General features: G+C 42.7%; 3 protein-coding genes across 4 annotated transcripts; all 3 read left to right on the top strand.

Annotated features, from left to right (window-relative positions):
- The first annotated feature begins 11864 nt into the window (after positions 1-11864).
- Positions 11865-43486, top strand: ITK (IL2 inducible T cell kinase). Its single transcript, XM_075275892.1, has 18 exons — positions 11865-12002; positions 21837-21941; positions 25346-25427; positions 27483-27611; positions 31801-31835; positions 33123-33253; positions 34050-34115; positions 34989-35043; positions 35957-36027; positions 37199-37212; positions 37536-37667; positions 37773-37847; positions 39097-39268; positions 39587-39803; positions 40920-40984; positions 41646-41764; positions 42175-42332; positions 43415-43486. Exons 1-18 carry the CDS (start codon positions 11865-11867, stop codon positions 43484-43486), a joined length of 1836 nt encoding a protein of 611 aa, XP_075131993.1.
- Positions 43487-48960: 5474 nt separating this feature from the next.
- CYFIP2 (cytoplasmic FMR1 interacting protein 2) lies at positions 48961-111522 on the top strand. Its single transcript, XM_075274821.1, has 32 exons — positions 48961-49129; positions 61324-61397; positions 69221-69388; positions 69943-70032; positions 70992-71069; positions 71558-71659; positions 72188-72369; positions 76038-76134; positions 77284-77412; positions 77810-77914; positions 80980-81071; positions 84279-84396; positions 85197-85316; positions 85505-85630; positions 88427-88593; positions 89392-89539; positions 90181-90334; positions 91906-92062; positions 92895-92991; positions 93161-93237; positions 93852-93960; positions 94766-94885; positions 96512-96711; positions 96984-97071; positions 97919-98062; positions 98874-98964; positions 99903-100033; positions 100497-100569; positions 101874-101968; positions 108330-108568; positions 108942-109089; positions 110182-111522. Exons 3-32 carry the CDS (start codon positions 69272-69274, stop codon positions 110347-110349), a joined length of 3762 nt encoding a protein of 1253 aa, XP_075130922.1. The 5' UTR covers positions 48961-49129; positions 61324-61397; positions 69221-69271; the 3' UTR covers positions 110350-111522.
- A 9098-nt stretch (positions 111523-120620) lies between these two features.
- NIPAL4 (NIPA like domain containing 4) lies at positions 120621-128925 on the top strand. Of its 2 annotated transcripts, XM_075276396.1 has the most exons (6): positions 120621-120654; positions 125130-125381; positions 126367-126423; positions 127554-127644; positions 127819-127979; positions 128309-128925. In XM_075276396.1, the coding sequence occupies exons 1-6, from the start codon at positions 120621-120623 to the stop codon at positions 128923-128925; spliced, it is 1212 nt and encodes a 403-aa protein (XP_075132497.1). The 2 variants fall into 2 exon arrangements, with proteins under 2 accessions (XP_075132497.1, XP_075132496.1); XM_075276395.1 differs by lacking the exon at positions 120621-120654 and having other exon boundaries at positions 125039-125381.
- The last annotated feature ends 15254 nt before the right edge of the window (positions 128926-144179 follow it).

Below are 144179 nucleotides of genomic sequence, written 5' to 3'. Positions count from 1 at the left end.
AACCTATCAATGTACAGGGCGTACACTACAGGTCTACATTCACTGTGTGTATACAGACTTACTATTCTGCTGAAATTTGAAAATATGAAATGGCGCCCCCTTAATTGCTCCTTTGTCTGCCCTCAGAACCATTTCTCCCACGTGACTCCCTCCACCTGCTGCACCATATAATTTGGAAAGATCCCTGGAAGTACAAAATGGCAGGGGTGTCGCTATAGGGAATGCCTAGATAGCAATCTCATCCAAGGTTCCTCTGCCACATAAATTATACCTCCACCTTATACAGCACAAAGTAGATAGGGGCCCCCTACCCTCTGATATGACAAACAAATTGCCGTAAATTCAAGTTCACATGAGACAGGCACAGAACCGTAAGGCCCCGGCAATGTACAAAGTAGAAGGGTCACCTACAGGAGGCGTCTGCTCTTGCTAAGTTCTACTTTGTACAACGCTGTCCAGCACCTGTGAATGGAATTAAAGGGGTATTCCCACGACACTTGTTCACTAACCTGCAGGCTGTTGTGCTCTCTTCACTTCCTGCTTCTCTCGGCACATAGGTGGGCGGGGTTTCACTTGCACGGGATTGGTTGTAAATGAATTACCACAATGTGAAAGTGATGTAGCAGAGCTGGATTTGAGTCAGTTTGCATTACATACAGAGGTAATGGACTCCTTATCAGCCAAATTCAATTAAACCGACTGATAGCTCAGAAATCCAAGAGCTCTCTGAGAAGCTCCGCTACTTAAAAGACACAAACAGCTCAGAGCTGCTCCCAGCCTCTCCTTCCCCCCTGAGAGCAGGCAGCTACATCACTTGACAAATGAGCAGATAATCCCAAGGGCCATAGAAACGAGTGTAAACAATGAAGTGAATAAATTAAGATAGCGGCCAAACAAAGCAGTTTTGATAAAGCAATGCATTTAGGAAAAGTCTTAAATCCACATAAACTAGCAGTATAGATAGGATCCTTGTGATGGGACAACCCCTTTAACCTTAAACTTAATTCCCTTTATGGCCTTCGCTTTGTGCACTGGAGCACAGTGATGTAGGAACAGAAAATAAGCCTTCCCCAAACTGTTCCCACAAAGTTAGAAGCGGCAATTGTCCAAAATGTCTTTATCTACTGAAGTATTAAGATTTCCCATCACTGGAGCTAAGAAGCCTAAGCACTACCAGGTCTTGGACTTGAGACTCAGTCCATCCTGGCCAGGATGCTAGGAGCCACACAGTGATTAAAGTAGGGGACAGTATATCACTAAGTTACTGGGACAGCTAGCGTCATACATAACCATACTGCTAGCAGTTCCTCTCCCAGCACAAGACTCAGTAGTGTGAGGGCCCATGCACACGATGTAATGCGGCACTCATTCTGACATGTAAACTCGTGTCAGAGTTAGCGCTTCAAAACAGAATCCCATTGACTTCAATGGGTTCCGTTTAACATATTGAAATCAATGGGTTAAAAGGCCTCCCATTGATTTCAATGTGTAGCGCGCATAAGACGGAACCCATTGAAGTCAATGGGATTCTGTTTTGAAGCGCTGATTCTGGCACAAGTTTATGTGTCAGAATGAGCGCCTCGTTATATTATATGCACGGGCCCTGAAAGTGTACTGCTTAGAGATGAGCGAGTACTGTTCGGATCAGCCGATCCGAACAGCACGCTCCATGGAAATAAATGGATGCACCTGGTACTTCCGCTTTGACGGCGGCCGGCCGCTTAACCCCCCACGTGCCGGCTACGTCCATTCATTTCTATGTGAGCGTGCTGTTCGGATCGGCTGATCCGAACAGTACTCGCTCATCTCTAGTACTGCTGCTTTATACTAAGCAGTGTGTGCGGGGAGTGACAGCCAATGAAGAGCAAATGGTTATATCTAAGCCAGAGGTATTCTTACTTTGACTGCTTCTCCCCTCACACAGGCCGCGGTCACTGAGAGCTGCCCAGAACTGAAAAAGCATGGCCCGATAATGGGCTGCGGCCTGGTGTTTGGGACCCTCTACTTTATAGCACTCCATCTGACTCTTGGTGATGTAATGGTTGTATGCAGCTGCTTGCCCATGCCATGAAGCTCCTGGCGGGCACAGTTTTTGTGCTGATGTTAATGCCAGAGGAGATTTGGGCTTTGTATTTATTCAGCAAAGTGTTGGACTTTTCTCACTATGTTTCTCAGACCTCTGTGACTCCACTTTGTCACTTTACTTGGTCTGCCTGCACATTGTGGCTGATCTTTTGCAGCTCCTTTTACACACTTCCACCTTTCAGTAAAGCCGCTCACAGATGATGGTTTTGTATCTAGGAGGGAAGACATTTCAGTCAGTGACTTGTTGCAGCGGTGACATCCTATTTCAGGACCATGAATGAATCCAAGTGAGCACCAGAAAACCATCCATTCTGCCACTAATATTTGTATGAATGCAGTCTAACATTTCCATAGCCACATGTCAGAATCCCCAACCAGTAGTGGATGCCAAATGTCACATAATTATACTGTATAATCATGTGATCATTGGTGGCCACTTACTGGTGGCATATACTGCTACGGCTACATTGTATATACTGATACATTGTTTTGCATATACTGCTATGGATACGTTATATGTACTGATTCATTGCTGGCATATACTGCTACGTTAGAAAGCACCGTAAAGGCGACTGCATGGCTAAGTAGGTGGATTTTATTTATCTATTGCAATAGGACTGAGTGAAACACCTAAATTCAGTGATCAAGTGGTGTGACCCGATGCTTTTTCCATATAGTGTATAATTTACCTCCTACCGCGTGCCATTTAAGTTAATGGTATATTGATATGGCAGAGGGATCTTGCGCTGCACCCCCTATAGCTATGCCCTTATTACCTCCATAGCGCTCAGATTAGTGATGGAGATAAGCAGCCTCCTCCATCCCAGTGTAAGCCTAGATTCACATGACCAAGTTTCTAGAGGGAGTACAAAGCTATGGACATGCACATACTAATGTATTTCTGTGTGCAATACGAGCGTCTTCGGCAGCGATTTTCAAAACCATTGTGGTTTTGGAAATTGCAACATGTCAGTTACCTACAGAAACACTGGTGCTTCCCTATATGTATAATGGAAGCAGAAAGTCCATAGAGGAAACCCCTGCGGACTTTCTGTGAAACGTACTGCGGGAAAAACCTTGATACATTGCCGCCATGGTTTCCGATACATTACCGCCATGGCACGCTATGTTGGGTCTTCGGTTGAACGTGAGTTTATACGCTCATGTTTTCAGATGCAGTTTTTGAAGACAAACTCAGGAAAGTGAGAATAGAGAAGGAGTAGCACCTGTATATGATTTCACACCTTGTATGACCCACACACCTGGTTTTGGCTTCAAAAACTGCATATGAAAACCTAAACACACCCTACAGCTGTGGTGCCCAATATGTCGATCGCGATCTAGCGGTTGATCGCAAAGGAAGTATGGGTCGATCGCGTGACATTTATTTATTTATCTTTTACTTTTTTTTTTTGTTTGAACCAGCACAGGAGAGCTGCCACTGTCCTTGCGCTGGTTCAGACGTCTACGTTTCAGCATAGGCGGCATCATCACGCCGCCTACACTGATACGCAAACGTCTGCCAGGAGAAAAGGATGCGGGAGCAGCAGCAGCATCGAGGTCGGTAAGTATGAGAACTTTGTGTTTGTTTTATAATAGGCCGCTACCTGTTGGAGTATTCCCATCAGGTAGCGGCCTATTTACCAACCTCCCCGGATCTGTTCACTGCCGCCCCCGCTTCCCCTTGTACTATAGGCCGCGGTGGGCGGTAGTGAATAGGCCCGGGCCAGGCCGCCGAGTATAATAATCGGAGCTCCAGGGGAGGTGAGGGAACATAATAAACAATGTTACTTACCTCTCCGGGATCCAATGTCAATCTGACAATGCTGCGGCACAGGCCCCGCCCACATGAAGTGGGTAGTTGATCTTTTGACTTGGTCATTTTATAAGTAGCTTGCATGCTGAAAAAGTGTGAGCACCCCTGCCTTACAGCTTCTAAAGTGCAGAGTCATATGTACAACCATAGACAAAATGTAGAAAATCTTGATATACACACAGTGCACAGGAAGCAATATGAAATATTTGGGTCTATTTTTACAATGTAGTTATAGTTACATATTTACCATCATATCCTCGCATACTGCCAGAAACTAATCTGAACATCTACCCAAACCAGACCCCAAATCACTTGCGCTTCAGATTTCTGGTTTTCATTCAGTCTGCTGAACTCTTTTACATTGGCTTTACACAAGAGTATAAATGATGATGGAAGGTTAGTGGGTAAAGGTTTTTGAATGGAAATCCCCAAATTTGAGTCAGGGCCTGAGTGTACCAGGAAGCTTCTGTATCCACAACCCCTGGTTGTCTTTGAGGATGGGCGCACAAAAAACAACTTGGGCTTTCTGCTTGGCAAACAGATGGTACTGAAGTTAGGCAATAGTGAGAATTCATAGGTGAATTTTGCCATAAATCTGCTGCCAATATTTCCTATTATCATTGACATTAATGGAAGGTTTGCAGGCTCGAAGATCATGCAGGACACTTAGGGCCTGTTCCCATGGCGGAAAGTGAAGAGGAATTTAAGGCGTTCTCCACTTCCCATCACTGTGCAGCACACGGTGCAAAGGCAAAGCAGAACTTTGTCTTTCCGCCACGGGTTTACTTGATGATTAACGCCATGTATAATGGTGCCAAACAAGACTAGTCTTACTCCTTAGGTTCTATGGCCAATTCAGCCATGAAATCCACAGCAAGATCAAGCTGGGAGACAGAAACCAGCCAGAATTTGAGGCGGAATGTCCTAGGGGCAGCAAGCAGAGGCACTGATTTCCTAATTACATCCTGGAAAACAGATTTGCATATTCCCCAGAATCCCCCAGTGGAGTGAAAATGACTTGTAATTCTCAATACGCCTGCAAAGGTGCACTTTCCTTAAGGAGTTCTCTTAGTCCCCAACATATTAGAACCATCTTAGCACCTGAACACTTTCAAGAAAGAGTTTAACGGGAGTCTATTATTGCCTAGATCGTCTTCTAACTAAATGTATCTTAAGAAAGGCTATTCTAGCTATACCTGTCTTTCCTTGATCCTCGCAGGCGTTTTCGAATGAAACTGGTTTTCTTCATATGCAAATTAATCTTCAGGGAGCACAGGGCTGTTATCCTTGTGTACCGAGCACTGCAGCGTCATCAGCCGCCTCCGTTTCTCACCGCCCCTTCTTTAAGCGACCCCTCCTTCTACACCTCATTACGGCTTCCAGAGCAGTTAGTCACGTACAGCGCATGTGCGAGAGTTTAATCGTGCAGTACGTGACCAGCTATCAATTATACCTACAGAAATTCTGGCATTTTCCATATAGGTATAAATTCCAGAGAGGAAAACTCTCTGGACTTTCTGTGACAAATGCTGCAGAAAAAACCATGATGGGTTTCTGGCTGTGGCCCACTATGTAGGGCCTTTAGCCTAAGGCTCAGTGGAATTGTTTCTAGGGGCCCACCACCCACAGGCAGGACCCTTGCAGGTGTAATATTGATGGCTTATCCTAAAGACAGATCATCAATATTAGCAAAGTGGATACTTTTGTTTTATGGCCTGTTCTCAGGGTGTCAGCCCAGGATTTCCTGAAGATATACCAAAAATAAATAAATTAAGCCCACCAACTCCTTTAATATGGCCCCCTATTGCCCACACTTTAAAGAGGTTGTTCAATATTTACTTTAAAAAAAAAAAAAAAATTAGTGTGGGGGAGGTGAAAAAAAGAGAAAATAAACATACTTACCTGTCTCCAGTGACCTCCCAGCGTGATCCAGTCCTGCTGTTCTGCTGGCTTCTTTGGCCGGAAGTCCTCGCCAGCTGTGACGTCCCAGGTCCCTTTGCTGAGGCCGCTGATTGGCTGATAGAAAACAACAGAGCTGCAAGACCGGACCGCACCTGGTCCCCTCACTGCACCCCACAATATAATGGCCCCATCACTGGTCTCCATACAGTATACATTGCATAACATACACTAGTGCATACAACTTATTGTATTGTAGATCTTTGTGCATTTATTTTCAGTTTCTGCTCAGTTTCACTAATGCAGATTCCTTCAATATTGACATTTTTGGATAGTTTCATGTAAACCACAATTGAGGATGTACATAGAAATTTTTTTTTAAATAAAAACTGTAATTTTTATACATTTTTTTCCAAACGAATAAACAATCAGTATCGAAAACAGTAAGGCAATAATAGAATAAATGGATAAGGGAACCAACCACACCATGTGACTGACATAGTAAACGGTATACATAAAATCAAAGGAGAACGCAGAGAGAAATATCAATAAACTAACCTAAAAAATATAAATACAAGTAGGAAGGGGGGGGACGACAAGGGAGAGAGGGGGAATCGAATTCTTTTATAAGTTGCGCACATAACATTTTGGTACAAGTCTCACATTTCCTATATACAATATTTGGAAATGGAGAAGGGTTACAAATAACCTCCCGTCCACGGTAGCAGATTTCATGGCACTGTACATTTTTGTGTTACCTTTTTATTGGTCCTTTAAAATGTTCCACTCGGCTTCCCTTAAAAGTCTCAGCTTTGGAGAATGCCCGCTACAAATGGCCACTATGTTCCCCGCTCCAGATCACCCCATTCAAATCATAGAGTGGCAACCACAGTTGTCCGTGGTAGCACTTACCACAAATACCCCAGTAGTGCAAGCCACAGATGGCACTTTATAGTGCTGATCATAGGTGCCGCGTCACAATGCCAGCCACCTACATCCTTCATGACTGTTGAACTAGGCTGGTCTTTTCTCTGCATTTAACATGTTGCGTTGGCACATATGGAGCGCAATGCATGTTCCTTAAGTTTGGAAACTTTTTGTAGGGAGGGGAGTCTACTGACTTTGTGAAAATACTTGTCATTAGAGATAGATGAGGATTGCATGCTCCCCTTACAGTGTGGGCATATTGGTAGGATATGCCATCACTTTATGATCTATGTTTGTCTGACTACTGGGACCTCCACCAATTATGAGAATGAAGGGGCCACAGTGCTAATTCAGTGTTATACCCCCCTAAAGTCTTTGCACAGTGGCCACCTGGCTATCCAAGTTGGATTCCTACCAGTCATTCCCAACATATATCATTACTTTATGAGATAACAATACAACTGTAAAGCCCCTCATGTTCTTAGCCTGCTGTTACATTCCAAAAAATGTCACCGAGGGTATAAAGTCAAAAATTCATCACAATATATCAATGGCTGAATAAACCTAATATGGAAATATAAAACTAAACTATTATTAGTTATGATTAAAAAGATCCCAGATATACAAAACAAAGGGCAAAAAAGGATTCCTAAATAATAGGGTTTCCTAATAGCAGCCCATAATAGTGTTGCTGATTCTTTTTAGGCCCGCTTTACATCTGCGTTCGGTAATCCGTTCAGGGATTAAACAATAGAAGTTCTTTAAGGCTGGAATAAAATAGACCAGTGTGTCTTACCTTTACCGCTGGGGAGATGGATTGCTGGCCCAGCGGAAGGTGTATCTTTTTAAACCATTGGTGGGAGTGGATAGAGGAAGCTGCTGCTTCCCGCGCGGACGCATGCGCTCTGGGACGCACGTGCTCCTGTGCCGGCACGGAGCAGCGCGTCTCAGAGTGTAGAGAGCGCATGCGTCCACTCGGCCGGGCCGCGCATGCGCCGTAGTGGCGCCCCAGTCCGAGACGCTTCGGATAGTGTAAGTCACTGTGAGCCGCCAGTGTCCAACAGGCGGACCTGCTGGACGGCTCCCTGTACATAGATAGCAGGAGATCTCCAATGTTTCAAAGGGACTCTCTCCTAAATTCGGGCTAATTCATGATGGATATGCTGGAGGTGTAGCTAGACAGCAGTGAAACCCCTATTTTTCGGTTTGATCAGGAAAACAAACCTAGCGTGGGCCAGCAATCCATCTCCCCAGCGGTAAAGGTAAGACACACTGGTCTATTTTATTCCAGCCTTAAAGAACTTCTATTGTTTAACTGAATCTGTATACTGTCTATTAAGACCTAGCCTGACGCAGTGGGGGACTGGATTCAGGGGATCTAATCAATCAAGTGGGTTTGGATTCTCTCACAGTCCCTTTATGTGTCTGTGGGTGCTATAACTACATACAATGTTATATGTCTAGTATTGATTAATTTCCCTTTAAAGATCTGGTTAGCAAAGTAAGAGTTTGGGCACAAAATAGAGATTTATGTACCGTATTTTTCGGACTATAAGACGCACCCAGGTTTTAGAGGAGGAAAATAGGGAAAAAAAATTTTGAAGCAAAAACTGGTAAAATATTTAATGTATGGGAGTTGTAGTTTTGCAACAGCTGCAAGGCCACATTGACAGGTGACCCTGCAGCTGTACGGGGACGCATAGAGTGGTTTTTTTGGCGGGGCTAGAAGTACTTTTTAGTTATACCATTTTGGGGAATATCTATTGCTTAGATCACCTTTTATTGAAAAAAAAACCCGGTGGTTTATGATATATGATTTTCTACTTTTATATATATATTCTAGGGACAGGAGGTTATTTAGAACTTTTATTTATTTCATATTTTTAAAGCTTTTTTTTTTTTTTTTTTTTACTATTTTATTCCCCCCCCGGGGCTTGAGCCTACGGTCACTTGATTGCAAGTCCCGTAGACGGCAATACAACTGTATTGCCGTCTATGGGACATTCTGTCTATTAGTATTACGGCTGGTCATAGAGACCAGCCGCAATACTAATACAGCAGTGACAGGCCTGGGAGCCTCATTAGGCTCCTGGCTGTCACCCGAACAGGTCGGCTCCTGCGATATCGCCGCGCAGGAGCCGGCCTGCAACTTTACAGGTACGGGGCCGGTGGGGACCGGCCCCGGGGGAGAAGAGGCCGCTGATACAGACTGCAGACCCGGCATCCGCTGTACTAGAGAGGCGGATGCCGGGGAGGGATAGACGCCGGGGCCTGAGACATCGCTGCCCTGCCCTGCATGAAGCCAGCGGCGGGGGGACGGAGGAGCCGAATAGCAGCATCACTCCTCCCGCTGCTGGCTTCATGCAGGACAGAGGAGCGCAGCGATGTCTCAGGCCCCGGCGTCTATCCCTTTCCGGCTTCCGCCTCTCTAGTACAGCGGGTGCCAGGCGCCACATTCGGCCTATGAGACGCACCCTTCTTTTCCCCCCAAATTTGGGGGGAAAAAAGTGCGTCTTATAGTCCGAAAAATACGGTACCTATTGAATGGGCCTACGTGTGAATAATTTACAGTTTCCCTAAATGTATGTTTTTTATTTTGCGACATCATTTTATGACAATGTGCCCATGTGGGTATTACGGAAAACATGGAATGGATTCCTATTCTGGGATTTATTGAGTATTTGATTGTATTATGAGTCCATGTGGGTTATGAATCATATAATTTTATACTGGCTTGAAGATATAAACATATGTGGTCAGATGGATGCTATTTTATTGTTTTATCTGTGAATATGGAACAGAGTCAAAACAGGAGATGTTACATTTTATTTTATTTTATTTGCTTGTAGTAACTATTACACCTGAAGAAGGGCGTGGTTTAACGCCCGAAACGCGTTGTGTGTGAGTTCGTTGATTAATAAAACCGTATTTTCCAATCATTGAGAAGAGCGCAGTTCCTTATTACCGGATTTACGACCGAATCCGGTTTGTTGGTCCTTTTTATTGCATAATTTGACGCCCGTGTTGGTGTTAGGAACGTTGCTGCTCCAGTCGAAGAGAAGCCTTGTAGGTGTCTCATACTGTTATTTCGGAGTTGTGACTTGGGCTCACAACCTGTTAAGGTGAGCACCATTCCCCTGTTACTTAAACCAATCTCTGAGAGAATTACTACACTACGGTTTGCTCGGTGTCTTTATTCCCTTTTGTCTTCGAATGGAATACTGAACACATTGGTAAGTGGTGAGCTTATGAAAGCACACGGACCCCATGGACTACAATAAGGTCCGTGTGCTTTCCATGCGGTATCCGCACGAGCCATGCGGACCGGAAAGTAGATCATGCAGACTCACAGATTACCAAATGCAGATGTGAACCAGGCCTTAGTCTGTAGATGTATGATATAAACTTGGACATCCATCCAGCAAAACTATAATGGGTTAAATTATAATCTCATGTCAACTCAGATGATTTCATCACTGGCAGAGATTATAAGCGCTATTAGCCACATCAATACACGGATACACATAGTTTACATAGGATACACAGGGATTGTTTTCCTAGAATGCTTTTAAGATACTTCTGAATTGACTGCTTAGTTGCATCTTGATAAATAATAAGATCAGTCTGCACTAACACATTGTATGCAATCCCCTCTATTCAAATCAGGCTACCCAACGCATTTCCCCAGAGACACAGAATCAGCCCCAGGTTCATCAGGGAAATAGAGCATAGAAAATATCCTAACCACAAATAGCAGAAAAAGGAACTCATTGAATTCAATGGGAGGCTTTTTTTCATCGCTGAAATTCCACACCAAATTCCTCACTATTTTCCTCCATGTGAATGGACCCTAAGCCTGCTCAACCCAATGAACTGTCCGTGAGTAGCAAGGTCCTTGGATATCCAGTTCCTATAAGGGTTTCAACATGATTCCTGCTTGATCTTCAGTTTTGTGACTTTGGCCTCAGTCCTTACGTCTTGACTTTTGTCTTCCTACGACTCTGCGTCTCCACTAGCTGTCCCTGACCTTTGGATCACCCTTTTGCCTGACCCTCTGGTGCTTTTTAACATTGTCTCTCTGGCCTTTGTACTCATAAAGGTAGCGATTTGGTGGTCCTCTTTAGTGAAGACCCGCATATAGGGGTTAAAGGATAAAAACCAGGGGCACACTTAGACTACGCCTTCAGGAATAGCCCAAAGTCAAACTAGTTAGGAAGCGGAGTGGATCCCCGATCCGCTGTCAGTTATACTCTGTATGCTCATGTCTGTGTAGTTTTGTCTCCTTCACCTTACACAGACAGTATATGATCAAATTTCTATGATAAAATCCAATTTAGGAGACTCATTTTGGATAAATAACATACTACAATGCCGTGTTTAGGAGTGACATTAACATCAGGGACACAGCTCTGAATAAGATCTGTGTACACCAAATGGCAGGATTGTATTCTTATTCAAGAATGTTGATATATTATGCTAAAATATGGCGTCAGAGAATAGGTTAAGAGGACAATGTTAGTGAGGGCACAAGTCTACATTTCAGCTGGAGCTTACTCAGTATCATGTTTGTCCATCAGAGTATACCCTGGTGGGTCCAGGATCTAAGACAATAACGACACCCAAATTTTTAGGGTACTATGGTCTATTTACTAGGGGTTGTAAGAGGGTGAGCCCCTCAGAATCATTTTATCTGGTTAACCCAAGGAACCCGAGTCTGACACTGAATCTACTGAGCAAATATACCTGAAACAATTTTTTTGTCTTGTACTATATACAAATTCAGTTCGGAAGGAGGAGTACATAACATTTATGATTCTGACTGACAGAAGCAGCAACTCAGTCGAAAGAAGGATGTGGTTGTAGTTTGAGGTCACATAACACAAGTTTAACACCTTTGCTGCTCTCTGCAATCTTCAGATAAGACTTCCACCTCCGCTCACTATGTCTGTTTCATACCCCCTTTCCTTCTGACTTTTCTTCTCACAGAGCCAATGGTGTCCAACTGTTTTTGTGCTCTCCACATGTCTGTTCTCGGATTTATTTCTTCGTCATCGTGAGTAGACTTGAAGGATTGTTATGTGTATGTAAACATCTCAGGGTCTCCCTATGACCCCGGGATCAGAGGTTAATGTCCCAGATGAATAGTTCAGTCATATTACAACAGCCACTTATAAAGAGGTCTCAGCAGAAAAGGAGAACGTCTCCAGCCAATTTCAAGTCAAGGGTCTTCATCCTTACTCACACCTCACTCAACTACTATGAGCATCGAAATGGGGTAAGTAGATGGGGTAGAAGAAAAGTAGGGGTATATTAGGAGTGAGCTTCATATACTTACATTCTATTATACAAAATCAGACCTACATCCTCCTTCAGTCTTTTGGGATGTAATTTTCTAGGGTGAACAAAAAATTCTGGTCATCCATTTTTATATTCAAAAATATCACTCTAAATCTGCTCAACTTTTGTGCTTTATGTAACCTTTTACATAAAAGTTAGTACTATGCGATTTATCATCACATATTGTGGCAAAGTTTCTGCCATAAAACAGGTCTCTGAATTGTAATTTGATTGTAAAAGTGAACTTTGATGAAAGGAAATGGATTTGGATGGAACAAGTATTTTTTTAATGTTTTTTATAATATGGCTGACTCATGGTAGTTGACTTTAGTTACTTTTTATACCCACAGTATGGTAGACACAGTCCCGTCAAGCGATAAATCTAAGGCTACATGCACACGACCATAATAGATTTTCCTGTCCGCAAAAATGCATCCGTATTCTGCATAAAACATGTCCGCATTGCATCAGAATGTCATCCACAATCATAGACGCACAAACAGACTTGTATGATCCCATAAACTTTTTTATGGATAGTTTCTATAGCCCGGACACTGATCAGTAAAAACTGATGGATGTGTGTATGGGCCTTAGAAATGAATGGTTCTATATACTATATACAATATACTGAAAATAACTACGGTCACGTGTATGGGGCTTAAATGTGGCCACTTCTAAAGCCATCAGAATCTCCTATTTATGGGGATAGCCTGATGTCTCTTGTTGGGTGGAAAAGGATTGAAGAGATTGGATATCAACTCACCCAATTTAATTCTTTCCCCGAACATTGTAAATAGTGTCACTGTGCTCGGCATCTACTTATCTCTTGTTCCCTGTAGAAATTATGGTGCCCATACATCTTCATTAGCTCTCTGCTAATGGTGAAAGGAGAGGAAGTCAATCCAAATACATTTGGTGGCACCTTATGCCCTGGAGGAACAAAGGATTGTGAGGGTAACTCACCATGCCTAAAACTTTCTTTATACTGACATTATGTGCCGAGGAAATGTTGGCCAGTCCTGCAAGAAATGGTGGATTCCAACTTTTTCTTAGGTTTGATCAATAGCCATGAACTTGACACTTTAGCCAAAAGTTTTCTTAATTCTGTAGCCAGACTTGAAGACAACATTTGCCTTTTGTGACCTATTGCGATTTTTCTTTGTCGTTAAAAGTCTCATGTTTTCACACTCTATGAACTATATTATAGCCCTTAGACTTCATTGTTGTATCTCTAGGAGGATTTCAGCATGAGGAAGTCAAGGTGTGATGTCATTATTGCTCTTGATGGAAAAAGCTTACCGTATATACTCGAGTATAAGCCGACCCGAATATAGGCCCCTAATTTTACCACAAAAAACTGTGAAAACTTATTGACTCAAGTATAAGCCGAGGGGGGAAATGCAGCAGCTACTGGAACATTTCAAAAATTAAAATGGTCGGCGTTTTTGGGTGCAGTAGGTGCTGGGGAAGGGGGGTGTTTTGGTTGTCTGTCTGCCCCTTCCCTGAACTTGAGGACTGAGGTTTTTTTCCCCTACTTGGAATTCAGCCTGGCTGAATATAGGGTATCTGCAGTGCTCCTATTAACCCCTTCTCGACGGAATAGGAGCACTGCAGATCCCCTATATTCAGTAGACCGGGCACTTTCAGACACAGGGTACCTAATGTGTATGTATTTCACAGTCATTTTCTAATTTTATATGTAGTCTAGGGAAAGGAGTGATTTAGAACTTTTATTTATTTTATTTTTTTTATTATAATTTTTTTAAAGCTTCTTTTTTTTCACTATTTTAGGGGAGATTCTATATATTACTACTACGGCTGGTCATAGACCCCCCTCCCAAAATTTAATTTTTTTTGATTGACTCGAGTATAAGTCGAGGGGGCACTTTTTCATCACAAAAACTGTGCTGAAAAATTCGGCTTATACTTGAGTATAGAAGTTGGTGGCCTAGGGTCCTGGATCGGTTTATTGTGTTCCCATGATTCACCAGTCAACTTTGGTACAGGGGCCAACTTTAGAGGCAGACATAGAACATTGTATTTTCATAGTTTATTTTAAAAATAATTTACATGATATACTATGCTTATATATATTATTATAGCTATGAACGCAATAATCTCTTCTTTAGTTTGTTACGGCCTGTCACCTTCTTCAAGGACCTTTCATCATTAAATGTAATGGCATATCACCAGGACATGCCATCACTTTCTGAACAGTAGGGATCTGACTGTCTGGATCCCGAATGGGACTGATAGTAAATGGCCAGACGAAAGATTGCATACCTTTCCATTCTTGAATTTATCTAAAAGGGAGTCTATTGCCAGAAAACTATGTTCTGAATCGCTTGTATTCTATTATAGGGGCGTTCAGTGACATAGTGAACATAAATTTTTGGTGTCAAAGTACAATGTTGCTACTAAGAAAACCAACTTTTAATCTGCCTGTAAATGAGATGTCCGGTGCAACTGGGGTATGGCCATGTATGCCAGAGTACCTATTTTTGTCTGTGGTCACTACACATCAGGACCTGTTACACTTTATTAGGGGATGGCTGCATTGCTGGTACAGCTGAAAACAAGTGCTGTGGCAAAGTTGGCCATGTCATTTGTATAAGAATTTTAAGGTCTTATTCAGTTGTGAATAGGTCATCTGTATGTAAATCTAGTTGGGGCCTGATAATCCCTTTAAGAGGCCAGATACCAGGCGCATGAGTCCGGGCCATCAGGTGGCAGTACCTCGTTCTGTTCCCCATATAGAATACCCATTGAGAAAGATTAAGACGACTGAAATGTTTTTTGATATTAACAGTTATGTTATATCTACTGCCTGGCTGATATACTTGTCTTCAATAAATTGTCACTTAAATGCTTTGGAACATGTGCCGTGAATTTCTCTACAGTGTATATTGCCTGTGACAATACCACAACTGGCACCTTCCTGGACAATAGTGTGGTACATTTATACCTATCTACATACTTAAAGTGTAACTCTCTTTTTTTTCTATTGTCCTGGGGGGATATTTGTTGACCATTTTATACTTTATTAACCTATCTAACTTGCTTTTTAATAAAAGACAGACTGTAACATTCTCCATTGCAATCCTCTAACTGAGCTATTACTGAGGAAAGTCCGTACAAAGTTGTATTGTGAATAGGCAGAGCTGAAGCATTTACCAATGGGGCTGTACCTCCGGTTCTATACCACCTAGAAAATGGTTCTGGTATTGCTTGAGATATAACTTGAGATATAACTAGTTAAAAACACAGCTGGGAATTTGCACTGGGAATATGCAGCAGTTCATGTAAACAAGCAGTGCTTTTAACTAGTGATATCTCAAAGTCTTCACGCTAGTACTATCTAGCTAGTATTTCTATCTTGGCAGTATATGAACGCTGAGGACCATTTTTCTAGGTGGTATTAAACCAGAGTGACTATCCCCTTTTGTAAATGTTCTACATACTGCATAGAGTACAGGTTGTACAGACAGTCTCTCCCTGGCATTGCTTAGTTAGATCATTGTTAATGGGAACTTTGCAGCCTGTTTTCTAATAAAAGTAAGTTAGATAGGTTAATAAATTATATTCCAAAAAGGTTCACTACACCTCCCCCAACACAATAGTGAAAATAAAAATTAAATGGGAGTTACACTTTAAGACATTATAAAGGCACTATAATGTACTTGTTCAGTCCCACCGCACGGCAGAAGTATCATGGAAGTAGACTGCCATGAACTTCCTGTATACCAGAAATACCAATGAATACCGTTAGGCTCCATTCACACTGAGTAACACTGGCGTTTTTTTGTGCTTATTTTGGCACATAGCGCCGCGTAAACACCGCGTTTGCGCCGTACAACGCGACCACAAAATAGCGCGACGCAAACGCGGCGTTTACGCGGCGCTATGTGCCAAAATAAGCACAAAAAACGCCAGCATTACTCAGTGTGAATGGAGCCTTACAGTGCTGATCAATGGGAGGGCCCTCCTTGTACGGGCTGAAGCACAACTTATGCGGCGTTCACACATGCGCTTTGTACTTGTCCACCGTGATTCCGCCTAAATCCCATAAAAAACCTGCTTGCTGGCATTCATCTATGTAAATGGGTTTTTAAGGCAAACCTTTGGTGTCGTATGCCGCCTCTCTGCCGTGAAAGCGTTTGTTTTTTTTGCAGGGACACAAAGACATTTATATGCTATTACAAGTATTAAAGTCTTAATATGAAACTAAAACAGAAAAGTTAAAAAATCCTAACACTTTGAATGTATTAAAAGAAACAGCCAAAATACATTAATTTCACAGTAAACACCTTATTTAATAAGGACCACATAAAATGTAAAAGAAATGCATATTTGGCATCTACATGACCAGAACAACACAACAACCATGTCAATTATTTTAGGAACAAACCATGTATCCATCAGAATTTTAGGAATTGTGCAACTATTAACACTAGAGGTGTCAGATGACTAAGGGTCCAACTGTGGATCTGCAGTGATCTGGAGAAAGGGAGTCTGAGAGTTCCCCTGAATGTGTGAATAGAATAGTAGCATGTATGGATACACACCACTCCATTCACTTCTAAGGGACTGATGGAGCAATGTACTAAGGCTCAGTTCGGGGATTCTGTTACTCTCTCCGCATGAAAAATGCAGAGAGAAAAGCTCTGCAAGCAACACTTTTCTCTTTGTGTTTTTTTGTGCGGAAACCACACGGACCCCATTATAGTCTATAGGGTCCGTGATAGGATGGAGGACTGCAGGAACCCTATGCAGTTACCCTTGAACATGTAAAAAAAAGACACTAGTACCATCTGTATTTTTGGCCTGCTGTTAGGCAGCCTGAGAATGGTGCAATGGTCATCTTAATGATGGGCAATACATGAAGAATTTTATGGACCATTGATTTTCTGTTTTTTTACATTGAAGATTTTCCTCTGGATCTCGCTGAAAAATAAATTGACAACTTAATGACAAGCTGCATTTTTTATATTGTAAGAAGGTGGAATCCTACTATATCGGCCCTAGGTTTCTTACATTTGTGTGGTCTATAATAGCCCTCAGCCCCAGTTGTGGGTCCTGGGCTCCTTCCTGGACCATAAAAGCCTACAGAACCTGCATTTCAGGGCAGATCTAGGGAGTGAGAAGAGGCGTCTGGGTCTGTCCTGTTAATCTGAGTCTGGTGAGACTGTATCAAGCTTATTGGTTTGTTCTTGAGGCTGTTAGTAAGCCACACATGTGGTTAGTTTTTTATTACTATTTAGTTAAGAGCTCAGATGAGCAGGATTTTGTTTCACATCATTTTGCCTGAAGTTAAGGCTGTATTTTATTTTGCTCATTTAGTGCCTGAAGTCGAGGTTTATTTATTTTCCTGTTTTGTTTTTCTAAATAAACCTATTTCCTGCATATTTTGTGTCCCTGTCTTTGACTGGTTGTGTTCGTACCACTATTGCTTCCGAGCTACCTTCCCCACAGTATATATATACATATATAAACTATACTGTTCTAATACTACAGAGAAAATGAGAGGATGTGACAAGCTGATATCCTGTTCACACATTAGGAGACTGTGGGAAGCGCTCAGTATAACACTCGCCGCCACCTCCAGGTTAACCTTACACAGGATGAACACATCTTTCATCAGTCACTTAGACTAATAAAATTACATGAATAATGTTAGACTTGCTTGCAGTGTGTTAGGAGTACAAGTCACATTTATTCCATTAAATGTGTAAAAATTAAAGGGGGCCATCACTCTTATCACCTATCTTTAGTGTTTGATCGCTGAAGGTCTCACCACTTGGACACCTACTGATCTCAGGAGTGGGATCCTTTGTCCGCTATTTAGGCTGGTCCTCGTGCCTGTCTACTGCCACTCAATTTATTGTCAAAGCACTAAGTAAATATACCCTAAGCAGAAGACTGCTGTTTTATATGCCTGTCTTAAAGGGGTTATCCAGTTTGTCATATTAATGGTCTATCCTCAGGTTATTATAGCTGCATGGGTCTAGCACCTGTGATCCATACAGATCATCTGCTCCAAGATATTATGGCCCCTGGTAATCTACTTGATTTTTAAGATGTGCCATACAAATTGTAGCATGTCTTTTGGTACTGCAATGTTTTCCTACTGAAATCTATAAATAGAAGGATCAGAAGAAGGATCTGCGCTCAACGCGTCCAATAAATTTCAATCGTTTATTAGTTCAGACACACAACGCGTTTCGGGCACACGATTGCCCTTTCTCAAGTGCATTGAACTGGAGTTGCTTAAAGTAAATAACACACAGCAAAGGGTATACAAATTCACTAAAAGAATGTACAAAACATTTAAAATTGTTATATAAAAAACAAGAACCAAAAAAAAAACAAAAAACTGAATGAATTCAAAAATGAATGAAGACCATTCATCCTCAATTACTAGAGGTAGTGGTGGTTTAGAAAGGTCCATAATAAAGTGACCTAGGCAGCGCCTAAAGCTTTGTACAGTAAGTGAGCTGGTGAGCTGTACAATATCCAGGAGATGTGCTGTCCGGATACTGTAGGGGTCCTTGGTGTTGTCTAATCTTAAGAACCTGTTCTAAGAATAGACTATTAATATTTACAAATTGGATTACCCTTAAGACAAAGTATGTTTGTGCAAACTGTGCCAAATTTATTATGAGGCGCAAACATCCTGTTCTTACATTAGAAATGACACTTTACACCTATAGGTGTAGCAGTCACAGGTTTGACCTAATAGCAATTAGTCATGAGTAAGTTTTAGGAAAACCCTTCCTACTTTTCTCACCTCTTTTGAAAAGTGACAAAAGGCTTAAATTTTTAGAGCAAATATGGCATTTGATAAAATTTTTAACTTTTTTTTACACCATAAAAAATTGGATTGATGTTTTTTACCCTACATGTTTTCTTTAGGCCTTGTGCACAGGATATACAGGAGGAACACAAGGCCCCATGCACACGGCTGTGGCTCTGTACTATGTTTTGTCAGATGTCCCATGTATAGGGCTATTTTCCTTTGCTTGTAGGGAAGACTATGTCCATATTGAATGGCCTCTTTATTAGAGACACTCCTCTGGTAACAAGTTGACCTTCAGAACTGCAGCATTTCATTGTGGCATATACAGGTATCATGCACAGGTATCAGAGGACCCAGGGTATGCCAAGAAAACCATTAGTCTAAGGCCCCATGTAGCAATCCGCAGCCAAAAAACACTGCAGCATTTTTCACAGAAAGTCTGCATAGTTTTCCTCTACTGACTTTCTGCTCCTATTATTCCCATACAGAAACCGCCAGCGGTTCTGAAATCGTGTAGTTTCTTCTGCAGAATTTTTTCTGCAATGTGTGGATGCTATTAGCCAGAATCTCGGCCACTTTGCAGGTACTGTAAAAGGCAGTATTTTTTGCTGCACTGTTTCCGCCATGGCCAAAACACTACATTTTAGCAATGTGGGGCCCCGGCCTTACTCCTCCTCCCCCAGCCTGAACTTGTACTTTGGCCGTCTACATTGCTCCCACTTGAGTGAAAGGGAGCAGGAGTCTGTCTGTGTCCAAACTGGCTTTTCCAAGATAAGTAGGGGTCTTGGCGATCAGACCCCCACCACTCAACAATTAATCATCTATCCTATGGATAGAGGATAAATATTTTTCATGGCATAACCCCTTTATGCTGAGGTCCCATTTTGCAGATTTTGCAGAGGTTTTTTGTAGCCAAGAATGGCTACTAAAGGAATAGGGAATATATAAGACGCTCTTATACTTCTGCCTTCCCCTGAGGCCACTCGTGGCTTTGGCTCAAAAAAACTGCTGCAAAATTTACAACAAAAAATAAAAAATATAAAAGGTTATGAGTTTTAAATCTACAATTAAAAAAAGTGCAATTTTTGAGAATATTTTTGCAATTGTATTGTGACTGTTGGGGGTTACAGTGTACTCCCAATTGTACAACAACCTTTCATTAATTAATAGTTCAAGTGAATATAAGCTATTTAATAAAGAATAATGCTTCTTTCTCCAGTTGGGGGTTATCATGGGGCCTAAGCCTCAATGTGGATTCATGTGTCTATTGTTATACAGGGAGCTCAAATCAGGAAAAGGAATCTGTCCGTAATAAAGTGGCCAGTCAGTGGATATGGTTTTCAATATAGTAGGCTATACAATATCCTGCAGTACAGTTGTATGTGTTTTTATTGCCTATAAACAATATGTTTTTTGGAGATATGGTATTATGAAAGGATTCCCACCGTTTATGGATTTTTGACCTGCTCCTGGTTTTGACTTACAAACACTGATGCAAAACACTAATGTGTGAACGTGGCTTATAAGTGAGGTTACGTAAACAATGGTGTAGGAGCCCCCAGTGTATATGACTTCAAAGTTAACTTTTGCCAAATCTCCCGTGATCTACATAATAGAGATACGTTGTGTATCACTGTAATGTGTTCTGTAATACAGCGGTAATAGATGAATAAGCTTGGGGAAGGAGGTACACTACCTTTAAGAAATTAATGGGGGTAATTATTTGTGCCAAATTTATTAAAAGTTGCCTTCTAAATGTTTTTTTTTTCTAATTTTGAAATGCCTAGAGTCATTAAGTCACACCTGCACTTGCTATGGTCATTTCCGATTTTTTAATGGCCACAAGTCACACCATACACATATATGTGGGTGATTGCGTGCTAACCATACAATGTGAGAACTGCCTTCTCTATATGAGATGTTTACACATATAATACACAAATGATTACCAAGAAATAATAACCAGACGTAAAACTGTGGTCACCTTCCTTGTGTGGGCAGGTGGTGATCATTCATAAAGATAGCAGCAGTATGGTGATGTCATCGGATGTTTCTCAGAACCTGTTGCCAATGTGTCTACCAGCACCTGTCCTACATACACCTTGTGAAGAATACTGACAACTTTACATAGAAAATAGCACAGAAAAACAAATACAACTGTAGCAAATACCCGTATATACTCGAGTATAAGCCAACCCGAATATAAGAAGAGGCCCCTAACTTTACCACAAAAAACTGGGAAAACTTATTGACTCGAGTATAAGCCGAGGGGGGGGGGGGGGGGAATGCAGCAGCTACTGGAAAATTTTAACAATTAAAATGGTCGGTATTTTTTGGGTGCAGTAGATGCTGGGAAAGGGGAGGGGTGTTTTGGTTGTCTGTCTGCTCCTTCCCTGAACTTGAGGACTGGTTTTTTTCTTCCCCCCCACTTGTAATTCAGTCTGGCTGAATATAGGGTATCTACAGTGCTCCTATTAACTCCTTCCCGATGGAACAGGAGCACTGCAGATCCCCTATATTCAGTAGACTGGGCACTTTCAGACACAGGGATACCTAATGTCCTAATGTGTATGTGTTTCACAGTAATTTTCTACTTTTGTAAGTATTCTAGGGAAAGGAGTGATATAAAACTTTTTTTTTTTTTTGCACTATTTTATGGGAGATTCTATACATTAATATTGCGGCTGGTCATAGACCCCCTCTCCTTAAAAAAAAATATATATTTTTTTTAATTTTTTTTGCTGACTCGAGTATAAGCTGAGGGGGGCTTTTTCAGCACAAAAACTGGGCTGAAAAATTCGGCTTATACTCGAGTATATACAGTAATTATGTTTATTCACATTAAAGCTAGATAGATAGATAGATAGATAGATAGATAGATACTGTAGATAGATAGATAGATAGATAGATAGATAGATAGATAGATAGATACTGTAAGTAGACTGCTTCTCTCTTACTATACTATTTTACTTCTAGAAAGTGCGCAGTCTTCGTGGCTATGTGGAAGTGCCTCGTATTAAATGTGTAGAAATAGTGACAACAGAAATCACAATCTCGTGCAGAAACAAATACGCCTTTCAGGTAAGAGATAAATACTTATGGTGGTTATAATAATGGTATTGTAGTAAGGATTGCTGATTCACTTCTGCACAAGCAGTGATGATTCTGAAGGTAAAAACAGCAGTCTTATATAGGCCATAAGGAGCCCTTATCATAATGCCAAGAAGGGTTCTCTATAGCAATTCTCCCATTACAATTCCAGAATGTTATAATAGTAACAACCATAGAACAAATAATAGAACAAGCTCCACACAAGGTTATGCATAAACCAGTCACCATTTATTGTAGGGTTTGACTCAAACCTTCTGTGGAGCTTCTTCTATTATTTACAAGATGGGGTGGGACCCTAGCTCCACAAACGGGACGACGACTGTATCCCTGCACTAACCATAGAACAAAAGTATCATATAAAAATGCAGCCTTCGCTCTCTATTGATGACTATGCTGGATTTTCGTGCTCCTGTATTCAACCGTAGTCACCCAATTTTCTGGAGGAACGCTAGTGGCATATATCATTATAACTAAGCAATAGTTCTGGGCTCATAGCTATAGAGAGAAGAGTATAGGTTAGCAAGTATTGGTGATATCTTTTTATACTGCCTTGTCCTAGTAGACAGTATACATTGCTTTGAACATGGTCCAGCCAGTTATCTTGCAGTCTGGCATTGGATAAAAAGGAAAGGGAGAAAAGGAATGGGGGACATGGTTAATCTCCTTAGATTTTCTTAATTTTAATGATAACATGAAACAAAATAGCATCAAAAAAAGAAAGGGGATGGGTGTACCATGGACGTTTGTTGATAATACCACCACCCCATCATCAGAAAGCATACTTTCCATTTAACCCCTTATATGCTGTTATGCTGTGGTCAATTATGACCATTTCACCTAAATTGCTTTATGAAAAAATAGTAAAAATACTTTTTTTTAACCCTTATTATTAAAAAAAAACCACACAAACAAACCCTAAAATAAAATTAGTATTCTAATTTTTCTACATGATAAATGCTAAAAACCTCAAACTCCAGATGTCAGTGATCATATGTAGAGATGAGCGAACAGTGAAATGTTTGAAGTTCAATTCGAGTAGCCGCTCAATACTCGACTGTTCGATCGAACATCGAACCCCATTATAGTCTATGGGGAATAAATATTCGTTTAGGGGGAAACCACTATTCGACTCAGGAGGGTCACCAAGTCCACTATGACACCCTAGGAAATGATGCCAACAACCTGGAATGCAACTGGGACAGCAGGGGAAGCATGCCTGGGGGCATCTAACATGCCCAAGTACCTGTATTATGTCGGGATCCCTGTCAGCTTGCGATATGCGGGAGCTGACTTTTTCCCATAGGAATGCATTGACCAGCGTTGATTGGCCGAATGCCATACAGAGTACAACAGTCGGCCAATCAACGCTGGTTCTGCCGGAGGCTCGTCTGTGAGGAGGCGGAGTCTAAGATCAGACCAGAATGGAGACTGCTGTGACAGGTCTTAGACTCCGCCTCCTCCGGCAGAACCAGCGTTGATTGGTCGAATGCTGTACTCTGTATGGCATTCGGCCAATAAATACTGGTCAATGCATTCCTATGCCGAGATGTAGCAGTGCTGGCCGTGCACTCAGCTTGGCTACACCGGAGATGCAGCCGAGCTGAGTGCAGGGCCAGCACTGCTACACCGGAGATGTGAACCCTGCAGAGATGTAGCAGAGCTGAGTGTGCTCTGAACCCTGCTGCACACTCAGCTCTGCTGCATCAGAGATTCACTGAACCGTGCTGCACACTCAGCTCTGCTGCATCAGATATGTAGCAGAGCTGAGTGTGTGATGAAACCTGCTGCACACTCAGCTCTGCTGCATCAGAGATGCGCTGAACCCTGCTGCACATTCAGCTCTGCTGCATCAGAGATGCACTGAACCCTGCTGCACACTCAGCTCTGCTGCATCAGAGATGCGCTTAACCCTGCTGCACACTAAGCTCTGCTGCATCAGAGATGTAGCAGAGCTGAGTGTGTGCTGAACCCCACTGCACACTCAGCTCTGCTGCATCTCAGCAGTGCTGAGTGTGCAGCAGGGTTCAGTGCACACTGAGCTCTGCTTCATCTCGGCATAGGAATGCATTGACTAGCGTTGATTGGCCGAATGCCATACAGAGTACAGCATTCGGCCAATCAATGCTGGTTCTGACGGAGGAGGCGGAGTCTAAGATTGGTCCACAGCAGTTTACATTCTGGTCCAATCTTAGACTCTGCCTCCTCACAGACGAGCCTCCGGCAGAACCAGCATTGATTGGCCGAATGCTGTACTCTGGCATTCGGCCAATCAACGCTAGTCAATGCATTCCTATGGGAAAAAGTCAGCTCGCGCATATCGCAAGCTGATAGGGATCCCGACCAGATAGAGCCCCAAAGAGCTGTGTGAGTGACATTCCCACCTAAATAAAGGTAATCCCTAGCTAACCCTGCCAGTACATCTATCCCTGTCTCACAGTCACATAGTTCACAGTCTCATATGAACCGGATATTAAATGCACTATTTGTATAAATTGGAGGTCACCTGATTTAGCCAGGCAATTAAATTTTCCAATTTTTTTTCCGATGCCTCCGTTGTCGTAGTTCCTGTCCCACCTCCCCTGTGCAGTTATTGGTGCAAAAAAAAGCGCCAGGGAAGGTGGGAGGGGAATCAAATATTTAGTGAGTTTGCCACCTGGTGTTCAACTCGAATCAAACATCTGGAACAGCCTGATATACGATCGAACGTACTCGATCTAACGCTGTTTGCTCATCTCTAATCATGTGACCTCTCAAAAACAAAAAGTAATAAAAACTGATTTAAAAAAATCTTATATACCCACAAAATATAAGGTCTTGTAAAGCTACATTGAAATAAAATATAAAAAGTTATGAGTTCTAAATCTGTAATAAAAAAAAGTTACATTTTCTGCCGATTTTTGACATTTTTTGTGACTGTGAGAGGTTAAAGTGTACTTCCAATTGTAATACAATTTTTGATAACTGAATAGTTCAAGTGAATATAAGTTATTTAAAGCTTATTTAAGAATAATGCTTTCTTCTCCATTTATCCAGCTGAGTTACTTTTATCATAGAGGTCTATGGAGAGGGGATGAGAAGGCGGAGGGGGATAAGCTTAATACACCTAGTAACTAAGATATTCTCTTTCTCCTCTCCCCTCCCCTTTTCATTGACTTCTAAAGAGTCTGACTGAAACTATTGAGGAGGAAAGTAGCCTGATAAGTGGAGAAGGAAGTATTATTCTATAAGAAAAATGTTTCCTATATTCACCTGTAATATTCATTTATGAAAATGTGTTTTATATTTGGAGGTGCACTTTGATTTCTTGGCTATATCAAATTGATAATATTAAGGGTTTTAATATACTACTTTATCTTAACTTTCCCTCTCCTCAGGTCGTCCATGATAATTATTTTCTGTACATCTTCGCCCCCGACAAAGAGAGCCGACAACGATGGGTTTCGACTTTAAAAGAAGGTATGTTCAAAATGTGAAATATATAGAAAAGTTTTACTAGGGTTGAATTTCCTTATAAACTTGAGTATTTAATCCAAAAACCTGAGGTGTTTTTAGAATGGGTGGACAGATTTTTAAAGAAAAATATACGTAGTGGCACAGCCGCACAGCGACAATGAAATATTGTATTGCATTAAGCAGTTTGTGCTTTGTGACAGGGCTCCTTTATCATGGCTCACAGCATCTTACAGGATATAGCATAAACCAAAGCAAGGCTGTTAGTAAAGGTGACATATAAACCAATGCTTTCATACTTATTGGATGTTCTGCAGAGTTAAAGCCAAGCTGCACCCAAAGCTAAAACTTCCTTAGAAGCATTCACATTGTAGATTGTAGTTTGTGATCTGTGGGGGTCCAACACCTGGGCCCCGTGCAGATTAGCTATTTTGGCTGTGGTTGGGGAGCGTGTGTAGGCTGCTCCTATTTAGTAATAGGAACGGCGCTACAATTCCGCTATGCAGAGGATTTGGCGTCAACAGTCCTATTACTTGAATAGTTATGGGCTATATGTGCTTCCCTTGCACTGCTGTAACTTCCAGTACCTGGAGGCTTCTGAAACAGATCATTTATACGGGGTCCTTCTGTTCAGATCACATACTGTGGTCATCAGTAGTGTTTTTGTAACGTAGCGTTTTTTGTTGCAGATGTTGCTACAGTTTTTTCTAGCCAAATTCAAAGGCGCTTCCTTTATATTTCACATTTCTTTTCAAACCACTCCTGACTTTAGCTAAAAAATAAACACAATACAATCTGCAACAAAAAATGCTGCATTTCCGACGCGTGGGGCTTCAGCCTTACATGAGATATCCAAGTAGTGATAGTAGTATGTGTTACAAGTGGTAGTAGTAGTATTATATGTTATGAGTGGTAGTAGTAGTAGTATATGTTACAAGTGGTAGCAGTATATGTTATGAGTGGTAGTAGTAGTAGTATATGTTACAAGTGGTAGCAGTAGCAGTATATGTTATGAGTGGTAGTAGTAGTAATATATGTTACAAGTGGTAGTAGTAGTATATGTTATGAGTGGTAGTAGTAGTAGTAGTATATGTTATGAGTGGTAGTAGTAGTAGTATATGTTACAAGTGGTAGTAGTAGTAGTATATGTTATGAGTGGTAGTAGTTGTAGTATATGTTACAAGTGGTAGTAGTAGTATATGTTATGAGTGGTAGTAGTAGTAGTAGTATATGTTATGAGTGGTAGTAGTAGTAGTATATGTTACAAGTGGTAGTAGTAGTATATGTTATGAGTGGTAGTAGTAGTAGTAGTATATGTTATGAGTGGTAGTAGTAGTAGTATATGTTACAAGTGGTAGTAGTAGTAGTATATGTTATGAGTGGTAGTAGTTGTAGTATATGTTACAAGTGGTAGTAGTAGCAGTATATGTTACAAGTGGTAGTAGTAGTAGTATGATATGAGTGGTAGTAGTAGTAGTATATGTTATGAGTGTTAGTAGTAGTAGTATATGTTATGAGTGGTAGTAGTAGTAGTATATGTTATGAGTGGTAGTAGTAGTAGTATATGTTATGAGTGGTAGTAGTAGCAGTAGTATATGTTACAAGTGGTAGCAGTAGCAGTATATGTTATGAGTGGTAGTAGTAGTAATATATGTTACAAGTGGTAGTAGTAGTATATGTTATGAGTGGTAGTAGTAGTAGTAGTATATGTTATGAGTGGTAGTAGTAGTAGTATATGTTACAAGTGGTAGTAGTAGTAGTATATGTTATGAGTGGTAGTAGTTGTAGTATATGTTACAAGTGGTAGTAGTAGCAGTATATGTTACAAGTGGTAGTAGTAGTAGTATGATATGAGTGGTAGTAGTAGTAGTATATGTTATGAGTGTTAGTAGTAGTAGTATATGTTATGAGTGGTAGTAGTAGTCGTATATGTTATGAGTGGTAGTAGTAGTAGTATATGTTACAAGTGATAGTAGTAGTAGTATATGTTATGAGTGGTAGTAGTAGTAGTATATGTTATGAGTGGCTACCGATAGCTAATATTTGTAACTCTCCACCCAGTAACAAAGAACAATCGTTGTCTGGTGCCCAAATATCATCCGAACTTCTGGGTGGAAGGACGATGGAGATGCTGCCACCAGACAGAAAAGCTGGCAGTTGGATGTACTGTGTACGACCCAAACTTTGTCTGTAAGTAGTACTGCATGTTTCTAATACTAATATATATCATATATCATTTCTGGGCAGAAATCTATCTATCTAGATATATCTATACCTGTGTATGTGTATATGTATGTATATATTGTGGCTGGGAGGAAAAGAGCAGGTTCCACGCCACATAGCATATAGCAATATAACCTTATTAGCTCGGAGGACTCCTGAAGAAAGGGAAATAATCACTGAGATATCTCAGAGTCTGAGGAGGACAGCCAAGGGCTGAGCCAAGGGCCTGGGGAGCCGTGCCTAAAAGTTTTGGTATGAAATTATCAGGACACTTCTCTAGACAACACCATACCTTCCCATTCTATAGGCTTCCGGTGAAACATTGTCAATATACCCAAACCATCACATATAAAATAATGTTCTACTGGACTATGCCTACATTTTTATTCTCAGGGTTACATTCTGTATTAAAGAGGACCAACAATCCCTATAATCCCCATCATCTGATCGGCGCTGTCACCCTGACATTTCTGTGTTTTGTTTATCAGAATCCAAAGAATTCCAAGGATATAAGCCCTTTTGGTTTCGATGCAATTTCAGGTATATTTGTCAAGTGGGCGGTAACACTGCATGGCATTCATCACACAGAGACTCCGTCCCCAGGGAAAACTCAGTGTTACCGCCCACTTGGCTAATAGATCCTAATTTATATCAGCACTGAAAGGTCTTATATCTTTGGAATGGTTGAACAGATTTCGATACAGAAAACACCAAAATGCTCAGGGTGGCAGCACCGATTAGATGAGGTATGCCATTGGGCTTTTCACACATGGTGACAGGTCCTCTTCAAATTTAGTTTTAAACCTATATGTTATTATCTACCCTGAATGACCAGGTGACCATATTACAGCTTTATAGCCCCTATAGACACCTATAGTGGAGGTCTATGGTTGATTTGACTCTATTAAGGGAGTGGCAGGAGTGCTTTGTATATTAGGACTACTATGGAGACCAAAACATTGCATTGTTATCACTGCCTGCTTGCTATGGGCAACAAGTTACGGTAATACTTTCTGTTAGACAGATATGATAAGTGAGGCTCAATGTCTTTCATATTCCTTCACAGAATTTCTTCCTGCCATCCCTTACCATGGTCTTGTTTGTAGCACGAACTTTACTTGTATCAATATATCAAGTTGCTAAAAAACATATCTTGTGCCACATCTTAACATCTCAGGTCCTCTGCGTGTAAACCGTCTATTACAGAGAATTGGTATGAAATCTAGATACATATTGCTGGTAAAGATTATTTTACAGATTAGAAATAAAATCTCTAAACTGGATTTCCTGCCGAAGCAGAATTTTTTAATAAAAGCATTTTTGTCTGTATCTGTATTTTGCCCCATAAGGACGCAGGGTACTTTGTTGATGCGCAGCGGCTTTATTCATATTTTCCTTCCCCTCCTTCCAACATTCATAGCTTTTATTATTTTTGTGTTGACATAGTTAACAACCCCAAAATATTCAGTACATGTTTACAGCTAAAATCCTAAGGGCCAGCCTCCAATAACCCGAAGAAAGTAGACCATAATACCATCAAACTATATCTACTGTTGGACCATTGCTGCGTTATACCCTGGGCCCAACAGATGATCTTCTAGAACTCTGGTGAGCCAGTCCAGCACTGGATCAGCAAACAGATCACAAGATGCAGCACCATATACTAGAGACTCCCCATAGCATCACCACAAAGGGCCACTATATAACTGATATTACATTACTATTGGTGGGTGTACTTCCATATGACAATATGGCCACAAAAAAAATATGCAAGTATCCTGGCAGCAAGTGAATAAGTATTCAATTCCCTTAGAGTGACACCACATCCAAGGAAATGAAACTTTAGATGCTGCCCATTGATTTGTCTATACTGAATATATCACAGAGAGACAGTCTTTGTGGTCATCCTCTGTTGCTCTTAAAGGAAATTATAGCGCCAACATATTCCGCAGCGCTGTACAATTTGTAGGGTTCAAGTACAGACAAAAAGATGCATTACAAAGAAATAGTCACTTCACACAATGGGACTGAGGGCCCTGCTCGCAAGAGCTTACAATCTATGAGGTAGAGGGGGTGACACAAGAGGTAGCAGGGGCGGCATTGCTTATACAATGTTCAGACAATTTTGTAATAGAGGTTACTGTCATTACACAAACATAAAACTGTATGAGCCGTCACCAGTCGTGTCCTTTAACATGCGGTTGGTGTCTGGACATATAAAGTTATCCTGAGATGGAATCAAATCATGTGGGAAAATGTGGGAGCGGGGACAGAGGAGGGTTCATTTTAGGTATTCTAATTATGGGACGGAAGGGTTTACATTAAGAATTGTTATAGGCCTATCTGAAAAGATGTTTCTTTAGTTTGCGCTTGAAGCTGTAGAAATTGAGAGTTAATCTGATTGCCTGGGATAGAGCATTCCAGAGAAGTGGTGCAGCTCGGGAGAAGTCTTGTATAATTTTGAAGGTGTAAATCAATCTGCAGTGACTGCAATACAAATGTAAACTCAAAGGGGGAATTAATTAAACCTGGCGATTCTTACCCCATCTTAATTGATTTCCTGCCCCACACGACTCCTAAGAGGATCTGGTCTACATTCTAGTGCTTGTAGGTGCTCCTGGTCAGTATATAAATCGGATGGACTGAGGCGTCCCTGCCCAGGCCCACCTAGATTCTTTCCCTGCTCCACCCACTGTGTAAAAATATGGCAAGCTAGATGCAGAAGCTCAGATGTGCTGCAGTGTGTCAAAAATGCGCCAAATTGAGGCGCATTTTTTACCACTTTTGAGGCGCATTCACCTTATTAAATGTGTTGGGTCACAGTATAGTGAAAAACTTGCATCTTATTAACTAAGGGATGAAATACATCGAGAGTAATGAGGTTAGCTAGTCACATTAGAGTTGAACTGGGAACTGCCCTTGTCAGGATGGATGTTACAGTATATGAGTCAGGGGGATTTACTCACTACTCACCTGCTGGGAGATTTAGAATGATTGATCCATTTCCATGTGTTGATACCATCTATCTACAAGGATGCCCATCTGATCTTGTCATATGGTGAGCTAAGATATACAGTAGAGCTGAGCACAATTTTTGATTGCTTCTTGTACATTGGCAGAGCTTGTTTTTTATCAGGTGGCCATAACATAGAGCTTTGGTCCATATTGGGCATTGGTACTTGATGGTTATGCTACTCTAGTGCATGTACCATACTCAAAAGTGTGCTACAACCCAGCTCACCGATACAGGTAGGAGTTTGTTAGTTACTTTGTGGATTTCTGTAGACGCTTTGTTGCCCTGAACAACCACTCAGATATTGGTGAAAGGATAAAACATCATCCAGCATAGAAAAGAACTATAAAAAATGAAATTTTATTCATTACATTCTAAAAAAGATGTAAGAGTATTCTGTGGTAAGTTGAAGTTACGCCGGGGATGGATATTTCAGCAAGACAATGATCCAAAACACCGCTCCAAATCGACTCAGGCATTCATACAGAGGAACAATTACAATGTTCTGAAATGGCCATCCCAGTCCCCAGACCTGAATATCATTGAACATCTGTGGGATGATTGGAAGCGGGCTGTCCATACTCGGCGACCATCAAACTTAACTGAACTTGAATTGTTTTGTAAAGAGGAATGGTAGGAATGGTCCAAAATACCTTCATCCAAGATCCAGGAACTGATTAAAAGCTACAGGAAGCGACTAGAGGCTGTTATCTTTGCAAAAGGAGGATCTACTAAATATTAATGTCACTTTTCTGTTGAGGTGCCCATACTTTTGCACCGGTCAAATTTTGGTTTAATGCATATTGCACATTTTCTGTTAGTACAATAAACCTCATTTCAGTCCTGAAATATTACTGTGTCCATCAGTTATTAGATATATCAAACTGAAATGGCTGTTGCAAACACCAAAATATTTAGAACTAAAAATGATTAAGATTAATAGGGGTGCCCAAACTTTTTCATAGGACTGTATTTCATAAACTAATCATTTGACCTCCATTGGGTGAATAGAGACTTATATACATCTGTTGCACCAGGGGTTTACAGTGTGAATTCAGCTTCACTTGACATTCTTCTGCACAGATCTTGTTTGTCATAGGAGACGCATCAATAGACGTGATATGCCTTTGTTCTGTCTTATAGGGAAACCGCTGCCGCCTACTCCAGTTGACAACAGGGTAAGTTTGCAAATCTCATGGCGCGTGTCATGTTGTAAGAGTCACTCTATGTAAATGACCATCAGATAAAGCTTAGGTTTTGCATGGAGGATTCAGATTTTTGGAACCAGTCAATGAAATACTTGTCCCACTGTAGATGGTGGTAATAAACCAGGTAACAAAGGATTAGTCTCCAGTGCAGTAAAACATATCTACATTATTATCAAAGCATACAATATCCACAGAGACCCACAGAAGTCCCCAATGGCCACATGACACAGGGGTGGTGGCAGCCTCCCACGTGTTTCAGACGTGACCATTTGTTGTGTTGAACACTGAGGGTCCATTCACACGGAGTAACGTGCCGCGTGACCTAGCACGTATACGGCGTGTGAGACTTTGCGCGCCGTAAAAGCTCCCATTGCAAAATCACGGCCGCAAAATAGCGCGGCGTATACGATCCAGGCTCCCATTGAAATCAATGGGAGCTTTTACGGCGCGCAAAGTCTCACACGCCGTATACATGCCAGGTCACGCGGCACGTTACTCCGTGTGAATGCATCCTGACAGATCATTTACTAACCTGTAGATAGGTCATCAGTGTGAAAAATTTGATTTGGTTCCAGAAAACCCCACCCAAGATCCTGCATTCTCTTTTTTTTCCTTTTTTTTAATGTAGATTGTGAGTCCCACATTGAGTTCACAATGTACATTTTTCCTCCCTATCAGTGTGTCTTTTTGGAGTATGGGATGGAAATCCACGCAAACACAGGGAGAACATACAAACTTTTTTGCCCTTGGCAGGATTCGAACCAAGGACTCCAGCGTTATGAGGCTGCAGTGCTAACCACTGAGCCACCATGTGGCCCCTCCGACATCCTGCATTCTCTGCAAGATTTCTACAAGACTGTTTGCTGCATATTCCTGCAGTAAATTTTACAGATTGAGGGTGCATTCACACTGAGTAAACGCTAGCTTATTTTGTAGAGTAAAATTACACTTGTAAATTTTGCTATCCCATTGACTTCAATGATATTTTACAGGCGTATTTTTACAGGCGTATTTTTTACTGGCGTATTTTTTACTGGCGTATTTTTACACTTGTAAAAAAATATCATTGAAGTCAATGGGATAGCAAAATTTACAAGTGTAATTTTACTCTACAAAATAAGCTAGCGTTTACTCAGTGTGAATGCACCCTGACAATGAGGACGAATGTAATGTTTACTTTAATAGTTTACCTGCAGGTTTGGTGTTATAGTGCAGGATCAGGCCTTCATCTTCTCTTCTACTTCCCGTTTCTTCCAGAGAAGCTGGGCGGTGGCCTTATACGATTATACAACGGTAGGCTCCAAAGAGATAGCACTCCGCAATGGCGAAGAATATCTACCACTGGACACCTCAGAACAGCATTGGTGGAAAGTACAGGATAAAAATGGGTAGGTGATCAGAAAATACAACCCCTACATTATTACACAAGTGAATTGCTGCCTCCATTACTGAGATATTGCTCAATATGCAAGTGAGCTCTTTGGAGCAATGAGGACATTACCTATTACCTATTTGGAGCAATGAGTGCTTTACCTATTACCTCTTTGGAGCAATGACAACACCCTCATTGCTTTAAGGAGCTCATTTGTGTATTGACAAAAATAGCAATATGTCAGCGATTCACAAAGGGAAACACTCTTTATTTCAGGTGACCCTACCCTATCTATCTGCGGGTGACATGCTGGGTGTTGGTGACAGACTCCCTTTAAAGAGGAAATGTCTATTTTCTAAAATACTTTCCTCATTTAAAATAATTCTGGAACACATTAAATTAGGACACTGTTCTGTTTCTCTGTTACTCCTCCTGGAGATGTATAAATAAATGGGTGTTGCCAGTTGGGAAGGTATCGCTACGTATTCTAACGCTGTCCAATAGGTGCTGAGATTGCCGGACTGAGTAAAAGCCTTTGACAAGGTGAATAGTAACCCAGTTGTTAATTTATGTATTTATTGCCAGGAGGAATAACTGAGGTACTGCAAACTGCATACGTATAGGAAAATATACTCTAGAATTTTTACTTCACAGGAGGTGCAAGCATTTACTAACACTGTCATGTCAGGAGAGGTGAAGGGTCATTTTAACTTGAATCCACATATTAGGAGTGAATTTTTTTGTGTGATTTTGCACTTAAAATTGAATAAATCCCACACTTGAATAACATTTCCTAATATTCATTGTTTTAGACATGTTGGGTATGCCCCAAGCAGTTATCTGGCGATGCAGAGTGAGGACAGCCTACTAACCTATGAGTAAGTACACCTTGGAAGATTCTGCATAGAATCCATAATTGTATATGAAGCCTGGAGACATAAGGATCGGCATATGACATGGTCAATCTGAGCATTCATGTGTATATGGGGGATGGGATGACATCTAATGTGACATCTAATGGTCATCTCTATTGTGTATGGACAGCTTAAGAAACAAAGAAGTGTTTCATTTTTACTCTTTTCGGTTCCTATAAACTTTTTGTACATAACTGAAACTTTTTGTTCATAAATGAGGAACATACCTGTAAAATAATTCCTGTATTTATAACTCCATAGGGTTTCTTATCCGTAGCCTCCAGTTAAAGGCTAAGTCCACCTTCACAAACATCTTTTTAAAGCCTCTTACAGGGTTTTTTCTAGGCTTTTGTTAAAGGGTTTTTCAAGCTTAAATTATTCATGAATTATCCCAAAAAAAATCAGAGTAGTGGGACACTGACACCCCCATCCTTTTTGATCAACTCTTCTCAGGAGCTAATACACAGAGAATGGAGCAGGAAGCAGACAGCGCTGTTCTCTGTGTAGTGGCCAGAACAGGTTACTGCAGAACATCTCCCATTCATTTGAATAGAAACTGCAGTGATAGGTGATCAACTGAAGATTGTGGACCCCACAGATCAGCTGTTTGAAGTGGCAGTGCTTCTTCCTGAGCGCTGCTTCCCTTTCACAGATTATGTCATAACCCTAAAGTAAAATTACAAAATTTAAAAACTTAGCATTTTGTGTTTACATCTCCTAAGCAGACCTTTGTATCTGTATTGTAGAAAATAATACAAATCCCTTCTATATTTCTCCTACTTCTAACTAGCATATATTTGGAAGGTTAACATGAGTATATTGGATTTATTTTTTTAGGTGGTACAACAGGAACATTAGCAGGAACCAGGCTGAGAAGCTTCTCATTGATAAGGTGTGTATTCATATTGGTGACCTTAAGGGCACCGCTGCCATCCACAAGGTCACTATTCCCTACATGTAAGGAGCTTGTTGCCATCACTCAGTATACAATGAGGTTTCTAAGCCAAGTACCCCCTGTTCAAAAAAAAAGAGTAAGAGTTGTCATAAGACACATACTTGTCACCCAGCTTGACTAGGCCCAATGTAATTCGTAATAATTTGATACCTCACGGGTAACACACTTATATCTACCTACAATATAAGGTAAAGTGATTTTTGATTGTGATCAATTTCCTGAGATTTTAGAGACAGGATCAAGTCAATCATCACCCTTGGCCCCAGTGTTAAATCTGTGAGGGGGTCCCTATCTACCTTGTACTATTTACAATAGTCGAAGATTTTATGTGACATATGGATCTTTGGGGCCCCCGTTATGGTCCAGGGCCTGGTTGCAACTGCAACCTCTGCACCCCCAATAGCTATGCCCCTGGTGACTTATATATTATAAAGAACAGATCAAAATATATTTTGTATTTGGAACAGAAATCCTATCCTAAAAGATGTAAGTATTATGTCGCCTAACAATGAGAGAAATCACTGAAATCATCTATCTTCCATTGTGATTCTCATTTTATATGTTAATGTGGATATTATTTGGTTTTCAGTCTCTCTTTTGTATGAGTATTTGGCACATTGTGGCCCAGAAGATGGCTGAGCTGTATACTCAGTGAATCGATGCTAATGTGACTGTGCGGATGGATATTACAGCAGTATTTTTAGCAAGAATTTTAATAGATGGCATTTCCATTTTTATTTTAGGAACAGTCAGTCACACGTTGTGCTCATCTTGTACTGTAGATACATGTGATTTGTAATAATATTCAGAAAGCCTTCTCATTGTGTCCTTGTCTTTCATTTCTATACAGGGCAAGGAAGGAGCATTTATGGTTCGAGATTCAAGACAGCCAGGGATGTATACCGTATCCATCTTCACCAAGTTATTAGGGTAATGGCTCGCCCAAGCTTATACAGGGCTATTTCTAACTGAGAAAGGGTTACAAGGGATTGTACAGCAGTAGAGCAAGATAGATAATTAGGAGATAAAAAGATAGCAGATAGATAGATAGGAGATAGATAGATAGATAGGAGATAGATAGATAGATAGATAGATAGATAGATAGATAGATAATTAGGAGATAGATAGATAGATAGATAGATAGATAGATAGATAGATAATTAGGAGATAGATAGATAGATAGATAGATAGATAGATCATTAGGAGATAGATAGATAGATAGATAGATAGATAGATAGATAATTAGGAGATAAAAAGATAGCAGATAGATAGATAGGAGATAGATAGATAGATAGATAGATAGATAGATAGATAGATAATTAGGAGATAAAAAGATAGGAGACAGATAGATAGATAGATAGATAGATAGATAGATAGATAATTAGGAGATAGTTAGATAGATAGATAGATAGATAGATAGATAGATAGATCATTAGGAGATAAAAAGATAGCAGATAGATAGATAAATAGACCAAGAACATGTACCGAGCAGCAGTTATCTGTAACCTGTGGTTCTCCAACTGATGTGAAACTACAACGCCCAGCATGCTTCTACAGCGACAAGGTTGGCAACAGCTGGTGAACCACTGGTGGGTGCCCATTAAACTACTACTATAGGTAGATTATTAAATTGCATCAATTCAGTTCTGGTCTTGAGGAACACAAAATTCGTTGTAAAACATCTGTATCAAGAGTCACCAGGACAGACACAGATAGCAAGGGGTCACTGCTCAAGAATACTATACAGAACTTTTAATTTATTGCAAAAGTGACTCCCTAGGATTGGTCATACGCATTAGACACATTAGTCGGCGAACTACTATCTCTTCTGACCCCTATACAAGCCAAGGCAAATACCAATGTGTTCTGTATCGGAATCAGGAAGATAACTGGTGGTTGTCGCTAATGTAGATAATTGTAGATCTGAAGACAAACAACTTTGAAGTCTTATTCAAATGAGGGTAGGCCTTTAGCACCCTGAAATACTGCCCTTGCCACTCATAGCCCTACTATCTCCTGCCAGTGCCTCCCAATGCATTGAAAGCTAATCCTTCCAGTGCTATGGTATCAACCATCCTACTTGACCAGCAAGAGCAGTGCTTTCTGGTCTGAAAGCCCGCCCCCAGTGCACCAACAGCCTCATTTCCAACTTTAAAGTTGTTTATCTACAAAAGTGACATACATAACAGAGGTATGATGTTTATCAGTATATTGTGCTATGTAACTTGGTGGTAACAGTTGAATATACTTGGTGGAGGTGAGAGACTCCCTTTAAAGGTAGTGCTGAGTCCCTTAGTTTAAAGTGGTTTTCTGACATTAAAAAAAAGTCTACTTTTTCTAGAAACAGTGACACTTCTTTTTGTAGGCTGTATCTGGTATTGCAGCTCAGTTTAATGTATACAAGTGACATGTGATTTTTTTATACAGAGACGGCAGTCGCACAGTGAAACATTACCACATCCGGGAAACAAGTGATTCCCCTCCGCGCTATTACTTGGCTGAGAAGATTGTGTTCTCCAACATCCCCCAACTCATTAATTATCACCAACACAATGGTGGTGGTGAGTATCATATGGCAAGGATGGCTAAACATATGGCTGTAAAAGGCTATAATATAGATCCTTCATGTATCCTAAAGATTGTGATTAGCTATGTTATTCTTTTAGGTCTTGTCACAAGGTTGCGGTACCCAGTGTGTAGCTGGAAGACGACAACCCCCATAACAGCAGGACTAAGCTATGGTAAGGCCAATACTTTTTGACGTGCATTGAGTTTATATGTTAGGAGTAGAGATGGGCGAACACTGTTCGGATCAACCGTTCCGAACAGCACGCTCCCAGGTGCTTCCATTCATTTCTATGGGAGCGTGCTGTTCGGAACGGCTGATCCGAACAGTGTTCGCTCATCTCTAGTTAGGAGGACATTAAAGGGGTTTTGCAGGCTTATCAATTGATCACCTATCCTTAGGCTGAGTCACCAACTGAAGATCAGAGATCCCCACAAATCTTTAATTGATGACTTATCCTAAGGACATGGAGACACGGATTCTTGACGTAAAGCCGGTTGCACACAACTGTGCACTAACCAGCTACTGTGATTGAATGGCACGGGCGGTGCACAATACACAGGTATGACATCTTTGTGTTGCCTCCGCACCAGCCATGCTTCTGCGTCCCCTTCCATTCCATAAATAGGAGCCGCAGAAGCAGGTCCGCAAAATCGGACAGGAATATGACCTGGATAGCACACTGATCATTCATACAGTCATTTGCAAGGGAACAAAATCCAATAGGTACTGATTCCAGGTGCCCGCCAGCCTGTCATAGTTACCACACCCTCCGCCTTGACGTTTCTTGTTGCAGCCTGGTCCAGGAGGTGGTGCCTAATACGAACAATCACAGGAAATGGCATTATCACAGGGGGTGGTACCTAAGTACTAAGTCACAGGAAGTGACATAATCACAGGAAGTGGTGGTGCCTAATCTTAGCAGTTACAGGAAGTGACATGAGGAAGTGGTGGTGCCTAATACTAACAGTCACAGGAGATGATATGGACAGAGCGGTGGTGCCTAAGCAAACTTCATTACCGAGTCTAGTATTTAGCCCCTACTGTTTTAAGTAAGTCACCCAATAAAATGACATGGAACTGGATGTCAAACCATTGTGTTGCATTCATAAAAAGAAGCTAGAGGAATACTACTGGTACAGTAGGGTGGTGTAGTACTTAATTTTAATGGTAAGTGTAACATACAGGTATATTATATACCTGTACAAAGGCAGTAGAGATGTAAAATTTACTGGTAAGAAGTAGGTGACAAGTATCCAGATTTAGAGGCCTCAATGCTCATAATTTGATGGTTCTCGGCCATCTGGACACATCCATGGTCATCCTCTATGTTTCTCATAGGTCATTTATAGGTACAGTTTTCTATTTTATCCCTCTGCTTGAAATATCCAAAATACTAATCATGTATTTTGTTTTCTCCTCAGGAAAATGGGAACTTGACCCCACAGACTTGACTTTTGTTCAAGAGATTGGCAGCGGCCAGTTTGGTCTGGTCAAACTAGCATGTTGGCAGGGCACAAGGAAAGTGGCAGTGAAGATGATTCGGGAAGGAATGATGTCAGAGGAAGACTTTGTGGAGGAAGCGCAGGTGTTAATGTAAGGAGCATGTATGGAGGGAGGTATACGCTATATACCATGCTATGATATTGTAGAGCACCCACATCTATTCATATTTCATTACTTACGTTTTGCAGCCATTTATGTAAATTAGATACCTAAAAATCTGATCTCCCTTAAGCGACTTTCTGTTAACTTGTACACAGCAGCCAAAGTGGCAGCCAAACAGGCAGAGCTGCAGTGTAAAGCATGGGAGAGATACAGAGCAGCAGCCTCTGGTAAAACAGGTCTATCCGTGTGTTTTTAAGAGTGAAGACTCCCTGCTACCTTATTTCTTCTGTCTTATGTTTTCTATAGGAAGATTTCTCATCCTAAACTAGTGCAGCTACTGGGCGTTTGTACCCAGCAAGTGCCCATCTTCCTTGTATTCGAGTTTATGGAACATGGCAGCCTGAATGAATTCCTGCGCAGGAATCGGGGCACTCTGACACGGAGCACGGCTCTGGGTATGTGTCAGGATGTCTGTGAAGGGATGGAGTATCTGGAGACCTCAAACTTCATTCATAGAGACCTGGTATGTAGCATGTCTCAGCTACCTAAGTGACATGAATCTTTTCAGGACCGAGCCAATTTTAATTTTCTCAATTTCATTTAATTTTTTTTATATAATATATTACAAAAAGTTGAAAAATTCTTTGTGGGATGAAATAAACAAAATTCTGTCAATTCTGCTGCAACATCATATTCTGACAGTCATAACTTTTTGCTATTCCTGTCTACAGAGTTGTTTAAGGGCTTTTTTTTGTGCTATGAACTGTAGTTTTTATTGGTACCATTATGGGTTACCTATGACCTTTTGGGTGCATTCACACGGAGTAAACGCGCCGCGCAACGTGACGCGTTTACGCCGCGTTTTTTTACGGTGCGTGATTATGCAGCGTTAACGCCGCGTAATCGCGCACCGTAAAAAAACGCGGCGTACACGCGCCGTAAACGCGCCACATTGCGTGGCGCGTTTACTCCGTGTGAATGCACCCTTTCGATGCATTTTTTCAGGGGAAGAGGCAGCCAAAACACAGCTTTTAGGTTAAGGCCCCACGTTGCAGAAACGCAGCTTTTTTGTTGCAGATTTTGCTTTTTTTGAGCCAAAGCCAGGAGTGGATTGAATTCAAAGATGTTCAATTGAAATCGTCACTTCGAGGTCTTACGATCTGTCCTTATGTCAACTTCTGCATTACAAACTAAAACTAAGAGGAAATTGTATTCACAAAAAGCAACATAGTTGTTAGCAACTTTACAATCTGTGACATGACACCTTACGTGCCAGAGCAAAGAGCTGCAAAAAAAAAAATCAGTGTCTGTCTTTCTGGTAGAATTTATCTATCTATGTATTACTTGATTAGCTGGACGTCACAGGTCCAGAATATAATACAATATATCTCCTCTAGTGGTCATTGCAGGTCCAGCAGCCAATAGCAACTTCTAAAAAAATTAGCAAAATCAGCTTTTTGTGAGTCAATTTGGATTTGGCATAGAGTCTGCTATTAGTGATTGTCACGTATCATATAACAACTTAATACGCAAGTGATACATGATATACATCATGAGCAGTAAGTTGTCTATGACCCAGTTTAGGCATAGTCTTTATCTATACATTAAATCTCAGAAATCTCTTATCTTGTCTTTTCAGGCTGCTCGTAACTGTCTGGTTGGAGAATCATTGGTTGTTAAAGTGTCAGATTTTGGAATGACCAGGTAATGAAATTCATTCATTTTATCAAAGGAAATAAAGTTGTAAATTAAAGGGATTGTCTGGAGCTATGATATTGAATACCTCACTGCTTACCAAGCACAGCACCGTACATTGTATAGTGCACATGCTTGCTATTGCAGCTCAGCTCTACATGTTTGAATGGGACTGACTTCAGCATGGCCATATGACCAACTAATGTGATGTTACTGCCTGAGGAGAAGACCAAAGTATCAGTCCCAGATAACCCCGTTAAGTATTGGACAGTGCTCAGTGAAATTAAACGGTTAAATTAGGGTTCCGAACTTTAAGAGTACAGGTCTAAACCCATATGCAGCCAAAACGCTGCGCCTGTGGCACCCAATGGCCGTGCAGTTTTCAGGGTAAGACTGAGTTTTTACTGCAAAATAGTGCAGCTGTTGGGCACGGAAGGTCAATGTGATTTTGGTCATGTACAACATTGTCTGGTCTATGAGTAAATGTGATTTTCAATATTGAATGGGGCTGCGTTGCCGCCTATAAGTGGCTGCCCTGTATGTCAATGTTTGACCCGTAAAAAAACCTTGCAACTTTCTACTATACAGAGTGCAAGGACAAGAGAGGCAAATACCCACAAAAAAAACTAAAATATAATAATAAAGTCAACAACAATATTTCTATCACCAGGTTTGTCCTTGATGACCAGTATACAAGCTCAATGGGCACAAAATATCCTGTGAAATGGTCGGCTCCAGAGGTTTTCCGATATGGACGTTACAGCAGCAAGTCCGATGTGTGGTCTTACGGTATGTACCATGTAGGGGGCATTAATAGGAGCAGAAGCATACCTGCGTGGTTGTTTGTAAGCAAATTTGACAGATTAGGCCCTGTCACGTATGGGCTGTCCTAGCATGTGACGCTGTTTTACCATCATCACAGGCCCCGCCCTCAATGCAATTGCAGGCTGATTTGCATATCAATAAAAAATTATTACATGGATTCATCAGTTTTGTCAGCAAAGGTATGTTTCTGATCCTACAGGACACAATTATTGGTTTGGAAGGCATTTTGGACTAGACAGACTCCCTTTAGGTTCAGACCTTGCCTTATGTATGGCTTATGGCACGCATTAGTTTTAATAAGTCTAGCACATAATGTGTGCATGGTAAAGTAAATAGCTGGTAATCTCATGATCACATGATCCTTTGCTGGGCAGGTGTACTGGTTTGGGAGGTGTTCAGTGAGGGGAAGACTCCATTTGAACACCTTGCTAATTCGGACGCTGTGGAAGAAATATCAAATGGCTTGAGGCTCTTCAAACCCAAGTTGGCATCAGAGAAGATGTACCAGTTCATGTACAGCTGCTGGCAGGAGGTAAGTAGATATACACACTTGTATAGCGCCATCATATTCCATAGCGCTATTACAGAAATGATCAGTCACTGTCCCATTGCTTCTGCACAAAGGTCAAACTCACATTAGAAACCATATTGTAGACCAGTGATGGCCAAATGGATTGTGATCCATGGTTAGACATCAGCAGGGATGATAGAATGGCTTTATTTACAATTACAGTAACCATTAAAGGGGTTGTCTTATTTTATTTATTTCCTCCAGCTCTGTACCTGGGGATTGTGGGCTGGTTCCGGCCCTGGGTTACGTGATCTGAGCAAGGCTCTCTCTGCCTCCTCTGCTGTATTCACCTGGCAGAATATAGTAAAGCCCATCCGGGAGAGGAGGGAGGAGGCAGAGCGACACTAGGCCGGGTGTTGGTTCTGATCCCTGGTTGGAACCAGCACAGAACCACCAGGTACAGTAAATATCTCACGTATACTAAGCAGCACCAAAGCACAACATGCAGTAAAGGCAGCGATCCTATTCTGTATATGGCACCTTGCACTGTTCAACATAACAGAATGGGGAATAAAGAAGGAGAGACAGATGGGAATAACAGGCCTAAAGCGTTATTGAAAAACAGTCACAAAAAGAGGAAAGGAGGAAGGAGAGAAGCATCAATCCTATGTTTCAATGATGTGTGAACTGTCCATGATGGGGTTTAGAAGGACCCCAGTAGATCCTGATATTAGGTTCAACACAAAAAATCCCATATAGGAAAAATTTGGCCACTCCTGGCTTAGACTATGACTTTAGAAGTACCGATTCTCATTGAGGAGACATGGCTGCCATATGGAATCTACTAGCTGTGCTCCATGTGAAAATAGTCTGCAAATAAGCTGGAAGAAAAACATCTCTAGTGCCACCTACAGGTAATTACCTTCAAAGTCAATGTCTGGCCCATAAAAGAGCCTTGAAACATGACTAGGGATATATATTTTTAAATGATTATTATTTTATTGATTTAATATTTTTTCATAACTTGATTTACATTTTTTTTTTTTGCATCGACCACAAATCTGAACAGAGCCTAACAACTTTGTCCCTTCATTTCTTACCAGAACCCAGAGCACCGTCCGTCATTCTGTGAACTGATGAAAGAGATCACAGATATTGCAGAGATAGAAATGTGACCTGAATGAAGATCTCACAATGTTTTGGCTGAACGTCCTTTTATGTTTATCTGTGTGTTTCCGTCACTGCATTATATAGTAGCGAAAATCATGTGTATCATGTGGTATATGGCAGTAATATTACACTGTAAGGTTACTATTGCTCTATTGTGTACCAAAGTAGGGCGCACTTATCACACCCACCTAAAACTATAACGCACTTTCTATGCCAAAGAACAGCATTCAAGCCTTAGGGCTTGTACACACAGAATACAATTTGCAGTACCATCTGCTGGCCAGAAGTGGTACTGCAAGAGTTGCTGATAAGACAACCAGTTCATCATCTTCATTCCTTGTATATGTAGTACAGTATTTATCGTCCATATTTTAAATGCATTGCAGGAGACAATTATTCCTGTTTTATTTTTAAGTCAGTGAATTTCTGATATATTTTTTATTATTTTTTTTTCCGGCTATTGATATAATTACTATCACAACAGAAATTGTTGTTATTGGTTTTTTTTTTTGCTGTTTGACACTGTAGAAAAAAAAGATTTTCTCATCTATTGTATAATCTACTAAAGACGCAGCCTTCTAGAAAGAGAGGCAAAGGTTCAATACTTATCACATATCCTGGCATCGGGTGTATATGGACCAGTGGGTGAACACAGGGATATAACTATAGGGGGTTCAGTATTAGCAATCGCCATAGGACCCTGGCTTGGTCACAAATATATCATGTATCATGACCTACCCTTAGCATAGATCATCAATAACAGATCAGTGGGTATTCACCACCCCGGACCCCCATGGATCACATATACGAAGCAGTAGCGGCACTTCTGCTTCTCAGGCCATATCACATTCATCAGCACAGGTGAATGGAGGAAGCTGTGATACAAAGCGCAGCCACTATACAACGTATGGCGCTGTGCTTGTTTTTCTGTGAAGAGACTGCGTAATTAATTGAAAGCAATAGAGAAAAAAGCCTCCCATTGATTTCAATGGGGAGCGCATGTATGCCGGCTCCCTTTCAAGTCAATGGGAGCTGCTTTTTACGCGCTCATTCTGAACGTGTTTTTACGATCAGAATGAGCGCACCATAACTCCGTGTGAAGGCTCCCTAATAAGTAAGGCTGTGTTCACACTGAGTTTTTTGGTCAGGAATTTGGTTAGGAAACTGACTCAAATTCCTCCTAAAAACGCCTCACCAAAGCACTGTATGGTGAGACGTTTTCTGGAGGAGGAAATTGAGTCAGTTTCCTGACCAAAATACTGTGTGAACGCAGCCTAAATCCAGCACCGCTACTTTTTCTCTCTTTACTTTTTCCTTGTTATTTTTCATGAAAAGATATTATTTTTAATAAAGTTTTTTGTGACTACTTGTGACTGCTTTTAATGAAATTTGTTCTTGGTTCTTTTTTCTCTAATTCAGACTGTGTAGGAACACAGCCCATTGACAGGGCAATGATAACAGTTGTTTTTTTCCAGGAGGAGGGATACATAGGGTTACATAGGGATGGAGCTTATCCTAGGGAACTGCAACATAGGCCTACTACCTGGAATGAAATTATATTGCAAATCTTTGTACAAGGGGAGGTCAGCAATGTCAAATGTGAAATGCTAAAGGACCGGGGGTGCCTTCACTCTTAATATCGGCAGGAGGTCCCATATCCAGCCCTAGTGTGGTGAGAATGACCTGTGGGCCCCCCTGGCCACAGACACAGCTGCAACTGCTATACAATCCCCAATGTATAGTGCTATGTAATGTAAATACCCCATACAGTGGCCAAAATAATATTAACGTATTGTGAGCACTCCACCAATCAGCATGCTATCCCTTATCTTGTGGATACAGGATAGCATTAAAACTTGGGCCAACTCCTTGAAGTATTGTTTAAAGGAATTGTCCTTTTCTTTCTTCCTTCCTCAAGATAAGCCATCAATAAGAGATCAGTGGGGGTCTGACACCAGGCATTTCCACTGTTTGAAAAAGCCATTCTCACGAGTACCGTGACCCCTTCACTGTTTACATTGCACGCCATTTATTTCATAGTGGCCGTGTGCTGTATTACAGCCTTGTCCCATTCACTTCTATGAGGCTGTAATTACATTGCATGACCACTATGGATCAGATGAGGTGTAAACAGTGAAGAGGTCACAGCTGTCACAAAACTTTGTTTTGCCCACACTGCTTATCAGTGGGGGTCCCATGTGTTGAACCCCCAACGCAGCCTCTGAGGATAAGAGCTCAAAAAACAAAAAAGAGAGGACCAGGCAATCCATTTAAGCACATTCCTTACACATTCTGTAATGGCTTGTACATCTTAATATGAGACGCCTGCACATAGACGCCCAGGTGATATCCTAATTTTCATGGTATCTTATACCCTGTGGTGATATTATATCCTCCCATCCCTCACCAGGATTATGATGAGGTTTCAGATATCAGAACTGTTCAGAGAAAAAAATAATAATATGAAAGATATGTCTTTGCCTTGTTTTGCATATGGGAGATCACATTTCTATGAAGCAACAGCTGTGGATGAAGAAGCACAATACAGGGCTAGTCGTGAGGGCGCAGCAGTTCTTGTGAAAGCAGCGCTCAAATCCCAGCACTAGATCATGTGTCAGCTGCACGGTGCACACAACTGTACACGAAAACAGCTACGAGTCCTCCTCCGATGCAGCAGCTGCAGGCCCACACTGACACATGACTGACCCACACTGACACGCAATAGAAGTCAGAAACTCTGTCCATTTGTGTCCAAAGACTCAGATTTCACTACCATTAGACTCCATTGTGCCAGGGGCGTAACTAAAGGCTCACAGGCCCTGGTGCAAGAGCTTACCTTGGACCCCCTGCACAACTTCTCACAACAATCAGCCATGTCCCATCCATACATTTTAGCAGCATTTCAATTTACCTTTCGTTCTCTACCTGGGCCAAGACCGCCATGAAGATTTGTTCACACACAAGCTTCCCATCATAACTGTAATTGTTCCCCCTTTTGAGCTACAGCTCAAAATCCCTCAAAGACTAACTCTGTTTTCCAACTGACATTAAAGGGTTAATTTTCTCCTTTCTGACAGTGGAAGGTTGTGTATCATAATTCTTCTCGTTCCAGGGTACCAGAGGGCAGAGGTAACACATTTATGATGCACAGATTGTCATCCATCAAAGGAAATGAGAAAGGAGATCAAAGAAGTTTATCCAGCCCTGCCTAGTGTGTTGGGGCTGACCTGTGGGTCTCTTGGCTTCTGAGCCTAGTCGCATCTGTGACCACTGCGTCCCCTATATTAGTGGCGGGAGGAGGTTTAGTAGTTCTCACTCTATTGCAGTGTAATGTTATTGTCGCTTCTCCATTGTTAATGGTCAAATTGCAACAGTAACCGCTATCTGACTGATGTAGGGCTGTTGGATACTGAACTGCCAAGGTTTGTGTATTATGTCAGCGCCAGCACAGAGATGAGATAATGTTCTCACACCCCATGAGCATCACTGAGTGCAGACTCCACACAGGTAAGGCTGGGTTCATATGGAGGGTCCGTCGCTGTGACCACTAAAATTTGCCAGACGACAACGTGCTGCAAGTCCAACTATTTCATCTAGCAGTTTCACTTTAAAAATATGGACACTCGACAGACCCCATTTATAGTCAATGGAGTCTGTTGATGATTGGTGTCTGCTGTATTAGTGGTCTGTGTGTTAGTTCTTCTGGACCTCCGATGAACCAGAACAACAGACACCCGGGTGCAGATATCAACCTTGTCTAAAGAGGAAGAGCTGAAAGAGTCCCAGCACCTGTGATCATGGTGCGTCACCCCCGGGCCTTAGTCTAGGGCCACAGTGGAGCCATAGACGCCTCAGTCTACACTGTAGTTGGTCTCTATCCCTACTGAGCAGTGATGGGCCCCACCAAAGTGTGAAAAGGAGTGTCACGCCAAAGACGTCTAAGAGACTGGGTGTGAAGGACTGTCCCACAGCGAGGAAGAGTGCAAGGCAGAAAAGAGAAAACCACAGCTGAGAAAAGTCTGAGCTGCTGCAAGAGAGTGTGAGCAGTGTGAACAGACCAGAGATTACCAGGCAGGGAGGTGACCCAGATAGGCAGGCGGTACTGCTTACAAATGTAAGTGATGGATACAGGATTGCAGGATGACATCTAATAGTGATATCTACACCGATTCTATGCTATATTGTTGTCTATTTATATATGTCCATTATCTATCATATGGTAGTGGATGCTGCAGTATAACTTATATTGGAGGCATCCCTTTAATGGAGACATCATGTATGCACCTTAATTTGACCCTACTCATTAGATGTGTATATGGATAGGGGTTCCCAATTCTCCCTCACAGCAGATGTCAAGGAGATAAGGATTGGCCAGTTGGATTCCAAACTGCCCAATCCTTTTGTTCTCAGGGAGGTAAGCCTGTTTGTATGGATGGCAGGAAACATGGACGACATCCCTATAAACTGATGGCTATATAAAGTCTATGGTCTGCTTTATTCTATCAATCTATCTTTTATGTGTCTGTTTATCTGTGTCATATACATTTGTATCACATCTATAGATCTTCCTCTCAAATCTATCTCTCCAATCTCTATCTCTGTGATATATCTGACTGTCTATTCATATACCTCCTGCATCTATAATTTCATATATATCTGTCAATCTTATCTTCTTCATATATAGCTATCCACCTCTAGTCTATCTACGGTATATGTCCAATCCGTCAATGTGTATATCATATGTCTATGTATCTTTTTCTATCTATCTATCTATCTATCTATCTATCTATCTATCTATCTATCCCATATGATCTATATATCTAACTATCTATCTTTTCCATATCATCTATCTATCTATCTATCTATCTATCTATCTATATATCTCCTATCTATCTATCTATCTCCTATCTATCTATCTATCTATCTATTTATTTATCTATCTATCATCTCCTATCTATCTCTTCTATCTATCTTTCCCATATGATCTATCTATCTATCTATCTATCTATCTATCTATCTATCTATCTATCTATCTATCTATCTACCTCATCTATCTATCTATCTATCTATCTATCTATCTATCTATCTATCTATCTATCTATCTATCTATCTATCTACTCCTATCTATCTATCTATCTATCTATCTATCTCCTATCTATCTATCTATCTATCTATCTATCTATCTATCTATCTATCTATCTATCTATCTATCTATCATCTCCTATCTCTCTCTCTCTCTCTCTGTCTGTCTATCATCCACCTGTTCCCCTCCTCCCTGGGCCATATCTCTAGTACACCTTGGGGGTTAGGTATCCTGCTTGTCATACAGCCCATGTCCAGTGTCCATCCCCTGACCTCAGCTGCCTGCAGGGTGACTGCTGTGTGTGAATAGTTGCTGGGGAGGGGGAGCAGCATCACTTGAGCACAGCACTTCCCATCTGCTGCTGCAGCCATGTTGAGCTCTTTGTGAGGGGGTGGGAGAGAGGGGAGGAGAGAGCAGACGATGAGAGGAGAGAGCTGGAGGATGGTGGCAGACATCAGCCCCTGAACACAGCAGATCTGAACCTCCAGCCCATCCAGACACCTGCAGCCCAGCATCCTCCTCCTCCACTGCAGCACTCCTGGACCATGAGCATCTGCCCAGCCTGGTAAGTCAGGGTGCTGCTGACATCATGGGGGGCATTGTGGTAACCGGATCTCTTCCCTCACACTCTCTGGGCTGTGTTCACATTGTATTACATAGAATGGATGCAGATTCTGATCTTATGCACCTTGTACACAGCACCCACCCACTGCAGACAGGATACCTGGTGATACATTGTAGCTGCTGATGCCAGGGCTAATGTGGGCAGCCTAGAGCTACTAAACATGGCTGTTCCAGGCAGCTGTATACAGCCTGTGACTCAGGATTTTACATATACCAGGCCACTGTTTGCCCCATCTTTGGCCTAGGAGTTCATGCTCCAGGATAATGTCTGACTAGCATCTGGATCCTGGTTAGCTGTGAGCTAAACCAGTGCTCGCTCGTCATCAGGCCCATATACACCAGCCTGCATCACATATGGATCTGTACAATCTATGGTATATATACACACCACATACGCCAGATCCAGTATCTGATCTCTATGTATTGTACCAGTGCTCGCTCATCATCAGGCCCATATACACCAGGCTAGTGACTACATCACATCTGTACGATATATGATGTATATACAGAGCACTTGTTCATCTTCAGGTATATACTGTATACGCCAGATCCAGTATCTGATCTCTATGTACTGTACCAGTGTTTGCCCATCATCAGGCCCATATACACCAGGCTAGTGACTGCATCACATCTGTACGATATATGATGTATATACAGAGCACTTGTTCATCTTCAGGTATATACTGTATACGCCAGATCCAGTATCTGATCTCTATGTACTGTACCAGTGTTTGCCCATCATCAGGCCCATATACACCAGGCTAGAGACTGCATCACATCTGTACGATATATGATGTATATATATATACTGTACACAGCACTTGTTCATCTTCAGGTATATACTGTATACACCAGATCCAGTATCTGATCTCTATGTACTGTACCAGTGCTCGCTCATCATCAGGCCCATATACACCAGGCCAGTGACTGCATCACATGTGGATCTGTACGATCTATAATATATATATATATATATATATATATATATATATATATATATATATACATACACACAGCACTTGTTCATCTTCAGGTATATACTGTATACACCAGATCCAGTAGTGTTTTCTTATCATATGGTGTATATATTTGCACCAGTTTGGTGTCTGCCAGGCATGTGTATCCTTACTACCCATGCACCAGTACTTGCTTATCGTCAGTGTTCATCACCTGGTATATACAGGCATAACAGTAAAATAACGCGGATTATGTTGAGGTGCGAGGTTCTTGCGGTGTAGTAGGAAAAATGGACAAATGTAAGGATCACAGTGACAACAGCCAAATTGTTATGGCTAGACGACTGGGTGACTGCATCAGAGCATCTCCAAGATGGCAGGTCTTGTCCGGTGTTCCCAGTATGAGTGTTATCTAAAAGTGGTCTAAGTGAGGTCTGTGTAGCTGTAGACTAGTCAGTATGTCCATGCAGACCCCTGTCCACCACCAACAGTGCCTACAATGGAGACATAAGCATCAGAATTGGAGATGTAGTAATGGAAGAAGGCGGCTTTGTCTGAATCACAATTTGTCTTACTCCATGTTAATGGCCGGGTGCGTGTGTGTCACTTACCTATGGAAGATATGGCACCAAGGTGCACTAGAGAAAGACAAGCTCGTGGAGGCAGTGCGAGTCTCTGGACAATGTTCTGCTGGAAGCCATGTCTTAGCCTGTCCATGTGGATGTTACATTGACCCTACCTAAACATTGGAAAGACCACTACTCCTCCTTGGGGCAGCGGTGCCTCCTCATAGCAGTGGCTTCTTTCAACTAGATAATGTGCCTGACACACTACAAAATTTGTCCAGAAATGGCTTAAAGTGGTTGTGAAGGGATTGAAAACATGGCTGCTTGCTTCTTCTCAAAGTGACATCATGTCCTTTGGTCACACTAGGTCCTTTGGTACTGCTGTGTAGTAGCATGGCCATGTGACTAATGAACATGATGTCACTTAGTGAGAAGAAGAAAGCAGCCATGTTTTTGAAGTCCTGTACAACCCCTTTAAGGATCATGGGAATGTGATCAAGGCAATGACTTGGCTTCCATATTTACAAGATCTCACTCCAATATAACTTGTATGGGATGTGCTGGAAAACCAGTCTGATCCATGAAGGCCTCACTTCACAACTTACAGAATGCAAAAGATATGCTGCTACGTCTTGATCTCAGATACAACAGGGACTCCTTTATGGTCAGGACTCCTTGACATTGTGGCAGCACAAGGAGGGTGACACATATATAAAGGGCACTGGATTCTTATTACTTATCCAGTAGTATTTGCTTATCATGGGCTACGTTTGCACCAGGTTAGTGTCTTATCCCTGACACTTACCACTACTGTACAGTGTTTGCGCATCTTCAGGCTTCTGTCTTTATAACCTCTGGACTAAGCGTTATGGTGTTCGGTCACCATTGCTTCATTAACCAGCTAGTGTCTGCCCATCACATCTGAGCCATTATAGTGCTTACTTATCATCAGTAATATGTGCACCAATATCCAATATTCACCATCATACATAACATTATGTGATAATACCACAAACATACCACTTTAGGCATCCTTCTCCTTTATGAATCCGCACCCCAACATTGGCATCAAAATAGTGTGCCCGCTCATTTTCACTACTGTTCATCATAGGGCAGTAACTCATCATGAATGCCCCGTACACTTAGGCTAGGGCTACGCAGCGACTCCCATCGAATGACCAAAGATCAGTATTTCATAAAGCAACTCCTTCTCTAACGTAAGTGAACGGAGTCATGTTGTGACATCGAGGGTGCTGTGACGTCTGCAAAAAAATCCTGTAATTCTCAAATGTTTTTGCAACCAGAAGTTGGTATAGCAATCCTGGGGGACAAGGAATCTTCGGATACGCGATGGGAGTTGTGGTGTAGCCCTAGCCTGACAGTCTGATATTTGTCTTGTCTCAGTAACATTCAGTTGTGTGTAACTTTATGACCTAGTAGTCGACTAGACAACTTCTGACTTTTGGTCCACTGACCGATGTCCAGTTCCATTAGCTGTGCATTGTGCCAGGCCAGTCCCTGGCATGGGAATCCTAACTACCTATGTAAATGTATATGCACCACACTAGTGCCTGCCTAGTATCTGTATCCTGCGTTTTCTTACCTCCTGCATATTTGCTTTGGGCCAGTATCTGAGTCTTTATTATTTGTTCTCTAGGACCAGGCTTGCTCATCATCTGGTTTAGTACCATATATGATGTAGATTAATGCCAGTATACAACCAAAGTCCTTACTATCTTGTGCCATATTGTAGATGTAGCAAGCATTCAATTCTTTTTATTTCTGTGCACCAACATAGTGTTTGCCTGCAATCTGGATAGAACTACAGTATGTTCACACTGGCATTGCATCTTCCCCATCGGGGGAACCCGAACAGCGCAGAGGCGGATGCTAAAACAGTGGTTACACATGGAGCCTGGCGGAGGAAAAGTCATCTGTATAGGAAATGTCCCTCCACCGATTTTCAGCAGACTGAGTCGACTCTAGCGCAGGTGTGAACGTAGCCTTAGTATTATCTATATTTCAGTTTAGTAACTGCTTAGCATCCAGATCTTTATTCCTTGGTCTTCCATTGGCATCTGGTGACTTATCTGATGCCAGCGCTGCATATACCCATCACCTGGCTTCATGTTATATGTGCCAGTTTCAGGGTACTGTCCGGTGCCAGGACAATGTTTGCCCATCATCTGGCGTAGTATTATATAGGCACCAGGTGAGTGTTTGCCTATCATTGGATATCCTGTTATCTGAGCACCAGGGCGGTCTTTATTCAGCATCAGGACACCATTTCCTTTTATCTGTACAGATTAAACATCTAGGATATTGTTTGCTGACATCCCTTGTTCTGTGTGTACCCATCCAGTGTTTGCCATCTCCCTGGCCCTGTACCAGCAGTGTATTGTAGCAGGCCTGAGCTGGGTATTATGGCGGTGCATGTGACAGGCTGTGCAGCAGGTGCTTGCACAGGAAGGGCCGGGCTTATGCTGAGCTGACGGATCTCCTACAGTCACATCTCACATCCGCAGCATCTGAGCCCTAACACATCCTCCCACAGCAGCCGGGTTCCTGCACACCACCCAGAGCGGTGCTCATACAAGTGGGTGACATAATACAGGGTATAGGGCCCGGCTGTGGCTTGTGAGCTGTGCACTTATACATATCTGGTATGGAGCAGGATCCTTCATGGCTGATATCCTGACATTTCTGTCACTATCCTGGTTTTTGTGCTATTTTTACTATGGGGGCGTATGAACGAAATCTGTCTTGCTGCATTTGTGATGGTAACTGTATGTATAACCTATTAGTGCTCATATAATATTACCTTTACCTTGCTTTATATTATCACGTATATAGAAAACTGGTGCAAATATACACTTATAAGTGTCCGCCATGGTATTACATGATATATTTTGTACATATTATTAGTGAACAACCATTTTGCTATATTGTTTTTTCTTTTCTTTTTATGTTAGTCATTGCGGACCTATAGCATATGTCAGTATATTGTGCCTATAGATAGAAATACGTAAAGATACCTGCTTGGACAAACCACAGATATGTCTGAACAGTCCTGGAGGATTGTTCCATGGTGATTCCAGCTCTTGTAATCCTGTTGTCATATACAGTGCTATGTTCAAGCATCAGGACCACTGCACATGACCAATTGAGCTTCCAATATGGGGCTGAGCTTGCACTTGGATGATACTTACACTTACTGTTATGACATGAAGCAGGATAGGACCTGCTCTATTATAATCTGTGTCATCGGAACAGACTGGATAGAAAGCCTCCATAGACGTCAATGCATTATGGAATGCACTTGGTTGCCATCTGAGTGCATTATGCTGCAAACTTGGCCCCACATCAGATGCACGCTTGGTCATGTGCATGGAGTCTAGAGGGTTAAAGGGTTTTCAAGTCTTGTAAGATAGATGAATTATCCTTTGGATCAACACTTGGGCTTGGGGTGCTGTTAGGCTTCTGGGTTGTGCCCTCTGTGGGCGTTGCAGCTGCAGGGGTGGCGGCTGCCGTGCGCCACCATAACCACTATGAAGAAGTTGTTGTGGAATGGCTAGTGGGCTTATATACACATTGAGCAAAATTTATACTAGATACCTCATTTTTGTAGATTTTGCTGAGCAGCATATATAGAGCAATGTATAAAATTTGCAAGTGGCCTCTATATCTGTTTTTCCTACATTTGGAACCCCATCAGATTAACTGTTTGAAGTGGTAGTGGCTTCTGTTTCACAGGCCATGTGATGTCACATTCATCAATGACATGGCCTGTGTGCAGCTCAGACCCATTCAAGTGGATATGTCTAAGCTGCAATACCAAGCACAACCACTGTACAATGTGCAGCGCTATGTTTTGTTTTTTTTTTAAGAGACCACAGTGCTTATCTAAACACTGTGTTCTCTTCATGTAGAATGTCAATGGGGGTTTGGGGTATCTACCCCAGTCTTTGGTTGATCACTTATCCAAAACATAAATCATCAGTCTTATAAGACTATAAGACTCCTTAAAGAGGACCTTTCACTTCCTGGGGCACATGCAGTGTAATACACCACTACAAAGCCAACAGTGCGCTGAATCGGCTTTCCCGTTCTGTGCCCTGGGTGAAGAGCTGTCGGTGCCGGTACCGTAGCTCTTCACTGTCAGAAGGGCGTTTCTGACAGTCAGTCAAGAACGTCATTCCTCACGGTAGAGTCTATAGCACTGTACTGTGAGAGGGGATGTTCCTTACTGCCCAGCCATGACGCCTCACCGCTCTCACAGTACAGCGCAATAGACGCTACTGTGAGGAAGGGCATTCCTGACTGACTGTGAGAAGCGTCCTTCTGACAGTGAAGAGCTACAGTACCGGCACTGATAGCTCTTCACTGGGGGCACAGAACGTGAAAGCCGATAGTGCACTGAATTTAGCACACTGACGACTTTCTAGCGGTGTACCACATGTGCCCCAGGAGGTGAAAGGTCCTCTTTAAGCTGCCCGCAGTTTATGTCAGTTTTATTTCAGCACTATATGGTAGAAGTATGTTAGTTATATATGGCAGTATTATGTTGGCTCAGTAAGGGAGTATTGCATGGATACTACATATTATTTGAACATTATATGGTGGTAGTATGTGGGCTATATATACCAGAATTATTTAGCCTCATTAAGGGAGTATTATATACATACCACATATTATTTGAGCATAGTATGGTAGCAGCAGGCGGGCTGTATGTGGCAGTTGTATTATTGTAGGTATACTGCATGTTATTAGATTGGTTTGTGGGCTGTATATGCCAGTATTATATGGCAGTAGTATGTAGGCTTATTAAGGGAAAATTATATGGATTCTGCTTATTATTTGACCACTATATGGTGGCAGTATGTGGGCTGTATATACTACTGTTATATGGTTGTATTATAAAGACTCATTAAGGGTGAATTATATGGATTCTGCTTATTATTTTTGCACTATATGGTGGCAGTATTGGATTGTATATTCCTTTATTATACGGCAGTATTATGTAGACTGAAGTTATGAGAAAATTTGTAACAATACCTTATTTTACTTGATGGCCAGGGCCACATTTTCTATAAAACAGCCCTGCACAGTGATATACTATATTGTATACTGTACACAACTCATCCGGCCTATTCAATAGCTTGTAGAGTAACACACTTGTGTCTCAGTTTTGGCTCTTTGTACGTCAAGACGCCTCGGTTTGCCTGAAGGCTTCCATTCATTGTTGACGTCTATGGGTCTTTGAGTACTGAATAAATTACTTTTATTGATATGTACATAGTGTTAGAGAAGATTTCTGCAAGAATGTTATAAAATGCCCCATTGTACATGTAGTAGGACAGTGTTGGCATAAAATATTTGTTTATCTTTAGGTGATAGATAGGGTATAGCGGTTGTCTTGTTGCACTACAGTTCTAATCTGACCATGTTCAACATCAATATGCACATCTTCCTTGTTAAACCCGTGGTACCTCAAAGTTTGATATAATTGATCACCATTGAACCCCTTGATGGATCCTTTCAGCAGGCCCGTGCTGAAGCAAGAGTTTTCCATAGTTTACCATTCGCTGGTGATCATAAACCTCTTGAAACCTCTACAGAAATAACCATGGCATGGACGTCATAAAAATCGTATATATAAAAATATATAAATAATCATATACATAGGAATGTTAGTCGTCTGCCACCATCAGGTGAAAGGGTTATATTTTTATTCTCCTATGGCATTTGAGTGGTCTCATAAAGGTGATGGCATGTGTCTTCTGAACGTCCACCTTCATTGGTATGGTCACCACTGGGTGACCAGGTGACAGAAACAGCAGCCTGTAGAGGGATAATATGGTTGACAATGGTAAAAAATTTCATTTATATACCAGAAAATGAAGGCCGGTACAAAAACAAACAAACTTACTTGACAAAAACTACATGGTTGCCGCGCATCAGGATTCAAGAGTAGGGTCAGTTTTCATTTTTCGGCTGCAGGTACAAACCTGCCTGAAAGAGAGATCTTGACTGTTAGTGATCGCCAAAATACACCTGGCTACTATGTAATGGACGACACAGTCTTTCAGGTTCGGTGACTAACAGAGTCAGTTTAAAGAAATGGACCACCACCTAAAGCTGTATAGCGGCCACATATGGGAGTGGTGGCTGTGACCGCACATGGCCATGTCCACTAAAGTCTATGGGAATCATGGAGACAACCAAGCCTGGTCCATTTGATTGAGGTGACTAACCTATCTATCTGTGGGGCTGGGTTAATACACAAGGTTCTGGTGACAGATTCCCTTTAAATAGAGAGAGGCACATGCACATGCCACCTCTCGGCTGGATAATATTATGGACAGACAGAGATAGATAGATAGATAGATAGATAGATAGATAGATAGATAGATAGAGCAGGCAGCACAGTGGCTCAGTGGTTAGCACTGCAGTGCTGGATTCCTGGGTTCAAATGCTGCCAAGGGCAACATCTGCAAGGAGTTTGTATGTTCTCCCCGTGTTTGCGTGGGTATCCTCCGGGTACTCCGGTTTCCCCCCACACACCAAAGACATACTGATAGGGAATGTAGAATGTGAGCCCTACATGGAACAGTGACTGACAATATCTGTAAAATGCTGCGGAATATGATGGTGCTATATACAGTTAGGGCCAGAAATATTTGGACAGTGACACAAGTTTTGTTATTTTAGCTGTTTACTAAAACATGTTCAGAAATACAATTATATATATAATATGGGCTGAAAGTGCACACTCCCAGCTGCAATATGAGAGTTTCCACATCCAAATCGGAGAAAGGGTTTAGGAATCATAGCTCTGTAATGCATAGCCTCCTCTTTTTCAAGGGACCAAAAGTAATTGGACAATGGACTCTAAGGGCTGCAATTAACTCTGAAGGCGTCTCCCTCGTAAACCTGTAATCAATGAAGTAGTTAAAAGGTCTGGGGTTGATTCCAGGTGTGTGGTTTTGCATTTGGAAGCTGTTGCTGTGACCAGACAACATGCGGTCAAAGGAACTCTCAATTGAGGTGAAGCAGAACATCCTGAGGCTGAAAAAAAAGAAAAAATCCATCAGAGAGATAGCAGACATGCTTGGAGTAGCAAAATCAACAGTCGGGTACATTCTAAGAAAAAAGGAATTGACTGGTGAGCTTGGGAACTCAAAAAGGCCTGGGCGTCCACGGATGACAACAGTGGTGGATGATCGCCGCATACTTTCTTTGGTCAAGAAAAACCCGTTCACAACATCAACTGAAGTCCAGAACACTCTCAGTGAAGTAGGTGTATCTGTCTCTAAGTCAACAGTAAAGAGAAGACTCCATGAAAGTAAATACAAAGGGTTCACATCTAGATGCAAACCATTCATCAATTCCAAAAATAGACAGGCCAGAGTTAAATTTGCTGAAAAACACCTCAAGAAGCCAGCTCAGTTCTGGAAAAGTATTCTATGGACAGATGAGACAAAGATCAACCTGTACCAGAATGATGGGAAGAAAAAAGTTTGGAGAAGAAAGGGAACGGCACATGATCCAAGGCACACCACGTCCTCTGTAAAACATGGTGCAGGCAACGTGATGGCATGGGCATGCATGGCTTTCAATGGCACTGGGTCACTTGTGTTTATTGATGACATAACAGCAGACAAGAGTAGCCGGATGAATTCTGAAGTGTACCGGGATATACTTTCAGCCCAGATTCAGCCAAATGCTGCCAAGTTGATCGGACGGCGCTTCATAGTACAGATGGACAATGACCCCAAGCATACAGCCAAAGCTACCCAGGAGTTCATGAGTGTAAAAAAGTGGAACATTCTGCAATGGCCAAGTCAATCACCAGATCTTAACCCAATTGAGCATGCATTTCACTTGCTCAAATCCAGACTTAAGACGGAAAGACCCACAAACAAGCAAGACCTGAAGGCTGCGGCTGTAAAGGCCTGGCAAAGCATTAAGAAAGAGGAAACCCAGCGTTTGGTGATGTCCATGGGTTCCAGACTTAAGGCAGTGATTGCCTCCAAAGGATTCCCAACAAAATATTGAAAATAAAAATATTTTGTTTGGGTTATGTTTATTTGTCCAATTACTTTTGAGCTCCTAAAATGTGGAGTGTTTGTAAAGAAATGTGTACAATTCCTACATTTTCTATTAGATATTTTTGTTCAACCCTTCAAATTAAACGTTACAATCTGCACTTGAATTCTGTTGTAGAGGTTTCATTTCAAAACCAATGTGGTGGCATGCAGAGCCCAACTCGTGAAAATTGTGTCACTGTCCAAATATTTCTGGCCCTAACTGTAAGTAAGCATAATAAATAAATAGATAAAGGACAACATCTGCAAGGAGTTTGTACATTCTCCTGGTGTTTGCTATTGCTTCCTCCAGGTTCTCTGGTTTCCTCCCACACACCAAAGACATACTGACAGGGAATATAGATTGTGAGCCCTATGTGGGACAGTGACTGACAATATCTGTAAAGCTCTGCGGAATATGATGGCGCTATAAAAATATATACAAATAAGCTAAATAAGTATCTAGATAGATAGAACCACTCAAAGGTGATGGAGGTCTGTGATTCCCATCCCATAATCCAGGCCTGGTGATATACTTGAGATAGGTTGGTCCTGCCATCTATAAACTAAGGCGATCTAGTGATGATATTCACGACACAGTAATATACTACGGTTATGCATTTCTAACTATGGGGTCATTTAATAGATACAGTCCTATGAAAAAGTTTGGGCACCCCTATTAATCTTAATCATTTTTAGTTCTAAAAATTTTGGTGTTTGCAACAGCCATTTCAGTTTGATATATCTAATAACTGATGGACACGGTAATATTTCAGGATTGAAATGAGGTTTATTGTACTAACAGAAAATGTGCAATATGCATTAAACCAAAATTTGACCAGTGCAAAAGTATGGGCACCCTTATCATTTTATTGTTTTGAATACTCCTAACTACTTTTTACTGACTTACTGAAGCACAAAATTGGTTTTGTAAGCTCACTGAGCTTTGAACTTCATAGCCAGGAGTATCCAATCTTGAGAAAAGGTATTTAAGGTGGCCAATTGCAAGTTGTTCTACTATTTGAATCTCCTCTGAAGAGTGGCATCATGGGCTACTCAAAACAACTCTCAAATGATCTGAAAACAAAGATTGTTCAACATAGTTGTTCAGGGGAAGGATACAAAAAGTTGTCTCAGAGATTTAACCTGTCAGTTTCCACTGTGAGGAACATAGTAAGGAAATGGAAGACCACAGGGACAGCTCTTGTTAAGCCCAGAAGTGGCAGGCCAAGAAAAATATCAGAAAGGCAGGAAAGAAGATTGGTGAGAAGAGTTAAGGACAATCCACAGACCACTTCCAAAGAGCTGCAGCATCATCTTGCTGCAGATGGTGTCTTTGTGCATCAGTCAACAATACAGCGCACTTTGCACAAGGAGAAGCTGTATGGGAGAGTGATGAGAAAGAAGCCGTTTCTGCACGTACGCCACAAATAGAGTTGCCTGAGGGATGCAAAAGCACATTTGGAGAAACCAACTTCATTTTGGAAACAAAGATTGAGTTGTTTGGTTATAAAAAAAGGCGTTATGCATGGCGTCCAAAAAGAAACAGCATTCCAAGAAAAACACTTGCTACCCACTGTAAAATTTGGTGGAGGTTCCATCATGCTTTGGGGCTGTGTGGCCAATGCCGGCACCGGGAATCTTGTTAAAGTTGAGGGTCGCATGGATTCCACTCAGTATCAGCAGATTCTTGAGAATAATGTTCAAGAATCAGTGACGAAGTTGAAGTTACGTCGGGGATGGAGATTTCAGCAATACAATATCCAAACACCGCTCCAAATCGACTCAGGCATTCATGCAGAGGAACAATTACAATGTTCTGGAATGGCCATCCCAGTCCCCAGACCTGAATATCATTGAACATCTGTGGGATGATTTGAAGCGGGCTGTCCATGCTCGGCGACCATCTAACTTAACTGAACTTGAATTGTTTGTCCAAAATCCCTTCATCCAGGATCCAGGAACTGATTAAAAGCTACTGGAAGCGACTAGAGGCTGTTATCTTTGCAAAAGGAGGATGTACTAAATATTAATGTCACTTTTCTGTTGAGGTGCCCATACTTTTGCACTGGTCAAATTTTGGTTTAATGCATATTGCACATTCTCTGTTAGTACAATAAACCTCATTTCAATCCTGAAATATTACTGTGTCCATCAGTTATTAGATATATCAAAATGAAATGGCTGCTGCAAACACCAAAATATTTAGAACTAAAAATGATTAAGAGGGGTGCCCAAACTTTTTCATAGGACTGTATATAGTAAAGTAGATGCACAGATAAAATCACCCCAAGGCGGTGAAGGTCCTTTGCGCCTGGTGATATGCTTGGCAATATTCAGGACGCAATATTATATAGTATATTACATGACAAGATGTTATAGGTAAGGATATCCAGGGAAAGTGTACAGTATAATCTAGATACATGATAGATATATGTAGATTTCACTAAATTTATTCTGAATGAATGAATACTCATTGTGAATGTGTCCTTGTAACAGACTATTCCATTCTCTCTTGTCTTTCAGAAAAATTGATGATCCGTCACTCGTGAGGAGACGGGAAATAGCAATAAAAAACCTTCTATTAACCATTTCTTCAGGTGAGGTGTATATAATAGTCATTGTTGCTTATTTTAGTATCTGTATAAGTGGAACATACATGCAGAGCTTATAAAACCTTCTTTTAAGTCCGTCGTCATGGTAACCTGAAATAATGCCTTTCACCGAGAAGACCCCACACACAGCGGCATTATTCCCCGGTACCAGCGCGATAAAGCTTAGTCATGTCTCATTTGTGCTATTCTATGGGAATAATATTGAAGATTATTGTGTAAGACCAAGCATAAAATTGCCAGGTCAGCCATTCAAAGTGAACCTGTCATATGGAAAATGGTGTACAGTCTGCAGGCGGCATGTTATAGAGCAGGAGGAGCTGAGTAGATTGATATATAGGTTTATGGGAAAAGATTCAGTATACTCTGAAATCTCTGCTCTTTCTAGTGAGGTGATTGACAGCTATCAGGCATAGAGGGGGCTGTCAGTCACTGTTATGCTTGTTTCACCTCTGTGTTGGTATTCCTTCCAGGGGAGTCTGCATGGGGACTCCCCTGAATGGAGTACCAAATGCAACTGCAAGTAAAAGCACACGGACCCCATAGACTATAATGGGGTCCATGTGCTGGCCGCACGCTGCCCGCACAAATCATGCGGACAGGAAAGTAGATTGTGAACTACTTTCCTGTCCGTATGATCCCTGCAGAGATCTGGCGGCAAGCACATGGACCCCATTATAGTCAATGGGTTCGTGTGCTTTCACTGGCACACCGCTTGCAGTTATGTTTGGTATTCCGTTCGGGGGGGGGGGGGTCCTCATGCGGACTACCCTGGACAGAATACCAACGCAGATGTGAACGGGGCCTTAGGACCGCCTCTTAGACCTCTTAACATAGAAAGAGTCGAGAATTCACTAGACAAATGACAAGTTACACTGAATATTTTACCGCAAAACTATATCTTATGGGTCCCCAGTGAGACGTAACTTAAAGAGGTTTTACGAGAGTTAGATATTGATAACTTACCTTTAGAATATGTAAAAAATATTCTGATTGATGGGACTCCTACACCAGGGAACGCCTCAGATCAGCCACTTAAAGCAACATCAGCACTCAGGTGAGTGTTGCTTTTGCTTCACAAGCCAGTGACGTCAGATTCTTTCATCACATGGCCTGTCGGCAGCTCAGTCCCATTCAAGTGAATGGAACTGAGCTGCAATACCAAGTACAGACCCTAAATAATGTTCAGTGCTGTTTTTGTTATGCAGTGAAGAGCGATCACCCGAATGTCACTGCTGATCTGTGGGGGTCCCAGGTTTTGGACCCCCACCAATCAGATATTGCTGACCTATCAGGTCATCAATACTTAACTCTCAAAAAACCTCTGTATGTTATGTCGTATGGGATAGAATATCTCGGTAATGCTGCCTAGTGTGGAAGCACCATGTGGCGGTAAACTAAGTTCGTAGGACTGTTTAGTATGAAGATAAAGGGAATACATGGGATTTTGTGTGTACAATTTTACCATATAAATGAGGATTAGTATGTATTTAGCAGAGTTGCTTGAACTGAAGCGGGTTTGTATAATACATTTTATCATATGGTTATGATATGTCGAACAGCTTTCATCTTGCATGTGTTTTTTCCATTCCATATGTGTTTGCATTGGGTCGGTAGAGGAAATTTTCCCAGCTTCAGATAGTGTGAGAATTTTCTGCGTTTGTTGGTTTAGGCTGAGACATGTAGATATGGTTTGTTATTGTAGCGTTTTTGACGCTTTGAGCCCATGATTGGCATTTATCACTATCGGACAACCACGTGGAATTCATTTCATTATATCTGCATCACAGAATTGCTGGTCAGCAGTGTTCATCTTCTGTAGGCTGTCTCCCGAATTCATGGACTGCTTTACGAACGTTCTGTACGGGATTTATATATATATATATATATATATATATATATATATATATATATATATATATGGAGTATGTACTACATTATACAAAATTCTTCCAAAAATTCAGATTTCTGGCATAAAAAATATTGTGTGAGACCACACGATAAACTGAAGATTGTCACACATTATGAAAATATAGCATCCAGAGGCTAAATAATATGACCCATAGCTGTGTTCATATCATGTTAAAATTGCCCTTTCACCACCTCCACCAACTACAGCTCTTTTCATCCTTTAATAGGCGTGGCTCCACTGATTCCATCAGATTTTTTCTCTAGCCCTCACCATCCCCGAGCAATCAGTGCTATTAGTTTTGGTGCCTGATGTACTAATTAGACTCCATAATGTCAAGTGGATGGAATTAGGTAAGGAGAAGGCAAGGCAAGCTGAGTCAAGCCCACTTACCTGTTCCTGCCGGACATCCTCCATTTGATATTAGAAAGTTTAGTTAGTATATCAGGCACCAAAACTAATGACACTGATTGCTCAGGAATGGTGAGGGACAGAGAATACATTCTAGCTTTTTTTTTTTGATGGCTTATCCTCAGGATAGGTTGTCAGTATCTGATAGATGGGGGCTTATCTCGCCCCTGCACCACTCGGGTGAGAGGGAATGCTGCTGTTCTTGGAGACAAGGTGTCCCCTACCAGTCAGATATTGAAGATCAATCCTGAGGATAAGATGTGCTTCTGCTGTGGCTTTTCCCGCAGTCAGAGGTGAGAGAATCTGATGGAAGGGAACCATAACACCAGTGTGAACAGAGCCTAAGTCTGTGTAGCTTCTGCAAGCAACAAAATGGAGCTGCAACCTATCAGATCATAGACTGAAAAAGGTGGAATCTTATTTTTTGCCACGCACAGCTGCTCAACTTTTTGTCTGCAAGAGATTTTATACAATGGAGGCGTTTTAAGGGAAGACAAAGATAAAGCTGCACATGGCAACCAATTCGATTTCAACTCTTGTTTTCAGGAGCCTATGAAAGCTGACTGGTTGCTGTTGGCAACTCCTCTTCACTTCACTCCCGAATATACATTTACCCAAGACCAAGAGTCAGTATGGAGTAAATGAAGTGTATGAAGGGCGGATCTTAGACCTGCAAGAGGAAATGTTACGTTTTGTATTTCCTGTATGTAGGTTACAATACACCGTCCTTTGAGGTTAGATGGAGGAGCTTCTTGCAGGCTGCGATGTAAAGTGACAGCTTCCTATTATGTAACATGTAGAATAAATGATAACATTGTAAATATATAATCTCCTCTTCTCTATAATGTATAGTCTCCGTGATTACACAACTTTCCTCTGCGGACTTTCTCTTAACATTATACCTACAGGAAAGCCGCCGGCGTTTCCGTAGATATAATTGACATGCTGCGATTTACAAATCCGCAACAGCTTTGCAAATCGCAGCGTGCCTGCACTACGTTTTTTTTCACAAAGTGGGCATGGGATTCCCCTTTGCTTGCACTGTAAAACACTGCGATTTTTCCCGCAGCATCCCTGCTGCGGGCAAATCGCAGCATTTATGCCCAGTGGGGCCCCAGCCTTAAGGACGTTTTCGAAGATATTACAGAAAGTTGCCTACTGCTTAAAACTGAAATAAAATAAGAAAAAACATATGCTTACCCAAATTTAGCTGCCGGTTCCAGCACCGCCGGTTTGTTCCTCCTGTCTGGGCTTTGTTTGGCTGCAGTGATGCCTTATACCCCAATATCATTGCTACTGGCCATGACATATATGGCATCTGACCTTTGACTGCAGAGGGCACGTGGGTGGGGTTGATCTTGCTATCTTAGCAGGCAAGTAAACAAAATTCAGTGATGGAGGGGACTGGAATGGCGGTGCTGGAAGCGAAGGGGAATGAAACGAGCAAGTTTTTTTCTACTTTCTAAGTCCTGCTAATAAGTAACTTTTTGATTGACTTGGAAAACCCCTTTACTCCAACACTGCCGGAGCGAAACATTTTGGCTGTTGCGAAGTGCAGCGTATACGGTTTCTGCAGAAATTCAGGTGAAAAAAAACGCTGCATTTTACAGCTCCAGCAAGGAATGAAATTCTGGCTAATCCAATCCACACATTGCGGGGGGAAAAATGCAGTGGAAAAGCTGCGTTTTTTAAAACTCAGGATGTCAATTTTACCTGTGGAAACTTGCGTTTTCCCCATAGTTTTAAAAAGGGAAGAAAAATGCAATGAAAAATACTTTGAAGCTAAGGTCTCACATAGTGGACCGCAGAAAAAAAGTGTCGCACGTTCGTTTTTTCCTGCAGTGCTCTTCACAGAAAATCCGAAGAGTTTTCCTCTATGGACTCGCTGCTACAATTATACCTATACAGAAAACGCCTACATTTCCGTGGCTATAATTGACATGCTGTGATTGAAATTGCAGCAATTCTGCAGCGGATATTTTTCCACAATGCATGGATGGGATTACCCAGAATCCCATCCACTTTGCAGGTTCTGTAAAACACCACGGTTTTTGCCGCATTGTTTCTGCCGTGACCAAATCGCGGTGTTTACACTGCATGGGGCCCCTGCTTCAGGCTGTATTCACATGAACGTCAAAAACGGCCGTGTGACAGCTGTATTTGGAGCACTCGGTGCAAATTTATTAGACTGTGTAAGAGCAAAACTGTCTCAGTTTCCCATAGCAACCAATCACATCACAGCTTTCATTTTTCAGGAGCAGAATACAAAATGGAAGCTGCGCTATGATTGGTTGATATGGGCAGCTAAGAGGAGTTTGCTTTAAACAGATTTAATAAATCCTTTAATAAATGATCCATTTCACGTTTCCGTTTTGACGCGCCATCATTCAATAGAATATGTCCTATTTGTCTCTATTTTCACAGACCACACAATAAAGTCTGAGGTCCATGATAGTGGGTTTCCGTGGACGCCAAATGGCCGTTATTCTGCGCAATCCTTATAGCCTTAATGTAATAGTAATGTCCTGTGCACCCACAATGCACCATGGCTACTACAACTATTACTATAAAGGCTCTGTTCACATTTGTGTAGTGGTTTCCATCGTAAACAGAAACCACAAGGCAGTGCCGGGTCCATTATATGACAGACATTACCCATCAGAAGACTGCTTTGACATAATGGAGTCGATCAGGTTCCTTTGCGGTGTACACTATATGCAGCATTTCCGTATTCCCAACAATAACATTACACCCGACTGACCCTCAGACTCAGATAGGAAAAGATTCATAATCAATTCCCTAATATAGAAAATATTAAATGAATGTTTATTAATAAATCTTAGAAGATAAATCCCATTGTCCCCCCAATATAATGTTAGTGGGGGGGAGTACAGGCTAGGTACCAAGGTATAAGTGCAGGGTACCAAAGTGTAAGGGAACATGTCGTCCAGTCAAGATTCATCCAACTAAGGAGAACCTTTCGTGTCCTCATCAATGTGCGGTATTATATACTGCTAGAAAGCCGACAGCGCACTGAATTGAGTGTGCTGTCAGTTTTCCAATGTGTGTCCAGGTGCTAGAGATACTGGAGCCATTAGTTTCGGCACCAATATCCGTCCGCTGTCAGAAGGTGAGCCTTACTGCCTAGCGTCATCCCTGGGTGGTAAGGAACGCCCCCGCGACAGTATCTCATATCTCAGGCACCTGGGCGCTTTCCATCAAAGCTGTATATAATACCGCAGGTGCCAGAGGACATGAATGCTGCTCTTTAAGACCTAACACGTGATCCCTAAAGCAGAAAATCATATGCTATATGCGATCTTATAGTCTAAGCCAGGTGGCGTTCAAGATATAGTTCTGTGGGACACTTTGCCAGAGTGTGATAGTGTGTGACAGTGATACCACTATATGTTTTATTTCATTGCCACAGAGCTCCTATCTCTCACTCTCTCTGGCTAAACAATAGGTAGTCTGAACCACGCCTGGATCGCTATACTCACCATACACTTCATTGTATCCATTGACATTTTTACTGATTATGAAAGATACGTCCATGGGTTGCATATATTTATATTTACCTATACAAGTGTCTGGATATCGCTTTAGGATATCGCCTGAATCTTCCCATGGGTACCAAGGACACCTAAGCAGTGTGTTCTGCTGAGTGGCAGATCCCATAGGTGTGGTCAGTACCAGTTGGATTGTCATAGCATGGTGGCAACATCAATGGTTACATCTGATCTGGACTCCTCCTCTCAGTGGGTGGAGCTTTTTGCTTAAATATCAAGGATAGGGGCGGGGCTCACGTGGCTGCTATCAGTGTCAGGAAAAGCAGGAGAGAGTGCATGCGCTACTATGTGCGCTATATGTACCTGCTCTTGTTGACTTATTAGGAGTCTAATCTAAGTGAAAGCAGCTAGTGGATCTGGGTGGATTTTATCACGGGCGATTCATCCCTTAAACTGCCTCCTAGCTAAACATATTAGCAGCATATGGAGGGAAGTTGGAGAAAGATTAAAATACTGCTTAAGCTCACTTGTGTTACATTACTGGGGTAGATAAAGATATCGTCTACTGCAGTGTCCACTTTATAGTAGTGATCATACCTCATATCAATCCAGACAACTGTAAAATATTCCTCGTAATCCAGTTATCTATAGAACATGCTCCTTGTAGACTCAATACTCTAGCCTGATGAATGGTTAACACCAGCACTTCCGTTCTTTGGGACCTGAAAAATGGAAACCCAATCCGTATAAAAAAGCGGTTACCCACAGACCCCACTGACTATAATGGGGTACATCGTGTGCACGGGCCCTTAAAGTCATTTTGAGCCATGTTATTTAGATCAGGATCCGGGGCATGAATTCAATACCTGGTATCCTTTCTATCTAAGAAATACATATATCTGATGAATCAGTATTTTTTCTTACCTTGCCTGGAGAAAGGCGTCAGGCACTGTTCTGTATAACTATTTACGTGCACCTTAGTAATATACTGCACACCTTCAGCTTCATATGGCAGTGTACAACAGTTTTTTTGCAACTCTTATTGGCCATTCGCAATATTACTGACACATTGTGCTCATTTTTCTCATTTATTGTGGACACGGAACTCGCACATAGTGTCCCACATCAATGTTTTGTAGTTGATTTAGCTCTTCTGTTTATTTCAAGGGACAAATTTTGTATGGACAACGTTATTCTTTGAGGCTAAGGCCCCACGTAGCAGGCTGCAGTGAAAAGCGCTGCAGGTAAAACTGTGGCAGAAAGGCATCGCGGCTTTTCCCGCATTGCTTTTTACAGAACCTCTGCGGACTTCCTGCTTCCATTATACCTACAGGGAATGCCAAGTCTTCTGTAGGTATAAATGACATGCAAAACTTCGCTTTGCAGGGGCATTGTGTTTACGCCATGTGAGGCCCCAGCCTGAGACTTTGGTACCTTGCATTTATCACGGAGGGAGCCTGTATTATACCCCACTAATGTCATATTGGGTGGATGATGGGATTCATCTTTTACTGTTTATTGCAATTTGTCCATCATTTTTGCTTGCAGGTCCTTTCTCTCCACATTTTTCAAACGAAAAATTACAATGAGATGAGTTTTGTTAGCACAGATCTTACATTGAACACTGTACTGGAAAAGTTGTTTGAGATGTGTGAACTGTGACCACAACTGTGACTATTACCGTGAATACATCACAACATATGTAGTAACATATTCTCACAAAGTTGCCATGTGGCCCTAGGTTACTGCCACACCAGCAATAAAGTGATGGGTTTTAATACATGTGATGGACGCAGGTGTAGAACATACCGTACATAGCTGATACCTAAATAAGGGATGTCCTCTAGTAAAAGGGGGTCAGACCCCTTAAAAAAAGTCAGTGTTGGTGATATTCTAGTAAAACAGCTAACATACCATCTTGCATTGCAAGAATTTCCAAAAATAGGAATATTGGAATTAACTGGTCATACTTTTCGGAACAGATAAATTTGTCAGAAAATCCCTAGAGACTGGTGCTACCGGATTTACTCAGCATGACCACCCACGTGACGCTGGAAGATGCGTTATCTAACGTGGACCTACTGGAGGAGCTGCCCCTCCCTGACCAGCAGCCATGCATCGAGCCTCCGCCGTCCTCCATAATGTATCAGGTAACCCATAATCATTGATTTTCTGGACCCTACACTTGTTCCTAAATCTGTAGGTTCCCCAGTTGATGAGACCTATAATTACAGTGTCAGAATAGGTGCTATTTTCAATGAAGTCTAAAAAAGTCATCCAGACTACAAAGTAATATAAGAGGCCTGAAAACAAATCAGAGCTCTAGATTAAACTTCTCTGTCAAGTGCCTTCTAACTTTGCCTCCTAACGTTCCCTATGTCATGGCCCAGTAACAACACTTATTATGATATAAACTTCTTTGTCCTAGTCCCGTATAACACATCTCTCCTGAGAATAAAAGGATCTGACATTGAAATGTTAACATGCCAGAATCTTTTTTATCCGACTTCATCAGTTAAAGAAGAGTTAGACTATAAAGTACCGGTAATCAGACGATCCTTAGTTGAATTTTCTCTTATGTGTATAGGCTCTTAGGCAATCTAGAAAAGATTCTTAAATCCACTTTTTAAGAGAAACTTTCATAGTTTTTATGCAGTTTTTTCCCTAAATTATTTGCTTACTTTGTCTTGTTTTTTTCTTGCAGGCTAACTTTGATACCAACTTTGAGGATCGGAATGCGTTTGTTACTGGTATAGCTCGGTACATAGAACAAGCTACGGTTCATTCTAGCATGGTGGGTCCAGTTCTACTGAGCTAACACTCAACATTATTATTTTTATTATTATTGTTTATTTATATAGCACCATTAATTCCATGATGCTTTACATTTGGGGGTTTACATACAATACACAAAATATACAGGTAGATATAATACTAACAGTGACCGACTGGCACAGTGGGGTAGAGGGCCCTGCCCGCGAGGGCTTACAATCTATGAGGTAAGGGGGGAGAGACAGAAGGTGAGGGTAGAGACTGTACAGATGGCAGTGCGGTGACAGTGTTATTGGGGGTTGTAGGCCGTCCTGAATAGGTGAGTCTTCAGGGCCTTCTTGAATCCTGTGATTGTGGGGCTCAGTCTTATGTGTCTTGGTAGGGAGTTCCAGAGTATGGGAGATGCACGGGAGAAATCTTGGTCTGAATATAAAGTGAAACTCCACCTTAGATTAAAGGGGAATTCCAGTATTACAATAGAGTCTTATTGACTCTTAGCAACCGCACAATTGAGCTGTTTGAAGGGGCCAAGACACTTGCACCCTTTCATTGAATGTGTGCCTACATGCTGTACACAAAGTTGTGACTCTGCAGCATTGGTCCTCTAAACAGCTGATCAGTAGGAGAGCCAAGAGTAGGATAAGATAGATCATCAGTATTGTATCCATGAAAAACCCTATAAAGGAGTAGTGGATAGATAATAAATAGCTGATTTCTGTTACTGTCTTGGTCAGGGTCAGCCATAGAAGTGTGTGACCGTTCTAAAGAAGGTGTCACATACTGGCACTTGAAGTTGGTGACCTCGCCACATCTTAAAATTAAAGGGGTTGTTTAAAACTTTACTATTGTACTTTGTATGACACATATGCTTTTCACTGTATGGAAGGGGGCAACAGAGGGAACCGCATAGGGCATCACCTAACATTAGACCAGACCTGTACTTAGAATACTTTCTGATGTCTTTGTTCTCCTTACCTACAGAATGAGATGTTGGAGGAGGGGCAGGAGTATGCTGTTATGTTATACACATGGCGGAGCTGTTCTCGAGCTATTCCACAGGTAAGTAATGACGTTGAGGCCAGATCTATGATCATGTTGGTCAAAGAGCATATGGAGATCATAGAGATGGGTCCATGACAGAGGAATAGCTATAGAGGTAGCAGTCGCACCCAAGCCCTGGTGCCAATGGTGCCGATCATAGAAGAAGACACCATTATTACATATAGAATACAAGCTCTGTTACGAACTTTACAATGGGATTCATAAACATCAGGTAACGCCATTAGATAGCGGCTTTGGTTTCCTCTTTGTGAGTTCTTATGGTCCCAGCCTGTCAAGGCAATATATAGATGTTTATTTATTTGGATGGGTGCCATATAATGCTATGGAGGCCACCATAGGGGCAACCTGTGGCCATTTATACTTCACTGGGGGTAAGGAGGCCATACCTTGATCGCCACGTCAGCTTCCATTTGAGTAGGAGTTGTCATCGTGAGACAGCCCCTTTAAGAAACTCCCATTGATAAATGTCTAATGTGTCATTACAGGTAAAATGTAATGAGCAGCCGAACCGTGTGGAGATTTATGAGAAGACAGTGGAAGTCCTAGAACCCGAGGTCACGAAACTAATGAAGTTCATGTATTTTCAGGTATGATCATTTTCTTCATATTTTTCTTACTTACCTCATGGAAAAACATTGTGATGTCACAGAAACTAAAACATACTTGTAAAGTAATTTACCAAACTGAAACGTACTTGTGACATCATAACAGCTTACTTAACTGAAACATACGTGTGATGTCACAGCAGCTCACCTGACTGAAATTAACTTGTGATGTCACAGCAACATACCTATTGAAAACAAACTTATGATGTCACAGCATTTACCTGCCTGAAACCCTTCTGTGATGTCAAAGCAGATGTCTGTCAGAAACACATTTGTGATGTGTCTTACCCAGGGGCAGGCACCATGGACCGTCCCATATACAGTACCGGTGCATCCAGGGATTTTGGCACTCTATGCTATCTCACATGGACAGGCTTCATGCACAATGCTATATGCACCCTAACTGTTACAGAATTTTCTCATATTTTTTATGATTTTTTCCTGATCTGGAGGTTTTGCTATTGCAGTGCTTTAGTTCAAGTGTTTCTAGGAGATTATGTCTTCTTACAGCGTAAAGCAATTGAGAGATTCTGCAATGAGGTGAAGCGTCTGTGCCACGCCGAGCGCAGGAAGGACTTTGTGTCGGAGGCCTATCTACTTACTTTAGGAAAATTCATCAACATGTTTGCTGTGCTGGATGAGCTTAAGAACATGAAGTGCAGTGTGAAGAATGACCATTCTGCCTACAAACGGTGAGGAGCGTGAGACCTGCCATTGTCTGGAGCTGGGGATGTCATCTCTCTGGACTTCAGAGCCTACTGACCATGGACCCAGTGCCCTAATAGTTACTCAGCACAGTTTATCAAAGTAACTTATGTAATATCATATTGGTCCAAGGAGGTATTGGCCTCAGTACAGATGGAGGAAACTTTAGTAACATCTACAGACTGGATGCTTAGAATAGATTAAAGCCCAGACTATAAAGCTTGTGGCCCTATTGATATTTCCCATACTAAAAATATTGATGACTAGAGATGAGCGAACACTAAAATGTTCGAGGTTCGAAATTCGATTCGAACAGCCGCTCACTGTTCGAGTGTTCGAATGGGTTTCGAACCCCATTATAGTCTATGGGGAACATAAACTCGTTAAGGGGGAAACCCAAATTCGTGTCTGGAGGGTCACCAAGTCCACTATGACACCCCAGGAAATGATACCAACACCCTGGAATGACACTGGGACAGCAGGGGAAGCATGTCTGGGGGCATAAAAGTCACTTTATTTCATGGAAATCCCTGTCAGTTTGCGATTTTCGCAAGCTAACTTTTCCCCATAGAAATGCATTGGCCAGTGCTGATTGGCCAGAGTACGGAACTCGACCAATCAGCGCTGGCTCTGCTGGAGGAGGCGGAGTCTAAGATCGCTCCACACCAGTCTCCATTCAGGTCCGACCTTAGACTCCGCCTCCTCCAGCAGAGCCAGCGCTGATTGGCCGAATTCCGTACTCTGGCCAATCAGCGCTGGCCAATGCATTCTATTAGCCCGATGAAGTAGAGCTGAATGTGTGTGCTAAGCACACACATTCAGCACTGCTTCATCACGCCAATACAATGCATTAGCCAGTGCTGATTGGCCAGAGTACGGAATTCGGCCAATCAGCGCTGGCCAATGCATTCTATTAGCCCGATGAAGTAGAGCTGAATGTGTGTGCTAAGCACACACATTCAGCACTGCTTCATCACGCCAATACAATGCATTAGCCAGTGCTGATTGGCCAGAGTACGGAATTCGGCCAATCAGCGCTGGCTCTGCTGGAGGAGGCGGAGTCTAAGGTCGGACCTGAATGGAGACTGGTGTGGAGCGATCTTAGACTCCGCCTCCTCCAGCAGAGCCAGCGCTGATTGGCCGAATTCCGTACTCTGGCCAATCAGCGCTGGACAATGCATTCTATTAGCCCGATGAAGTAGAGCTGAATGTGTGTGCTAAGCACACACATTCAGCACTGCTTCATCACGCCAATACAATGCATTAGCCAGTGCTGATTGGCCAGAGTACGGAATTCGGCCAATCAGCGCTGGCTCTGCTGGAGGAGGCGGAGTCTAAGATCGCTCCACACCAGTCTCCATTCAGGTCCGACCTTAGACTCCGCCTCCTCCAGCAGAGCCAGCGCTGATTGGCCGAATTCCGTACTCTGGCCAATCAGCACTGGCTAATGCATTGTATTGGCGTGATGAAGCAGTGCTGAATGTGTGTGCTTAGCACACACATTCAGCTCTACTTCATCGGGCTAATAGAATGCATTGGCCAATCAGCGCTGGCCAATGCATTCTATTAGCGTGAACTGAGTTTGCACAGGGGTTCTAGTGCACCCTCGGCTCTGCTACATCAGATTGCTACATCTGATGTAGCAGTGCCGAGTGTGCATCAGATGTGTAGTTGAGCAAAACTGACTCAGCACTGCTAAGTCTCTGCATTCGCATAGGAATGCATTGGCCAGCCTTCGGCCAATCAGCGCTGGCTCTGCCGGAGGAGGCGGAGTCTAAGGTCGGACCTGAATGGAGACTGGTGTGGAGCGATCTTAGACTCCGCCTCCTCCAGCAGAGCCAGCGCTGATTGGTCGAGTTCCGTACTCTGGCCAATCAGCGCTGGCCAATGCATTCTATTAGCCCGATGAAGTAGAGCTGAATGTGTGTGCTTAGCACACATATTCAGCTCTACTTCATCAGGCTAATAGAATACATTGGCCAATCAGCGCTGGCCAATGCATTCTATTAGCTTGATGAAGCAGAGTGTGCACAAGGGTTCAAGCGCACCCTCGGCTCTGATGTAGCAGAGCTGAGGGTGCACAAGGGTTCAAGTGCACCCTCGGCTCTCCTACATCAGAGCCGAGGGTGCGCTTGAACCCTTGTGCAGCCTCGGCTCTGCTACATCAGAGCCGAGGGTGCGCTTGAACCCTTGTGCACACTCTGCTTCATCAAGCTAATAGAATGCATTGGCCAGCACTGATTGGCCAGAGTACGGAATTCGGCCAATCAGCGCTGGCCAATGCATCCCTATGGGAAAAAGTTTATTTCACAAAAATCACAATTACACACCCGATAGAGCCCCAAAAAGTTATTTTTAATAACATTCCCCCCTAAATAAAGGTTATCCCTAGCTATCCCTGCCTGTACAGCTATCCCTGTCTCATAGTCACAAAGTTCACATTCTCATATGACCCGGATTTGAAATCCACTATTCGTCTAAAATGGAGGTCACCTGATTTCGGCAGCCAATGACTTTTTCCAATTTTTTTCAATGCCCCCGGTGTCGTAGTTCCTGTCCCACCTCCCCTGCGCTGTTATTGGTGCAAAAAAGGCGCCAGGGAAGGTGGGAGGGGAATCGAATTTTGGCGCACTTTACCACGCGGTGTTCGATTCGATTCGAACATGGCGAACACCCTGATATCCGATCGAACATGTGTTCGATAGAACACTGTTCGCTCATCTCTATTGATGACCTATCCTAAAGATAGGTCATTAATGTCCGATCTGTGGGGGTCCTACACTTGCCACCCCCAATGATCAGCTTTTATTAGCTGCTGATACACAGAGAATAGAGCAGGAAGCAGACAGTGCTGTTCTCTGTATAGTGACGGAACTGAGTCACTGCAGGTCAGGTCCCATTCAAATGAATGGAAGCTGATCTGCAGTACCTGATCTGACCACTACATAGATAAGAGAGCTGTCTGCTTCCTGCTCCATTCACTGTGCACAGCTAATTGTTGGGGATGTTGGATGTTGAACCCACACTGATCTGGTATTGATGAATGTCAAAATCTTAGGCCCCTTTAAGATTGTAAGTTTTGTACTACTATTCGCAACTAATAATAATGAATGTGTTTGTGCTGAATTCAAGCAGGTTAAGATTCTTGAGAAATGTTGTGTTACAATGTTGGCAACTTGCATGTCACAACGCGACTATATTCACTGTATTGCGATGTATGTGCGTGACTTTAAAACACATGGCCACAAATTACTTCCCTGAACTTTACCCCTTACCCTTCATTGTTTTCATCCTGGACAGAGCTCCACTTTTTCCCTGGCACTCAGCAATTACATTTGGCAAATGAGAGGACAGATTGACTCAAGGTTCATGTTGTCCTTCTCTCAAAAGGACTAGAAAGGCAAAACAGCTTGGAGGAAGGACAAAGTGGCATTGACCCAAATGAAAAGAAGAAGGGCCCCTTTTGGGATTTTTCTATGGAGTCAGCCTGTCTCTGTGTTCACCCTTGAAAGTTTTATTGAAAAATTATACTAATCTAGTGTCTATGAACTAGCATTATGTTGAGTATTGTATTTTACACATATACAATACTATAATCTAATTTATATAACCTTTTTGGATGTTATTATTCTTGTTGTTTCCATCTTCTTTGCAGTGCTGCCCAGTTCCTAAGAAAGATGGCTGACCCTCAGTCTATCCAAGAATCACAGAATCTCTCCATGTTCTTGGCCAACCATAACAGGATCACTCAGGTATCTGTTTTTAGGTGTAATTAATTCTTATTGAGTTTTCATAAGAGAACAGAATAAAGGCATGATATAGAATGCAAACAATAGTGGTAATAACGTCGTATATAGCACTTGTGCAAATGGACACATAAGTCCAAAACTGGTAAAGGAAGAATAGAACAGAGGCAAAAACAGAGAGGGGAGGGGGAGACAAAAGGGCATCGGGGAGCATGCAGACACCAAAGGGGAAAACAAGAAAAAATGGGGAGGGGGGACAGGGAGAGTCATGAAAATAAATTAGAGATTTCAGATGACTCCCGAAACACCACCCACAGGTATCTGTTTTTAAAGGGGTTTTCCGGGGTTAATATTTCATGACCTCTCCTTGTCCGTCTCTGTCAGGGGTCTCTATTCGGGCAGGCAAGTGGGTCACATAGATACAAAAATGTGAAGGTGATGGAGCTGCATTCCTTTCAAATTTTTTACAATACAAATTTATTGTTAAATAATCCCAGCAGTGGCCCCATACAGTTCAATGTCTATCACCAGTGGCCCTATACAATTTAATGTCCCACAGCAGTGGCCCTATACAGTTATTGCCCTCCTCCCAGCAGTGGCCTCATACAGTTTAATGTTCCCCAGCAATGTTCCCACATATTTTAATGTCCCCCAACAGTGGCCTTGCACAGTTTAATGTCCTCCAGTAGTGGTTCCACACAGTGTAATGTCCGCCAACAGTGGCCTCTCATAATTTAATGTTCCCCAGCAGTGGCCCCATGTAGTTTAATATCCCTCACTAGTGGCCTCATATAGTTTAATGTCCCCCAACAGTGGCCCCCAACCAGTACTTACCTCACTTTGAGCAGATGAAAAGAGTATGATGTGAGGGGGAGCTGAGAGGTAAGTATCTACACTCAAGCTGCGCTTCTAGGTTGCAGGTCTAATGTGGCCTATGGCCTACAAAGTTGGATGCTTTAGAACCAGATCAGGGGCCACATGCATATGTTTGAGACTCCTGGTCTATGTAGTTCTTAAGATATCGGTATCATTGTCAGGTTCTGACTTCAGAATTTGATGCTCATTCAGAAATTATTTAATGGGAAATTTCCATTAATGCATGTTTTAATGTTGGTTAGTAATGGTCAGTCATAGGATGGGTTCTTATCATTGTAGTGCCTGCACCAGCAGCTTGAGGTGATTCCTGGATATGAAGAGCTCCTGGCCGACATTGTTAACATCTGTGTGGATTACTATGAGAACAAGATGTACCTGACGCCAAGTGAGAAGCACATGCTGCTGAAGGTAAGGTGGTCTCAGACAGTCAGTTCTTCTTTGCACACAGGGGCGGTATTACAGATAGCATAAGGTAAGAGGGGTCCCCATTACATATTATTACATATTTAAAGTTGCTCCTCTGCACACAATCTAATATTAGTTGCAGATGAATGTATAATCTGGTTTTAGGGTTTATGGGACCCTCTGACCCAAACTGCAAAAAGTAGCTGCATCATATAACATAAGTCTCCCCTTCTGATATTTCACCTGAATACATTTTCTCAAATTATCTTTTTATTGTAAGGTAACATATGTATAAGCAATAAAAAGACGCCACACTGAAAATCTACATCAAATCTGCCATGTCTAACCTTGGCCTATTGACTACTTAGGCCTTGACAACTGCTTCCATTGTTTCTTACAGGTCATGGGTTTTGGACTGTACCTAATGGATGGAAACGTCAGTAACATCTACAAGCTGGACGCTAAGAAAAGGATAAACCTGAGTAAAATTGATAAATTCTTTAAGGTGAAGTGCGAAATTTAGTTCATTGCAAAATGATAAACTGTGTTATGTTAAGTTCAGGTCCTGAAAGGGCAAAGCATGATGGATTCAAGGTACAAAGGCAGTGTCATGTTCTACCCCTTAGGGCCAGGCATCACATAGGTTATAGGTTTTGCCAAGTGTCTTACTTTATGACTATGACATGACTAATTTCAGCACTACAGGAACCTTTAGGTTAAATTCACACAAAGTTTTTCTGCAGGTGGATTTGAGGCGAAATCCACCGACAAATACTCCATGGGAACATATCCTTAGTAATTTTTTTGTGAAGGGCCGAGATGCACACCTTGATAGGCATCACCTGTCCTTCTTTTCTTCTCTTATCGGTGAATGTGGTCACTGTTTATTCTGACGCTGCAAAAACTTGACAGTAAAGTTTTGGACTACTACATTACTTAAAGGGGATTTCCGAGAGTTTGGTTTCAAGTACCTATCCTAAACGGGGAGGATCCGACACTTGAGACCCTCACAGATCAGCTGCTTGGAGCAACAGCAGTGCTTGGGGAAAGAGGAGTGCTGGACCAGTGCAGCTCAGTCCCAGTCCCAGCAAATGTATCCAATGTATGGCAGTGAGAATGGTGTTCAGTAGACAGGCAGTAGTTTAATTCTCAGATAACCCCTTTAACTGTGAAAGGGGTCGTCCAGTGATGAACACTTACCCCCTATCCATAGGACAGGGGATAAATGATAGCTGGAGGCCCAATCCCCGTGTCCTCCATTGATCAGGAGGATGGGGGAGCGAAAGTCCCCTTAAAGCCTCCATTGTGAATGGAGCACCAGTGCGCTTGTCTGGCTGGTGCTTCATTCACTTCTATGGGATTGGCGGTAGTGTAATACACCCGCAGCCACACAGAAGTAAATAGAGCACTGGTCAGGCAAACCCACTGGCGCTCAATTCACTTTCATTCGTGATTCACCATCCTCCTGATCACTGGTGGACCCCGTGATCAGGTCCCCAGCGATCTGACACTTATACCCTGTACTTTGGATAATGCGACAACCCCTTTAGAGGAGCTGACCATTGAGCTTTTGACTGTAGTAACCCTTACCAACACAGTTGAATTGTGCAAAATAGAATACTTGTTTATTCACACAGTATTCTATTTTGCACAATTCAAGTGTGACGTTCATTCCTTCAAGTATACTATGGGTCGAGACCCTACGTCCACACACCAGTAATCTCCTACTGCATCCCTCTGTATCATTACCAACACAGATAACTTTATGAATTAGACTCAGACGATATCAACACACTATCATGACTCCCTTAATAGTAACAATTACTGTGGCCACTATGGCAGTATAATCTTACTATTAATTTGCTACAGACTGGGCAATATATGGGCAGACAGAAGATGGTTCTAGTTAAATCCAGTTATGCTGTTGTGCAGTTATGACATTGTAGCTTCATGGAGTGTTAGGCTGAGGCCCAATGTCTCAGATTTTGCTGTGGTTTTTTTAAGCCAAAGTCAGAAATGGATTGAGCAGAAGTTAGAAGTTTAAGAGTATATATTCTCCATTTCTTCTGTAGCCATTCTTGGTTTTGGGTAAAAAAAAAAAAAACTGCAACAACAAACAAACTGCATTTTCGTAATGTGGAGTCTCATCCTTGGGGGGCGATCACACTTACACCCAGTGTCTGCCCTGTGCCATTCCACTGGTTTTCGGTCCTCAGCCCCGAAAAACTGCACAAAAGACGCCTTCCAGGCGGTCAGCTTTAAAACCCATTAATTTGAATGGGTTTTTAAATGTTTCCGCCTGCGGCCTCTTCATAGGGAAACCATTTTTTTCTGCCACACATGTCCGACTTTGTGTCTGGCCGAAAAAACCGTTTACCCATGGAGAGGCCGCAGGTGGACCCCGGCGGTGACCATTCAAATGAATGGGTTTTAAAGCTTACCGCCAGGAAGCCGTCCTCTGTCCAGTTTCTCGGGGGTAAGCACAGAAACTCGTCAGAATGGCACAGGGCGGACAAAATAGCGGGCAAAATAGCGCCGCGTATACGATCCCGGCTCCCACTGAAATCAATGGGAGCGTATACGGCCCGCAAAAGCTCACGCGGCGTAGACGTGCCACATCACGCGGCACATTACTCCATGTGAACCCTCCCTTATACCTACAGAAACGCCAATGGTTTCCCCTTAGGTATAGTTGTCACAGAAAGTCTGCGGGGAAAAACTCCACAAACTTTCTGTCTAAAGCACTGCGGGAAAAACCACGATGCATTGCCATTGCGGTTTTTCCCGCAGCGTTTTTTTGCTTTGGGACATCCCATAGGGTCTTAGCCTTAGGATGAGGCCACACAAACTTTTTTGCTGCAGATATTGCTGCATTTTTTGAGTCAAAGCCAGGAGCGGACTTAGCAGAAGTATAAGCCATAAAAGGGTTTTGCCATTACAGACACTTATCAGAGTCAGATCAGATCCCCAGCGATCAGGAGAATTTAGGCCTGAAAGTTTCCCTGTAAATGAAGCACCAGTGGACTTATGTGATTTGTGCTCTGTTCATTTCTATGGACGCCCCGGAGGCCTCATAGCAGTGATTGGAGCAGTGATTAATATCTTGCAACAGCACTGGCGATTCATTTACAGGGACAATTCAGGGATATCTTTAGGCCCCCGTTCTCCTGATTGTTGGGGTTCCAGCGGACGGACCCTCACTGATCTAACACTTGTTTCCTGTCCTAGGGTATAAAAATAGTGAGGAGGTGAAACTTTTTATGAAAATTGAGCAAAATTAACTTTGTTGCCCATAGCAACAACAGGACAACTTAAGAAATGAAAGCTACACTGTGATTGGTTGCTAAGGGCAGCAGGGCCAATTTTGCTGTTAGATAGTTTACAAAAAATGAACAAGCTTTATTTACATTCGAACAGAAAATCCAGCAAGAAGGAAGAAAGTAACAAGGAATGGTTTGGTACCGATCTGTGCCACAAACCCCATCCTATCATGACTTTATTCTTCAGTCTGATAGAGCGCCCCCTGTATACTTGTCTGTCTATTCAGTCCGTCTTTATTTTCTCTTGCAGCAGCTGCAGGTGGTCCCGCTCTTTGGAGACATGCAGATAGAACTTGCCAGATACATTAAGACCAGTGCTCACTATGAGGAGAACAAGTCCAAGTGAGTGCATGCCGTAATGTCTCTCGGCTCCGGGGAGTGACAGGAGGAGAGTGCGTGGAGGACGACTCGCTGAATCATAGGGGTGGAAATAATCGACAGCAGAACTAAGCAGCTTGTGGTTGTAAAATGCCCTCATCGTCTTCCCGGCTTTACTGCCAGAAGCTGCTTACCGCTGTGGTCATTCACTGTTACCTGCCCAGGTATTAGTGCCATTAATACTGCTCCCGGGCATTTTAGTATCAGCCACCCAAGGCCTGGCACTTCTCTGAGCATATCTGGCAGACTAGGAATCACTGTGTTTCCAAATGTTTCCTGGATATGCTCAGTAATAGCCGGGATGGGGGCGTTTACGTGCTAAAATAACCAGGAGCAGTATATGGCTTTTATTTTGTACTACAGTTTAACACTTGACTGACATATTTTGCACAGTACAATACGGTAGACAGGGAAGGGAATCATCAAAATAACAGTTATGGAGAATTGTTTCTTAGAACTTTGCATTGCAGTTCCTCTGTTATTCCTCATGGGAATGTAAGAATAAATTGGCAACTGGATGTTAAGCCGAGCCCTCCATGTTGAGTACCTGCAAAGTGGATGGGATTCTGACTAATCCCATCCAGACATTGCAGAAAAATGGTGGAAATGTCAGTTATACCTATAGAAACGCTGGCATGTTCCGTACAGGTATAATAGAAGCAGAAAGCACACAGAGTTTTTCTCTGCTGACTTTCTGTTTCTATATTATCTATACGGAAAATGCCAGTGCATTATTCAGTGGAAAAAGCGCAATGCATTGCAGTCTGTTCCGCAGTGTTTTTCTGGCTGCAGCCTGCTACATGGTGTCTTAACCTTAAAGGGAATTTTGGAGATTTTAAATTGATGACTAATATATGCCTTCACTGATCAGAGGTTTGAAGAGTCCATGACACTTCCTTTCCACAGGCTACGAGGTCATATTGATGAGCTACTGTCTGTAGCCCAGTCCCATTTAAGAGCATGGAATTGAGCTGCAGTACCAAGCACATCCATTACACAGCACATCCATGTACAGTGCTGTGCCTGGGAATGAATAGGCAGCAGCGCTTGCCCTACAGACAACTGGAGGGGTAGCAATTATGTGGGACCCTCCACTGATCTGATATTGATGATCTGTCCTAAGTATTGGTCATCAATATTAAAATCCCGGAAACTCCTTGCCAGTGGGAACTGCCCTGCAAACACTGGAGGAGAGATAGTTTGCATACTTTTTCCCAAAGAGCATTCCCTATTAGTGATGAGCGAGTAGTATTCGATCAAATACCTCGCCGGCATAGGAACGCGTGTGATCGGCCGAACACCAAGGAGTTAAACGCTTCGAATATTTGAAGCGTTTAACCCCTTGGTGTTCGGCCGATTACACAAATTCCTATGCCAGCGAGGTATTCGATATACCAGTTATATCACATGTGGTTTTCACAGCCACTGCATATAGCCGCATCAGTCCTTACCAGTGTAGCTGCAGTATACTAGGCCCCCATCTCAAGCATACTTATATCCTACATGTTTCCAGTTGGCTCAGTGGCACTCAGACCTCTGAAGGCCCCATGCACACAATTGACTATGCTGTCCGATATGGGGTCGAGTTTGCAGGGAATGTACTCAGATGATATTTGGAGTGACGTCTGAGTGTCATCTGAGTGCATTACGTAATGTTCTTACTTCTATGGGGCTAATAATGTGTTCTGCGCTGATGACACAGAGTAGTATAGGACCTTATTTATGTTCATCGGAACAAAACGGATCATCGGACATTTGAGGGAACATTGGCTTGAACACGCCGTTGTGTGCATTAAGCCTTAAGTGCCAGTCAGGGGACAAGTCCTCCTAATTCCCTAAATTTCTGGAGGCATGGAGATAACTCATACATTGTCAAGCTAGTATACGGTAATTTGAGACAAATATATAGATACAGATATATTTATGTATAAATATATATATATGGTTATATACTGTATATGTATATATATATATATATATTAACATTACAGATTCAAGGGTGTTCTATCTTAAAATATTAAATATAGTTCATGTCACTTTCATATGCCGGCATAGACTTTATGTCTGGGGTTTTACCTTCATGATCCCCATTAATCCTGAAAGTGAAGGGACTGCTGCTCTGGTGTGGTTCTATGCCACATCACTGGCTGGCTGAAATTCCCTGCACAAGATATTACCAAGAATGCTGCTTTAAAGATAAGTCTTAAAAGGGACACACAAGCCACTTCAAACTCAGAATCACTGGGGGTCCTAAATATCCCACCAATCATAAAGTAATGCATATCCTAGACATACACACTAAGAATACTCTTTAAGGCTGGGGCCCCACGGGTTGGAAATGCCATGATTTCCCCTGGCAAAAATGCAGTGGGAAAAATTGTGGTGCTTTACAGTAAGTGTACACTATGCGTTGCTGTCGTGGTTTTTCCCACAGCGCTTTTTAGCTGCGGGTCGTCCCTTGGGGCCTTAGCCTAAAGAACACATTGTAGATGTAAAGCAGAGCACCCTGGTGTCCATCCAGTCAAGTGTCTTAGCATTTTGTGCATGTATATTCTCTGCACTAGCAATTTATGAGTAGTGCAGGAAATATGGGGGAAGCATTGCCAGTGGTGACTAGTCAGAGTCTGCATGACTGTAGTAGGTTTTATAGATAAGTCGTGTATGCAGACATACATTTCTGCCTGCGCACAATATATGAAGCTGTGGCTGATGCTGGAGAACCGCAGCCCCTTCAATCAGCCAATTGGAGAGGGTGGCAGAAGTCTGACTCCTCTGTTATGATATACCCAAGTATAAGTCAGGAATATAAAAGTCCTGGAAACGCACTTACATTTTATAAGTGTCATTTGGTTGTTCTACGTGTGGTTCTCACTTCCCTTGAAAACATACCACAGAAGAGGAACAGAAACGAATCGTCATGTTAATTGAAAACCACAATTTAGCTTAGTTCAGTCTATGAGATGTAATATTTCATGTATTGTGTAATATACAGGTTATGTACAGGGAGGCTGTATTAGTGCACTTTGGTCGTAGGTTTTTATCATGTAGTCTATGTATTGTAGTTAGCAGTCCCCATCAGTGTAGCTCACTATCTAACAAGTGCTCCTAGACTCTTTCCACTCGCCCTATTGAGGCCGTTCTGCAGGTTTTAAGCAGCTGTTTCCTGCCCAGGTGGACCTGCACACAGAGCAGTATCAGTCCGCAGTACAATATTTGTGAGCAGATGGTACAGATTCGAGACGACCACATCCGCTTCATCTCTGAGCTGGCACGCTATAGCAACAGTGAGGTAAGGACATGTCCCAGGATACTGCCATCTTATAGTCCTGATATAACAGGGTCACTGGAGTTTTCATTATCTTACAAGTTTTTATTATATAATTTTCATGAACAGATGACTGTGCTCAGAATTGTGGTTCTTAGCAGTGTATTTTTTACATTATACTTCTCTTTTTTTAAGAACCGTAAAATTTCATTTCAGTAATCCATAAAAGAATATTCTGTGGTTTTCAACTTCCTATAATCTCCAACTTGTTTAGAATGGAAATGTGGATGATTACATATTATAGATATGTAGTAGTTATAAGATAGACAGTTAGATATGAAAGAGATAGATTACAAAATAGATAGATAGATAGATAGATAGATAGATAGATAGATAGATAGATAGAATAGATGGCAGATAGATAGACAGACAGACAGACAGACAGACAGACAGACAGACAGATAGATAGATAGATAGATAGATAGATAGATAGATAGATAGATAGATAGATAGCTAGATAGATAGATAAGACATGCATAGATATTAAACACTAGCACTTGTGTACAGTATAAGAAGAGAGGTGCAGACTAATAAAAGTTACATGTGTAAATCCCCAGTTAATAATGCGTGGTGTTTTGGCGTGGTTTGTGGTGTGTTGCATTTTTACAGGTATAATGCATTTACCATGTTTCATCTATTGTATAAAGAAACACAACTGCAACAAAACTGCATGTGGTTTTTCGTATGTTGTGCTTTGTTTTTTGTTTTTAACTGAACCTCAGCTGCTAGTTATATATTTCCTTACTGTGTTCTGCTGTTGTCAGGTTGTAACCGGCTCGGGTCTGGACAGCCAGAAGTCAGATGAAGAATACAGAGAGTTGTTTGACCTGGCACTTAGGGGTCTGCAGCTTCTATCTAAGTGGAGCGCCCATGTCATGGAAGTGGTGAGTTGGGTATTGTTACCCAGAGGTCATCATTTAGCCACAATAATCAGTCAGCAGAACACATTATTAAACTCCTGCTAGATTCAGACCCCTACTCTTATATATATTCCTGTTCACATTTATATACCTGACTTTGCCTATGAAACTTACGGCACTGGCTCTTCTAATATGCACTTTCCATCTTTCAGTATTCTTGGAAGTTGGTTCATCCTACAGACAAGTTTTGTAACAAGGACTGTCCAGGTACAGCAGAAGAATATGAGCGAGCTACAAGATATAACTACACCAGTGAGGAGAAGTTTGCCTTTGTTGAGGTGAGTTGCACATATCTAGCCCCTAGTTCAGGCATATTCATACACCAAACAACACCAATTGGCTGTATCTGACCTATGTACAAGACAAGCTTTCTTTACCTTAGAGATAATCGATAGGTGCCAGTATCTGCATATATCTCCCTTGGGCTAAAGACAGAAAAAAAGTCTAAAGCCTCAGTCATGTTCAGGTCCATGAAAAGAGGAGTAGATGGCCTCTATGTGCAGTCTATGTTCACTACAGGTCAATATCATTCACCAGACTGAGTTGCAAAAATGAACAGGAATAGGATCTTCACCATATTTTGCAACTTGGTTCTACATCCACTACACAGATCCATAAAATGTATGGCTATGAGCATAGAGACATAGGGATTTCTTGGTTCCCACATTTTGTACCTTTATACAAGGATCTGGGCTTGTTGCTCTCCAGTAGTAGTCTTCACTAAAAGCTGACGTGAGCAAAACCAGATAATACTAGGATGCTACACTAAAGCAGTGGGCAGAAGACAGAGGCAGAGGTGAGGACAGGTGGAGTTTGTGCACAACAGTAGACAGGCTGAAGATAGCTCCCATAGATAGGTTTTTTCAACAATTTACTAAGTCCATAACCATTAAAAGACAACAGCAGACTCATCTGATGTGTGCTGCTTATCTTATCAATGTGGTTGTCCACATTAATTATAAACATAGGTTACCTAGAATCCTTATGGTCCTTTCACACATTGGGACAGAATTACTAAATTAAATGCATGAGAATTTAGGTTTACTCTGTGCCACTAAACTGACCTACATACTTGGAACCTCATATATTATGTGTTTTTGCATTGTGCGACAGGATGGCACTTATTAGGAAAAGTGGCAGGGTTTACAGAAAAGAAATCAGGGCTTACAGTGTGCCAGAACTGTGCCACATTTCTGGTGCAAATTTCTGTCTCAAATAATAGGTGGTATAAGCTAACACTAGGTTCACACCTGCATTCGGGTTTCCGTTCAGGAGGCGTTAATAAGTCGGAAACTCGCAGACCCCATAGACTATAATGGGATTCACTGGGATTCCGCCCGAAAAGGGCAGAAAATGAAGAGAGAAGAGCTGCTTGCAGGACTTTTCTCTCTTCATTTTTTAAAACAGAATGAGGAATGGAATCCCCAGGAGGAGACCGGGCGCAGGTGTGAACCTAGACTTAGACAGTCTGAAGATGCATCAGATTTATAATCCAGCATCAACCACTGTGATAGATCTGCTAATAAATATGTTGATGTTCTACCCTAAGGATAGGTCACCAATATCAGATGGGTGGGTTCTGACATCCAGCTGATATACAGAGAATGGAGCAGGAAGCAGATAGCTGTGTTCTCTGTGTAGTGGTAGAACTGAGACACTATAGCTTAGCACCAATTGGAGTGAATGGGAACTGATTTGCAGTACCTGGTCTGGCCACTATATCTAGAACAGAGCTGCCTGTTTCCAGTTTCATCTTCTGTGTATCAACTACTAAGAACAGCTGATCATTGGGGGTGCCAGATGTCAGACCCCACAGATCTAATATGGGTGAACTATCCTAGACTGTCTAGTCTAAGATTGCTCTGTTAAAAATTTAGAATTAGTAAACCTGCTCTAATGTGATCTCAGTGAATTACCTGGGGCAACACTGATACTGTATGAAGACTCATGAATTTTTGTGTTGTGTTAGAAATATGAAGATGAGCGAATGGCGTTCGATTGAATTAGTATTCGACCGAATATCAGGCTGCTTGAGATATTTGATTCCAATCGAATACCACGCGGCAAATGCACTAAAAATTCGTATCCCCTCCCACCTTCCCTGGCGATTTTTTTTTGCACCAATAACTGTGCAGGGGAGATGGGACAGGAACTAAGACAACGTAGGCATCGAAAAAAAATTGGAAAAAGTAATTGGCTGGCTAAATCAGGTGACTAAACACAAGAAAAAAGTTATATCCAGCACGCCTGAAATCTTCCTCATAAAACTTAGCTTTTAATGGTGAGCATAAATATCCATAAAAATTCCTTGATAACATGAGACAACGAGCATGTTTAGACAAAAAGAAAAATACTTTCACATGGACATACCACACCGACGAGACTCAGACAAAAACTAGCTGACGCGTTTCGGGGCTAGCAGAGTTCAGCTCTGCTGCATCTCAGGTGTACAGAGCTCAGCGCACAGCCAGCTCTTCTGCATCTCAGGTGTAGCAGAGCTCAGCACACGGCCAGCTCTGCTGCATCTCAGGTGTAACAGAGCTCAGCGCACGGCCATCTCTGCTGCATCTCAGGTGTAGCAGAGCTGTGTCAACTCTGCTATCCCTGAGTTCGGACTACAATGGAGACTGCTGTGAATCAATCTTAGACTCCGCCTCCTCACAGATGAGCCTCCAGCAGAACCAGCGTTGATTGGCCGAATGCTGGTCAATGCATTCCTATGGGAAAAAGTCAGCTCCCGCATTATTAGTGGCATAATACAAGGACTTGGGCATGTTAAATGGCTCAAGACATGCTTCCCCTGCTGTCCCAGTTGCATACCAGAGGCATTGTCCTCATTTCCTGGGGTGTCATAGTGGACTTGGTGACTCTCCTGTGTCGAAGAGCGGTTTCCCCTGAAACAAAGCTTTTTTCCCCCATAGACTATAATGGGGTTCGATATTTGCTCGAATAGTCGAATATTGAGGGGCTATTCGAAACGAATATTGAATATTTCTCTGTTCGCTCATCTCTAATAAAGATGTTGCAGGTAAATGAATGGAAGCTTCACATCTTACTGTCTTTAATCCCCAAAGGTGATTGCCATGGTAAAGGGTCTGCAAGTACTCATGGGCCGCATGGAAAGTGTTTTCAATCAAGCAATAAGAAATACTATATATGCTGCGCTGCAGGACTTTGCTCAAAGTACCCTACGAGAACCTCTCCGACAAGCTGTGCGCAAAAAGAAGAATGTGCTAATAAGGTGAGAGGTACCATGGTAATATATAAATGACTTCTCAGGAACCTGCACACACAAAATGCCTGGTATTAAGGGGCTTATCCGAGGAATAATAATGCTTACCACCACTTTATTACTAATATACACTGCAGAGCCCCACTTCCTACCTGTGCGGTGGGCAGCTGAAGAGTCTGGGACTCTAGTACCTCTGTTTCCCCAGCTGACACTCCGACTCACTGTCACATGACTGACTCCAACTTACTCAATGGGACTGTGGCCTGAGTATAGGAGAGTAGGTGCCATAACTGAGAGTTGTGGAGACAGAAGAACAAGAGTACCAATCTCCCCTGGTGCTCTCTGCACAGATAATAAATAGGGCTTTATTATTGTTATTAATAAAGCTTATTTATTGCAGGGAATGTCCTGGGAAACTTGAAATAATATATTGTATGTATAAAAACACTGAATAAAATCTACATTATACAAATTAATTATTTGGCCCTGGGTGTGAGAAGAGGAGAGGCCTCCCTTTCCCACAAGGAAAAGCTAGGATAGACTAGGGCTATACGGCAACTTTTGCCTCTACTTCTGTCACACAACCAAAGATCACGATGTTGTCATGCGACTTTAATTTAAGTGTAGTCGCATTGCGACCTAGGGTAAGTTGCGATCATCACTTGTAGTCGGCATGGATGTGCCTAGTGGAAAATCTGTCCGTGGTTGCATTCACAGCATCAGTGGTAACATGATCGAGCAGCCATGTGTGTTATAAATTGTTACTAATGAATTTACCGGAATAAATTTCTATCTGCTTCTCCATAGTGTTCTGCAGGCAATCCGTAAGACTATCTGTGACTGGGAAGCAGGTCGCGAGCCACCCAATGACCCATGTTTAAGAGGAGAGAAGGACCCCAAAGGCGGTTTTGACATCAAAGTTCCTCGTAGAGCAGTGGGACCCTCAAGCACACAGGTCTGTATATTTACATGAATATTTTATGTAGTTTATGACATTTTATTACATTTTTCACTGTATATTGTTTTTATTCCACATTTTACTCTTTATTAGAGATGAGCGAACACTGTTCGGATCAGCCGATCCGAACAGCACGCTCCCATAGAAATGAAAGGAAGAACCTGTGATGCCGGCCGGCCGCCGGAATAGTCAGCGTCACAGGTACTTCCATTCATTTCTATGGGAGCGTGCTGTTCAGATCGGCTGATCCGAACAGTGTTCGCTCATCTCTACTCTTTATGTCAACAGCCTTTACGGTAGGGCTATTTGGCGACTTTGGCCTCAACTCCTTTCACATAACCAAACATCACCATGTTTTCATGCGACTCTAATTTATGTAGAATCACATTGCAACTTAGGGTGAATTGCAATTGTCACATGTAGTTGAAAGAAAAATCAAGAATTTCCAAGTTTTTTGCAACTAGAAGTCACAGTCGCAGGCTCCTTGGGATCACAATGTGAATGCATACCCTTATATTGTTTAAAGAGTCACAGGGCAACACAGCGATCTTTGGTATCTTGATGGGAGTGAAGCTAAAGTCGATGTGTTGATCTAGCCCTACTAACTGTGTAGTCAATGACTTGTATCTTCTTTGTAGTTATACATGGTACGCACAATGCTGGAATCACTCATAGCTGACAAGAGTGGATCTAAAAAGACATTACGCAGCAGCTTGGATGGACCCATCGTACAAGCAATTGAGGAGTTCCACAAACAGTCCTTCTTCTTCACTCACCTGCTCAATTTCAGTGGTGCGTAATGAGGGGGGGTGATTTGTCCCTACATAAAATTGCATTTCCCATGTTATGAGATGAACTGAACTACATCTTAAAGGGGTTGTGCTAATATGGACACTTATCCGCCATGCACAGGGCAAGGACTAAGTGTCACACTGGGTCCCTCAAAGTTTAAGAGGACCGAAAGTCTTCCTACAGCCTCCTTGTGAATGGAGTGACAGTGCGCCTGTGTTTTGGCACTCCATTCACTTCTATGGGCCTGCAGACACTGCCAGAGATTACAGTCTATGCAGCTCTATAGAGGTGAATAGAGCACCAGTCACGCAACTGCACTTGCACACAATTCACAAGGAGGCTGTAGGAAGATTTTCGGTCCCCCATCCTCTTGATCACTGGGGGACACAGCATTACGAACTTCCGTGATCGGACTGTGCTGTAGATAGGGTGATAAGTGTCCATATCAGCACAACCCCTTTAAAGACACAGTGATAATGGCTAGTACACTGTCTACCAATAAGTATTTGGACACCCATGCAAAAAGATATCTGCAGTCGTGATGTACGTCACGCCTTCCGCCATTAAATAGGAAACAGCATTGGCATTAGTGCATTGGCATTAGTCACATGCAAAATGCCACGAAGTGCAGAGATGTCCGATTTCGAAAAAGGGGTAATTGTCGGGTACCACAGAAATGGTCGATCCTTAAGGGACATAGCAAGCGAACTGAAATACCCAAAATTAACAGTGGCCTATGCAATTACGTAGTGGAAGGTGAACAGTGATTGTCGGAATGTGCCCCAAGTCGGCAGACCCCCGAAACTGGGAGATAGAGACCGATGAGTGCTGGCCAGAGAAACCGCAACCAGCCGATGGCTCACATACACCAGGAGTTTCACCAGGCATCCGGGAGTATTGTGTCGCTCAATACCATCCGTAAGGAAGCGTCTGCTGGTTCTACCAACTATTGTTTAGGAATAAATGCTGTTTTTCTATTCTACCACAGGGGTCCAAATACTTATTGGTATACAGTGTATATTTAACTAGTCTGGGGGGGTATTTTTATACGCCCTCCCCAAGCAGTGTAGGAAGCTGATTATTTTTCTTCAATCTCTTTTTATGTACCCTGCTCTGCTATCCATAGGGTATCACTGGACCCTTGTTTATGGTTGACCATTTAGGATCACTGCTAGGGTCTCCTATCTTATTTTAGTATTATTGTTGGTCAAGCCACAACACATAGGAACATCACAGGTTTGCAAATATTCCCCAAGAAAAAATTGTTTGAGTAAGATAGCTAAAACAAAGTACCAGCCCTTGTCAGAGAAGTCAGGAGTCACACTACAGAACTAACATGGCTGAAAGTTCTACTGGGGCAACAGGACTTTGACACTTGGGCCAGAACCAGATTATTCAAGGCTCCCTAGTAATCACTATGGCTGATATGCCACTGACTGCCCACTATTATCATAACTGGCTACTTTTCCCTCCAGCTTCTAGAATAGAAAGTGGCATCAGAGTGTTTCATGTTCGCTACTAGTTAAAACATGTATGTATATTACGATTTATTACATCCACTCTTATTACAGAGGCTCTCCAGCAATGTTGTGACCTGTCTCAGCTTTGGTTCCGTGAATTCTTTCTTGAACTCACCATGGGAAGACGTATTCAGTTCCCCATTGAGATGTCTATGCCGTGGATTCTGACAGACCACATCCTGGAAACCAAGGAGCCTTCTATGATGGAGTAAGACATTGTTGAGAAGTCCTTTACAGTAGTAGGCCTCATTCCCACATCCCCAAAATCATAGACTGAATGTGGTCCCATTTATTTTAATGACTGCATGTAGACATCTATTTATTTTCCATGGACGTCTGTGGAGAAGGAACAGAGACATGCTCCATTTTGGTCCATTCTGCGGACTATGGAGCTCTATCCTAGTCTATAGGTCAATGAACATGTATAAGTACAAGTATAAGAAATGTAAAAAAAAAAGTTGATCTCTTTTCCATGTATGTGAAAAATGGATCAACCACAGACAATACACGGCCTGAAATTAAGCAGGGAGAGTGCTTACGGCCTACTGTTTATACCTAGGACTGTGTCACTCTCACAGATAGAGGGTAGGGGGATATTTAAGGCAATGTTCTTACCGCTCTGGGAGTTACTGGACATGTTTATAGGCAGTAAGCATGGAGTGCCGTGGAGCTGGAAATTGCAGTGAAAATGAGACATTGGGTCGGCAGCAAGAAAGTTCAGCATTGTTTTAGGTGCCAATGTGAGGTACCAGAGCTGCAGGAGAGACTGGGACGTGTCAGATGGCTAGGACAGGACGAGATAGAGACGGAAGAGCAGAGCAGCCAAGGGAAAGGCAATGTGAGCCCACAAACCGAGGTGGCAGCTGGGTACCTGCAGCTGGAGCCTGCACAAAAAGTGTTACTTTCTGGAGCTGGAACTCTATAGATCTGAGAAGTACTGAGTGTGCTGAAAGTAAAAACATCTGTTGTGTGCGTTTGGTCTGCAGCGGTGGTCTTACACATACTAGACCAGTCACTTGTGTAATGTGTTCCTTCCTCAGGTACGTTCTGTATCCCCTTGACCTGTATAATGATAGTGCCTACTATGCTCTAACCAAGTTTAAGAAGCAGTTCCTCTATGATGAGATTGAAGCTGAGGTAAGTGACTTGCTCATAGTCATAGCTTGTTATGGTTCCTATGGACTACATGTATATTATCTTCTTGGTCTGCTACTTACTCACATATTTTAATCTGTCTTCATGCACTTTCATACTTATATATGTAGGATATTGGTATAACTTATTTTAATTCCTCATTTTATTCCAGGTGAATTTGTGCTTTGACCAGTTTGTGTACAAGTTATCAGACCAGATCTTCGCCTACTACAAGGCCATGTCCGGCAGGTATAGATAAGCATTGGCAACCATAGATTGTATAGAAAGATAATGTATTATTATATTATTATTATTATTGTATGGATAAACACAGGCTCTTTAAATGATGGTTTGTATATGTTCACACTTGACAGATTTGTTGCAGAAATTTCTGCAACTGTTTCATTCATAAGGATAGGGCTTATAGAAATCCAGAGACAACCTTATTCACATGTTCAGATCTGACTTCCAAATGCAGATATTTCTACACATCTGTCACATAGATAATCCTTTAATAGTCTCACTATGGGGAAATTCAATGTGTTACAGCAGCATGGAAATACATCTGTAGTCTGTATGAAATATTTGTCTTAGTTGTGTCCACAACAATCAGACGATTTTCCCTACATGTGTTCAGTACGTACGTGTACATAGCAGGTGGAGCAGGATTCCATTGGCTGAACACAAATCCATGAAAAATGGTTGTGTGCATTGCAGCTTGTCCTTCTTTAGGTCCTTGTGCTGTAGGTGTGCAGTCTGTTCTACACACGGTCAACACATGGACCAGATATATGGCAATGTGACTAAGGACTTAGTGGTATTTGGGGTATATACAGTAAAATATCATTATTTCTTGCTCGCAGCGTTCTGCTAGATAAACGTTTCCGGGCAGAGTGTAAGAACTATGGAGTGATCATTCCCTACCCGCCATCCAATCGCTATGAGACACTGCTGAAGCAGCGGCATGTACAGGTGCGTAAACCTTAGAGCAATTGTCAAGCCCCAAATCGAATTTTCACACAGAATAGATCATCAGTATGTGACCTGTGGGGCCTGACACCGGGACCCCGCACAGATAAGTTGTTGTAGTAGACTCCAGGTGCCAGATACAGCTCATGGACGGGCACTGGTGAGTGTTCGGGTGTCAAGTCCCACAGATCGCATACTGATGACCTAGCCTGGCGCTGGGTCATCAGTATAAAAATTCGATTTTGGGCCAGAAGACCCCTTTAATCTGTATTAGGACCCTTACGTAGTCTATGTAAACAATACAATAATATATAAGAAATTATACAATAAACAAAATACAATACGTAATACAGTACAGTAACATACAATAAATTATATGGTAAAATAATATACATTTAATTACACTGTACAATAAAATGTTACCTTATAATAATATCCAATAAATTATACAATAATATGCACATAATAAATTATACCGTATGATATGCAATAAATTATACTGTACAATAATATGCAGTAAATTATACAATGCATTTTACTTTACGATAATATACAATAAAATATAAAATAAAATCTGCAATAAATTATACAGTATAATAAGACAATAAATTATACAATAATAACAAATACAATAATTTTTACTTGCAATACAATACTATAAATTCAATAAAGTATAAAATAATATATAATACATTATACACTACAATACTATACAATAAATTATACAATAATTTTACTGACAATAAATACATACATTCTGTTCCAATGCCTGAAATCCTATATCCATACATATATATCTTTCTTACAGCTATTGGGCAGATCTATTGACCTGAACAGGCTGATCACTCAGCGAATCTCAGCCGCCATGTACAAATCTCTGGATCAGGCGATCAGTCGCTTTGAGAGTGAAGATCTGACATCTATTGTGGTGAGTGTGGTCTGTCTGCAATAATGCCAGGTCAGGACCATAAAGTGTTGTATGTTCGGGACATCTTTTCATTACGAGGCTCCACCAAAATAGAAAGTGTCTGCTTAGACCCCAGCAATCATCACGCATAGAGCTTTGTGTGAACTTTAGTCATTTTATGGATTTACCTTACACTTCTTCCACGAGTCTATGTTGACTTGTCCACTACATATGATGTTAAAGGGGACCTGTCTCCTCCCATGTCTTAGTAGATAATTGTTTTTCCTTGATATTACATCAGTGTTGCTTCTTTTTTTAGAACATTGCTTTGTGTTGTTCCTCCCATTAATCCTCTGGGAAACACAAATGTATTAACAACTGGGCATAACTATTTTCGTTGTGAGCAAGGTGTATGTCTACAAAGTCTATCAGCACTGAAGGACAGCATTAACCCAATGTAGGGACACATGCTTCTAAGGGCCTGTTCACACGGAGTTAACGCGCTCACATTCTGGCACGTATACACGAGTCAGAATGTGAGTGCTCAAAACAGATCACATTCGTTTCAGTGGGTCATTACAGGCGTATAATGCGCGTAACGACCCATTAAAATGAATGGGATCTGTTTTAAGCGCTCACATTCTGACATGTGTATACGTGCCAGAATGCGAGAGTGTTAACTCCATGTGAACTGGCCCTAACAAGGGGGATGGTAGGACCTAGTTATCTTATTAATTACACATTTCCAGGAGGAATAAGAGAGGGATGGCAGCAGTGGCGTAACTAGGAATGGCGGGGCCCCGTGGTGAACTTTTGACATGGCCCCCCCACCACCGAAGACCTCGACTGACCCCCTCCTACGCATTCCTGCGTGCTCTATTATGCCCCATAGTGGCCCCTGCACACAGTATTATACCCCATAGTGACCCCTGCACACAGTATTATGTCCCACTCTGGACACCCATAAACAATTATTATACTCTGGGGTCTGAAAAGACCCCAGAGTATAATAAGCGGAGACCCAGGGGGGAGAAAAATATAAAAAAATCTCTGTTACTTACCTATCTCCCGGCTCCTACGCTGTCAGCCTCCGAAGTAATCCATCTTCAATGACGTCAGACATCACATGACCCGGGACGCAGACCAGGGTCATGAGACGTCAGACAACTAGGATCTTGGAGAGGTAAGTAACAGTGTTTTTTATGTTTCTTACCTCTCCCGGGCCGCCGATCATTATACTTGGGGGTTCGAAAAGACCCCTGAGTATAATGATAGCAGCGGTAGCGGCTGTCACCGGGCCCCTAATGTCCCGGGCCCTGTGGCAGCTGCCTCTGCTGCTACGGCGTTAGTTACGCCACTGGATGGCAGAATTCAGATGCTCCATAATAGTTACCAGAAATGCAGGTATTTACTAACTGGGATGTCAGAAGAAGTGACAGGTCCTCTTTAAAGGGATTGCACTCATGGGCTAACACTAATGTGGAAGTAGTGTCCATTTACAGGTGATGGGACAACCATGCAGACATGACAACATCAATACCATCATGGATGCATCACCTGGTTTATTGCATGTCCAATGGTTTGGGATTTCCAATAATTCATGATCACTTTTTCTTTCTACCATCTTTATAACCTCCATGTCTTTAGGAACTGGAATGGCTTCTTGACATCAACCGTCTGACGCACCGCCTCCTATCCAAACACTTAACATTGGACAGCTTTGACGCCATGTTCCGAGAGGCCAATCACAACGTATCCGCTCCGTATGGTAGAAACACACTGCACGTCTTCTGGGAGCTCAACTTCGACTTCTTACCCAACTATTGCTACAATGGCTCAACCAACCGGTGGGTGAAACACTTAGAAGTGGGGGAGCACCTTATTTATCCTGCACATGGGGATGGATTTTAGGGTAGATCGGTTTGGTTAGATTGCGGTTTGGGCATCAATTTTTGCAAAATGCGATAATTGAAAATTACAGCAAACAAACGTGATTGAAGAGCATTGTGTGACTGTACCCTTACAGCCTATGTGTGTCATGGATGTTAATGTATACAACTATGCCATTTATATGATGTGTCTGGTTATAAAATTTAACCCTTTACCTCTCCTTTTTCAGGTTTGTCCGTACAGCTATCCCTTTCACACAGGAGCCGCAGCGAGACAAGCCAGCCAATGTACAGCCTTATTATCTGTATGGGTCAAAGGTCAGTCTCTCCCATTACTGAATCGGTCTGTAACAAGTATCGCCATGAATAGATGGCTTCTCTGTATAGTTGATTGTAGTCTGAAGGTAGTAATGGCCATACACTTTAGATGTCGTATGTTGTCCAAATTCACCAACCCCCTCCCCCACCATAATGTGAATGAAACCCTTGGTAAATGTCAGGGGTGATAAAGATTGGGCAGCTGGATTTCAGCATGCTCTGTCCTTTAGTTAATTACAGAAATAAGCCACCATAGGTGTCTGACTGTAATATACTCCCTATTCCTATTGCAGCTCAGCAGAGCCAAGTGTGTCTGTATATGGGGGATCAGGAGAGATTGTGTATGATTGACTGGGGATTTGAGCAATAGCTATCTCATGTATATGGACAGTCTAAGACTCAACACTATACAGTAATACCCCAAAAATGTGTTGTGATCACCTCTGCCAGCATGATATACATTTCTATACTATTTTATAACACAGTCTTCTGCACTATTACATACAGTAACATTTAATAAAAGAACTGTAACATACCGCATGTGTTTGTAACATGGGAGCCTATGGGCAATGTATGCCACAGTATGGCATCCATTGAAGTTCCATTTTGAGAAATCCTGCCAACATAAACCTCCGATAAGACACAAAAATCGCAGAGTAAATTCACCCTTAATTCTTCAGGGCCCAATTTTCAGCCACTTGTTGTATCAGACAGTACTTGGGCAGCATTATTACTGTTCTCCATATTATCAGTGGCCTGCTACATAGCATTATCTTATTATTACAAAGCAGTGATTGACCTTACATTGACTTTGGACTGTCATTTTTTTTTTTTACCCTCTTTGTAGCCTCTCAATATAGCCTACAGCCACATCTACAGTTCATACCGAAATTTTGTGGGTCCACCACACTTTAAAACCATCTGCCGCTTGCTGGGATATCAGGGGATTGCTGTAGTGATGGAGGAACTACTAAAGATTGTCAAAAGTCTGGTAAGATGGGGGTGCCATATTTGGGTTTGGTTATTTTTTGCTTGGGCTGGCGCTTTCAATAAATGATTGAGGATGAATTTAATACAGAGTGAAGATGAGACTGGTTACCATCACCTAAAATGACTATACTGTATTGTTGGGACAGTTCTAGCCGGTCTTAGAACCATTATTTGATCTCCGGATCATGCATCTGTGTTCTCCAACCTGTTCCTGTTTTAAAACTCCCAGAATAAGGGTGAATTCAAACTGAGTAAACGCTAGCTTATTCTGAACGTAAAACACGTTCAGAATAAGCGGCGTCTAAAGCAGCTCCATTCATTTCTATGGGAGCGGGGATACGAGCGCTCCCCATAGAAATGAATGGGCTGCTTCTTTCACTCCGAGCAGTCCCATTGAAGTGAATGGGGAGTGCCGGCGTGTACGCTCCGGCATGAGCAGAGCTTGCCGTATACGCCGGCACTCCCCATTCACTTCAATGGGACTGCACGGAGTGAAAGAAGCAGCCCATTCATTTCTATGGGGAGCGCTCGTATCCCCGCTCCCATAGAAATGAATGGAGCTGCTTTAGACGCCGCTTATTCTGAACGTGTTTTACGTTCAGAATAAGCTAGCGTTTACTCAGTGTGAATTCACCCTAACTGATAAAAGTGTCCGAATAAGCTGGGACTTGTATTTTTACAACAGCTTGAAAGGCTCAGAATACATAGCACTTAATCTAGAACATTTGTGAATGTTTCTAGAAATTCTAGGTAATCTAGGACTTTAAGATATATTATATAATTGTTATCTACCCATGTCTTTCCTTCTACAGCTTCAAGGTACTATATTGCAATATGTGAAGACTCTCATTGAGGTTATGCCAAAAATCTGTCGCCTGCCTCGCCATGAGTACGGATCTCCAGGTAAAGCCTGATTGAATATATAAGGAAATAAGGGAAGCAATGTGTCTGAAACCTCCACAGCCTTTATCACAGGGTTATATTCTACTACGGCCCATATTTACTATCCAGGCCGTGCCTAGAATGTGGACAAAAATACGACTCACCAAGGCGCATTTTTGGCACGTGATGAGTTATCTAAACCTCTGCCCCCTGCATTAGTCTCTGCATTTAAGGATTTCTTCACCTGCAACTTCGGTTACTGAGGGTCAAAATTTATTTATTTTTTATTATCCCTAATTGTAAAGGACCAGTCACTATGGGCCTATACAGACAGATGATTTTCTCTTCTATCATTGGGTGGGACAGTCAGATGCACAGCAGCCGGAGGGCGTTATCGGCCGTTGTTGCAGCCCTCAATGCCGTCACGAATGGCAGAGAGGTTTAGCCCAAGTCAGTCAACTTTCTCCCACCTACATTTTGTTCCTACAGCTGGTGTGGCTAACACAAAGGTAGATTTGTGTACAGGCACACCTACATGCACAAGAATTATTTTATATGCTACAGTCAATACAGTTGATAACAGGGGGCAATATCATGAACAAAAGTCCATGGTAACCCCTTCCCCTGGGGTCATCCGAAGTGACATGGACAGCCATCACTGCTGTCTCTCTGGATATCTCCTGCTCCAGGTGAACTTTAATGCACTTACCCCCAGAACTCTGTGTGTGTGTGTGTCGGAAGGGGGATGTTAAGACTGTCATAAAAAATGCTCCCTTTGCAGGGGCCTTACTTAAAGTTCCTGGGCAAAATATGTGACTCTGCCCCTTCCTACCTTATGACATTTAGATTCATGGTATAGTTAAGTTATAGAGGAACCTTTGGGGTGCCCTCAGGGTCCAGGGCCCAGTAGAAATAGCTACTGATGCAACCCCTAGTCCCTATGTATTATTGACTTATAGGCATTCTGGAGTTCTTCCACCACCAGCTGAAGGACATCATTGAGTATGCTGAACTGAAGACAGATGTGTTTCAGAGCCTGAGAGAAGTGGGCAACGCTGTGCTCTTCTGTCTGCTCATCGAACAAGCTTTGGTAAGAACTTCATAAACTGCATTGGTTTTTCATGTTATTTCAGATATTCCAAATGAGAACTTTCCAATATACTTCCTGTATCAATGTCTTATGTTTTTCCATATCTCTGCTTTCTATCTTTCAACAGGAACCTTCCATGTGGCTAATAATTCAGACATGGCCATATGTAGGACACACACATGTTTCATCACAATACAGTTATCAGAACTGTGTTCTCAGCAATACACTTGTGTGTCCCTCACATGACCAGGACTAAGTTATTATCCATTGGCAATACCTATGAAGTGATAGCAAGCAGAGATATTGAAAAATCTTGAGCAGTTAATACAAAATGTAAGGATGGAGAAAGGGCACATAGCAATTGGATCATCAGTCTATGGATAGAATAGGATAATACAAGTAAATAGTCATTTTATCTGCCACAATATATATTTTGCTATATTCTTCTTGTACCTATTTCCAGTCACAGGAAGAGGTATGTGATCTGCTACATGCTGCACCTTTCCAGAACATCCTACCGCGTGTATACATAAAAGGTATGTCCTGCCTATTAACATATGGGTAACAGAAAATAGTAAGGTCTTATAATTATAGTTTTTTCTGGACTTTGATGACCTATGAATAACCTAAAGATAGTTTATCCATATCAATATTAGATCAGTGAGGGTCCAACTCCCTTCATCCAAATCAAATCAAACAGGCTTTATTGGCACGTCCGAATAGATATTTGGCATTGCCTAAGCTAGTAAAGTGTGGGGGGGGAGTTGGATTCGGGTGGGTGAGTGGTGGGTATGGGGGGGGGGGGGTATAACAGTCCGTGGAGTCTCGTCTTCCTCTTAGTTGGTGACCGCTATATGGGGAGGTGGGGTGGGGTGATGAACTGATTAAAGGGGTTGTCCCATCACAAGGATCCTATCTATACTGCTTGTTAATGTGGATGTAAGACTTTTCCTAAATACATTGCTTCAGCAAAACTGCTTTGTTTGTCCACTATTTTACTTTATTCAATTCTTTGTGGCCACATCCCTGACTTAGCTGCTCATGAGTCAAGTGATGTAGCTGCCTGCTGCCAGGGGGGAGGGAGGAGGGGCTAAGTGCACGGGAGCGAGCCTGTGTATCTAGCTATTCCTTTGTCTACACCACATGACCTAGGTCCCTGCACTCAGATAGGGGAGAGGAGCTGCTTGCATTTCTTCTGTTCTCCCAGTTATCAGGCTAGCTAATTCAATTGTGTTCATTATGGCAGAGACAGGCAGTCTCTGTATGTAACACAGAATGGAGTTGCTGCTGCCTGTACTTCATAGTCCAATATGGGTGGGCGGGGCTACATGCAAATTTGGGGCGGAGCTAAATGGCAGGTTGCATGTGAAACCCTGCCCACCAAATGATGCAAGAAACCAGGAAGAAAGAAGATTTTACAGCAGTAAAGACTGCTGAGTATGCGACGTGGGAATACCCCTTTAAAGGATTCATGACATTCTTGGAGCAGGTACAGCACCAGACATTTTGTAGTGGCTTTGAAAGGTACTGCAGCTATTTTCTATTTAATTAAATAGCCGCAGTACCATTAACGTCCACTACATAATGTACGGCGCTGTTCCAGAGCATTGTGGTATCGTCAATCAAGCTGATTAGTGGATGTTCCAGGAGCTAGACCCCCCATCAATCTGTTATTAATAACCTTTCCAACAATGTGTATAAAATATATTATATGTACCAGCCCCAGAGTTAACAATACAGCATAAATAGGAACAACTAAAACCTAAATACTTTTTCCTGGGAAACATATCTGAGCATTTTGCAGGGCTATGTATTTACCTTAGGTTTTTTTCTCAATTAGAGGGGGAACGTCTGGAGGTGAGGATGAAGCGGCTTGAGGCTAAGTATGCTCCGCTGCATCTAGTCCCATTGATTGAGAGATTGGGCACACCACAGGTAAGGACGTCATCAGCACTGGATAGGTAACGGCAATGATAATAGGGTCACTGCCACATAAAGATGAGAATCGTGGTGAGCCACTAGGGTCCCTGGTGGTGGAGCTATAACTATGGAAGTCTTCCTTAGACTTTAGGCTGTGAATGTATTTTATTATTTTATTATTGCTCAGTGGGCCCTAGTGACTTCCTAATGACTAAATACAGCGGGCTATTCGGTTCCCCTTTAATACTTTCACTGCCAAGACAATTCTTATAATTTAGACAAACTTGAAATATAAAATTAGACAATACTATATCCTATATTGATAAGATCCGTCAGGAAATTACTGCCCAAGCCGCAGGTGGCATTGATCCCACCACCTACCATAGCAATGATCCCCTCACCAACCGCACTTCAGACTGTCCATTCTCATCTTTTGAACCTGTTACAGAAGAGGAAGTCTCCCAACTACTTTCTTCATCTCGCCCTACAACCTGCAGCAGTGACCCCTTCCCCTCACACCTTCTCCAATCTCTGTCGCCTGCTGTCACTACTTACCTTACTAAAATATTTAACCTCTCTCTCTCTTCTGGAATCTTCCCATCCTCCTTCAAGCATGCTGTTATAACCCCGCTATTGAAAAAACCCTCCCTGGACTCATCCTGTGCTGCTAACTATCGACCTGTCTCTAACCTCCCCTTCATCTCTAAACTCTTGGAACGCCTGGTCTATTCTCGTTTAATCCGCTATCTCTCTGCTAACTCTCTGCTTGACACCTTACAATCTGGCTTCCGCGCTCTGCACTCTACTGAAACGGCTCTCACAAAAGTCTCCAATGATCTCCTAATGGCTAAATCCAATGGCAACTTCTCTCTTCTTATTCTTCTGGACCTCTCTGCAGCTTTTGACACTGTTGACCATCAACTCCTCCTCACTATGCTCCGCTCAGTTGGCCTCAATGATACTGCGCTCTCCTGGTTCTCCTCTTACCTCTCAGACCGCACTTTCAGTGTATCATTTGCGGGCTCTGTTTCCTCCCCTCTTTCCCTTGCTGTTGGGGTTCCTCAGGGCTCGGTCCTAGGCCCCCTGCTCTTCTCTCTCTACACAGCCCCCATTGGACAAACCATTGCCAGATTTGGTTCAGGTACCATCTTTATGCTGATGACACCCAATTATACACATCTCTCTGCTGTCTCAAATATCATGTCCTCACTCTATCTGAAACTAAATCTCTCCAGGACTGAACTACTACTGTTTCCACCATCTAATAGATCTGTCCCTGATATTTCCATTGCAGTCTCAGGCCTTACTATAACTCCTAGGCAGCAGGCCCGGTGCCTTGGGGTCATGTTTGACGCAGACCTTTCCTTCACACCTCATGTTGAATCACTCGCACGTTCATGTCACCACCACCTCAAAAACATCTCCAGAATACGCCCTTTCCTTACCAGAGATACACTAAAGACACTCATTGTCTCTCTGATTCAGTCTCGCCTTGACTACTGTAACTCCTTACTAATCGGTCTTCCCCTTACTAAACTCTCCCCTCTACAATCTATTCTGAATGCAGCGGCCAGGCTCATCTATCAGTCTAGACGCTACAGCGATGCCTCTGGTCTGTGCCAGTCGTTACATTGGCTGCCTATTCAATATAGAATAAAATATAAAGTTACCACTCTCATCCACAAGGCTCTCCATAATGCTGCACCTCCCTACATTGCCTCCCTCATCTCTGTCTACCGCCCAACCCGTGCTCTCCGCTCACTCAATGACCTAACACTTACATCCTCTATTATCAGAACCTCCCACACTCATATACAAGACTTCTCCCGAGTTGCACCACTTCTCTGGAATGCTCTACCCCGGACAATCAGATTAACTCCCAATTTCTACAGTTTCAAACGCAAACTAAAGACGCATCTTTTCAGACAAGCCTATCACAATGTCTAACGTAAACCCTTAACCCTCCTCTGTCCCCGCTCCCACATTACCCCACATGATATGATGTCATCTCAGGATAACTTTATAGGTCCAAGCTCCATCCACATGTTACAGGACATGACTGGTGATGGCTCATAAAGTCTTATGTTTGTGTAATGACAGTCACCTCTATTACAAAGTGTCTGACCTCTGTATAAGTAATACCGCCCCTGCTACCTCTTGTCACCCCCTCTACCTCATAGATTGTAAGCTCTTGCGAGCAGGGCCCTCAGTCCCATTGTGTGAAATGATTCTCTTTGTAATGTATCTGTCTGTATTTGAACCCTACAAATTTTACAGCGCTGCGGAATATGTTGGCGCTATATAAATAAAATGTATTATTATTATTATCCTCATATACCTATATATCTTGGTACACTGTATAAATGCCACCCAGCACTTTACAATATCAGCACTTCCCTCTATTTTCCTTTGAAGTTTAACATTTGTTTGTTATGTAGTTTTGTGAGAAAGGATTCAATATAACGTGTAGTTTATTTTTTTAACCCTTTCCCGACATTCGCCGTAATAGTACGGCGCTGCTGGGAAGGGCTTCCCGCAAACTGCCGTACTATTACTGCGGATGCATGGTGCGCACACAGAAACTGTGTGCGCACCATGCACAGCGGGTGTCAGCCGTAATACACGGCTGACAATGCCCCGTAACACCCGCGGTCGGAACCGGGTCCGATCGCGGGTGTTAACCCCTGAGATGCCGGTGATCAACATGACCGCCGGCACCTCGGGGGTTTCGTTCTAAAATGGTGCCGATCGGCACCCCCCGCGCCGGTTTCGGGGGGTGCCGGTGTTCGTAGGGGGCAGCCCGGGGTCTGATCAGTGACCCCGGGTCTGCCCCTTCACTTACCCCGTCCTCGCGCCTGGCCGATCCTGCCGTAAATGAAGCTGTCAGCCTGTGCGTCTACATAAGCTGACAGCTTCCTCTACACTGCAATACACGTGTAACACATGTATTGCAGCGTATATCTATTGAAGCAGTGATCAGCCGATCACTGCTTCAATCCCCCATGGGGACAGAAAAAAAAGTTGGACAAAAGTAAAAATAAAAAAGTTTAAGTTTAAAATAAAATAGAAATAAATAAAGCCCCAAAAATCCCATTTTCCCCATATAAAATGTTTTATTATGTAAAATAAAGAAAAATAGAAAAAAACATTACATATTTGGTATCGCCGCATCCGTAATAACCTGAACAATAAAATTAAAACATTATTTAACCCGAACGGCGAATGTCGGTAAAAAAAAACGTAGAAAACCGCACAAAATAATGATTATTCACCTCCTTTCCCTTACAAAATGTTCAATAAAAAGTAATCAAATGGTCAGATGAAAACCAAAATGGTACCAATAAAAAGAAGAGGTCTTCCCGCAAAAAATAAGCCCTCAACCAGCTCTGTCTAGCGAAAAATAAAAACGTTATGCCTTTCAGAAGATGGCGATGCAAAAACAATAGATTTTTTTCCCCGAATTGAATTCTATTCTGCACAAATAGCAACACATTAAAAAATCATATAAATGAGGTATCGCCGTAACCGTACCGACCCGCAGAATAAAGGTAACATGTTACTTATGCTGTATGCTGCACGGGAAAAAAAATAAATGCTAAAAAGCAATGCCAGAATTGATGTTTCCTTTTACATCCCACCCAGAAAGAGTTAATAAAATGTAGTCAATAAGTTACAGGCCCCAAAATGGTGGCATTGAAAAGTACATCTAATACCGCAAACAGCAAGCCCTCATATGGCCACATTGCCAGAAAATAAAAATAAAAATCTACCTTGTACAATGTGAAGACAAAAACCCCAAAAGTCGCCAAATCATTAGGACATAAGTGGCTGCGACTAGAAGGAAATGTATAAGCGGTGCGAGCGTTTTCAGGGGACACCCCATATTTAGAGCTTATGAGAGATAATACACCAGCGCTGATCCCCCAGAATGCCCCTCTTCCCCGTCCGCTTCATAGGAGCTAGTGGGAAAATAGAATGGGATTTGGTGTACCCAATTTACTCCGCACAGCTTACACATTCACTTCGGGGTTATTAATGCTCACTACATCACTTGATGAATTCTTTGAGGGGTGCAGTTTTCAAAACGGGGTCACTTTCTAGAGGTTTCCACTGTTTTGACACCTCAAGGGCTTTGTAAATGCGACATGGTTGCTGAAACTGATCGCAGCCAGATCTGCCCTCTAAAAGCTCCTTGGCGCGCCTTCCCTCCTGCGTCTCGCTGTGCGTCCATATATTAGTTTACACCCACAAGTGGGGTATTATGGTAGTCGGGAGAACTTGCCTAACAAATTGTGGGATGCGTTTTCTCCTTTAACCCCTTGTGAATGTGCAAATTCTAGGGCTAAACGAAAATATTAGTAAAATAAATTCAAATTTGAAAATTTCACCTCCATTTTGTATTAATTCCTGTTAAGCACTTAAAGGGTTAAATTACTAGGTATATGTTGTTTTGGCTTATTTAAGGGGTGCAGTTTTGAAAATGGGGTGATTTATGGGGGGCTTTAATACAAGGGTCTTTCAAAACGCCTTCATAACTGGACTAGGCCCTTTAAAAAATGGGTTTTGGAAATTTCTTGAAAATTTTGAATATTGTTGTTTCACTTGTAAATCTTATAATGTCCGTAAAAATTAAAAGGGTGCCTAAAGTTTGATGCCGACATAAAGCAGAGATCTGGAACATGAGATTTATGATATAATTTTGGCGGTCTGACTATCTGTATGTAATGTACATCATTTCAAACTTTATAAAATGCATATTTTTCAAAATTTCCACCAAATTTCCAATTTTTTCATAATTAAACACAAAACATATCAACCAAAATTTACCACTAACATGAAGTACAATGTGTTACGAAAAAACAATCTTAAAATCACTTTGGTAAGTTAAAGCGTTCCAAAGTTATTGCCACATAAAGTGACACATGTCAGTTTTGAAAAATCGAGCTTGGTCAGGAAGTCAAAAAGTGCCATCGGCGGGAAGGGGTTAAAGGGGCTCTATCACTAGGAAAAGTCATTTTTAACTAATCACATCCTTGCGTAGCCTTTAGAAATGCTACTTCACACCTACCTTTAGTATGTAGATTGCCTCAGTGGTGTCTGAATAAGTCAGTTTTTATTCATATGCTAATGAGCTTCCAGCCAGCACAGGAAGTTCCGAGCAGCACTCGTCTCTGCTATTATCTCCTATGTGTGTGTGCAAACAGGAAGCTGAGTCATCAGCAGCAGCCTGTGCTGTATACACCCATAGGAAACAATAGCAAAGAGGGTGCATGATGCATCGTGCACCCAGTCTAATTAGCATATGAATAAAAATGGACTTATTCAGAAACCACTGAGGTAATGTACATACTAAAGGTAAGTGTGGAATAGCATTCTTAAAGGCTATGCAAGGATGTGATTAGTTAAAAATGACTTTTCCCAATGATAGAGCCCCTTTAATCTCTCCTCTTTCTATACTTAGAAGCAGCCATCTTGTCATGAAGGTGGTCCTACATAATGACTGACAGTCCTCCATATATTGCGACATACAGAGATGGCTGTCAATCACTGATATGCCCACCACATGATAATATGGTTGCTTCTTATAATTCCTAGCATAGAAAGGGCAAATATATAAATGTATGATATAGAAGTTTATATTGTATCCCTCGGTTATTTATAATCTAACAATTTTTTACAACCTAACATTGTTTCTGCCATTACTACCTCCTGGGTTGGCCATCCCATAATCTGACTACTCCCCATGCACATGACCGAGTCTGCTTCCAATGTTGGGCCAAGTTTGCTGCAGAATGCATTGGATGACACTCGGAGGTTCCTCTATAACCACCTTTTCTTCACCCACAAAGAATGTCTCCTGGTTCTTTGTAGACCTGCCCTCCCCATGGTTACTGGAGGCTGTAAGAAGGAGATGACAGTAGCTGATCTCTTCCTTACACACACAGAACCATGTAAACATAAGGGCAAATCACGTCACAATCCATCATCCATTTAACAGATCAGTTTTACGGATGTAAAAAATGGATCCTAAAAACAGATGCAAATGATGGACATATGGTCAAAGAAAAGAAACAACGTATCCATTTTCGTGTTTTTTTTTTTTTATTTTGTAGGACGTATTAAACTTTTGAGCCACCCATCAAAAAAAAAAAAGATGGCCAGAAACGGACCTATTATTTTATCATTGACTTTCTGTAAACAGTTATCCATCCGATTCCATCCATTTTCAGCATCCACAGTTTGCATCCTTAAAACAGATCCTTTAAATAGATGTTTAAAATGTGATGTGAGCAGCTCCTAAAACTTGTTCTTCTGCTCCCCAATTTCAAAGGAATGCTTCTCCCCAAAAGTCTAATATGTTGATGTTCTTTTACAGCAAATCGCTATCGCAAGAGAAGGCGACCTACTGACTAAGGAGAGACTGTGCTGTGGTCTCTCCATGTTTGAAGTTATCCTGACTCGGATACGCAGTTACCTGCAAGACCCTATATGGCGTGGCCCTCCCCCTACTAATGGAGTGATGCATGTAGACGAGTGCGTGGAGTTTCACCGACTCTGGAGCGCCATGCAGTTTGTTTACTGTATTCCTGTGGGGACAAATGAATTTACAGCAGAGTGAGTAACTGGGCCATGTACAGTATGGTGCCACTAGAAGGCGACCTTCAAGTGTTAAATCTCTTATACGAAACACTTAATGGAGGAAATTTTATCTGTGTGTACATGTATAGTGTATATGTGCATCTGTATATAAGATAGATAGATAGATAGATAGATAGATAGATAGATAGATAGATAGATAACCTATTCCACACAATTCATACTGCATGCAAGTCAAGTAATATGAGATAATGGTAATGATTTTAGGACAGTTGTAAAAAGTGGACATCCCCTTTAAGAAACCTAATAATTGAAGGATGAAAATCCCAACTATTTTGACATCTGCAAAGGTTGCAGCTAATGAGTTACCTTATTTTCTCCCTTCATTTAGGCAGTGCTTTGGAGATGGCTTGAACTGGGCGGGTTGCGCCATTATTGTGCTACTCGGACAGCAGCGCCGCTTCGATCTGTTTGATTTCTGTTATCACCTTCTGAAAGTCCAGAGGCAGGATGGGAAGGATGAAATTATTAAAAATGTGGTAAGTACACTCATGGTGAGGGGGCATTTATTACAGAAATGCTTGTAATGGATCATAGAATTGGAGTATGAGCACTAGGCTATGCAAAAATTAAAGGGTTTGTCCCAAAGACCCCCATTCTTGTGATCTGTGAGGGTTCTAGCAGTGGGACCCCCAGCAATCAAACACCTTTCATTTTGGGACACTCCCTTTGAATGTTCAGCAGTCATGCTTGTGTGACACCCAAACTGTTAAAATGTAGTCACTCTGATATTAAGCCCCATGCTTCACCCCCTCTGGCCCTGGACTAAGCATTGTATACATTTTTCCAGGAGTATTCCTGTAACCAATATCCTAATACAGGTGTTTAGTTTAACAATTTCGAGTTGTCACCATAAAGCTAAACCTGAATGTTCACTTTTAGCCTACAGCTAATCCTCGTGATTCCTCCATACACGTGCACACAGAGAGCAAATGTTCTGAATAGGGACAGGGGAGTAAGCTGCTGGCAGACATCTCTGCGGCTGGTGATCTCCCTGAGAAGAAAAGGATTGGGCATGCTGAAATCCAAGTCCAATACTTCTTTATTTCCTTACTATACACATGAGATGATTGTCTGGTCCTGTCTGAATCATTGGATTGGCTGACTACCGTGTATGGTCAGCTTAAAGGGATTTGCTGGGCCAAGAATAATTATGATCTATGCTAAAGATAGGTCATCAATATCAGATGAGTAGGGGTCTGACAGTTGGCTCCCCCACTAATCAGCTGTTCTTAGCAGCCAATACATGGAGAAAGGAACAGGAAGCAGATAGCACCGTTCTTTGTGTAGTGGCCAGACCAGGGACTGCAGATCAGCTCCTATTCACTTGAAAATGAGCTACATTGCAATGACTCAGTTCTGCCACTACACAGAGAACAGCGCTGTTTGCTTCCTGCTCCTTTAAGAACCACTGATTGATGGTGGTGCCGGGTGTCGAACCCCCCACTCTTCTAATATTGATGACCTGACTTAAGGACAGAATATCAATATTTGTATCCTGCAAAACTCCTTTAATATCAAACCACTTTATTTCTTTGACCATTGCTCTTCTCTTGTCATCTTTTCCCCAGCCACTGAAGAAAATGGCAGACAGAATACGAAAGTATCAGATCCTGAACAACGAAATCTTTGCAGTCCTGAATAAATACATGAAATCCGTCGAGAGCGACAGTTCCACGGTGGAACATGTACGATGCTTCCAACCCCCCATCCATCAGTCACTGGCTACCACCTGCTGAAGGGAACGCAGACGAGACTTACTGGACAATTTTGACAAATTCTATAATGTTGTGGTGCATGTTCGTCCTGTTTACACCTTCATGATGCTATGGAAACAACAGGACTGTACAGGAAGTAGCCATGTCAAGGGGTGTGTGATGAAAGTCACTCCTATCAGGGTCTGTGGTGGTTAGTTATCAATAATTCAATCACCGCCAGAGTTTGCCGAGGTCTTGTGACGACAGAGCAGTATCAATGGTTTTATACTGGTTTCAACCAAGTTTTAAGTATTTTTTTGATCTACTAAACATAGACATTATACCGGGGGTTCGAGGGATTGTCCATAATTGTGTTGTAAAGCTACAGGAAAGGACTAGATGATGTGCTTGAACTTTGTAATACTTGTCTGCATATGGGCAGACATGCTATATGTACAGTTGCACAAGGGCCTAGTAGGTGAAAGGGCCCACTGCCATCCTAAAAGCAGTTTCCTACTATTACACCTACTGATGATTTGTTAAGGATATATAATGATAATAACAAGGGGCCTATATACTGTTCTTGCACAGGGGTCCATTGAGGAGCCCAAAGAACAGACGGAGATCACAGCTGAGGGCGCAGGTGTCCAGTACCAGCATGTCCATAGGTGAGGACTGCGTACACAGATCACTATGTACCTAACCCTTCGTATGGACCTGCTGTGTATCCACGCCTCTACACAGAGTCCCAGATTTGCCCTCCATATTACTGTGAGACATATAAACCCAAGCACATCCTAGCTTTAGTTGTACATTCCAGAGGACCCCTTTAATCGCCGCGCCGTCAGTGTCTAACCACAAACTTGTTAACTGCCCTATTTATTGTGACTGTACAGTGTTGTGGTGATCTCATCTGCGCTTGAAGAATATTTTGCCAACTTACCTACTTATACATGTCGTCGGTGGGTTCAGTTTACCAGTGTGGGGCAGGGGGAGGCCGACCAGTGTCGTCCACTAACCGCTTGTCATACACACTCATATTGTATTGCTGATATATTATTTTTTATTATTGGTTAACAGAATTGTATTCATGTATTGTGGTAACTTAATTTTTTATAGGTTTTTTTTCTTGGTCTTTGATTTTAAGGAGAAGTCACACGATATAGTTCTTTTGTTAAATTATTTTGCCTCCTCGCTTGTGAATAAAAAGAAAGTTAAATTCTCAGAAATAGACATGTGACTGCTTTTATCCAGTGAGGGTCGGGATTCCTTTACACAGTCTTTTTGTGGTAGTTTCTTGCTTAAAAAAATAATAATTTTCAAGCATTTTTTTGTGGTGACATATTTTGCCCACAGATCTTTTGACATACCCGCTATACCCAGAGCATGCTGTGATTTGGAAAAAAAATGCATTGGAACCAAAAAACTACAGCTGAGTTTAAGGGCCAGTTCACACGGAGTTAACGGGCTCGCATTCTGGCACGTATACACATGTCAGAATGTGAGCGCTCAAAACAGATCTCATTCATTTCAATGGGTCGTTACCGGCGTATAACGCGTAATTTTGCGTCTGTATACGTGCCAGAATGTGAGCGCGTTGACTCCATGTGAACTGGCCCTAACAAGGGGGATGGTAGGACCTAGTTATCTTATTAAATACACATTTCCAGGAGGAATAATAGAGGGATGGCAGCAGTGGCGTAACTAGGAATGGTGGGGCCCATTAACTCCGTGTGAACTGGCCCAAAGGGTATGTTCACACAGAGTTTTTTGCAGGCCGATATTGAGGATCTCAAGCTTCAGGGGCCTTAAGACAAGAGACTGCCTGTAGTAGACCATCCCTTTAAACATTATATTCATTGTAATAACAAGTAGACGCTACAAGTAGACACGTAGACTGCAGTGGGTGCCATATTAGCAATCTGTACACCAACAGTATGAGACGGGTGCCTTGGGCCTTTCAGGCTGGATCTCTCTAAGCGACCACCCTACATCTATACAAGACCTTTGCCTGTCCATGTAGAACATGTCTTCAGAAACATCTAATAATCTATAATATTTTGTAATCATTTGAAAGAAAAGCCCGTAAACCATCTCGAAATGACTAGACTTTTGTGGCCCATTATTATAGGTCAGAGCCTGGGCCCTCCAGAGGATCCTCTGGTATTTTGGTGGACCAATTCAAGCCTGTACACCAGGTAGCCATGAGAATCCTATGTAGATGAAGCCTACAATCCTACAATTGTGAATTATGTGACGTGTGTACATTACATCATGTCTGACCTCCTCGGACATAAAAACAAGTCTAGTGAGACATCTCCTATCTATGGAGGAACCATCCTAAGCCAGTTTCCCATTCATACTAATCCTCTAATCAGATTGTGAGCAGAAACTAAGGGGAAATCCTGTTTCTTTTCACATTCATGTAGAGATCTCTAGATCTAAAGGAGATAAGGCTTGTAGTCTCCATATGGGGTCATTTAAGTGGTAAGGACTCAGGCAGAGGCATTGTTTGGTGGCCACCATGTCAGAGCTCTCCTATTACACTAGGTTCACACTAAGCATTTGTGTTTCCGTCCTTTGGTTCCACTTGAGGACTCAAAAAACGGAAACCCTATCCATTTAAAAAATGGAAACCTCATCTGCTTTTTCTTATGGCGTAAGAGTAGGAGGTTTCTCCACATCTCTAAAGCTGCCTATACACCATAGATAGCCATCGGCTAAATCCTATTCCATACAGTGGGGAATTTATTAAGACTGACATTACCTACTCCAGTCTTTAATTCATTCCCCCACTATCAAGATGCAAATGAAAGATTACGAGACTGTGGCCAGAATTGAGATCTAGGCCATTTGCACACTGGCATAGATTTGTAGTATAGCTCCTACCAGCTTTCTAGTAAATTTTATAGTAAATTTGTTGGTACGCGATATCCCTGTTTCGGCTGCCTTGTCTCCCCCCACTTTCATGAAAAGTGTCAAGCAGGGCCAGAAAACTGGTAAGCATGGGTTAGTAAATTCCCCCCAGTATGTTCTCAATGGGAAGAGAGGATTAGGCCACATCCAGATACCTTTCCTATGAGAAGAAAGGATTGAGCATGTTGAAATTCCTTTTATTCCCCAAACATCTGCCATTAGGGGAGAGTCAGGTCATCCCCATACATGATAGATGGTTGGCTGGGCTGGACAAAATTGGCAAGTTCACCCAAAATTCATCTAATGTGTATGGGCACCTTAATGGTGTTTTTAGGCTTAATAATTGACACCCAGGACATGCGCTGATCAGCTTTTTGAAGAGACTGCGGCGAGTGAGTGCTGCGGCTTCTTGAGTACGTACTACTGTCCACAAATACTGATCCACAATCAGCAAAAAAACATGTCCACATTGGATCAGTATGTCGCCCACAATCACGGATCTTGCATGATTCCCTAGGTCTGTGCTGCAAATGTGGCCAAAAATAGGACACACCTAATAATTTATGGTCCGCGAAATCAAGTATCCCCTACTTAAAGTACTTTGTCCCCCTAAGTCTACAATCAAGAGTCTTTATAAATCAGCCTATTATACTGCAACTATTACAGTGCCAGTCGCAGCGCCCTTATAACCAGTCTGAATAGTGCTTTATAGCAGAGACAATACTATTTCTGCTATCACAGTGCTGCCATTACAGAGCCAACTATGGTCGGCCTGCAGAAGTGCTCACATAATATGAGCAGTTTATAGCAATGCCAGCTTGAGCTCCAATGGGCAAGCGATTACATTGCCCCTATTGCACTGCCAACCACAGTACATGCAAAATAAAGCAGCCTGCGCCATTGGAAGGGGGAAGCAGAAGTGAGGCTTGGGGGTCCCACGTATTCCCAGAGCCCAGATCCCTCTGCCACATAGAATATACCGCTATTCTAAAAGGCATGAGGTAAGTAGAGGCTATAATCCAAATTTTGCATTGAGTCCAGGAGCTACAAGTTACACCCCTGCATATCCCCTATATCACGTTTCCACCCAAGGATTTCAATGGGCAAACAATGCGCACATACAGCAGATTTCTATACTACAATTATGCGAACCTGACTGCAAAACCTACAGGGCTCACAGGCAGAATCTGTAGTGAATTGCATGATTTATAAAACCCCCTTCACATGGATTATACTGTTAGTATAATATAATCTTATATCACAAGGTGCGTGTGCAAAGTGTCACCTCTCTATGTACACAAGGCCTTTGTGTGTGCAAATGACTTAATAGGTAGTAAGGATAAGCAAAATGGTCAATGACTCTATTGTGTCCATTGTTTGGAGTCCTTGTGTGAACTGTCCCCTATTTTCAGATTGGCTTAGCCCACATGATGGCTGAAAGTGGGAGCTTAATAAGATATCTGTGAAGCCTATGTGCGTATTTTATGGACACATATAGAGAAGGGCAGATGTACCATTGGGACACAGGGCCCATCCAGGCTGACGATATCCCTTATTTATAGATACCTTGTGTGATACTGAACCACCAGAAAGCTGCGAGTTTGGTACAGTCATGTTTCGGCTGTTACATATAATTCAGACTATGTTCACACCAGCATTTGAACGATAAATCGAACACTAATGTGAACTAGCGTCAGTCTGAAAAATACAGCTGGCACGCAGACTATGTTTAATGTACAGAACATGTCTTGGAATACACACGATTGTGAAAAACATTTGTGATGGATGTTTTATTATTTCTATCACGCATCCGTTTTTACAACAATGGAAGTTAATACACTTTCTATATATTTATTTTTCTTAACACCACGAATAATGTCCATTAAAAAACATTGTGTCACATCATTAAAAAACAGGACATGTTCTATTTGTGTGAATTTCTCCGACCCAAAAGACTCAATACAGGTCTACGGGTAGGCTCGTTCACATCTGCGCCCGGTCTCCGTTCTGCAGGTTTCCGTTTCCTGCACAAAACAGGGCAGGAGACGGAAACCTGCAGGACTCTTTCATACCCATTCATTTGAATGGGTATGAAAGATGTCCGGCCGTAAGCGCCGGTAAGCGTTTTATGCTCTCCGCCGCTAAACTGTTTTTTTAAAATCGGACACAGAGTCGGACATGCAGTACTCTGTGTCCGATTTAAAAAAAAACGCTCACTGTCGCTCACGGCCAGACTCGCTCTGACAGCTTTCCGTCTTCTGCATGCTGAGAACGGAGACCCGAATGCTAGTGTGAACCTAGCGTAAGTTTTTAATGTCAGTTTTTCATTAAAGTTATCGTTCACAAATGTTAGAAAACTGATCTTTTTTTTAACTGAGAGCTAAAAATGGATGACAAATGAACGTTGGATGAAAATTATGCAACGTACTGATAGAAAATGGATGTTAAAAAACAACAGTTTCATCTTTTTTAATGTATGTTTTTTCAGCATTTGTGCGCATGAAGGGTAAGTCTGTTATGATCTGAACCCCCATTACACTAGAATCACACTAGCATTAGCGTCTGTCAAAGATGGAGACTCTGACCGCCTAGAAATAGACTATAAAGGGGTCCAGTGGGTTTACGCCAGTTTTATACTGAAACTAGCGGAGAGTAAGGTCCTCCTTGTACGACTTTTCTCTTCACTAATTTTAAACAGAATCTGCGACGGAGACTCCAGCGCTGATGTGAATGCAGCCTTACCTGTAGCTAGGTCTTGGGAGTATCTATAGGTCCCCATACACTAAGGCTGACGCTTGTGAGTTGGCAGAATGGGCCGTCAATCTTAGGTTAATCTCCTAACTCTCCCCAGATGATGGTGAAAAGAAGGATCGTCCATGTTGAAGAAATATAAATCAGAGGTGCCGGGCAGCACTTGCTCTCTTCTCCCCGCTGACACACATGCACACTCTGCCGAACCAACCATGCGTGTGCAGTGTTGGACTTTGGGCCCACCCTCCAACAACCCCTAGGAAATAGACCGTATTTACCTTCAAATTCGGGTGTCTTCTGCTGGACCATTATTGTGTTAGAGCCGGGGCCCACCAAAGGATCCTCTGGCACTCTGATGGGAGAGGGAAGGGGGTGACGGAGAGTTATTGAAGTTGTATGAGAACATTAAAGTTACAGCCACTTCTAGAGTCTATAGAGTTAAAACTCTGTCTTTGAATGACCCAGCCTTCCATGAAACGAATAGTCCGAGCTCTTTTCTTTCCCTCCCCCTCCTCCTCACTCACCGGTGATCTATACAATCCATCCAAGAATTATTTGTAGGTGCGAGTGAGTACACAAGTCAATGACCAAAGTTACCTCAGACAAGCAATGTCTGTATCTTCTCACCCAGAGAAAAACCTCAACTTCCAGACATGTAGTGACACCTGAAATACTCGCTGAACTGGTCTGAACATGGACAGAGTAATGGAGGATGAAGAATTCAGTGGTACCAGATCACCTGATACCGACTCATTCCCCCCTGACCCACAGATACGGAAACAATCTAAGAGGAGAAATGTCAGAGGAACAAAACATTTAGAAACTATCCCCAAAAATGTGGGGATTTCTGTGATGTATTATATTCAACCTTATCATATAAACTAGAAGGCTAAGGACTAGAGATGAGCGAACAGTAAAATGTTCGATATTCAATATTCGTTACGAATAGCATCTCAATATTCGACTATTCGAACGAATATCGAACCCCATTATAGTCTATGGGAGAAAATGCTTCACTACAGGGGATCCTACCATTCGACTCAGGAGAGTCACCAAGTCCACTAAGACACCCCAGGAAATGATGCCAACACCCTGGAAAGCAACTGAGACAGCAGGGGAAGCATGTCTGGGGGCATCAAGTACCTTTATTATGTCGGGATCCCCTGTCAGCTTCCGATATGCCGGAGCTGACTTTTTCGCATAGGAATGCATTGACCAGCGTTGATTAGCCAGTGTACAGCATTCGGCCAATCAACGCTGGTTCTCCCTGAGGAGGCGGAGTCTAAGAGCCGTCCACAGCAGTTTCCATTCTGGTCCGATTTTAGACTCCGCCTCCTCCAGCAGAACCAGCGTTGATTGGCCGAATGCTGTAAGACTGGCCAATCAACGCTGGTCAATGCATACCTATGGCGAAATGAAGCAGAGCCAGCCGTGCGCTCAGCTTGGCTATTCCTCCTGTCACACTCATCTCTGGTGTAACATAGCTCAGCACACACTCAGCTCTGCTACATCTCTACACTCTGTTGTACGAGATGTGTGTAACAGGAGGAGTAGATGGAGGGTTGGTTGGGTGTAGTGCAGAGCTGCTACACCAGAGATGTAGCAGAGCTGGCCGATGTTAGCAGAGCTGAGTGTGTTAGTCTGCTGCATATCTGCCAGCTCTCCTACATCTACATTTCCTACACACTCAGCTCACCTACATCGGACACTACACGCTCAGTTTATCGGTATAGTCGAGCTGAGTTTGTAGTATCGGACACTACTGTTTGTTGATTAAGCAGAGCTGGAATTGTAACGACTATCGTATTCACTACACAGCATGTACCCCACGCTGTGTAGTGATTAACCCCTTCCCCCCCACCACCCCCACCGGTGTCTGCTTACCTGCAGCTCTTTGCTCTTGGTCCACTTCAATCTTCAATTTTTTTTCACTGCCTCCGTTGTCGTATTTCCTGTCCCACCTCCCCTGCGCAGTTATTGGTGCAAAAAACGCGCCAGGGAAGGTGGGAGGGGAATCAAATTTTTTGTGAGTTTTCCACGTGGTGTTCGATTGGAATCGAACACCTCGAACGGCCTGATATTCGATCAAATATCAATTCGATTGTACGCCGTTCGCTCATCTCTACTAAGGACGCATATAGTGAAAAGCAACAGAAAAGTGCAGCGAAAATGCATTATGGTCTTTTTCCTGCATCATTTTTGCTGCGTTTTTTCTTCTATGAAATCTATAGAGTTAAAATTACCGTCATGTGATTTCAAAAACACAGCTTTTCTCTGCTATGTATGGATGAGGTTAAATAACATCTCATTCACTTTGCTGGTGCCGTATAATGCATCCTCAACCCAACTCAGCTCCAACCCAGACAGCCATGTTCAGACATCTCCTGCCTGTAATTCTAAAAAAAAAGTCAGAGATTGAGAATAACGTAAGAAAAGAACAGGCCAAAAGAGACTTCAATGACCCCAGAACAGTCATGACCCTCAAATGACACCAGGGAAAATCAGATCAGTAAGGGTATACGCCTCAAAACCCTGACCAAAAAGATGGCTCCCACTGAAATCAATGGGAGCCGCTCAGGTCTTTTTTTCCGGGAGCCGTTTCTTCCGGCTCCCAGAAAAAAGAAGTGAGATGCTTATTCTTCCGGCCCGATTCGCCTCGCAATTCGGCCTGAAGAAACTCCCTCCTCCGCACTAGGCCCATTCATTGGGCCTAATCCGGAGCAGAGTGCATGGCTGGATGCCGATGCTACCCGTTTTTTGGATCGGAACCTAAAGCGGCCTCCGCCTCAGGTTCTTATCCAAAAAAAAACTGTGTGAACTTACCCTTAGAGATAGAAGATTCTTATGTGAACCTTCAAAAACTGGCCAAGAAATGGATTAAAGCTCTGGAAGAAATGGACGTCTATGTCTAAGGCCCCACTGCAACAGTTTTGGAAATCGTGTTAACTGCGTGTATTTTACAGCAAAGGGGGGATGGGATTCTACTACTACAAGTATAGAGGGGACAGGAGCAGACAGTATTTGACATTACAATGTGACAAAGAATTAACATATTAAACAATAGGAGCGAGGGTCCTGCTCATAAGAGCTTACACACATTGTAGGGGAAAAGCTGTGTTTCTGAAAAGCTCATGCATCTCTGAAAATTACAGAATTATGTTAGTTTTAACAGCTGAATCTTGAGAATTTACCCTATAGAATTAATAGGGGAAGAAAAAAGGCTGAGGAAAACATGTTTTTCCGCTGACGTAATGAAACACAGCTAAAAAACACTGTGGAAAAAACGTGACGGAAACAAATCATGCAGAGGCTAGGTTCACACCTACGTTGGGGTTTCCTTTCTTCAGGTCCACTAGGGAACCCCAAAAACAAAACCCAATCCGCTTAAAAAGCAATTACCTGCGGACCCCAAAGACTACAATGGGATCTGCGTTTTTTTCCCGCAAAAATGTGGAGAGAAAAGTCCTGCTTGCATTTTTCAAGCAGAATGAGGGATGGAATCCCCAAACGGTCACCGAAGATGTGACCGTAGCCTGAGAAATGTTCCCCTCATGGCATGAGACAAGACATATCGCACTCAGATTACCTACTGGTACACCTCGCATTGTATGTAAATAGGCCTCAATGTGCAATAAACACTGCAGTGGTGCTAGGTTCACACCTGCGTTCGGGTCTCCATTCTGTGGTTTCCATCTTCTGCATGCAGAAGACGGAAACCTGTCAGATCGGTCCGGCCGCAAGCGGCAGTGAGCGTTTTATGCTCTCCGCTGCGAAACCGTTTTTTAAAAATCGGACACAGAGTACTGCATGTCCGACTCTGTGTCCAGTTTTAAAAAAAACGGTTTCGCGGTGGAGAGCATAAAACGCTCACCACCGCTCATGGCCGGACATCTTTCAAACCCATTCAAATGAATGGGTATGAAAGAGTCCTGCAGGTTTCCGTCTCCTGCCTCTGTTTTGTGCAGGAAACGGAAACCTGCATAAACAGAGACCGGGCGCAGATGTGAACGAGCCCTAATTAGTATTTTATTACGGTATATATTATTTTACATTTATTTTAGGCTATGGTCACACTAGTGCTGTTCCCGATTCCGCTTAAAATATACAGAGCAGGACTTTTCTCTCCGCTGATTTCACGCAGAAACTGGGTGGATGCCATTATAGTCTATGGGGTCCGCAGATTTCCATGGATTACTGCTTTTTAAGCAAATAGGGTTTCTGTTTTTTTGTGTCCTCAAGTGGACCCGAAAAATAGAAACCGAACTCTAGTGTGAACATAGCATTAGTTAGATTAAAAATACTTGGCACAGGCAGGTATTCATTTATTTTGCTTCCTTATATAGCGCCTTCATATTCCGCAGCGCCTACAGGGCCCACAATCTATATTCCCTATCAGTATGTTTCTGGGCATAATACACACAGAGCTGGCAGTTTCTGGGTGGGCAGAGGAGATTGCACTTAAGAACTGTGCAGGAAGATAAGAGGAAAGGGGCGATACTGCTGGAGCAAGAGGTGTGTACAAGTTATTTAAGGGGAGGGGGAGGCTGACACCAGACCTGGTTACCATCCACCTCATTGCAGGTGAGAAGACAATTAGTCCCATTCTGAGCGTGTAGGATCTGGCATGTGTCCTGACTAATAGAGACATGGCATCTCCATTCAACCACAGCTGTGCCAATGGTGAGTGCAGACCCTTACCCTCTATAGTAAAGTGCTGCCATCCTTATCAAGGTCATCCATATTTAGTATAACATTTTGTATCTGTTACTTCTTGTGCTTACTGAGACATTTGCAAAACTTTGGAGGGTTTCTTTAAGACTCTGGCAGAGCAAGTGGCATTAAAGTTTGTTCTCCCTATCACCTGGGTATGGCCTTAGGCTGGTAACAAAAGGTTTTGCTAAAAAATGTCATTTTTCTACTTTTATTCATGCTGTGTTTGCATGTGGTTTTGGGGCAAAAAATGCTGTAGCCAGATATTGCAGGAAATCTAAATCATATCGAGCATTTTAGGGTCAGTAACACTTTTTTTTTTTCCGAAAATGCATACTACTTGGGGAAAAAAAAAGTTATGTTTGTTTTTATTCCCTAAATATCTGCCATAGCAATGCTAGAATGCTATATAACGGAAGACCTATGCTTCATTCACACCTGTGCTCAGTGTCCAGTGTGTGCATTCTGCCGGGTTTCCATCTTCAGCCCTGGCGAAACTGGACAGGCTACAGGCGGACATGGATGGTCACCTTTACAAACACATTCAAGTGAATGGGTTTTAAAGCTGACCGCCGGGTTTCTGTCCCCTGTCCAGTTTCACCAGGGCTGAAGATGGAAACCCGGCAGAATGCACAGACTGGACACCAAGAACAAGTGTGAAACCCCTTTACTAGTGCTGAATGCAATGTGGTTGATCCTAAGGCCCCGTTCCCACGGAGTAACGTGCAGCTCGTTCATTTTTTTTTTTTTTTTAATGTAGACTATGAGCCCCATATAGGGATCACAATATACATCTTTATATTTTATATTCATTTAAGTATGTCTTTGTAAAATGAGAGGAAATCCACACAAACACGGGGAGAACATACAAACTCGTTGCAGATGTTGTTCCTGGCTGGATTTGAACCCAGGACTCCAGTGCTGCAAGGCTGCAGTGCTAACCACTGAGCCATCATTTTTCCCCTTGTGCCCCTCATTCTGACACGTAAACACGTGTCAGAGTGAGTGCTTCAAAACAGATCCCATTGACTTCATTGAGCGCTGTCTTGCGCGCGATACACATTGAAATCAATGGGAGGCCTTTTAACCCATTGATTTTAATGTGTCGTGAGCATAAGATGGCACCCGTTGACGGCAAGGGGATCTGTTTTGAACCACTCACTCTGACACGTGTTTACATGTCAGAATGAGCGGTGTGTTACTCCGTGGGAACGGGGTCTAATGGTAATCTTGTCTCCTCTGCATGCGCTGGGATATCCTGTGTGTGATCTATTTTATCATCATTACATTTCCATTCAAGGAATATTGATCACATCATTCCCTTACAAAAGCAACTAAATTCTGCAACTTTTTGTGACTTAACTCCTCTTGCTCTGCACACTTGATGACATCACTGGAATAGGCCGCTTGGCTGGGGAGAACTTGCCGGGTGGGTTCCCATTGCTGGAAGTGTTTGGGATGTCATTTCCTAAAGCTGGTAACCTGAGCCTGAATGTCTGAGATACAATCTACATTCTGGCTACAAGCTGTTTGTGGTTGAATGGATACTGTTTTTTTTTTTTTTGTTTGTTTGTTTTTTAATCTTTGCACTTTTGAACTTTTTAGGACTTAATATATAAAATACATTGTGATGGCCAGATGTATAAAAGGAATTCAAATCTTTCATCAGAATTTATTTTATTAAATCCCACAAAGTTGCTAAATCCTTTGGCATAGTCGTCTGTGCTTTGCTTTACCAAATACTCTTCATCTCCACAAGGAATTTACAATGTCTGGATAGAATTGGAAATATAAAAAAACACGAAAACTTGGTAATCTTCAGTAGTTGATACCTTTTTAATGGCTAACTCATAATGATGACAAATGGCTAACGTTTCGAAGCGCAAGGCTCCTTTGTCAAAGCAAATTTAAAAACATTTTTGAAGGATGCATATATATATATATATATATATATATATATATATATATATATATATATATATACACAGAGCAGGCACAAAGGGTGTTAGATTTCAGGAGGAGGGGGGGGTTGTTAGTAGTTGGTGAGACAATGTAAGCAATTGGTGGAGACATTTGCTAGAGACAATGTGGTAATTGGTGGAACTTTTTATATGCTCCCTAAACTACACAAACCTGGGAACCCAGGGAGACCGATCATCTCATGTGTGGGGACACTCACTGAACAGATCTCTGGATGGGTGGAGGGCACTCTGAAACCCCTAGTGAAGGATACAGCCAGCTACCTTCAGGACACCACAGACCTATTAAATAAGCTATCCACTATAGGTCCCCTTCCAGATGGAACCATCCTGGCCACCATGGATGTAGAATCCCTGTACTCCAACATCCCACACCAGGATGGTGTAAACGCCTGCCAGTTTTTCATGGAAAAGCGAGGTATGAGCGCTGAATCAGTGGTGAAACTCACGAAATTCATCCTCACCCACAATTACTTTTCTTTTGGTGACTGTATCTATCTACAGCAGACTGGCACCGCAATGGGGAGCAAAATGGCGCCACAGTACGCTAATCTCTTCATGGCCAAGCTTGAGAGTGACTTCCTCTCCACCTGCACCATTAGGCCCCTGGCCTACTACCGATTCATTGACGATATCCTAATCATTTGGACTGGGTCTGAACAACAGCTGAAAACCTTCCATGAACTATTCAACCAATTCCATCCCACCATCAACCTGACGCTCAATCACTCCTTCTCGGAAATAAACTTCCTAGACACAGTCATCAAGATACAGGACAACAAAATTGAGACATCACTGTATCGGAAGCCGATTGACCGACCAACCTACCTAGGATGGGACAGCTTTCATCCGAAACACATAAAGAACTCTATTGTGTACAGCCAGGCCATCAGATACCATCGCATATGCTCTAACCCTGCAGATAGAGAAGAACACCTCGGAGTCCTCAGAGACACATTCTTGAAGCAGGGTTACCATCCAAGAACGATTGATAACCAAATCACCAGAGCCACCAGGATACCAAGATCGGAGTTATTAAGATACAATACCAAACAGGAGAACAACCGAGTGCCCCTGGTTGTCACTTATAACCCCCACCTGGAGACGCTGAGAGGAATCACACGCAAACTACATCCACTACTACAAAAAGACAACCGTCTAACATCCATATTTCCGGACCCCCCTCTCCTGTGCTATAGACAGCCACCAAACCTCAGGAATATGATGGTCAGTAGCTCACTAACATCCCCAACCAACGCAGGAACATTTCCATGTGGGAATAAGAGGTGCAAAACCTGCCCCCACATACTGACCACTGACAGGATAGAGATACCAAACTCGAACAAGGAATATAACATTCCAGGTACCTTCACCTGCAGCACATCCAATGTAGTGTATTTAATTATGTGTACCAAATGCTCCACTGATAATCTGTATGTTGGAGAGACCGGACAGCAACTTAGACTGCGCATGAACTCACATCGCCATACTATTAAAGAACAAAGATCTGACCTTCCCGTGTCAAAACATTTTTGCAGGGGGGACCACAACATTACCAATGACATGAAAATTCTGATTTTGAGAGGGAATTTCAGATCTAAGAGAGAAAGACGCATACATGAATATAAATTCATGACATTGTTTCGGACACTAGAGTGTGGGATTAATGCATCACAGGGGTTCATGTCTTTTTACAGTAGTGTGTGATCTGACAAGGACCTGTAAGTGTTTATATTGTCTCCACCTATTACCACATTGTCTCTAGCAAATGTCTCCACCAATTGCTTACATTGTCTCACCAACTACTAACAACCCCCCCCTCCTCCTGAAATCTAACACCCTTTGTGCCTGCTCTGTGTATATATATATATATATATATATATATATATATATGCATCCTTCAAAAATGTTTTTAAATTTGCTTTGACAAAGGAGCCTTGCGCTTCGAAACGTTAGCCATTTGTCATCATTATGAGTTAGCCATTAAAAAGGTATCAACTACTGAAGATTACCAAGTTTTCGTGTTTTTTTTATATTTCCAACCCACTGGCTAACACGGTACAACAACGAACATTTCCCTTTACTGGATAGAATTGGGTATTTGTTCTTTCTTCCGACTCCATTGTTCTACTTCTACTTCTTTTCTTATCCCAATTGACTCCATTCACCTGGAGGAATCCCCAACCCCAGGGAGTGTATTTCATTATGTGCAGAACCGCCACATTGAGGTCTTTTTGTTTATAGGGCCACTAACCCTGCAGATGTCCATAACCTCTACTTGTAGATATTCCTGGAGATTCTCTGAACTGAAGATCTATGCAGCAAAGTAGTGGGTCATGGGGAAAATCCCACCAGGGAATCCTGCCTTACACTGCTCTCCTGAGCTTGATATGACATGTACTATAGGATCTCTGAATGTATTGTACACCACGCCACATATTAATAGGATTGATGCTTTCTCCATAGGGACATTGGTCACACTGACCTGCTCCTCACGCCCAGTGATCTGCCAGATTTTAGGCGAAGTTGACTCCTCCATCTCCATTTCTCAGAACTTGACTCTTAATGCAAGTTCACCCCCTACTGTGAAGTCTAATGACCACGATTTTCTTATCGGATTGGCACTGGCAGTGTTCTCCAGCATGCTCATTGGGAGCAGTGTTATCCTCAAGAAGAAGGGTCTTCTTCATCTGTCAGAGCGGGGGCGTATACGTGCAGGTATGGAAAGCTGGGTTCAGCGGGCTCAGTAATAAATGGACTAATGTTGAAATGTGCCATGTCCATCTTGGCTCCAAAAAATGAAATGTATATATTAACCTTTTATCTTGTCTTCTGTGCCCGCACCTCCCATGCAAAGGTGTCTCCAAGGTAACAGACACCAGAAATAACCTTTGTAGTCTCATCCTGAATTAATACAGGAAGATTTATGAAATATAATATTTAAAGGGGTTATTGGTTTCTAAAATTCTCAGGCTAGGCCATCAATATTAGATCTGCAGGGGGCCGACAACCAGGACTCCTGAAAATCACCGATACCGAGGCAGCGTGGGAGCATCGCATCGCTCAATCACCATATGACCTGTATAAGGAAAAATATTTTTGTACCGTGTTAACCAGTAGATATGAAATATAAAAAGTTTTTGAGAGTCTTCAGTAGTTGATACCTTTTTTAATGGCTAACTAAAAATAATGACAGATTGCAAGCTTTCAAGGCTCTAGTCCTCTTTCTCAGCCTTGAAAGCTTGCAATCTGTAGTTTTTAGTTAGCCATTAAAAAAGGTATCAACTACTGAAGACTCTCAAAAACTTTTTATATTTCATATATGACCTGTAGCAGTGAGTGTCCTTACTGCAGCACTGCCCCATTGAAGCCCATGTATCTATGCTCGCTGCTACAATTTATATGGCAAGTGAACAGGGTGGCTCTCCTGCACTGCCTCAGTACCAGTGTTCTGCTGGGGTCCTGGCTGTCAGACCCCCACAGATCTAACAGTGATGGCATTTCCCAGGACAACTGCAACTTGGCTGAACTACGATTGTAACATGTATTGTGTTTCCCACACCAAACACAGTAGCCTAAAATAAATAGAATATTTTAAATAAAACATTTTATATATATATATATATATATATATATATATATATATATATATATATATATATATATATATATTTTTAACTTTTTTTTTTTTTTTTATTTCTAGGTGCTGGTGGACACGGATACTTGAAAGATTGGTTGTGGTGGGCTGGACTTCTTACAAGTGAGTTAAATTTGGTCAGAGGAGGGATCTGCTTTGATATGCATTAGAATTCTATTGGGAGGCTTTTTTTGGAGGCTGATTTTGAGTCTGATTCCTGACCAAATATCTGACCCAAAAACTCAGTGTGAACTCAGCTTTAGGGATTCCTGAGTCTTGCACACTTATATAGCGCTGTCATATTCCGCAGCGCTTTATAGCTATTGTGACCACTCGCTGTCCCATAAGATGCTCACAATCTAAATTCCCTATCAGTATGTCTTTGGGAGGGAAACCATAAAATAAAGTTCCAATATTGGATGTTTACTAGGATGAAGCTAAAAGGCCTTAACTTGTAACTGCAAATTAAAATTATTCTACAGTAAAGTAGTATAAGCAAAAAAACCATTAACAAGTAAGGACATGCCACATCGCTACTCAATCCCGATCCAAACACACCCTCCATATCGACAGCACAATAAAGCACAAAATACAATAGCGTCAATAGTCGCACAACATACGGCGCAAGGGGCCGTGGACCTTCCCAGCAGATGTCATTCCTCAGGATGTAAAGGCGTCCAGCACCGATCACAATGAGGGAGCAGAGTATTGGGGTTCAGGGGAATTGCACCATGCTCCCCATACCTTATTACATTTCTGTGGACAACCCCTCCCTTTGTATATAATTTAGTTAAATGGAAGAACTGAATTAACCAACTTCCGCCATTGGGATATCGACGGAGATTTTGTGGCCATCCACCGCAGGGCGATGGCGTTCCTGGCATAAAATAAACATTTGCGGAGGAAATTGCGAACATGGTGCTGCCACACCTCCTCCAGTACGCCAAAAAGGCTAGTTATTTAGTAAGGGTTAAGAGGATATTGTCACTCCTTAGGGAGAGACCACCATATAGGTGTGTGTGTGTGGAGATTTATTAAGCCTTTAGCACTCCACTTCGCAAGGAACCATGGGAAGAATATGCAAATTGCAAATTTTGCATATTCTTCCCATAGTTATTTAGTAGTAATGCTGTCCTTTATTACTTCTAGGTGACTTAATATTTCTAATTAATTTACATTATTTAAATTAGCTTTTTTTAGCCTTTTTTTTTAAAACATTTTGTATTTAATTTATTTCTAATGTAATATTACAGTGGGAGGTGGAGAAGCTGCCAACTTTGCTGCATATGCTTTTGCGCCGGCCACGATTGTCACTCCACTTGGAGCCCTCAGTGTCCTGATAAGGTAATGTCTTACATCGAATGACCATGTACATACAGTCTATCAAACCACGGAAATGCTAAGATTAACACATTAAAGATGCTATGAGGGTCCTATTTTATTATGTGTAACTGCCAGCCATGTATTTGGGTAACCCAAGTTCAGACCTTCTTTTGACTAACCCAACTTTTTCTTTAGTGCTGTGATGTCCTCTTACCTGTTGGGTGAAAGGCTGAACCTCTTGGGGAAGTTGGGGTGTGCACTCAGTGTGTTGGGAAGCACTGTTCTGGTCATACACGCCCCAGAAGAACAAGAAGTGACTACATTACAAGAGATGACCTCAAAGCTCAGAGACCCAGGTATGAGGGGCGAAAATCAGGAAAATATAGCAAGTGGGGAAAAGACAGATTGGCTCGTGTATGAGGCAATTGTTAGAATCTATATCACACAGATCATAAACATGGAATGGATCTCTTGATGTTGAGGCCTCCTGCATCTCACTTACAAAGATGAGGCCATGTGGTGTGCCCAACCATGCAGATGTATGATGGCATTATTTAGCCAGTAACTTAGGTGGCATTGTTTCGGTATGCAGCGCTGGATTGTGGGGTCTTGCTCTACAAGTCTTTGTAAACTGTCTTATCAGCTTGCTTACACATTGGTAATTTTTGCCTTTGTTAACCTCTAGGTTTCATTGTCTATATCAGCATGCTGTTCATCTGCTGCCTGATTCTGATCTTCATCCTTTCCCCTCGTTATGGCCATGCTAACATCCTTGTCTACCTGGCAATATGCTCTCTCCTGGGCGCCTTCTCAGTGTCCTCTGTGAAAGGCTTGGGTATCGCTGTGAAGGGTCTTATCACAGGTCTACCAGTTGTCCAAAATCCTCTTCCATGGGTTCTTATTCCCATCTTGATAATCTCAGTGGTCACACAGGTGAACTACCTCAACAAGTCACTGGACATCTTTAATACATCCTTGGTCTTTCCCATCTACTACGTCTTATTCACCACAGTGGTCATCACTACATCTCTAATCCTTTTTAAGGAATGGGTGTCTATGTCTCCGTTCGATGGAATCGGTGCAGTTTGTGGATTCCTGATCATCATCCTAGGGGTCTTTATGCTCCACGCCTTTAATAACCTGGATATAAGTCTTAATAGTCTACAGCAACAATTGCATTGTGCAGCTCCGATCAAGGAAGAACCCAAAAAGGAGGACAAGATTATCTTAGTAGAAAACATGGAGACAGAACAGACTGAATATACTGGCAGTATTCCCAAAGTGTTTGTTATTTATACCTAAAGACTCTGCACCCTCTTTTTGGTTTGGACTAGTTGACTTGATGCTCTTAAATCTTCACTGGAGTGACTTCAGCCAAACGGTGACTCCTTCTACTTCCAAGAAGATCATTCTTCTTCTTTGACCTCAGGGATCATTGGATGTACCCGGTCCATTCCCTATAACCATATTCCATAGGTTCCCAATCCTGGATGTTTTTGGATAAAGCTGCTTAGTGATGTAACATGACAACAGTCTGCTATGTCGCAATGACGTTGTCCAACCAATTTCTTCAGTTTTGTAGCATTTGCTAAATATTTATATTGTGTACAACATGTCCTCTCCTGTACATACTAGGATGCATTGAATAAGGCCAGAACCCTATAGTAATCCCCCCCCCTTCCTCCTTAGCTAACCTTTCTAGAAGAATTGTGGTTTTTGTACATATTTTAGTATACTGTGTTTTTGGTTACATATTTTGACTTTTATCTGAACTGTTTTTGGTTTTGGTTTTTTTAAGGTTATAAAAGTTACTTCAAAACCAAATATGTGCTGGGCTGTTTTACTATTGGGCTGAGAAGTGGGCCATCCAGTCCTGCATATATTTACTCTCTACTAGTTCAATGTGAAATTAAATAATGAAACTGTATTATGAGATATTATAATAAAGGGACAACTGCACATCTGAAGTATAAGACGTAACTCCTCCTCGCTATGGGCTGGACTTCCACCTTATGTCTTTGGCGATTGAGGACCAATGATATCTCCAGTGGGCTAGGACATGACTTCTCAGCTGAGACCCTGTGTCATCTGTCTAACAGATATATAGTCTCATAGAGGCAAAGCACAAATTCTAAAAAAATGGCATTAGGTTTTTCTCTGATCTGAATCCAACAAAGGAAATGTCCATGTGAAATCTGAGTCCTATCCAAGTGCTGTTTGGCTGTCAGGGGCCATTCACATGGAGTAATTTTGGAGCTGATTCTGCCTGGTGGTCTGCTCCAAAATTTGGCCGGAATTTTTTTTGAGAGACTGACTGAACTATTATTTACAACCATGAGAAGCACTGAGGGCAGTAACCTACGTCCTGAGGGGGAAAGTCAAAAGCCGGCTGTGTGAAGGGGGAAATAGGATATGGCTGGATGGTTTGCTAAGAGGGTGCAGGGACTGGTTACACTGCCCTGTCTGGTGCAATACTTCACTGAAGCTCTGGTTTGGGGCCTCTAAGTGGTTCTTAACCATACGCATGCCTTATATTCCCGCTCCCCCTTCCCCAATAATGATAGATCATGGGGTTCACCACCCACAAATTATGTTCTGGGGTTCCCCAGACCCGCAGAGTATATTAGTGGAGGTGTAAACATCAACCAAGTTACTCATCCCCCTGGGCTTCAGCACTGCCTCCTGAAAGATGTTCCACTCTAAGGTAAGATGCTTCAGCAGTCCCTAATAGCAGTTTGTGGGTCGTGAGCCCTACAAATTGCCATTATGGGGGAAGTTGCTTTAATATCTTTTTTTCAAAAATTGACAGTTTGACAAACCTCTAAATCTTTAAAGAGGACCTTTCACCGATTTGGGAACAGGCAGTTCTATATACTGCTGGAAAGCCGACAGTGCGCTGAATTCAGCGCACTGTCGGCTTTCCCGATCTGTGCCCCAGGTAAAGAGCTATTGGTACCGTAGCGCTTTACAGTCAGAAGGGAGTTTCTGACAGTTAGCCAGGGACGTCCTTCTGCCCAGCAGCACCTATTGCGCTGTACAGTGTGAGCGGGGAGGAACGCCCCCACCCTCTACTTACAGTGCTTGTTCATAGACAAGTATTATCAGGAGGAAAGGGGGGAGTTCTTCCCCGCTCACACAGTACAGCGCGATAGGACGTATCAGACAGACTGTCAGGAACGCCCTTCTGACTGTGAAGAGCTACAGTACCAGCACTGATAGCTCTTCACCCGGGGCACAGATCGGGAAAGCCGATAGTGTGCTGAATTCAGTGCACTGTCAGCTTTCCAGCGGTATATAGAACTGCCTGTGCCCAAATTGGTGAAAGGTCCTTTTTAATTAAAATATATATAGATTATACAGTATATTCCTACCTACATATATATTTTTTTTAATACATAGGACCCACAGTGGGATACTATATTGTGCGGAGGGTCTACTATGGGAGAATTCATTAAAATATATTAGAATGGACACAGACTACCAGTTTCTATAGATACAATTGACATGCTGTGATTTCCAAAACCACAACAATTTTGAAAATTACAGCGTGTTTGTGTTTCTTCCCCCGGCACTAGCAAACCACGGCATTTACACCACATGGGGCTCTGGCGTGAGGGTGTGTTTACACACGTTATTTTTACACCATTTTGCTAATCGTAGGGTAAAACTACACCACTAATGACAAACTTCCACGTACTGTGCAACGAGGAGAATGGGGCTCATAGGAACGCCATGCTAGCAGTCAGTGGGTGTGCCAAAATCAGTATGATCTGTCAGTGTCAAGATATATTTCCCCTCCCCCCCCATTATTGTACCTAAAATAAAGCTTTATATTTTATAAATGTTCACTTTTATATTTTCTGCTGTTTTGTTATCTAAAGCTGAAACGGTTTTGTGTCTCCAAGGTCATAGAAAACCAAAACTTGTAATGATGTAGCAAATTGTAACTTAACTTGCGGATCATAATGGTGGTGTGCAGGATCTTTTCTCTCTGCAGATTTTTGGCATATTCTGTAGCAGAATCTCCGATGCAGATGTAAACCTATCCTTATAATATAGAGGATGGTCTCTTGATGTCCTGATGTGATTAGCTTTGCAGAGGAGGGTTCTCAGCCTGCTTTGCTGCTGTTCTGGCTCTTGATCACATGATCGATGGACCGGAGTAGAGAGGAGTCTGACTTCACCGGGAGACGCAGGGGAGCCTGCGTTATTCAGGGCCCAGAATGAATTTGTAAAAAATTTATATTGCCACATAACCCCCTTAGGCTTGGGCCCAATGGTGTGAAAATGCAGCTTTTTGGCCACAGTAAGAAAAAACGCTGTTTATTACATAGCTAGGCACTGCAGATTATGGGGTCCAGTTTATCTCATGTATCCTGTTTAGCTGCCTGGCGTTACTCCTTCACTGTGCTTGAAAACCCCTTAAATAACAGCCAGAAACAGAAGTTAGATTTAATACGGCCACAGCAGCCATATTTATTAACAAATAATATATATAACAACGCACAAAATTATAAATGAAGGCAATTAACATAATTTAACCATAAAATTGTTGATTATAACTGTTAAATAGCATTATGTATAAATATATTATATATTATAATAATTATCGTTGAATATAATTCCCCCCCACCTCGCACAGTAATACAAAAGTACAACAATAATCAGATAGGGAGGGAAGTCTTGTGCTGCTGTTATGACTAAGGGCTCGTTCACATCTGCGGCCCGGTCTCCGTACTTAGGTTTCTGTTTCCTGCCTAAAACAGATGCAGGAGACGGAAGCCTGCAGGAGTCTCTCTCACCCATTCATTTGAATGGGTGAGAAAGCTGTCCGGCCGTGCGCGGCGGTGAGCGTTTTGCGCTCTCCGCCGCGAAACCGGGTTTTATAATCCGGACACAGAGTCGGACATGCAGTACTCTGTGTCCGGATAAAAAAATCCGGTTTCGCGGCGGAGAGCGCAAAACGCTCACCGCCGCGCACGGCCGGACCCGGTTTATGGTTTCCGTCTTCTGCCATGCAGAAGACGGAAACCATAGAACGGAGACCCCAAACGCAGGTGTGAACCTAGCGTAAGGGAAAACAGATAATCTACATAATCAACAATTCCCACTTTTGCCTTGGAAGGCTGTGATCCTGGGGTGAAATCCGACCAAAGGCAGTGTCTGCATGGAGTTTGTATGTTTTCCCACATACCAGAAATCTACTGATGCCTGCGTGTATGACAGCCTATAACTCCATGGCAGTCTCTCTGTGAAAAGCGCATTACAAATGTTTGTCATAAGGATAGGTAATCCATATACTAGTCCTGAAATTTTAGATTTACTGTAGTCCATGGATGACTTCATGTGGATAACATGGATGTCACATATTCAGGACCCTTATCTAGTAACTGGATTGGTTAGGGAGTGACAACGTGACAACAAATAGCTTTTGTCACTATGGAGGACCCATCATGCTCATGTTTTACATGACCGGCTCTATTTACAATCCCCACTGCTCACCTTCTGCATCTCATAATCACGTCGCTAGGGCCCCCTGAAAGGCAGAGGGGGATGCGGATGCAGCTATGAGCAGGATCAGTAAGTGAGACTGTGGGCCCACGGCCAGAGTAATTTTTGGGCGAAACCCCAACAAATTTTACTATTATTATATATTTGGGTCTCTTCAGACACCAGAGTATAATGATCAGAGGCCCAAGGGAGGCCCTATGCTCTGGTGTAACTCCCTGCAGTATTAGGGCCTCTGTATGACGTCACATATGTCAACTGGGCCAAGCTGGCGTCACAAAGCACAACAATGCCTGCGTAACCCACATCTGTGCCATAATTGAAGAGGGCCGAAAACAGCAGGGAGTGCGCAGGAGCTTAGGAGAGTTGAATAAAACTGATTATTATGTTTGTCACCTCCTCTGGGCTTCCAATCATTATACTCTAGGGTCTTCAAAGACTCCAGAGTATAATTATAGTTTGTGGGTGATTCACTATAGGGCATAATACTTTTTACAGGGGCCACTATGGACATAATACTCTGTGGAGGGGCCACTATGGGACATTATACTATGTGGTGGGGTCACTATGGGGCACAATACTGTCAATACACAATACTTTTTGGAGGCCAGTTTGGGACATTATTGTCTGTGTAAATTGTGCGTTATGCTGTGCAGGGGCCAGTAAAGGGGGTTTAGTTTATGAGGCGGGTATATTCATGAGGGCCATGATCCTCCCCGCCCTCCTTGCAGTGATGGACGGGATGTTTTGTATGTAGATATACAGCAGCCAGCCATGAATTACCCCTTAGAGGGGCAGAAAGGGAGTGAAGGGAGTGTTCTCCTCAGTTTACTCAGTACTAAGTGATGGGGCCACTATGGCACCTTTTACTATGTAGAGGGGCCACTATGGGACATTATACTGTGTGGAGCAGCCACTATGGGACTTTATACTGGGCCATGATAGGGCATTATAGTCTGTGTAGGGGCCACTATAAAGACATTATACTGTGGAGGGGCACTATGAGACATTATATTGTGAGGAGGGGCCACAATAGGGCATTATATTGTGTGAAGGGGCCTTTATAGAACATTATTCTTAAAGCGAAGTAACATTTAAAAAAGGAAACACAGCTCAGGGCCAGGAGCATGGTCTTCTCCCTCCACATGTTCTGTAATACACAGTTTGTCCCTGGATGGTCCACATCCTGGTCACCAGCTGGTAATAGTAGACGAGATCGCAGGGATTACTCTAAGGGACATGTCATTTCTGGTGGATTAGTCTGAATAGTCTGAGCATCTATAGCTCTTAACCCTTTCCAGACAACCCATACACTGTATTTATCCAGGCAATTGTCACCTTGCAGTGATGTTTAGGCTGCCAGACATATCAGCTCACCCAGTATTCCCAGGAGTCACCTGCTTTTTAGGCCCCCTGTGAAAAAACGAACAAAAGCCTCGTACACCCGGCTACCAGGTCCTTAGTATACACCAGGGCTAGTGTTAGGGGGGCAAACTGGGCAATTGCCCAGGGCCCCAGCACTTGCAGGGGCCCCCTGGTGATGGAATACTTTCCCTATTAATATAGGGAAAGTATATGTCGCAAGGACAGTATGTGCAGCTGCGGCTAATACAGAGCAGCCAGTGCAGGAGCTGAAGGTGTTGATCGAGGAAGCTCCACTCTGCGCTCTCAGGAGGCCCCCCCCCCCTTCTCTGGCTGTCCTCTGCCCAACAGTGAGAAGGATGAGGAGAGCCCAGGAGGCGGGGCTTATCCCTACACAGAAGATGGACCCTACCGAGATCCTGCCATTATAGCCTGCACACAGCAGAATTAATTTAGTTGTAACTCCATATGCCTGACATTAATAGCAATTAACCCCATCATGTCCCTCGAATTAACCCCTTGTGTACCCAACCCCATCATGTCCCTCACATTAACCCCCTGTGTACCTCACATAAGGGTTACTGATATGTGAGACACATGGAGGTACTAATAATGAAGATACCTTATTATTACCTACATGTCTCACGTATCAGTGACTCTTATGTAAGGCACACAGGGGTTAATGTGAGTGATACCACAAAATACAAAAAGCTGATTTAGGCTGCAACTCACCATAGAAAAACTAGGAGACTTCAGGGTACACGATCCATCTTTGGGACTAATCAAAGCCGTATAAACTTGCATTTGGAAAGTAGAAAGGATCGATGATATCCTGGCTCCTTAAAATTTAACTTTTATTCCATACTTTGAATAAAAACAGTTACAGACGTGCAAAAAAGTCAGAAAAAACACATGACAGAAAAACGTGGTTAAAAAGAACGACTGACGCGTTTCGGGACTAAATGTCCCTTAGTCATAGCATCTATACAATGTTCTAAGGATCTAGTGGAAAGTCGTGGTTTATATAGCCATTCCTAGCACCTGATTAACATCATTAATCAGTTGGTGCACAAGGTTCATTAGCGACTGTTCATTTATAAACAAAGTTTGTTGAAAACTTGAAATTGTGTATTCCAGTATATAAATCAATCAATCAATCAATAGATAAATAAATAAAATATACACTTAATAGGACAAACCCACCTGTAGAGATTGAAAATCCATTGGTGTCATATCAAAAAATGCATGTTTATATATATAATACGATAATACAATAAACTATGTGACTGCTGGTCATCTGCATGATCGCTCTATCCGTATGTCACTTTCATATAAAACAACAGTAGTAGCTAACACGTAGAAAGGCATACATGTATCCGTAATACAAGCGAATAAAATGTAAGCCACTATGGAGTAAGTAGCGGAGTATTCTCCATAGTGGCTTACAGTATACAGACACGCAGCGGGAACTGTGAGTTCTATTTTTTCCAAAAAAAGGCTCAAAGTTTAATGGTCTCTATGCGGGATCACATTGTGAAGGTCACAGTCTCCCATACCATAGTTCATGGTTAGAGGCATTTACACCCCACCCCCTTACATACCTACTTATGTTGGCCCCTTTTGACAATATATCTCACCTATACATACCTCCCAACTTTTGAAGAACTGAAAGAGGTAGAAAATGTGTGATGGGCGTAGCGCGCTGTGGCAAATTTAGCTCCGCCCACTTTTATGTTGAGTCTGCCCATCTTCATTCATTTTTCATGTGCCCCCACACAGTATAATCCTCCTACAGTCACCCGTACATTATATGTCCCCACAATATAATGTTCCCTTCCAACTGCCCCAAGTCCCTCTCCTGGTGTCCTAGTTTAAACTGGCGGAAACTAGAGGGGACCTGAAACTGGGGCAGCTGGAGGAGGACATTAACAGTGGGGGTAGTTGGAGAGGGACAATAAATTAATGGCAACTTGAGCGGGACATTAAACTGGGGGCAACTAGAGGGAGACATTAAACAGTGGGGGTAGTTGGGGGGGTAATACATTAATGGCAGATGAAATGGGACATTAAACTGGGGGCAACTTGAGGCAGACAGGTCCAGCTACCTTCATGGTTTATTGTCCCCTCCAGTTGTCCCTAGTTTAATGTCCCTGCAGTTTAAGTGCCCCCTTCATCTACCCCCAGTTTCATGTCCCCCCCCCCCAGTTTTCTCCCCCAGTTTTTTTTTTTTTTTTTTCAATTGTAATTTTTATTGAAGAAATTTTTTGGAATACAGAACAAACCAGGGAATCAGATACAATCCAAACAATAAACGGTGCAACCAAATGAACATACAAGATAATGCAAAGGAAATAAGGAGGGGGAGGGGAGTGGGAGGGGAGGGGAGTGGGAGGGGAGGGGAGGGGAGGGGAGTGGGAGGGGAGGGGAGGGGAGGGGAGGGGGGGGGACGGAGTCAAAGGCCCTGAAGAATGCAATAAGAATCCCAGTTAGACCAAACAGCCTGGAAGGTGTCAAGGGTGTGATTAAGTGATGCAGTTAGGAATTCCATGCTACACATGGATTTCATCCTAGCTATGAGTTCGGAATCTGTAGGGGAGGAGCGCCGCTTCCAATGAAAAGCGATGAGAGTTTTAGCAGCTGTGCAAAGGTAAAGAAACCTCCCCCAGTTTCATATCCCCCTTCATCTGCCCCATTTCATGTCCTCTCTCCATCTGCCCCATTTCATCTCCCCTTCCATCTCTCCCCATTCTGCTTAAAAAAATCAGTGAGACAGAGGTCTGGCAGTAGAAATTTAAGATGGCAGCTCCCAGAGATAGAGTCAGTCTTATTGGGGGGCGTGGCCTGAACATGGCGGTGTAAAGCAGCATATCTCCGCAGCTCCTAGGCCCCTAAGCAGATTTAAAGTCTCCCACTGGGATTTCTCCTGTCACCCACCAACGGAGATGGTGATGCGTCGGGGTCGCAAGGCACACTCTTCTGCCAAGGTTGAGCCGCTGCTGGCCCGGTTCCCTCCTCTGCAGCACGCTCCGCCGGGTCCAAGATGGCGCCGGCGCGCATCATAGCGGATCTGAACTCGCAGCTGCTGGCATCGCGGTCTTCCTCCAGCGCAGCTCCCTCTGCTTCCCCTGCTCTGCAGCCGGCGCCGCTCTCTCAGGCTTTGGAGGGATTGGGTGCTACTCAGCCTGGACTGTTGCCGGCGGTGCTTTCCCCGGCTTTGCAAGATGGCGGCTGGAGCGGTGAGTCGGCTCCCTCCCCCTTCGGCTCTGACACCTCCACAGACCGCGACAGTGCACCCACAGGGTCTGCTCTTCTCCTCCTCTGAACATGGTCCCCTGTCTGGCTCCCTTTGCTTGCCTCCTCCTTCCTCTGAGCCACAGCATGTGTCCCCTGGTCCTGCTGCTCAGTCTCCCTCATTCAGCCTTCCATCTCCTGCAGAACTACCTGTGTTGAGGCTCAGAGACTCCCTTCCTGGACTGCCCCTCACCTCTGGCCCCCTCTCTGTGTCCCCTGAGGCTATGTCACTTGCTCCCCTGGGGGACAGGGTCGTGCCACTGCATTGCCATCCTAGGGGCCCCAATCTGGCACCGGTTTCCCCTGCGACCTCCCTTCCTGCATCCTCCAATGTGGACCTGACTTACTCCTCGACTCCTGCTGTCCTGCCTCACTCACCCTCATTGGACTCTTCTGATTCTTCGCAGCAGGACGTACCTTCACAGTTGCACTGTTCTAAGGGTCCTAAGCTGTCTGACATATGGCAACTCCTCCACGCTTTGCCTACTAAAAAGGACTTGGGGGCCCTGGTCCGTAGGGTTGAGGAGCGACAGGAACAGATTGTGGCAGAATTCAAGGCTGAGATCCACTCTCTGTCGACACAGGTTGCCGTTCAGCAACAGGTGATGGATGCTTTAGATCACCGCTTGTCTGCCGTGGAGAAATCCTTGGCCTCTCAACATCAGTTTAACCGCCATGTTTTGTTACAAGTGGATGATCTGGAGAACAGAGGACGCAGGAACAACATCAAGTTGAGGGGTGTCCCGGACTCTATTGCTTCTACCCAGCTCCGAGAGGTTGCCACTATGGTCTTCAACACTGTCCTGGGCCGTCCGCCTGACTCTGGGATCACAATTGACCGGATCCATCGTGTTTTGGGAGTACATAAGTCGTCTGCTTCGGAGCCTCGAGATGTCCTTTGTCGGGTCCACTTTTATAGAGAGAGGAAGGACATCTTGTGAGCTGCCTGGCGTCACAGTCCTGTCTCCTTCCAGGAGTCCCCAATTCGTCTTCTTTCTGATGTCTCCCGTCGCACCTTGGCAATGCGACGCCTTCTCAAGCCTGTTTTACAGTTGATTCTGGACGTTGGAGCTACCTACAGATGGGGTCATCCTTTCCATCTTCAGGTTCACCGTAATGGAACTATGTTTGCTCTTCATTCCCCTGACCAGGCCGCTGCTCTGGCCCAATTCTTGGACTTGCCTGATTTGCATCTTCCTGACTGGCTGGACTACCCTCTCTCCGTTGCTGCAGCTACTGATTGTCCGCGCCAAAAGTTACGTTCCGGAGGGACACCTCTTTCGTCAGCCTGAGGGGTTATCCTGTTCCTTTGTGGTCTCCTGCCTGGGACCTTAATGCCGAGTTGAATCATTTTGTGCCTATTGTACTTATTTTCTCTGTCTCTTCCTTGTTTGCAATTTTTCTCTATTACCTATTTGCCATGTTGCTGGACCTTGTTGTGCCTTGCTGTCGCAGATTGCCCTTCCTCTTCTTCCTTGCCACGTCGGTTGGTCTGGCCTGCTGATTCCACGTGGTTTCTGCCGTAGGTTCCTCTGGTGTCCGCCTTCCTGTGCGAACTTTGTTTACTCTGTTGATATCTGACCTATTGTATGTGCCTTCGTCTATTGCCTTAAGTTTTCTGCCCTGCTGGTGGCTGTGGCTGGTCTCGACCGGCTGCGGTTTTCAGTGGTGTTTGCCGCCCCCTCTCCTGTCTATTTCCCTGGTTCTCCGTTGCTGTTTCATGTTGCTGCTTGGGGTGCGGGTTGCGTTTCATGGTTTGCGCCCCCCCCTATTTAGTTAGGCTTGGCAGCTCTCTGAGGGCGTACTGCGGTGCGTCCTCGAGACCTGCATTAGTGGGCTTCTTCCCACTGTGCTTTTCGTTGTCCGTTCTGGACTAGCCTGGAGCGGTCTCGCTTGTTTGTCTTTCCCGTCTTCCTTCTCCCTGCTTTTGTACTTTGCCCTTTGTTTTTCCTACCTCGTCCCCTTCTTTTCATGGAGCCTCGGCCCTTGGCCCTCTCAGACATCCTGATGTGCGGAATAGTTGCAATTTGGAGCTCAACCCCAGAGAGGTTCTGGCTCTCGTTTTCGCGTCCTTTTCTCTCTGCCTGATTCCCCAGGTTTGCTAGTTCTCTTGGTCTTGACCTCATCGGACGTACTCTCGCGGATTCCTATTTGTTGTTGGCCTCCTGGCTCACGGTTGGTCGCTCCTCCTTCCAGTCTTTCAGGGTTCGGGGTCGCTCCTTTGTCCCCCCTCCTCTTTCTCTCTCCTCTACCCCCATCCACCCTTCCGACACCTTTCTCCCTTTGTCTTGTTTTGCCGTGTCCCTGTGTTTGGCTTTGTTTGTGGGCCCGTTGGTTCTGGGCCTCCCTTGTTATTGTTCTGCCCTGTGTTTTGCTTATTTGTAAATTGTTCATAAATAAAGAATTTATAAAAAAAAAAAAAAAAAAAAATCAGTGAGACAAAAGGGTTTCCATTTTTTAAAGAGGACCTTTCATGGATTTGGGCACATGTGGTGTTATATACCTGTTAGTACTCGTCTATGGATGAGCACTGTGAGGAGAGGGAGGAGGCGTTCCTCCCCGATCACACTGTACAGCGCTATAGGCGCTGCTGCGCAGAAGGATGTTCCTGACAATGTGTACCGGGACCGATAGCTCTTCACCCGGGGCACAGATCGGGAAAGCAGACATTGCACTGAATTCAGCGAACTGTCAGCTTTCCAGCGGTATATAACACCGCATGTGCCCAAAGCCATGAAAGGTCCTCTTTAAGTGGATTGGGTTTCTGTTTTTCAAGTCCCCAAGTGGATCTGAAGAACGTAAACATGATCACAGGTGTGAAGCTAGTGTCCCTTGTACACCACATCCATAGATCTAATTCCCCTACCTCTCACCTGCCTATACACATACTCCAATGTAAGGGGGCATTCACACAGAGTAAAGTGGCGCTGATTCTGTCATGATAACTCGTGGCAGAATCAGAGCTGATAAAAAGACTCCCATTGGCTTCAATGGGTTCAGTTTTCCACACGGAACACATTGAAATCAATGGGAGCCTTTTTATCAGTCCAAATTAAGGGATAACAGGGAAAGGAAAAAATACTCAGCCCGTCCTGAAGATATTTCATAAACAGAACTTCAATCCCGGTATGATCCAGCACGGATCCCTCATTTCCACGGCCAGAAACAACAATGCAAAATCCAAGAAAAAAGGTTCGGAATCCAGCCGGATGAATAATATAAAACTTAGCTTTTATTAAAGCGATTCATAAAAAACTTGTCCAAAAAATTCCATGCAAGTGTCAAGCCACAGTCCGGCTGACGCGTTTCGGTTTACAAAACCTTAATCATAGTGGCAATCTCTGCCCCTAGTTTCATGTCCCCCCTCCATCTCTGCCCCTAGTTTCATGTCCCCCCTCCATCTCTGCCCGTAGTTTCATGTCCCCCCTCCATCTCTGCCCCCAGTTTCATGTCCCCCTCAATCTCTGCCCCTAGTTTCATGTCCCCCCTCCATCTCTGCCCACAGTATGTTTCTCTTTCATCTCTGTCCCCAGTTTCATGTCCCTCCTCCATCTGCCCCCAGTTTCATGTCCCCCTCAATCTCTGCCCCCAGTTTCATGTCCCCCCTCTACCTCTGCTTCTAGTATAATGTCCCCTCACCATCTCTGCCCCCAGTATAACGTTCCCCTTCCATCTCTGCCCCCAGTATAACGTTCCCCTCTCTATCTCTGCAGGTAGATGACTAAGGAAATAAAAGCTCAACACTTTCTCATTGTTTGCATGAATGGGCCTAATCAGGAGGGAGTCTCACACCACGGATGCTGGGGCTGTCCCAGCTGCGGAATCCACGCGAATGTGGGGCATCTCGCTTCTTTTTCCCACTAGCAAAAAAAAAAGAAAAAAAGATGCTAGCGGGAAAAAAAATTGAGCGGCTCTCATTCAAATTAATGGGAGTCTTTTAAGCAATCAGATTTTGAGGTGGATTTTGTGTCAAAATCTGCCTGCGGACACGCTGCAATTTCCAAAACCAGCACGATCCTAAAGCAGAATAGTGAGATCAGACCTGTACAGGTGTCCTGACATTGTTCTGTGCAGTTGTAATAACCATATCCACCACAAGGTGGCATGTGTGTTTCTTTACTTACAGATCACTAGCAGATCACCTGTGTAGTCTGATCTTACAAACCACAGATGAATCCTTCCCTGTCTGTACATTACCAAGAAGCACAGGGAATAAATTGTAAAATCAGACTGATTGTAGTCTGTATCCATGGAAACACATAGCTTTGTATTGGAGCTGCAGTCACAAGACATTTGATTTGTCCTGAAATAGCATACGGTAATTCTTTTTCAATACACAAGTACTGGCTACCCTGTAGTTTTACCCCTTGTACCAACCATGGAGACTGTAGCTTTGCCACTGCTGGGTACAGGTCATATATTGGGGGGCCGGTCAGGAAACGTTCATCAGGAAGTTTTAATTGGTTTAGTACAGAAAAAAAAAAATTGTTACATTTAATCACCAGATAAAAAATTCTATCATCAGCCTTTTTTGCAACTTTTTGATACCAAGGTTTGATATATTTCATTTTTTGTGTTTCATGCCGGGTTAGTTATATTAGCTCCTTGCTGTCAGTGAATGAATATTCTTCTTAATATCCAGAGGACAAAATCCCATCCTACTGATGTTCAGCTGCCATAGCTGTGGGTGTTGTTGCAGTGTATCATCTCTATTGACAGCAAACAATTTTTTTCCCCTACAGAAGGCGACTAATCACAAAGTTTATTAGAAAGTTGCAGAATTTTACATTATACAATTAGTAGAAAACTTTACAGTAGATAGGATGCATAGCCAGTGCCTTTAAAGGGATTCTACCATTAAAACCTCTTTTTTTGTGGATAAGATGTCGGAATAGCCTTTAGAAAGGCTATTCGTCTCTTACCTTTAGATGTGATCTCCGCCGCGCCGTTCCTTAGAAATACCAGTTTTTACTGGTATGCAAATTAGTTCCCTCACAGCGATGGGGGTGAACCCCAGCGCTGAAAATACGATGGGGGCGTCCCCACTGCAGCTCGAGAACACGATCCTGGGACGCCTCTATCTACGGCTGGATCCTCCCCTTCTCTGTCGTCTTCCTCCTGCGTCACCTCCGACGCCTGCGCAGTTGGCTCTGCCAGTGAGACACCAGCAGAACCGAGTACAAATGCTGGCCGGCGGCCATTTTTGGGAGGCCGCTCCTGCATTGAACTACAAGAGCAAGAGCAGCCTCCCAAAAATGTCTGCCGGCCGGCATGCGCAGTCGGCTCTCTGACCCCAGATTCGTGTCCCCATCTCTAACTCCAGATTCATGTCCCCCCAATTCTGCCCCCAGATTCATGTCCCCCCATCCCTGCCCCCAGATTCATGTCCCCCATCTCTAACTCCAGATTAATGTCCCCCCAATTCTGCCCCCAGATTCATGTCCCCCCATCCCTGCCCCCAGATTCATGTCTCCCCCATCCCTGCCCCCAGATTCATGTCTCCCCCATCCCTGCCCCCAGATTCATGTCTCCCCCATCCCTGCCCCCAGATTCATGTCTCCCCCATCCCTGCCCCCAGATTCATGTCTCCCCCATCCTTGCCCCCAGATTCATGTCTCCCCCATCCTTGCCCCCAGATTCATGTCTCCCCCATCCTTGCCCCCAGATTCATGTCCCTCCATCTCTGCCCCCAGATTCATGCTGTCCCCCCCCTCCATCTGCCCCCCAGTTTCATAGACCCCCTTCACTATGTTCCACCTCAATATTTAACACAAAAAAACACTTATACTCACCTTTTCCTCGCTCCTACGCCGCTCTCTCCGCAGTTTCACTCACAGAGTTGTAAGCATACAAAAGCAAAAGTATTATCACCAATGCAATTCTGTCAGATAATACTCATGTTCTTCCAGAAAATGATTGCAATCACAAATTCTTTGATATTATTATCTTCATTTAATTTGTCTTCAATGGAAAACCACAAAAAGAATAGTCAAAAAGCCAAATTGGATATAATTCCACACCAAACATAGAAAAGGGGGTGGACAAAAATATTGGCACTGTTTGAAAAATCATGTGATGCTTCTCTAATTTGTGTAATTAACAGCACCTATTACTTACCTGAGGCACCTAACAGGTGGTGGCAATAACTAAATCACACTTGCTGCCAGTTGAAATGGATTAAAGTTGACTCAACCTCTGTCCTTGTGTGTACCACATTGAGCATGGAGGAAAGAAAGAAGACCAAAGAACTGTCTGAGGACTTGAGAGGCAACATTGCGAGGAAGCATGAGCAATCTCAAGGCTACAAGTCCATCTCCAAAGACCTGAATGTTCCTGTGTTTACCGTGCGCAGTGTCATCAAGAAGTTTAAAGCCCATGGCACTGTGGCTAACCTC

The sequence above is a fragment of the Leptodactylus fuscus genome, chromosome 5 (genome assembly GCF_031893055.1).
Source record: "Leptodactylus fuscus isolate aLepFus1 chromosome 5, aLepFus1.hap2, whole genome shotgun sequence".
Classification (NCBI taxonomy): domain Eukaryota; kingdom Metazoa; phylum Chordata; class Amphibia; order Anura; family Leptodactylidae; genus Leptodactylus; species Leptodactylus fuscus.
This window is presented reverse-complemented; position numbering and strand designations above follow the sequence as displayed.

Bases quoted from the DNA above. Each gene is read 5' to 3' on its own strand.
- ITK (XM_075275892.1), top strand. From the start codon at position 11,865: ATGAATAGTTCAGTCATATTACAACAGCCACTTATAAAGAGGTCTCAG. The intron at 21,942-25,345 runs GTAAGAGATAAA...CCCTCTCCTCAG, and splicing joins GAAACAAATACGCCTTTCAG to GTCGTCCATGATAATTATTT. The intron at 40,985-41,645 runs GTAATGAAATTC...TTCTATCACCAG, and splicing joins TCAGATTTTGGAATGACCAG to GTTTGTCCTTGATGACCAGT.
- CYFIP2 (XM_075274821.1), top strand. From the start codon at position 69,272: ATGACCACCCACGTGACGCTGGAAGATGCGTTATCTAACGTGGACCTA. The intron at 72,370-76,037 runs GTGAGGAGCGTG...TCTTCTTTGCAG, and splicing joins GACCATTCTGCCTACAAACG to TGCTGCCCAGTTCCTAAGAA. The intron at 97,072-97,918 runs GTCAGTCTCTCC...CCCTCTTTGTAG, and splicing joins ATTATCTGTATGGGTCAAAG to CCTCTCAATATAGCCTACAG.
- NIPAL4 (XM_075276395.1), top strand. From the start codon at position 125,054: ATGACATGTACTATAGGATCTCTGAATGTATTGTACACCACGCCACAT. The intron at 127,645-127,818 runs GTAATGTCTTAC...CTTTTTCTTTAG, and splicing joins GCCCTCAGTGTCCTGATAAG to TGCTGTGATGTCCTCTTACC. The intron at 127,980-128,308 runs GTATGAGGGGCG...GTTAACCTCTAG, and splicing joins CTCAAAGCTCAGAGACCCAG to GTTTCATTGTCTATATCAGC.